General features: G+C 35.8%; 1 long non-coding RNA gene across 1 annotated transcript; it reads right to left on the reverse strand.

Annotated features, from left to right (window-relative positions):
* Window positions 1–60,823: 60,823 nt before the first annotated feature.
* LOC141374756 (uncharacterized) lies at window positions 60,824–119,240 on the reverse strand. The gene is made up of 3 exons (XR_012381881.1): window positions 119,041–119,240; window positions 94,014–94,072; window positions 60,824–61,468 (listed from the first exon to the last, which is right to left on the reverse strand). It is a non-coding gene; the product is annotated as an uncharacterized lncRNA (long non-coding RNA).
* Between the last annotated feature and the right edge of the window lie 24,939 nt (window positions 119,241–144,179).

The following is a 144,179-nucleotide window of genomic DNA, read 5'->3' on the forward strand; positions in this document are numbered from 1 at the left end:
CCTTTCCTCTTTATCTCTTTCAATTTTTATAATTTATGTGCAGAACAGACTCCCCCAAATTATCAGAATATACTCTCTACCTATCTTCCTCAAATCCCTCTAAAATAAGAAGCAGAAATATTAAGTGAGGGAGGGCAGAATATGCCAACCCAAAATATACCACTCTGGTTTACTGGTTACTTGAATTAAAGTTACTTAGGAAATAGTCCATGCAAGAAGGCCACTCTGACCCTCCTAGTCCCCATGAAGGCAGGAAATAAATCTTCCATGTGAAGGGCACCCTCCTTGTACCAGGGGGTAGAGAAACATCCTTATCACCAGAGATAGGTAATTTAGAACTGAGAAGCCTATATAAACAAAACTTGCTACTTCTTCACTAAGTTATTAATCCAAGCCCAAACTTTTTTGTGTTAAGTCTTTACAAATTTATTTTTCCCTTGTCTAAAAGGTATAAAAGCTGCCTGCTTTCATCACGTCTTTGAGTCTCATATTTCTATGAGCTCCCATACATACGAAATTAAATTTATCTTCTGTTAATTGTCTTATGTCAATTTAATTATTAGACCAAAGAACCTAGAAGGAAAAAAAGGAAAAGTTTTCCTTCCCAACATAAGCAATAAACTAAATGCATGTTCCAAAGGCATAAGTGTTGAATTAGTAAAAAAAAAAAGTTGAGTTAGTAACCCTCCATATACAATAAGATCCAATAGATTTATTTATTTTTTTTAATTTTGGGTTCTTTTTCTTGAATATGTCTAATTATTTGTAAGTATACTTTATGACTTATTTTTATGTGTTTTATTCCAAAGAACAACAAGAAAATGCATTTAAAAAGTTAAATAATCAGTGCCTGGGTGGTGCAGTTGGTTAAGCATCTGATTCTTGATTTCAGCTCAGGTTGTGATCTCAGGGTCATGAGATAGAGCCCCAGGTCAGGCTCTACATTCTGTGTAGAGGCTGCTTGGGTTTCTCTCCCCCTCTCCCTTCCTTCTCTTCCCCCTGCCCCTTCCTCTCTCTCTAAAATAAATAAATCAATCTTTAAAAAATTTGAATAAACCTAATTTTATTTCTCTATTACTCTATGAGTCCATTGTACTCGTTTATAAATCTAAAGATCATTAGGAAGTCATAGTAAACTTACGTTTATCTGTATTTTGAAACATTTGACATTTCATAATTTTCAGAGGAAATCATGTTCTAGACTAATATATACAAACCTAGGGATGCTTGGGTGGCTCAGTCATTAAGCGTCTGCCTTCGGCTCAAGTCATGATCACAGGACCCCGGGAATGAGTCCCACATTGGGCTCCTTGCTCAGCAGCCTGCTTCTCCCTCTGCCTGCCACTCCCCCCTGCTTGTGCTCAGTGTCTCTGGCAAATAAATAAATAAAATCTTAAAAAGAAAAAATCACACAAGTCTACTTTAGTTTACTAACAAAGCTATGGTTTTTGTGAATTAAATCATGGAGATTTCCCTTTCATGATTTAATAGTAAATCTTTTCCATCAATTTTGGAAAGCTTCATACAATAGTAGAGCTATTGAGTTGCTTGAGTGAAGAAAAAAATGGAGAGGTGAGTTATTTAGAAAGAAAAAGTTAAGTATGTATAGGAGAAACATTAGAAAGACTGGAAGTTGTGACAGAATTTTTTGGCAAATAATTTGGCAAATATCATCAGACACAAATCATCATTCTCTTACCTAAACTACAATGAATCATCATTTTGACAAAAGATAATTAAAAATCAACTCATCGCTATCTGTAGGTGGTTTTCAGTTTCTAAACTAAACAGTAAAACACAGTATGTGTAAGGTTGAAGAAATACTTTATTAATGAGAAATACTTTATTAAAACAATGACGTTGGTTGTCAGAGATGCCAGGAAAAATTCCAAGTAAGTTTTGTTAAATTTAAGCAGATTAAAATTGGACTATTTAATGATTCATTTTATGTAAAATTCCACTTCAATCAAATCAGAAAAGATTCAATCAGCAAACATCACATATTGTTTGCATTCATCATCCATTTTGGGTTTGACTGAATTCAAAATAGCTGACCTTGAAAAAGAAGGAGAATATATCAAGGAAATGTCATAAAGTTTGGGTTCTGGAGTTCTCAAGGAAATTCACAAGGAGATTCTGAAAGTATTTCCTATAAAGCTGAATTCTCTTCTGAGCTAAATAAGGAAGGAATTCTACTTTACCTTTGGAACCGCACTGCCTTTTCTGGCTTTATGGAAGGCTTACTTAGCAGTGATTAGATATGTTTTGAGTTTCACTGCCTTTTTCATTTTTCTTACTTGAAAGTAAAATTTCATCACACAGTGTGAAAGATGCTTGTCAATAAAGATTTTGGTAGGGTTGCATCTAATTCCAAAACATTTAAGTAAGTACAGGTAAAATATCAAAGAGTATCATTATTCTAGATTTCCATCACCATGTTTGTAGGTACAAGGTTCCAAAATACATTATTTTAATGTTAAAGCTGAATCTCTTTTGCTATAATACTTTTTCAATTTTATACTCTGCTGTAGTTCAACCAATTTCTCTGTTGTGGAGACTAAAATCTATCTCCTTAGAATTTGATATCTTCTTAAGACTCTCATACTTTTTATAAAATCACTCTTGTGTCAAACTAATCTGACTTCAAATTCCTGTTTTCCCACATCTTAACTTACTACTCTATAAAATTACTTTATCAATCTAAGCTTTAAATATTTACTTGTAATATTATAATATAAAATACTATATTTAATATCAACACTATTATAGATACATGATAGATAGATAAATAGATAGATGATAGATAGATAGATAGATAGATAGATAGATAAATAGAGACAACCTAATAGGGTTTTCTCTTAGAATGAAAGTATCTAAATATCATAATGCAGTACCTAGAAAACAAGCACTGAATGCATTTTACTGATTCTTCTCTTCCTCCTTATTTATTGACATTCCTCCCATGCCCATCTCCAACCTCAAACCTAACATGTCTTAATAAATATGGTGCAGAGTAATTCTTCAATCACTGGGCCAAGTTTACATTTATTTTTACAAATTAAGCTTATGCTACTACAACTGAGATTCCCAACTTGGGAGTTGGAGGAAATGGTTGGACCCACAGGATTACTGAAGCCTAGATTACCTAGAATAGATGGTGAAGTGAGGAAGATGACGGACAAGACTGTGGTAGCCTATGTCCATGAAGAGGTACACAGACAGCAATCATGAAGAATAGTGAACTCAACAGGCTTGAGGAGTGACAGCAGAATGGGTTCTGTTAGTCCATGAACTGCCTGGATATTACTAACATACCGACAGCTTTCCTAAATATTTTCCTAAGTATGGATCATCATCAGAATTATCTGGGGATGTCTGTTAAATTTTGGATTATCAGGTACCTATTCAGACACACAAACTTAGAATTTCTTTATTTTCAAGACCCTCCCATGGAGATTCTTTTGGGTACTAGTCTCTGATAACCCCTTGTCTAGATGCATCTGTCAGTTCAAATGTTGATGTTTCTCTGAAATAGTAGAGAGGAGTGGACAGCTGTTCATCAGGCTGATTTGGGCTCTGTGATGACCTATTTGGTCATAGACCCCTTCTTCCTTTAAGTATTCTGTTGGGTCTCTAAATTACTCTTTGAAAAATTGCCATTATTTTTTTTTAACTCTGAAGGATGTTTTACCCCACCATAAATAAGCAGGCCTTTTAGGGAAAAGGCTGAATCACAGGTCTGGGGTGAGAATGTATGAGATGAGCCTATAATGCATTGTCAACTTCTCCCACTGGCTAAAGCTTTCAAAAACAATAACTGCAAGTGACTGCAGCACATTGGATTTATAAAAGTCCATGTGTGTTTAATGATACGAAAAGGGACAGCAACAAATGCCATGTATCTGTTTGAGTACTTGTATCAGCCACAAGATCAAGGAAGACAATTGAAATAGCAAGTTTCAACATAAACATCCTCTTAACTTATGTTTCTAGTTTAATTTGTGTTGAATAATAGGAAATCTCACTTTAGTTAATGGGATTTCTGGTGGTGTTCTCTTGGTTTTTTAATCTTTTCCAAAATGAATAGTTCGAATCTTCTTGTTTTCAATAATTTCTGATTCACTTCTGATTTTCTTTTCAAATTCTATGCATATCACTGGAAAGCAAGTTGTGCTTTTTTAGCTAGATGGTCCAAAAGCCTCCATTCTACAACAAATACAAATTGGAATAGGAAAAGACCATTCTACCACATTTTATCATTCCTTAACACTATATATTCTCTTACATTCTTATGATGCCTCCATCATGTTCCATCTTAAGAAATATAAATGCAGAATATATTGTTTCACAGTCATTTTTGAATTTACTCTAAAGATAACCCTGACACTACAAAATTGTTTCTATCTTGAACCTATTTGTCTGTCATGTCAGAATGCCACTTACTTATGCATTGATTTGTCATTGCCTTATTTGTCCTAGTTTGGATCTAGAAGCAGGGCACATGCCCTTTTTACAGTAGATGATCATTCAGTAAAAAAGAAATTGTCAGCTTATTACATTAAGAGAAAAATGTTTAGTTTTTTAAATAATCTATAAATAGTTTCATTATAATCATAAAATTATATTTTATTAATAATTAGGAGGATGACAATAATATTAATTCTAGGTGGTGTTCATTAAATATTTCACAGGTATTAGTAATTGTGCTAAATGCTTTACATACATGATTTCAGCTAGAGTAACAGTAATCCTATAAGTTATTATCAGCTATATTTTGGAAGAATTGATTAAAAATTAAATTAATAAGCAGGATATCCCACAGTAAGTGACTTCTGGAATTGCCTAAAAACTTTCTAATTATCAGAAATTATTAATTTTTATTAGAAACTATCTATGTATGCATGATAACACAGGAAATGAAATCGAACATCTGGATCGTTAAGAATCCAAATTTACTTCTTGTTAAAAAATATACTAGAGGTTGAACTTTATGAGCAAAGCCTGTAAACATTAAGTCATTTCTTTCAAAAATATTATGCATGACTTTATTGATTTGTTGATTTTTATCAATATTATGATTTTTCCCCCCTAGGAAATATTAGCTAAGTTTAGTAATACTTGTTTTCTGTTTGAAAATATATGATCAAAAATGAAGTTTGGGAGGAGAAAGGAAAAGGAAATTGGTACAAGTAGATCTTTTTTTTTTTTTTTTTTTAAAGATTTTATTTATTTGACAGAGAGAGACACAGCGAGAGGGGGTACACAAGCAGGGGGAGTGGGAGAGGGAGAAGCAGGCTTCCCGCCTAGCAGGGAGCCCGATGCGGGGCTCGATCCCAGGACCCTGAGATCATGACTTGGGCCAAAGGCAGACGCTTAACGACTGAGCCACCCAGGCGCCCCAGTACAAGTAGATCTTAAAAAATGAAATGATTCGTCATTTTTTATTTCAGTAAATACATCACGGAAGGTTAACAACTATAAGTTTAAACCAGTCTTTCTCAAAATGTCGTCCTCTTCTGAGGTGCTTTAAGTTTTCTTGATCTCAGACCCCACTAAAAATCAAAATCACTGAACTTGAGACCTAGAAGTAGAACAAACACCCCAGGTGATTCTAATGTATTTTGTTTGAGAACAAGTGCTTTAAACTTCTAAGGTAAAATTAACATTCAGCTCGACTGAATTATCATAAACATGCAGCAACTAGCAAATGTTTAATAGGCATCTTATTAAAAGAAGCTTTCATTTTCACACAATGAGGACTTGCAATCCATTAACCCCCATCTGTGTTTGTTCAATTCACATCTACCCTTAAAAATAAAACACTTACATGGAAGAGCCTTAGGCCAGAAACAAAGCACACCAAAGTTTAAGAGTGTCTTAAGACTCAAAATATACAACCTTAAATTAGAAGCAAAAACATAAATAGTGTTGGAAGATGGAGGCAAAGGAACCATTTCCTCCTTCCCCTGTATCACACAGGCAGCAATAAAAATAAAAGAGCTAAACTGTTTATTTTGAACTCTTTAATGTAGTACCATCCAGTGAATATGTATATTTTGATCACCAATAAAAGCAGGCCATTTAATTGCTTTGACTTTTGCTTCCTAGAGAGAATGCGTTCTTTAATAATAACTTTAAAAAGCCGTAATTTTCTTGTTGATCTTTGAATGTTTCCCACTAAGCCTATTTCATGCTGACGCAGGCCAGCAGCCCTCCCTCCCATTATCATTAATGAGGCTAAGGCACTCAGTAATGGGAGAATGACCTTGTTTAAACAGTAGTTAGTTATTCATCCAATTGACTCTGGTGAAAACGTGTAGGATCATTAATAGAATAAATGATCACACAACAGATACCAATGGTGGAACAATGTCTATAATAAGGGATGATAAAATCTTTGTGTCCTTTCTCTTTAGAGTGTGGAGTCTAGAGTGGATAAAGAGTCATTCAATTTATGCTTAAATAAAGTAGCTACTTGGCATTTTGGCAGAAGGCTTATGTCAGAACATAACTAATGAATGTCCATAGTTTTAGAGAGTGTGGTAGATTTGCTGCATGATCAAGCATCATACACATGGATGAGTTGACTATATTATTTATAATGAGATTGTTATGGTTTATAGCAGCAGGTATATATACAAAACCCAAGTTTATGTTTCATGAAGATAATCAATATAAATTATTCTGATGGTGACCAATATTTCTGCTTTTATACTTCATTGTTTTGGTAAGGGCATTCTTGTATTAAATATCTGGATAATTGGTTCAATACTTTGAGAACAGATAAACGTCACATTTCCTTATAAAGTATTTCATTGTAATGGGCTCATTTTATAGAATTCCTAACAATTTCATTTTATTTATTTTATATCGAAAATTTTAAATTGTTTAGACAGATGTAATACATATTCATGATAATTCACGTAGTACAGAAAAGTAAAAATAAAATCATCCTAACTCTGATAAGAACCTGCGTTAACAACTTTGGGTAAATATTGCTCAAACATCTTTCAATTAGTCTCCTGAAATATAAATAGAAAGCTGGATAGACATTCCATTCTTAAATATAGAGTGATGAATTTACTTTTATTTGAAATCATACAAATGTGAACTGGAAAATATCACTTAATTTCAACAACTGTTTCTTCAACAATACAACTGCTTTCTAAAGAATCACTTTTAGGCTGTACAGAGAAATTATTTTAAACTTTAAAATGTTGGCCTCGCTGTTTCTTTTAAAACAGTATCTGAATTTTTCAAAGTTCTTGGAAATTCACATAGATTTCAATTTAATATTTCAGTGACTTTTTACATTCTAGATAATTTTTTTACCTGCTAGATACAGGTTGTGTCCATTGTTCAAAATGTTTGTGCCATGGGAATCTATTTTTTTCTAAATAAAAACAAAATTATATTTACCTATTACATGTAGTTATTTTTTTTCAATTTTAGACATTATCAAACTGCCTGAGTCACCACCTTATCTTCTGAGTACATCTTTGTCTTTATTGCCATTCTTTTTTTTAAATTTTAATTTTTTTCTACTGTAAGAAAGGGGTATAGAGCTCGAACTCACAACCCTAAGATCAAGACCCAATCTGAGATCAAGAGGTGGTCGCTCAACCAACTGAGCCACCCAGGTGCTCCTTTATTGCCATTCTTACATATAATGATTACTATTAGTTCTAAGACACTATGTCCACAGTTGTTTAATCTACATTTTGTTTTTTAAATGTTTTGATCATCATTGCTGTTACAATAATCATGACTTTTTTCTTGAATGAATTGCCTGGATTTCATAGTTTCCTTAAGAAATGCTTCCTTCTCTCTACGGCATAGTCACAAATACTGAATTTTCTGAATTAGCTTAAGTGCAGAGGTTATGCTTCTTTTCTGCTTTGGATTCTTGAATAAGCTCAAGAAATTCAAGAACCTGGTTCCAGGTACATTTCAGTTTAGAATACCCTGTTCACAACATTCCTACAGCAAGTTATAATCTCACTCTGTTTATTCAGTTCTTTCTCCATATGGAAATCTTAAAATATTTTTAGTTTTGAATGTTTTTCCTGTTGGTTTTCATTTCTCTTCAAAATCAAGTTTCTTTTCATCCATGATTGTCTTAAAACCAGTTAGTTTATAATTCTGCATAATCTTACATGGAAATACAGCTATGATTTATTTTTCCAATTAGTTAGAAAGTACTTTAAACTTTGTTTAACCTATTTATTTACCTGCCTACTTATTTACTTATTTATTATTAAAATCTTATGAGGTTTGGGACTTTTAAAAGTACAACATGGATTATGAATGAAAACTATGACAACAATACAATATACTATAACAAAATAATACTTATTTTTAAAGTTTCAAATCCTAAATTAAGCAACATTTTCTTTGGATAGACATTTTATTAGTATAAAGCTAAAGATTTAAATATTATATACTTAGTTGCCCTGGATTCTATATTTTTTATACCCTTTATCTCTCATCAATTAGTTTATTTCCCCCCGCAAACTAAGTTTCTTTTAAATTGATTTTTTATGACTTTTTAAGATTGTCAAGGAAATGATTTCTGGGGAAAATATTACATATATCAATTTTTAAAGTTAATATAGCTGAAACAAATAATAATAAATAAGTTCCTTAGATATGAGGTATTATATTATAGTGTCATTGGCCCTTCTATGTCTCAGGCCCTTCTATGAGATCTGGTTCCAGCACTACCTCTAAAATGTATTCTGAGAACTCGGGCAATTTAAAAAATCTTTCTCATCCTCATTTTCTTCATTTATAAATAGGGCATGGTAATATTACCTGCCATATGGCAAAATACCTGCCATATGGGATTTGTCTGAGGTTTATATGAAATAATGACTCACAGAGCCTCCCATATAAAAACTTGAAATTATTAACTAATATGTTTTAATCACTATCAAACCATCAAGTCTCAAGGGCAATTCTCCTTACACCAGTTACTTATATTGTTTCTGGTGCTTTTTAAACGTACTATTCAAGGTCTTCTATATATGTATTATTATAAAGTCAAAGTCATTTTAAACTAAACTGTCATGTACTTACTTGATAATGATTATTGTATGTATGTTTTTGGTTTAATTTTATTGACATCATTAGAGAAAAATAGTTTCCAATACCTGATGCTATATTAGTCTACTGATGTCCTCTTTGCCTTTATAAAGTTGAGTTTAGGCAGTGAGAAAATGACAATAGCATCTTCCTTTTGGATATGAGGTTTCAGTTTAGTGTCTTTAAAAAAATATTTTCATGGGGTTTCACATCTCTGCTATATATCACTCTAAAAATAAGTTGAAGTTTAGACAACTGCCCATTGACTCTGGCAAAGGAAAGGATTAGATCTCAATCTCATGAAGATCAAGTAACTAAATTCCAATTTTCTTCAACAGCTTCTTTTTTTGATGTCTGCACAGAGCAAAGCTTCCTTGAGTCATAATCTCTCAAGTTCAGTAACTAAGAAGGTTAGGCCAGGTCTGTGATTGACTTGAAAGCCATGAGGAAATGTCTAGGATTTATGAAAATTGTTCATAATGCATGATATTTTTCTAGTCTGAGTTTTAGAAACAAAGATGGTATCAGAGGCAATAGATAAATTGATTTTTGGTAATTTGGTATGTTCACAAATTTAGCAGTTTGAACCTGTATTTCAAAAATACCCAAATACCCTAAAAGTCCATCTTAACAGCTTGACTATAAGAAGTTGGGTCCCTAAACAAATTACTTCCCTAGTTTGGCTTTTATACAGGTTTCTAAATAACCCTATTTTCAAAGAGGAGATATTAAACACCCTTAAGTGAAATCTTCATTCTCTAAGTCTCAGTTTCTTTAATTATAGACACAGAATTAATAAATCCCACTCAAAGAATTATAAAAATTGTGAAAATTTCAATAAATATATGAAAGCCATATCAATCTCATTTATTAAGTTTGGTGTTCTAAATGCTTATAAATTTGTTCAAAGCTATTAGTACTGACAATCAACTTTTATATCTTTAAATTTCTTCATTTAGCATATATTTATTTATAACCTACATTCTATAAAGCACTGGTTAGTGCTATGTTTAAATGTTTCATTCTTACTAAAAATTACCTAGAAGAGTCATAGAGAATCAATGCAGACTTTTCTTAGTGCCATGTATACATATCCATACAACCCACACAATCATCAATAAACATAAAAACTAAAACATACCCGGTCAGCTAATGTTTTGGGTAGCATTTTTTAAAAATATTTTATTTGTTTATTTGCTAGAGAGAGAGAGAGTGACAGTACAAGCAGGGGGAGTGGCAGGCAGAGGGAGAAGCAGGCTCCTCGCCAAGCAAGGAGCCCAATGTGGGACTCGATCCCAGGACCCTGGGATCATGACCTGAGCCGAATGCTGACGCCCAAACAACTGAGCCACCCAGGCGTCCCTGGGTAGCATTTTAATTTAATTAATATTTGAGGCAGATATTATTTGTTGTTAATAATAAAGCTATTTCATGTCTTCTCTTCTTTTTTTCTCTATTGGTAGTTAGTGACCAGAGGAACAGAGAAACAGAGGAAGATTTGGCTGCTTCTAGGTTCTGGTGGCCATCCAGTTCAATCACTGATGGTTGAAAGACAATAGGAATCACCTCAATTCCTTCACTAGTCTCCTTTCTGAAAGAATTATGTAAACTGGGGTACCTGGGTGGCTCAGTCATTAAGCATCCGCCTTTGGCTCATGTTGTGATCCCACAGGGGTCCGGGGATCAAGCCCTGCATCAGGCTCCATGCTCTGTGGGAAGCCTGCTTCTCCCTCTCCCACTCCCCCTGCTTGTGTTCCCTCTCTCGCTATGTCTCTCTCTGTCAAATAAATAAAATCTTTAAAAAAATTAAAAAAAGAATTATGTAAACCCTATAAAGGATGGTATATGTTGATATAAAAGATCATTTAGTTATTTTAACCTATTCAAAATCTTTTGGTTTAGGTGGTCTACAAATTATCTTGAGAATGAAGGTGGGGTATAGTAACCCTGCCTTGTAATGTGTAATAATTTGATGAGAAATTCTTAAGGTAGCATTTAAGTTACATTGTTTTCCTTTCTTTTACTAATATATTAGGCACTTGCGAAAATTCTGATACTTATTAGTTGTTTTTTTAATTCAAATGTTTGCTTTCATGGTAATAGTTATATTGATGATTAAAAATTTAATTCAAATTCGCCTTGGACCTAAAGATAACATTCTTTAGATGTACATTGTATGGATATGCATTTGGCACCTAAACTGTTAAGGTTGTAGGTTATGTGCTTGTTCAAATTAGTAGTCATTTGTCTATTCCATTCCAGTGATCCTAGTGAGTCAAACCCTTGACATGTAGCTGAAGATGAACAATCTTAGTACCCAGAAAAAGTTGTGTTAGGATGGAATCAATATCTCTCCTTGAAGTCCCCTGTTTCCAAGTTCTTTCCAGATAATGTAACTATTTTTCTGAAGTTATTTCATCTTGGGTTTCTGTCTCTAGCAACCAGAAACAATTGAGCTAACACAGTATTGCCTTTTCCAGAATGTCAAAGGAATAGAATCATACAACATGTAACTTTAGCATAATACATTTGAGATTCATCCATGGTGGTGCATATATCAGGATATTCTATTTTGCCATAGCTTGTTTATTCATTCACCATTTGGACATGTGGATTCTTTCCAGTTTTTGGCATTTGTGCCAAAGGCTCCTAAAAACAAACAATCTAACAAACAAAATGTGTGAATGTGAGCTAACACATAGCAAATGTGTTTTCCTTAAAAGCTACTAATTGTGCTCCTCTCCTATTTATGTCTCCTAACTGAATTAATATCATAAGCATTGACTTAATATCACATTAGTTATAATCAGTTACCAAAACTTGCAAATAGTCTTTCTTTCATCACAGTTTATATCTACCAATGAAACAGAAATTATGATGTATACTGAACAAGTTATTAATGTCAATCATGAGTGATTAAATAAAGGGTAAATAATGTGGCAGATATTATCACTTAATAAATATGTGCCATCAATATTTACATGTAAAAAATATATCTTCTCTAGCTGCTCTTCTCATTTCTTAGTTTTATATTTAATTATAGAAAATTGTAAAATTGTTATAATATTTTTCAAAATGTCATAGAAGCAATTTCTTCTTTCAAGAGCACAGGAATTAGAAAATTTTATCTCATTACAAAAATTTTTCCATGAAGAATTTTTTAGCAATTGGATTTAATATTGGCTCAGTATGACTGAAATTGTTACTAATGTAGTATTTCCCTTAAATAATATTTTAATTTTGAACTTCTAGAGAATTTATACTTAGATGAAAGTTACAGAAAAGTCCTTATTAAATAAATGGAATGCTATTAAAATGAAATTTACTATATAGAAATAAAAAGCTTTCAGACTATATCTTCATTAGCTAAGTGGTATGCATTATTATTTTTAAAACTTTAGGCAATGGAGCATATCCTCTGTGATAAGTATGTAAATATGCTGATGAGACTGCCAGTGTTTCTGAAAAGAATCTTTTATTTGGCCTACATAACATGGAGTCATAATCTCAAGGAGAAAACTAATATGTGGAGCATGTTGAAGTAGGTCAATGAGGGAAATTTATTGTAATCACGAGTAAGTCAGGAAGCAGGATGCAGATTGTCTTATTCTAAGTCCACCATGTATAGGATACATTACTTTATTACTTCATATTTGAAAGTGTATATGTCATACTTATACTTTTAAAATTAAGTATGTGTGTGTTTATGATATATAAAATTATTATTTACTATGGCAGACTGGTTACTGATTTCATATTATAAGCCAACTCAACTCAATGTATAGATATGGATAGAGATAAATAGATAGATGTAGATATAAACATTCACATATACAGAAAACAGGAAATCAATAACCAGTGTGTGATAGTAGTGATACTTGATGGTATTATTATCATCATCGTCATCATCATTTTTCTCATCAGTATTATCATTTGTTACAACAAGTCAACATGGCAGGGTTGATGCCACCCATGAGCCTATATGTTGTTTACTGAGTGGAAAAAATAAATGAAATGGATAATTCAAGATGGTAAGCATTCATGCTTTTTGTTTATCAAAAACTTTAACTCATACTCTGAGATTTAGAATTGTTTTCTGACATATATTCTTTCATCATATGTGAAGATGAATTTCTGTCTACAAATTAAGGGAAAATAACTTTATTATTTCAGTGATACCTCCCTTTGCTCAAAACCTTCCAATGGCTTCCCAACTCACTAAGAGTAAAAAACAAAATAAATCATAGAAGGCTCTATAAGATCTGGTTCCCATTATCTCTTTGAACATGCCTACTACTACTCTTCCCCTTTCCTACTCTGTTGCAACCCCAATGACTATCTAGCTTTTGTTAGAACATACTAGGAATGCTCTCATCTCAGGATCCTTGCACTATGCCCAGGATGCTCTTTCTCCAGGCAGCTTAATGATTTTTATTTTTTTCTTGAAATCATTCAGAGCTTTGCTCAAAAGTCACCTTTCTGTGAGGCTTATCCATATATGTACTAGTTTACATGATACCATATCATTTGCTTTTAAGTATCCTTGACATGGCACAAGAGAAACAAATAACTATATTTTCAAAGAATCACCTTCCCCAGATGGTTCTAGATTAGATTTTACCAGTGAGAAGATCTCACATGAGATTTAGGAGACAGAAAAATGAGGTGACATTAACCTTGGAAAATAGTTGTATCTAGAATCTTGGGCAGCGACATTCAGAAAAGCTCCTTCATGTTGGTAATGGTTTCAAATCAATATGTTTAAAAAGGAGAAATTTGGGGGCACCTGGGTGGCTCAGTCAGTTAAGCGTCTGTCTTCAGCTCAAGTCATGATCCCAGTGTCCTGGGATCCTGTGTTGGGCTCCTGGCTCAGCAGGGAGTCTGCTTCTCCCTCTCCCCACTTTTGTACTCACTCTCTCCCTCTCTCTCTGCTCCCTCCTCTCAAATAAATAAATAAAATCTTTTTAAAAAGGAGAATTTTGGCAAAAAGTCATTTTTAGAAAGGTAAAACTTAGATTACCAAACTGACTTTCTGACAATAGATTCTAAAGAATCCATTTCAAGAGAAAAAGGAAAAAAAAAAAAATCCCATAAGGACAGTCCAAAGGGAAAGAAGGAATGGTTAATAAAAAGGTAAACACAGACATAAATAATGTTTGGTATAAAATGATAACAAGGATAAAGTTCATTTTGTGATTAAAAAATCACAACAGTTTAAAGGAATTAAAACACAAGCTACAGACTGAGAGAGAAAATATTAGCAAAACAGAAATCTGATAAAGGACTAGTACCAAAAATGTACAAGTCTTAAAACCCAACAATAAGTAAAAAAGCAAACTAATTAAAAAATTAAAAATTCACCAAAGATCTGAATAGATACCTCATCAAAGAAGACATACAGATGGCATACACATATGAAAAAATGCGCAACATCATATATCATTAGGGAATTGCAAATTAAAACAACAAGATACCACTGCACACCTGTTAGAATGGCTAGAATCCAGAACACTGAAAACAACAAATGCTGGCAAGTATGTGAAACAAGGAGAATTCTCATTCATTGTTTATGGGAATGCAAAATAGCTCAGCCATTTTGGATGACAGCTTGGTACTTTTTTACAAAACTAAGCAAACTCCCATATGATCTAGCAATCATGCTTACTTGGTGTTTACTTAAATTAGTTAAAGACCTATGTACACACAAAAACTACATTCTAATGTTTTTAGCAGCATTATTCATAGCTACCAAAACATAGAAGCAACCAAGATGTCCATCAGTAGGTGGATATATAAACAAACTGTGGTATATCCTTATAATGGAATATTATACAGCAATTAAAAATGAACATGGTGGAATGAAAGTCATGTAGTAACCCAAATGCATGCTGCTAATTGAAAGAAGCCAATCTGAAAAGGTTATATATTCTATGATTCTAACTATATGATATTCTGGAAAAGGCAAAACTATGGACACAGTTAAAAGATCAGTAGTTGCCAAGAGTTCAGGAAGAGGGAGGGAGAGATCACTAGGTGGAGCATAGGGGCTTTTAGGACAGTGAATTTATCCTGTATGAGTATGATACTGTAATGGTAGATAAATGTTGTTACACATTTGTCACAACCCATAGAATGTACAACATAAAGAGATAACTCTAATGCAAACTACAGATTTTAGTTAATAACATATCAATGTTGGTTCATCAACTTTAACAAATGTATCACCCTACTGCAGATTGCTAATAATAGGAAATAATGCACATGTATACAAGACTATTGAAGATAATGGTTTTAAGACATGTGAATGGGTATTTATGACACTTTGGATAAATTTCATATGATAGTTTCATGTATGAATTTGAAAACTGCTGTCTGTATATCAAACATCTCCAATGGAGGACCACATAATGTACTTTGTAATACTATTATTATTCAAAAATTGACTGATATAATGATGAAGACACTGATGGGTTCAGAAAGAGACTAAAATGGATTTTTTTCATAAGTTGTGATATGGATAAAGGTAATATAAGAAACTTACTATATTATTGTATATAATTTATGTTCATATCAGTGTGTCACTATAATGCCTGTAAAAGTCACAGCCCTGAACTATTGAAAAAGAATTTATTTATTCAGAAATAATATTTTCATACACAAAGGCATAGATAAAATAATCTACAGGAAAATTGTGGAAAGATAAAAGAGTTTCATAAGGTGGTTGGGTTTAAGATGATGAGGATAAGTCAATTTCATCAACAACTAGAAAATACAATATAAAAGTTGACATAATTTAAACAGTATCAGAGAATATAAAGTACCTCAGAATAAATCATAAAACTCTCTCTAAGAGTCCTATGTGGAAAACTATAAAATGTTATTAGGATATAATAAGTAAGATATTGATAATTGGGGCATTAGATAATGTTGTTGAACATAAAGATTAAATGTTATAACAACGTCATTATTTGTGAATTGATCTAAAGTTTCAACATAATTCCAAATAATATTCTTTAAGACATCATTATGATTTTACAATTCTTAAATTTTATTAAAGAGTTAAATCTTTCCATCTCTTGATATAGTCGAATAGCTTATATGTGATGAATCTCTCCACTGGGAATAATTAGAAAAATTAAATAAAATTGAAATAAATGAGTACTTTGTAGCATGAGAGAACTAAGACAGCAAGGACTTGAGAGGCAAATATCCTAGGGAAAGGGGTCACATAATTAGCTTACTCCTGTATATTTTCCCAATTTGCCACTCCCTAAAGCAGTTGCGAGATTAAAAGTTGAGCCAGAATTAGTGGCTACAAATCTGAGAAACTGCCAAGGCTTTTGACCTCCTCTTAATGATGCATAAGCAAAAATATAATTTAGGAGATCTAGTAAACACTTCAAGCTTTCTTTTGGAACTCTTGAAAGCAAGCAACATATGAATGAATGTTAACACTCAAGAGGCCTGAAAACTGAAAACCATCTTGAAATCAGATCAAACCCAGGCCGTAGGAAGGGGATCTGCCATAGTCCGCCCAAAACAAAAGTACATCCTACTAGGCCAAAGAGAACTCCTTTCACAGCCTTAAATTTTACCTACAAGCTTCATAGCCCATATCCAGTATTGAATCATATTCAGCAAACCAAAATACAGGAGTGATTTACCAAAAAACAAAACAAAACAAAACAAAAAACAAGAAAAATGCAATAGAAATAAATTAAATTGTGAAGATATTAAAATCCTAAAGAATCTAAGCAGAGATTTGTAATCTATAAAAAAGAAGCAAATAAGAATTCTATGTAAAAAACACAATCACTGAAATTAAGAATGCAAAACTATTTAATCTCGGGTAAAATACAGGAGAGTAGAAGATACATATCCTGGAAGATATGACAATAAAAAATCATCTGAAGTATAAAGAAAAAAATTAAAAATTAAATATAAAAAGCAAGAGCCATATGAGACAAAGAAATTATTAACACAAAAGCAGCTACAATCTAAGAAGAGAAAGAGAATGAGGTTGAAAAATATTTGAAGAAAAAAATGACAAAGAATTTTTCAACATTGATGAAATACCATGCAAGAGATTTAAAACTATTCAGATGCCCAGCAGAATATACACAAAGAAAACCACACCTTGGCCCCCATCACAGCAAATCTGCTAAAAATCAAAAACAAAGAGATATTCTTCAAAGTAGCCCTAGAAAAAGACACTGGTACTGGTGAAGATACACAGAATTAATGAAGGAAGCAGAAGGCCCCAAGAGAAATGCAGGTGACATTACAGATTACTGAGGAAATGTTCAATAAATGAAGATGAGAAAATTATGTATTGCTATGGGAAAAATAGAATTTGGGGTTCCTATCTGACTCCTTGCAAAAAAAAATGAATTAAAAACCTAAAAAAAACTTAAATGTAAATGATAATTTTATTATTTAGAAGATATTATGAAAGTGTACATATTATATTATGAAAGTGTACATTTATAATCTTTAACAAGAGAGATAAAAGCTAACCACAAAAAGATTGATAAAGCCAATTATATTAAAATTAAGATTTTCATCACAATGCACCATGAGGGAAATAAAAGAATAAAATGCAAGCTTCTTTGCTTGCATTGCCCTCTGAATCTAAAACTGACTTTTTTCAGGTGGATTAAAAATGTTTAGGTAATAAACTCCATTAAAATCTTTGGAGGGAAACAGGAGTCTTTCTAAGATATCAGGGATTTTTCTCTCAGCCTCTGAATCTGGGGAAAGTATCTGGGATCCCTTCTCCGGGGTAAGGAGAACAGCCTTTAATAAGACTAATAGGAAAACTTGAATGTGGAGCTGAGAGGAGAATCACTTCAAGACCACCTGCATCTATGGTGTAGAGAGGGGTTGCTGTCATTGCTGATTAGGATTATGTGTGGGGGAGTCATTTGAAACTTTCTGGGGAACAGTGGATTTCACAGGGCATTGTTTTATATAACACTTAAATCCTTGTTAATTATCACAAAGAAAGCTCCCTGGTCACTCAGAGGCTAGGAGTTGGCCTGGTTGGGGGTGGAGTAGTAGAAGACCGCAGCCAGGAAGCTTGAAGAGCTGTGGGGGAAGGGTGAGATGTTCTGAGGCCTGTGGCCAACTTCTTTCTGGGCTTGCCTGCTTGTGAGTTCAGTCTGGCTTTGGGCTGGATCTCTGGGGGGAGATGGGCTTGCTGTTTGGGGAGACATGAAGTACCACTTAGACTGAATGATGTTTGCAGTGTGACTCTTTTCTATTCCTATACTGTGCTGAAGCGATGGAGACTGGGCTGTGTTACAAATAAATCATTTTTTGTTGTTGTTGTTAAAAAAAAAAATACAGTGTGAATCATAGGGAACTCTTTTACAGTGTGGATGATAGGTAAATAAGCAGGGCAGTTTGAAGAATAATTTGACAATATCTTGTTAAATTGGGTAGTAAAATATCCTATGAATCCATCATTGTCTTATATATTTAGTTTAGAGAAATTCTGGCATGCACTGGGCAGTTCTTAGAAGCTTTTTATTAAAGCAAATACTTTAAATAACAAACCTAAATACTACAAGTAAAATTTAAAGGTAAATTATGGCAAGTAATTTGATGGAATATTATCATGAAAAATTAATTACAACCAAAAACAATAACAAAAATCTTATAAAGATACTATTGAGGAAAAAAGTCACAGATATCAAACTATAGTATGATGTCATTTGTATAAAGATTTAAGACAAGTAAAAACAGATAATACTTTGTTTAATATTCATATATATGTAATCATAATATTTTTAAAAAGAAAGTGGTAAGTACAAAATGGAAGAAAGGCATAAGGTCTATTGGAGGCAAGGCTACGGAGTAGGAGGCAGATGAACACAACAAAATTAAGAGAATGGTGATATTATGGTTAAATTATGCATACACTAAACAAGCCTAGTTTATATCCTTATCCTATAGAAAAGATAACGGGGTATGTGGTGCTTTGATATTATGCTAATTTTCCTTGTTTTACTTCTTTACGACCTTGCACAAAATAAATTTGGCACACTGGAAACAGTACTCCATATTCGAAAAGGGTCTACTTAGACCCCTTCAAACTTAACAGCATAGCCCTGCAGGTGATGAGATTTTTGCCAGACACAAAGCAACATCGCCAAGCATAACAGATTAAAAAATCAAATTGCAACTGTGAACTTTGGATCCTCCATTTTGATACTATCTCTGAATATTCGAGTTCCTAGTTGCTGAAAATAATTAAAATTTTATTTGCCACTTTTGTTTGTTACTTTCAGATACTTGCAGTTTAAGTCATGGGTTATCAGTAAATAGTAGGTTTAAATCCTTAGTTGAAAATTTTTGGACTCTGCTCTTTTTCTTGGGAAATAGTACTTAGAGAATGTGAAGAAGATATGAAGTTATGTTGCTTAACTTTACATTGTCAACATATGTCTTTATATTACATATACAACAAATGTCAGAATATCTTTAGCAAGAGGTATCTAAAACTGTTTACTAATTTAAAATAGAAAAGCAATGTTTGATAGTCTCTTTAGATATTTGAAACGAATTTTAAAAATATCTTTGTCTTGGGGTACCTGGGTGGTGCAGTAGGTCAAGCATCAGACTCTTGGTTTTGGCTCAGGTCATGATCTCAGGGTTGTGAGATTGAGCCCCATGCTCTGTGCTCCATGCGGAATCAGCTTGAGTTCCTCTCTCCCCGTCACTCTGCCCCTCCCCACCCTCTCTCTCTCTAAAATAAATAGATAAATCTTTAAAAAAATATATCTTTGTCTTAATTATCACATAGACCTTCTATGGTTTTCAGTAAAATTAATTCCCATTTACCCTCCTGTTAATTTTGTGCCACTTCTCTCTAAAGTGCAAAACTGACCTTTGTTCTTTTATTTCTTTTTCAGATTTATTTATTTATTTTAGAGAGAGGGGGGGGGATAGACAGAGAATCCTCAGGCAACCTCTCCCCTGAGCGCAGAGCCCATCACAGGGCTCAATTCCAGGACCCTGAGATCAGGGCCTGATCCGAAATCGAGCCGGCCACTCAACCGACTGAGCCGCCCGGGTATCCATGACCTTTCCTCTTCCGTAGTCCTCTCTTCTCTTTAGCTGGTTGTGGCCAATATACCATGGAAGCACCATGGGGACATGTAGGCATCATTATCACAAAGTAACATACAAATATGTTAAACAATGATGTTATTACTGCAAAGTTATTCCACGTTGGAACTTATCCCTTATCAATGCTTCATCTCTTTAATGTAGACAATATAATAAATTGTTGATGAACAGTTTTACAGTCTACGGTGTTTCGAACACTTTTTTTTCTGTAACCAAGACAATTCTGTTTCAAATGATCCTTTATTTCATAGCTTCCAAAACTTTTGGAGGATTTTATAAAAGAGCTGAAAAATAGTGCATGTTTTTATGGTAATTCAGTTATTTTATTTAACTCTAGGTAAAATTCCCTAGAAATCTTTTAAAATGTAAAGTTGTAGCCTTCTATGGTATATTTATCTCTTAAAATGTAAAATTGTAGCCTTCTGTGGTATATGTCTGTGCCTGTGGCTAGATTTCATACAATTCACGTCTCACAGCCTGCTTTGTTGAATCATAACTTGAGCACCTCTAATCAGTTACAATCAAATCAGAGATTTCCCATACTACTTCATGGGAAAAATGACTCCTTTGGTGCCCCAAGAGACATGTTTCTCATCAAGATAGATGACAAACTTAAAACTGTTTATCAATTGTTGAATGGTGATAGGAAGAATTTTGGTGTGTGTTTGTTTTTTGAATTTAAATTCAATTAATTAACATATATTATTGGTTTCAGAGGTAGAGGTCAGTGATTCATCAGTCTTATATAACACCCAGTGCTCATTACATCATGTGTCCTCCTTTATGTCCATCACCCAGTTACCCCATCCCCCACATCCCTCCCCTCCAGCAACCCTCATTTTGTTTCTTATAATTAAAAGTCACTTATGGTTAAAGATGTGAGTGACTCCTGAAGCCAATATTACAGTATATGTTAACTCACTAGAATTTAAAGAAAAACTTGAAATAAAGACAAAACAAAACAAAATAAAAATAATGATTTACAAACCACAATAAATAAATAAAACAAATTAAAAAGAAAGAAAGAAAAAAGAAAGAAGAAAGAAAGAAAGAAAGAAAGAAAGAAAGAAAGAAAGAAAGAAAGAAAGAAAGAAAGAGAAAAAGAAAGAAAGAAAAGAAAGAAAGATGGTAGATGATAGATAGATAGATAGATAGATAGATAGATAGATAGATAGATAGAAGTGGGCGAGACAGCTCATTTGGGTTTCTGGCCTAATGATTCAGATTGACTGTATACCAAATCATTTTCATGTAATGTGTAAGTTTTCTGACTTTTTAGTCTTGGGGCAAAATGGGCTAATTTGCCCAGAATTTGGTTATTAGTAAGAACATTTTTCTTATGTGTATAAAATCCATATTCTAGGGGCGCCTGGGTGGCTCAGTTGGTTAAGCATCTGCCTTCTGCTCAGGTTGTGATCCCAGGGTTCTGGGATGGAGCACATCTGGGCTCCCTGCTCAGCGGGGAGTCGGCTTCTCCCTCTCCCCTGCCCCTCCCCCACATGTGTGCACTTGTGCATGCTCTCTCTCTCTCAAATAAATAAAATCTTAAAAAAAGAAAACAAAATCCACATTCTAATTTTTTCCTGACTTTGTTCTGAAATAGTGCCTCATATCATAAAACATGTAAGCTGTGCATAGGATACATAACAGCAGATCAGAACTCCTCAGAAATACTCACCATAATTAAGGTAGTAGAAACATTCAGGGAGCGGTCTCTTAAAACAAAACAAAACAAAACAAAACAAAATCACATGTCTTCTCCATTTAATTGCTTAAACTGAAAAGGCTTCTGAAAATTAGAGGGATCATTGTTATCATGAAGTTTGCTGTGAGAGCATAATAGACTTCAATTGTTTACATATCTCTGAGTCTGCTGAACACGTTGAGCTCTTGCTTTTCTACTAGAATTGTTTAAAGATTTATAGAGTGTCAGTAGTCAACATTAATTTGATTTTAAGGTCTTAGAGTCTCACATTTATTATATAGATGAGATTTGACCATAGTATGTAACAAAGCAGTTATTAATACAGACTCCTAAGTAAAGTGGATCCACCATACTGCCCAGTGAATTTACCTTATAGAGGGGTTTTACCAATATTGGTTTATTAAGCTTACCCAAAACTATATCCCATGCCTGTTTCAGTCTATATATTCAGAAGTTAATAATACAGCATGCATCCTAAGTACACCACTGAGTTGAAAAGAATAAAAATTCAGGAAATTTTTACTCTAGTTACTGAAATCTAATAACTAGTTTTCTTTATTTCTTTGTCCTTTTTGGACAATAGACTAGTTATTTTCTTCATGTGGACTGAGCTTTTTGTCATTTTAAAGCAATATATCTAAACAAATTTTGATGAAAAATTAATTACAGATACCATTTTTTTGTTTGTTTTTATGACTTTCTATAAAAGGGTCCAAAGATTAGTTTCAGAAGATAGGATTTCGAATTTTGGTAAAAGCCAATCCATTAAAAACATCCTTTTACATATAATTCTACAATTTTATAAAACAATTTAAAAGGCTTTAATATCTTAAATGGTATCTCAAACAAAAATGATTTATGCATCGAGTCAGGAAAGAGGGAACTGAAATTTTTATATAGTTCTCTCCATTCTGTACATTAAGATCTATCCAAATATGCTCATCAAACAAGTGAAATGCATTCTTTTTGGTTTCTTCTGAGTAATACCACAGTCTACCTCTTTGAATAATAAAAGCTATCCATTTCAATTCCCTGATCATAGCTATATATGTGATTTTTGCCCTGAACCTTCAGAAGATTTAACATTTAATTCAATTCTAGAGTAAAACTTATGCAAATATATTCCTTTGCTTTCTCTCTTAACCCATCCAGCCCGTGATTTCAATCTTGTGGATTTCACTGAGTCATTTATTAAATGCAAAGTTTTAGATTTATTTAAGGCTTCTCTTTTAATTTAATAGCATCTTCATTTTCTTTGTAAGAAAGAACATGAGAATCCCTTATGTTATTTGCCTGCTTGCTTGTTATTATATGATCCGCATTGTAACAGTCAACAAAATAAGCTCATCTAAGGTGTCCTTTAGGGAAATAATGAAGACTTCATTTTTTTAATGATCTCGGTTCAGTGTTTACTACTAAAACTTGTATATTTTTGCTAGAGGGAACAACATAAGATTCCCACAATCATTTTATCAACATTGGAGACAATGAACCACATAACCTGGACTAGAATTCCTATAGATTGACTTCTTAATTTGTGGAGGCATTGTTTTAAAGGAGGGGCACTAGCCAAGGAGCTGAATGTATAAGATGTAGGATCTATCTGTAACTATCTGTGAAACCTGGAATAAATCACTTAGCTTCAGTTCTTGCACTTGTGAAACTGAAACATTAATCTCATAATTAACGGGAGACCCAATGAGCTAATGCATAATAATTAATATTCTGCATTAGCATAATGCCATCATGAGCTTTGCTGCTTTCATTTCATATGTATTCTTATTGCTTATTATTTTTAAATAAATTGATTTTTTTTAAAAATTAATTTTTTCTAAAAGGAAACTTTATATCATCATTATAATGGAAAACAAGGATTTTTTCATAACAGAAAACCAAAAAGTAAACTCTTTGAAAACAAAGAATGCTACAAAATCCTGCCTAGATATCTAAATATTGTTCCACCTAAAGATTCTGAGCCTGAAGCTTTATCTTTGTTAAAGGAGGGAAAGATTATAAATTGTGATATTCAACAGAGATATCCTTTCTGAGCAATTAAGAAAGCCAGAAAGAAAAATAAAGAGAAATATCTTTTTCTCTCTATAAATCAACGTTATTAATGTTAAGACCATAGAACATCTAATTATCTTCTGTAACAACAATTTTATGTGTCCCATATTTGTGAAATATTAAAGTGATAAACATAAAATAACACAGTACCTGCCACTACATTATGATAATTATACAAACCTAACATGGTAGTTTTACCAAATTAAAAACCTTAATCAATCCAGTTAAGTAGAGCAAATTCATATAGGTGGGGTCTACTTCCAGAACAATTCCTTTTTATTTTAACAACTTCCCTAATTAGATTCATAGGCCAGTTATAGCATTCCTCTTTCAAGTATTTGGTAAAATAAGGACCAACAGCACGAAGTTTCTAAAATACATAACAATACTACACCTCCATTCTGCTGATGAGACCATCCACAGGATTTTTATTTTGATTGTTGTTTTCAATTCTAAACTTTCCTTTTGATTGATCTTTATATATTCTATTTTTTGGCTAATTTCAACTCTTTGGTAAAACTTTATATTTTTTTCTTTTGCTTCAAGCATGTTCTTAATTGTCCATTGAAGCACTTTTTTTGGTTTACCATGGTTACTTTAAAATATTTATTAGGTACTTCTAATATTTCTATCATCTTGCTGCCAGCATTTATTGGCTATCTTCCATTCACTTTCACTTCAAATCCACCTGGTTTTTCGTATAATGTGTGATTTTTGTTTGAAACCTAAACATTTTTGTTGTATTTTACAAGATGGCATGTTTTGGCCAGTATTAAAGCAAAAATTGCACCAAGTTAAACAGGCAATAGAGGAGAGAGACTAAGATACAGTCTAAACTCAACTGCACTAAAGGAAGGACCGGGGAGTCTTTAAGAGCTGGGGATGGAGGTGGATCTTAGGCCATGTGTATTCACTAATCAGCTTTCTGGATTCTTTCTAAGAGGAGATTGCTTTATTTTTTAATTTTTTATTGTTATGTTAATCACCATACATTACATCATTAGTTTTTGATGTAGTGTTCCATGATGTAGTGTTCATTGTTTGTGCATAACACCCAGTGCTCCATGCAGAATGTACCCTCTTTAATACCCATCACCAGGCTAACCCATCCCCCCACCCCCCTCCCCTCTAGAACCCTCAGTTTGTTTTTCAGAGTCCATCGTCTCTCATGGTTCGTCCCCCCCTCCGATTTAGTCCCCTACATTCTTCCCCTCCTGCTATCTTCTTCTTTTTTTTTCTTAACATATATTGCATTATTTGTTTCAGAGGTACAGATCTGTGATTCAACAGTCTTGCACAATTCACAGCACTCACCATAGCACATACCCTCCCCAATAAGAGGAGATTGCTTTACAAGTTGGAGCAAGGTACCCATCTATCTACACACCTAAATTATATTTCTTTTTTTGTTTGTTTTGATTTTCTTTGTTTCGAGAGAGAGAGAACAGGCAGCATGTGGGGTTGGGGGCAGAGGAGCAGAAGGAGAGGGAGAGAGATTATGACCTGAGCTGAAATGCTGAAATCCAGTGTTGGATGCTTAACCAACTACACTACCTAGGCTCTCCATTAAATCAAGTTTCTTTCCTTTTTTTTTTTTTTTTTTTCTTAAGTAGGCTCCACACACAGCCTGGGGCTTGAATTCTCAACCCTGAGATCAAGACCTGAGCTGATATCAAGAGTCAGGTGCTCAAGTGATGAACCATCCAGGGGTCCCTCCCACCGAAGTTATATTTCTATCCACCCACAGAGACTGGAAGATGGGAACTCTCTCTTCCTTAATGAGAAGATTTCAAGGGCATGGCTCCCAAGTCCTAAAGAATGACTGGCCTGGGTTATAAAACTGGCAAGAAGTTTCTAAAAATATTTATATCTCAGGGTGCCTGGGTGGCTCAGTCGATCAAGTGTCTGACTTCAGCTCAGGTCATGATCTCAGGGTCCTGGGATCGAACTCCACATTGGGCTCCCCGCTTGGCAAGAAACCTGCTCCTCCCTCTCCCTCTGCATGCCCCTCTGCCTACTTGTGCTCGCTCACTCTCTCTGTCAAATAAATAAATAAAATCTTTTTTTAAAAATTTAAAAAATTAAAATATTTATGTCTTAAAGGGGCAGAGGAAGATTTTGGAATTATAAATTTTCTCAAGAAAATGCACTAAGGAAAGAGAGGTCAAGGACCTAAAGGCAGGAAGAAACCTGTCACAAGTTTGGTCATGCTGAGGGAAATGTTAACACCATCTCTGTCACTGGATTTTTCTGACATGGTCCTAGCAAAGAAAGAGGTAGGGGTGCCACTGAGTTACTGCCTGGTGGAAAGAGAAGTCTAGATTCCCCATTCAACTTCCATGAGACTCAAGGGGCGGTGGCTCTCCGTCTCTGCTGAGCAGGGTGGGAGTTTTGTCTCCACATGTGGTCTACACTGGCACAGTGTTTGGGGGTAGGAGCAATGTGTTGCTGCTTACTGAGGTGGAAGTCTAGGTTCCCCATATGGACTCCATTGACATTGCACAGTGTGGAGATTTGTTGCTGCTCAGCATGCATAAAAGTGCAGGTTCCCCACCTGGCCTTCTTTGACTCCAACCCAGTGGGGGGCTGAGAGCCTCCTTACAGTCTGATAGAGGTACAAGTGCAGGGTACCTGTACTGCCCTTGCTGACATTGTACAGTGGGGCCAGATTTTTCTGTGCTGTGTGACTGAAGTTGAGCCATTTATGGTCTAAAAATTCTTTCCCAGCCCGTTGGTTAGAGAGAGCAGGTTTTTGTTGGGGCATTATCTGTGTCCACTGGTGTTTCCAGATTGACAGCTTTTTAAATTCCAAGTGTGTGATATAAGGCAAAAAGAAAACCCAGGGAACTCACCACCACCATGTTGTTTTTCGGGTCCTGAGGTTTCTAGTTGGTCTTTCTTCCTATCTCTACTTTTCTTTTTATATATATATTTTTAAATATAATGTCCAAGGCTTTTAGTTGGACTAAAACTGAAGATTACTTAGGAAGAGAAATAGGAAAAAGTCATTTCTGCTCCATATTCGTGGAGGCAGAAATATACTTTTATTTTTAAATGAACTGTTCTTATTATCTTCAACTAAACATATTGGTTTGGAAGGCCAAACCACTTCTCTTCACGGACCTAAATCATGCTGCTATGGCTGCTGGAGATCCAAGCATTCCATTGTCTATTTTTCTCATGAATCCCAAATATTTTTCTTTAAAGCATCCAAATCCTTTCTTATATGCTTGATGTTATGTGACAAAATTTTAAGCTTGACAAGATAGGTAATATTTTATGACATAGTGTGTAAGTCTTTAACTTAAATATGCTACTTCTTGAACTTTTAACATTGGTCATATTGCTTTATTTCATCTAACTCATAATTCCTTATGCATATTACATAGTAAATATAAATGCTAATATTGTTATAATTATATAACTTACCATGTTCTTTCCTTTGTGCCTTTAATTGTGTATGTTTTTGAACTCGATCTAAGAGTGGAGAGGAAAATTTTGGGAAGATTCAAGAGTATGGACAGCAGAATTAAATTTATATGCAAACTAAAAACATTGGCCTGGTGGAGGGAACTTATTTATAAGGGTAGAAATGTATAAGATGAACAGGAAAAAAATCTGTCTCCGAGTGAAGACTCCATAGATATCAACAACAATCCCACACATTAAAACAAAAGGAAGTTTAAAATGCTGCCCATACTAGAAGATAAAAATTCACAAATACTGAATAAATTCATTTTCTTACTGACATTTTTACATTTACAAATAGAGTCTCCTACAGTGAAAAGAAAAAAAAATTGAGACGCTGTTGTAGATTGAGGATGGAGATAGTTTATAATTTTATATGTTTTGAATCTTAATTATTTGTTTGATTGCCTATTTTTACAATATGAAAAAAAATTACCTCAAAACGTAGGGTTTTTCTTTTTTTATGCCTACTCTAGTGTCTGACATGAAGAAAGAACTTAATGGATTTTTTTCACCTGAATGAAGTGTAAGAGCCTTCACACGACTCTATTTTCCCCACACTCCCCAAATTTCTCTTTACTTTTTCCTTAGTCACTGTGCATTTTATTTCCAGCCCTTTGGCAGAAGCCACTCACCACTCCCTTCACATCCCACAATGATCCCGCCTTTTGGGGTTTAGCGTGTCACTTGTATAAACCCAGAGGCCAGTTTGTAAAAATTTTCTTTCCCTCTAATGATGTACCTCCAGCCTCATTCTCTGGCTCACCTCCACTCTCCAGGAACATCCTTCAGCCTTTGCCCTATTATAATCTTTCTAAGCTTCTTCTGATCTATGCGCCGGAGTTGGATTCACTGAAGACTGGAGTTGGCCCGGATCACTACCCTGGTCCCTACCCTCAGATCCCTTTCAGGGCCTTCTCTTTCCTCTTAGCTCTGTGAACACATTGTGTAGCCTGAGGGTAGCACGTGGGGAAATGACAAAAACACAACAGTTCTCTCTTGCTGCTCCCTGCCAAGCTTTTGGTGAGCAGAGGGCTCTCCGCCTCCTTCCTACAAACACATTCTAATGCTCTCCTTCTCAGTATTGCCAAAGCAGAGCTTTGAAAATACTCTGAAACCTCTAAAACTCATGAAGATGAAAGGGCCTCTTCTCATCGCCCAGTGGTCGAGACCACGCTGGTAGAACCGCTCCGGCCTCGGTGGCAGACACTGTGCCCAGAGTGGCTCCTGTCGCGGCCAATGTGTCACCCGAGTTTCCTAACCATCAATGCTTCCAGGGTCTTTTAAACGCCTCTGAAGCCTGATACCAAAAGAATAAGATGTCAATACTCCTGAATGCACTTAGCTAGAAATTTTTTGTCCAATACTCTAAGGGAACTGTTCAGAAGAAAAAAAAAAATCTCTGTGTTGAAAAAGCAAAAAGTGTAAAAAATCAGGCCATATGATATTCGTCTAAAATTCCATTTTATCTGCAGTTGTTACCTATAGCTATACAATATATAGATGATGACTTTATCATGCCCACATCATTACTTAGATGACTGCATCTCACCTACACAGCACATACCTTATTGGCTAGAACAAATAATATAATCAAAGATTGAACAAAGAGAGAGTGGGAAGCTCACATAAGTTTTAAAGTGTTAAATTCCTTATATATAAGTAGATAAAGCTAAGGTAGTAGAAACACACCTCATCACAATCTCTCTCTTCCCCACATCCTGTTATATTTTAAGCACTACACTTTGAATAGTTCTTATTCACAGATTCTACTATATCGCATCCTCCTTTACTCCTCAATGTAACAGAAAAGGCTTTAGGACATATAAAAGGACAAGTACACTAATGATGGTGTAATTGCAAAATCTAGAATCATCTTTGTAATCATATACTTGATCTCTCAAAATCATTTGTCACTGAAAATATTCCTTCCTTATTTATTTTTTTGAAAATTTTAAAGATTTTTTTTTTAAATTATTTATTTGAGAGAGAGAGCATGAGTAGGGGGGGAAGGTTGAGGGACAGAGAGAAGCAGACTCCCTGCTGAGCAGGGAGCCCAGTGCTGGACTCGATCCCAGAACCCTGGGATCATGACCTGAGCAAAGGCAGATGCCCAACTGACTGAGCCACCCAGATGCCCCTCTTTCTTTATTGAGAGAGTAAAATTCATTTTATTTTTTTAAATCATTATTGAATAAATACATTCATTATAAAGGACTAACACATACCTCGTCTGATGGGTGTTGATGAAAGACAACTGACATTTATTGATCACTCACTATATATCCAGAATCATACTGGCAAGTGATAGATTATCTTTAAAGATAACTTCAAAGAATTTCTTCAATCTCTACATGTACATACCAGAGTCCCATCAATACATGGATACGGTATCTTCCTCTAGAATCTGAGCTAGCCCGTGGCCATTTTTTACCAATAGAATGTAGTAAAGAAGATATTCTGCAGATCTACACTTTTCTCTCTGGTAAACTAGCAGCCTCTGCTTTAACATTTTAGACTCTAGCTGCCATGCAAAGAAGTTCAGATCAGATGACTGAAGAGTGAGAGAACATACACAGACAGGTCCAATCAGATACCAGACATTTTATCGACTCAACTGCAGTACTGAATAAAGCCATCTTAGATGTTCCAATGTCAACTTTGCTCCCAACTAAATGCAGTGATCACTAAATTGTTAAGTGACCACAACTAACAGGAAATTGAGAAGAAGACCTGTCCATCCGAGTCTTTCTTATAAAATTGTGGGAAATGGGGCTCTTGGGTGGCTCAGTCGGTTAAGTGGGCAACTCTTGCCTTGAGCTCAGGTCATGATCTCAGGGTTGTGAAATTGAGCCCCACATGGGGCTCCACACTGAGCATGGAGCTTGCTTAAAAAAAAAAAAAAAGAAAAAGGAATGAAAATATTGTGGGGAAAAGGTAAATTATGGTTGTTTTAAGTAGCTAAGTATTTGGTGGCTATTCACTCAGTAATACATAAATGAGACAGACATTGATACATGGAAATGGAGTGCTACATAACAGAAATTTAAAATATGTGATATTGGTTTAGAACCAAGTGGTTCTGGGCTGGATGGGCAGTGAGGAGACTGTTGGTAGAGGCTGGAGAAGAAATAAAGTGGCTGCACTAACAGGCCAAAGGAAAGAAAACCAGTGGTCTGTATTGATGGGAACACTGGCAAAACTGCTGATTGAGTTAGCACAAAATGTAGAAAATATATCTGACTGAGAAGGTACCTAGGCAGAATGTCTAAAGTGTCAATTGACTTTCTTTACTACATCTGATAAAATATAAGACAAGTGATGAGCTAATGAAGAAAAAATTCAGTTTTGAAACAGAATTTAGAAGAAATATTTCCACCTGAGGACTTTCTAGTTTGCAAAATAGTTTATTTTTTTCAAATCCCCAACCTCAAAGTTAAAAATAGCCTCAGGCAAAGATCAAATTCAGGGCACTGCCTGTAAAAAGATCAAATCAAGGGTGTTTTATAAGACTTCTTTTTAAAACCTCAGAAAGACTTCAGTTTTATCCTGTTTTCCCCCAGCATTAAAAAAATTATCCTAAGAATATTAAGGGCACTGTCCAGTACATCCATGGCTTGCATCCAAAAGTTGAGAAGGGCCTATCTTGAACACATTGTGGGTATGGCTTTGGTCTAATAAAATGAACTATAATTTCATACACTAACTTAATACCAAATTATTAGAGACCTGTACAAGCTTGGACTAATAGGGATTAAGACAGTTCATAATGAAAGAGGTTTCGACCACCGTTTTAATATCAGAAAGAAAAGCTACTCAGCAACACGTAGTTTCTTTCTTTTTCTTTCTTTGTCCCTTTCTCCCTTTCTCTCTTTCTCTCTTTCTTTCTCTCTCTCTTTCTTTCTTTCTTTCTTGAGCTGGGAAGAGGAGGGGGAGAGAGAGAGAATCTCCAGAAGACTCCCTGCTGAGTACAGAGCCCGACTCAGGGCTAAATCTCACCACCCCGAGATCACGATCTGTGTCGAAACCAAGAGTTGGATGCTCAACTGACTGAGCCAGCCAGGTGCCCCACACATAGTTATTTCTTATGATACAGGAATGGCATCTCAGAGAACAAAGGTGATAGATCTGAGGATGGAGTCACCGGCCTAGGCTATCCATGGAACAGTGAATCAGTTCTCACAGGCCAGAACTGGGTTCTACTGAGAGAATGTTCCCTGTCTGCAGACACAGATGGCTCTGAAAGCAAGCAACAGCTGGAGTTCAGAAGAGCTACGGAGCAGAGATGGCTATATGTTGCCTATTCTTCTGCTCTTTAAAAGGGAGTGTCTATTGTCCTATCCCTGTCTCATGATTAGTACTAGGAGCAGATAACCAGCCTTTTAAAATTCTCAGTTCTCCAGAGGAACTGGACTTGAACCCAGGAAGGATCATCCAAAGCTAGTCCTGATGCAGATCAAAAAATGCTGAACTTCAAGTCATAGGCTATGATGAGATGTGTTTGGAGAGGGTTCAAGGGGCTAGGTATATTTTTCACCTGGGAAGGGCAGGATTTATCATGGTAGATCTCACCAAGGTTTGTTCCTACAAATTCAACACTTCCCTGTACACCCTTGCCTTTCTCACATCAAGACGTATTCTAATTCCCTTAAGAGTGACCACTGGGGGGCTCCTGGGGGGCTCAGTGGTTAAGTATCTGCCTTCTGCTCAGGTCATGATCCCAGAGTCCTGGGATCAAGCCCGGCATCAGGCTCTTGTTCAGCCAGGACAGTCTGCTTCTCCCTCTCCCACTCCCCCTGCTTGTGTTCCCTCTCTCACTGTGTCTCTCTATCAGATAAATAAATTAAAAAGAAAATCTTTAAAAAAAAAAAAAGAGTGACCATTGACCTTGTGACTTGCTTGACCAATGAAATACAGCAGATGTGACACTCTATGAGTAACATCACTGGTTCTTGAAAGGTGTGGATCTTCGATTTTTGCCCTTTGGATAGTAAGGCTCCATGTAAAAAAGTTAGAATCCTTCTTCTGCAGATGCTAGAAAGACATAAAGTTTCAGCATACTCTACTAATTCTAGCAATCCTATCTGTTGTGCTAGACATGTGCGTGACACAATTCAAGTCAACATGCTCCAGTCAACACCATATGGAGTAGAGATGATCCATTCCCACTGAGCCTTGCCCATGTTTTGTAATCACGGGCAATAAATTGTTATTATTGTTTTAAGTCATTAAGCTTTGTGGTGGTTTGTTACATAGCAGTAGATAACAGATACAGGCATTTCATATGTAGCTTCTTTTTCCAGTCTCAACAAAATCTTCTAACATAGTCTTTTAGATTTCAAATCACTTTCTTCTGCTAACTATACTACTGTCCAAATGAAAATATTCCTATGTTCAGATGATTAAGCCAATATGAAGATTTTGTACTTGAATTACTTAAAATATCACCTCATACTCCAGTTGGCTAGAGGTGTTCATGCATTCATGATGCCATTTGACCTTTAAGTTCTTGGACAGACACCTATTTGTCTAGGTTAATTTCAAGGCAGTCTATGCGGAATCAAGAGAATTATCTATGTGACCTTTGGAGTTTTCTTCCAGCTGTATGATTATATGATTTATGCTGGTTCACCTGCTTTCATGGCAATATCTAATGTTGTTAACTCAACATATGAAAAATCTCAACCTACAACACTCTTTTATAAAAACCTATACTTTGAAAAATTAGGAGACTTAAACTGTCATTTCAAGGAATACAGAAACAGGAATGGCAAAGGCATGGCAAATCAAAATATAGCAATAGGAAGCATGCTCGGTGAGTGGAACTCAAAGTTCTCAAGTACTTTGATTATTAAATTAATATGTCAGAAGCAATCAATACATATTTAAACATAAATTACCCCCATTCCCTTAGGCAAATGGGGTCACCTTCAAGTGAGATGGGTGGGGGAAAAGTGCCTGGGTGGCTCAGTCAGTTAAGCATCTACCTTCTGCTCAGGTCATGATCCCAGGGTCCTGGGATTGAGTCCCACATCACCTCCTTGCTCAGTGGGGAGTCTGCTTCTCCTTCTGACCCTCCTCCCTCTCATGCTCTCTCTTTCTCTCACTCTCATTCTCTCTCAAATAAATAAGTAAAATCTTAAAAAAAAAATGAGATGATGGGGGTACCATAGGGTGAAGTTGTACTGATTGTACTTTGTACTACAAGCCTGAAAATGTGCTAGGCACCACTGACATGGCCACATGATCGAAACACAATCTTTGGTCAGAAAGATATGTCTCATTATCTAGAATTTAGAAATCAGTCAAAAAAATTTTTCCTTCTAATTCTTTAATTAAAAGTACCTTAGCAAAACTTCAAATACCACAAGTTTAGTTTGCTGGCTCCATCTTGGGTATTTAATGGCTAGAAAGTGACATAAGAATATAATTACAATACTAGTAAGAGCATAGTAAGAGCAACAGTATTGCATTATTTTATTTGTATGGTGTTTCTCACATTTTCAAGAAATTCACATCTTATCCTCACCACTGCCCAGTGAAAGGGGAAAAACTGAAGTTCTTTGAGAAATGAGAAAGAAGACATACAAAAATGGTGCACCTGGGTGGCTCAGTTGGTTAAGCATCTGCCTTTGACTCAGGTCATGATGCTGGGGTCCTGGGATGGAGCCTGGAGTCAGGCTCCCTGCTCAGTGGGGACCCTGCTTCTCCCTCTCGCTCTGATCCTTCCCCTGCTTAGGTTCTCTCACTCAATCTCTCTCTCTCTCGCTGTTAATAAATAAATAAAATCTTTAAAAAAAGACATACAAAAATATTTTAACGTTTTCAGGATCATACAGCTAATTATTGAGAAATCGTAAATTAAAAGATACTTGCATCATTATTCATCCTCATTACTTTATAGTTATAAATGAGATGCATCCAATTACTCTAATGGATAAACTTTATAAAAAATGATTTCCATGGTACAAATATTAACAACTTTTTTTTTACAGATTATACTACAGATTAGTCTTCAGTCCAATAATTAGAATATTTACATTTTTCTTAATTGCTAGTAAAATACACAGCTAATTTTTTTGTCTTTGTCAATTAAGGCTGCTATAACAACATACCACAGACTGAGTAGTTTATAAACAACAGAAATTTATTTCTCACAGTTCTGGAGGCTAAGACTCCAAGATCAGGGTGCTGGCATAATCAAACAAATAAAGGGTGAGGGCATTTTCAGGGTGCTGACTTCTCATGTCCTCATGGGGACGAAGGGGCAAGGGAGATCTCTGGGGCCTCTTTTATAAGGGCACTAATCCCATTTACGTGGGCAGAACCCCAATTCCTTCCTAAAGGTCCCATCTCCTAATACCATTGCATTAGGCATTAACAATCTAACATATGAATTTTGGGGGAACACAAACATTCAGAGCACGGCAGTCATCATATGAAATTCTAAATAATTTTGAACAAGAGGCCTGCATTTTCACTTTGCACTGGGTACCACAAAATTATCTAGGTGGTCTGTAAAGATTGCTTATATAGAATTTTCTAGTGAATCCTTTTCACAACTATCAATTCATGGCCCAGACTAACAATTCTGAAGATCATTAGAATAGGAATTATTTCCCAAATATCACTTAGGTTCCTTGATAGTAAGTAGCAGAAAGTAACCTTATTGACTTGAGCATACATACAGTGATTTTTTGACAGGATGTGGTATAAATCACAGTTTTGGAGGAATCAACCAATCCTTGGTAAAGACAGGAGATAGCACAACTTCAGAGATTATAGGATCAGGGATTAGTACACCTTATTCCATTGTGCTACTCATTTCCAGCTGCCTTCCTACACTGAGTATATCCCAAAAGATTAAAATTTCTAGCAAAGAGACAGAGAGAAACACATACAAGGAGAGTACAAATTTGATTCTCTTAATGAGGTCTATATGTTGTCTCCCCCAAATTTGTATGTTGAAACCTAATCCCCAGTGTAACAGTATTTGGAGGCAGAGCCTTTTGGAGGTAATTAGGTCATGAGGGTGGAATCCTCATTAATGAGATTAGCATCCTTATAAAAGAGACTCTGGAAAGCTCCCTGGTCCTTCCTTTTATGTGAGGACACAGGACACCTCATCAGACAGCAAATCTGCTGCTGCCTTGATCATGGACTTCCTAGCCTGCAGAACTGTGAGAAATACATTTCTGTTGACCATAATCCACCCACTCCATGGTCTTTTGTAGAGCAACCTGAACTAAGACAATCCCTTTGACTCCAATTAAATTTCTTTGAATCATTTAAAAGTTATCTATATCTCAATGTTCAGACTTTCTGCATCTGACTTCAAAATTCTCCAGCTCCATTAGCTACATTTGACTCTATTCGACCCACACATAATTGTTTTTCAGACAGAAGAGGATTGTGTGAGAAGTGGTATCGCATAGTGATGAAAAGTGTGGACCTATAGACAGATTGCTTGTGTTTACATGTTGGCTCTGACAAGTTTCATCTTGGGCAAGTTACTTAGTCTCGTCTATTAAATGGAAATAGTAACAGTTATTTTGAAGGGCTATCATAAAGATTAAACTTGTTAATATAAGTGAAGTGCATATAAGAACAGCAACTGGGATATAATAAATGCTATATAAATATTTACTATTGTTCTGTTAATGAAGCACAGTATATAATGGTTATTCGAGGGGTGTCTGGTGTCTGTCCAGCTAGAGCCCTACGGGGTTCATTTGAAGATCCAAATCATCAGAATAGTATGAATAGATTGTCACAAACAATTTTATTTCTGAGAGAATTTCATGTCACCACTTTTTTTTAACTAACATGATCAATTACAGCTAATATATATTAATTTAATCTAGTATAACAGGTAGTTTGAATTATTCTCTGGGTGTTTCATTCTCTCAATCCTTATTCCTTTAGACTTGCTAATATACAGACTTACATTATTTTTAATAGCTGTCCTTTGTAGTTCTATAAAGGCATGGGTTACTCAAGAATTTAATTTTCTAAAGCATATTGATGTAAATTTAACTCCCAGTGAAGGAAAACAGTTATTATTGCAAGTTCTTAGATTTTTTTTTCTTTACATGGAGTGCCATAAAATTCTGCATATTTCTCTTAGAGCACACTAATAGTAAATTAAGAAGGAATACAGATGCTATGAATTCTGTCAATGAAAGAAAGATCTGGAAACCTGTGCCTACAACTGCTTTGAGGTAGTCCAGAGGAATCCTTAGAATGGTATGATTTCTTTAACTACTCATTGGGTTATTTTCTTATCTAACAAATGTTCATTGAGTACTTCCTGGGTGACAGGTGATATTCTGTTCCCCAGAAATAAAATCGTGAAGCAGACAGATACATTTTCCGTTTCCATGGAATTCGTATTTATAGGAGAAGGCAGATAATATGCAAATGCATGCATATGATAATGTCAAATAACGAGAAATCCCAGGGAGAATATATAGCAGTGTAATGTGACAGAGGGTGAGTGGTAGTGGAGAAGTGGTCAGAGAAGTTCTCCCTGAGCGTCTTATCTTTCCACTGAGATCTAAATGATGAGAAGAAATCAGACGTAGGAGGCGGTGTAGGAAGAGGCCTTGACAGCAGGGAAGGCCCAGTTGCAAAGGCCACAAGGCTGAGATGAGCCTGTACTAGTTGAAGAGTTGAGAAAAAGCCTAGCGGTGGAAGCATGGTGACTGAGAGCAGAAGAGCCAAAGGACATGAGATGGGAGGATTATGCATGGCTTCACCATGTAGGATTACTTAACAGGAATCTGGGTTGTATTTTAAGTGTGATGAGAATTTCCTGAAGAGCTTTAAGTAGGTTCATAGTACTTCTTTACTGACATTTAAAAAAAATTATTTTGGCTTTTAGAATAATGGATTTTTGTGGCTGGATTATAAAATTACAAAATGGTTAAAAAAAAAAAAATACACAACCCTGTTGGCAAACCTTTCTGACCCCAAGAAGGACTTAGTAAATCTTTAGTTCCTACTTCTTCCCTCTAGGATTTTCAAATTTGGCCATGTAAGTCTTAGTACTAGGTGAAATGTCCACTAACAAAACTATGGTTACTTATTTTTTGTTATTATTTAATGACAAAATGCTTTATTTAGAAAGTAACTTTTCAGAAATAAATGGTAATACAATGTAATATAGTCATAAAGAATATTAGTAGTTTCAAAGTAGTATCCTTGCTTACGCATCTATTACATACAAGACGTCAAATCAGGTCAGTGGAAGGAAAACATCAAATTATTGCCTCTACCCTCAGAAAACATGTGATTTATTAGAAAAATAATGTTTATGAATAAGTTATTACATCATGGAAATGTGCAAGAAGAGTCTTAGAGTATCACAAATTTCTTTGTGGTTCAGAATGACAAGATGATATTTTTGTTTGGCAGGGGAGAGAAAAAGCAAGAAGTAGTGAAAATTAACAGGAACTCCAGAAGAAATGGTAAATTAAAAACTGACAGAAATTGATCTAAGAGCACAAACAGTTAAGTTATAATATTCAATAAATACATGTCAGAGTATCATTGAAAAAATATTTAGAGTAAATAATCTAAATTTTGTTTTGTTTTGAATCAGGTTCCAGTACTAATTATAAAAGTTATTGTATTTCTCTGACTTCACTTTCTTTCTTATTTAAAACAGAGTAGTTGGCTATGCCAAATACCAGGTGACTTTTTTTTTTTTTAATTCTGTAACTTGTTATCAAGTAAGTATGCTCCCTTCCAACTATCTTCAGACAGCAGCCAAGTCAGAGTGACCTTTTCAAAAGTGCAAATCTTATCAGGCCATCCTCCGACTTAAAATATTTTGATCACTTTCCCTTTCATGTAACATAAGAGAACAGGGCTCAGCTTGGTATGTTCCTTTCTACTTTTCAAGCTCTATCTTGAACCACATTCCCCTAGCTTTCTCTAATTCAGACCAAATGCCTTTCAATCACTAATATTCATATCATTCTTCCCTTGATGGCTGTTCCTGGGATACTTTTTTCTCCTGTCTTGCCTTAACTCCTAAGGCTCATTAATTCCTTTATCATAATTTATATCAAACCCTCTTATATAAGCTGTGGTAGCATTATGTCACTTTCAAGTATGACACCTATTATAGTTGCAATTTTTCAATTAGTTTTCTGGAACTAACCTCTATGTATTCTACCAGGCCGAGGGTCCAGGAAGGTATGTCTGTGTCTGTGCTCTGTGGTATTCCAGCACCTTAGTTGTACCTAATAAGTGTGTATTGAATGGATGAATCAATGAATCAATGAGTAGAGAGATTAATGCTGACAGGGAAAATGGAAAGAATGGATATAAAGTATATTTATGATAGTGTCCTCTTGCTGATAGACTAATTCTCCATAATTGTCTGATTAAGTTTTCTTCAGCTTCCCTACAACCAAAAGTGCAGAAATGAGTAAGAATTTGGAACTGCTATCGGAAATAACATCATCATCAAGCGCTGGATGTTTGTATTTAAGTGAGGAGTCACTAAATTCTACACCTGAAACTAATATTACACTGTATGTCAGCTAACTGCAATTTAATAAAAACTTGAAAAAAGGAAAGAATATCCTCATCCTGATAATCATTATTATCAAAAATCATTTTCTTTATCATTATCATCACTGTAATTGTTGTGATCATTGCCATCATCAACATCATTGCTATAAGAATTACCAATACACCTCTGTTCAGTACTTTAGCAGAATGGAAATTAAAAGTCTATATACATATAGAGTCAAGCAGATTTTTCATGAATAAATAGGACTGATGATCAGGTGAAGGGGAAGAAAGTGTAAACCTGTAGAATGTATTCATGGTTTGAGGTATAATGTGAAAATTTAGCTTTGAAAGGAAGCAATAAAATTTGCATTTTTGAAATTATACCTAGTTTGACACCCTCTAGGCCAGGACAAAGAACAGATGCTGTCAATACAAAATGCAGCACTTAGGTAATATTTTGACACACTTGAGTGAATGTCAGTGTTTTTCTCAGAGATCTTTTCCTAGCAGGCAATCACTTTTTAACAGTTGTCCTTCTTTTGCAATGCATGGTCCTCATCACCTTAGAATTTAACAAAATATCACTGCACAATGCTCCTTTTTCAATCTGAATTTGTATCCCAGGTATAAGAAATATTATCTGTCCACAGAACACTTCCTCCCAAATTGAATACAAATGCACACCAAACCTATGACAGATTATTATGGACACCTTTATTGCCCTTTGCAGAAAAAATAATTGGGATTTCAATTTTGGAAAAAAAAAAGCAGCACCTATTCAAAATATTACCTGAGATAGTTAAACTTGTATTATATATTATGTTTTTGATTATAATATTAGAGAACAATAGAGCCACAGTGTATCATGTATGCATTTTTCACAATACATAATTGTAATTCAAAATATCTGTTGGATGAATAAATGAATCTACTCTACAAGTCAGTAAATCAATTTCTACAGTTTTTGTTAGGGATTAAGGAATTTTTCTTTCTAAAAACAATTCGGTTTGAGGTATATTCACAAAAAGCAAACTTGTTTCATCCTGTAACATATTACACGTTTTTTCCAAGGAAAAGAGTGGTATGTGCATAATTACTTCCTTACTAACTTCCTAAATATGATTTCTCTCAGCATTCAATTGTTTCAATCCAGTATTCAAAACATGAGTGAAAAAGTCCAATTTCACATCTAACTCTTAAATCACTAGGAGGTAACTTGAAGGAAATCAATATATGTCTAATTTTCAGTTATTTTCTACCAATAGTGATCTTCTTAAAATTATGCATTGTAATAAAAAATGGGCAGATGTGTATGAAGCCAAAAATTACCTTCTGATTTTTAGATTGTTCTTTTGGCTGACATCATAAGGAAATAAAACTTTTTTACCTATAAAAATAATTAAATTTGAAACAATTTAAATGTATGAAGTGCACAATATAAATAAAAAAACATTTTCTCTACTCCTACATTAAGGCTGTTGTCATCTGTCTCATTTATTCACTCATGGATGGGAGTCTTTGAGAAATTTAAGACTGACTATGTCTTAAAAATATGGGTGGGTACATTAGGATGGGTGTATATTTTGGAATCTGATAATACTCAAAACTTTCAAAACTCATTCAGTTTGAATACCAAAAAAGTAGTCTTTTAATTCCATTCTCCTCATTATTTCCTTCATTTTGTCCAAATATTTCCCCCTCCCACATCTTACTAGAATTGAAGGTAAAACACTGAAAATCCACTATCTCAAAATATTCTTGTGAGATTTTGGCCCCATTTTTTGAGATATAACCTTCATCTGAAAGCTTGTAAAATACTGATAATTCAAAAAATTATCTAACTGTTGACTTTCTAAGTGAAAATTAAAACCTGACCTTGGCTTTCCCTAGAAATAGCAATCTTTCATTATGTACACTGATCTAGATCAATCTCTACTTTATAAATATTAGAGATGGGATTAAAATCTAACTTCCCAATTTCTTTTCACTTATCTATGCTGTGTCTGTGTAGTAATCTTGATGAATGAATGCAGTTGATAATCAAGGCCAAGTAGTTTCCTAAATATAAGTCAGTGTCAGGATATGGCAGCCATTTACAATTCCATTTGGCCACTCAGAAATTGAAGCCCCTTCCAGCTTTGTGGAAATCCCCAGCCATGTGAAATAGAGTGTCCCTCTTCCAACAGAAACTGTAACACTAGAATTCTGTCTCACCAATCCCATCCTGCACCTAGAACATGAACAAATACTTGGACTTAAGCAATCAGTTGTAACTAGCCCAGACCTGGAGTTGTAAGCCTGAGATTCAGATTTTCAGGGAAAATGTGAGTACTATGCTGGCAATGAGAGAAACAGTAGTAAATACATTCAGTTTCCAGAGGCAGGGGTATGAGCATATTGAGAAGGGTCCCATGACATTAATAAAAAATTTGGGAAAAAAAAAACAAACAAGCAAAGAACTGAGGCAGTGATTAACACTAGGAGAAACAAAATGCTGTATTAGAATGACATCACGTTTATGGTTCATTATATGGTGCAGCTGTGAACAATAATCATGTAGTCCTAAAAATTCATTCATGAAAAATATGGTTTTCAGTAAAAATTAGGATGTGGTTATATTACAAAGATAAGGAGAAAGGAAGTGGTAGAAGGTAGGAAAAGCTAGAGATTCACTTTCCAAATTTGGAAGTCAATATATGTATTAGGATTTTCCAGGAAAACAGAATAAACAGGATGTGTATATACGTACATAAATACATAAAGAGAGGTGGGGGTGGTGGAGAGAGAAAGAGATTAATTTGAAGGAATTAGCTCACATAAGTGTTTAAGTTTGGCAAGCCCAAAATCTGTAGGGTAGGCCAGCAAGCTAGAGACCCAGGGATGAGTTACAGATCTAAGGCCTTCAACTGATAGAAAGAAACCCACCCATATCATGGGAGAATGATCTGCTTTACTCAAAATCTATTGCTTTAAACGTTAACCTCATCTAACAAATGTTTCACAGAAACATCTAGAATAACATTTGACCAAATATAAGGGTACCATGGCCTAGCCAAGTTGATGTATAAAATTAACCATCAGAATATATAATATCTAAACCTGAAAAATCAAGAAGTAGCCTGGGGGAGTGGTATTAAGAATAGGGAATAGTGAAATAGAGGACTGCACTTTTCTCATTGTCAGTCTGATCAGTTTTACTGTTTGGCTCTTTAATCTACATGAAAAAATTACTTGAATAAAAACAATAACTAAGAAAACAGTGATTTTAATAAAATTTAAAAAACTCATGTGTTCATCATCAATATTTCAGTTGCATATTGTATTCTCCTAAGAAAAATATCTAATAATGGCAAAGAATTCATAAAATCATCTGTCCACTCAGGAAGGTAGGAATAATAAAGCTGTGGCATACACAAGTTTACATAAAGGTCTTGGCCAATGAAAGTATCAATAATTCATTCTTGGGATGCAAAAATAAATATACACATGTTTCCAATAATAACTTTTTTAAAAAAGATTTTATTTATTTATTTGACAGAGAGACACAGCGAGAGAGGGAACACAAGCAGGGGAGAGCGGGAGAGTGGTGCTCTCTCTCTGTGTGTCAAATAAATAAATAAATAAAATCTTTAAAAAAAAATCTACAGTAATCAAGTCAACCAATATTAGTGTCAAAACAGATAAATGAACCATTTTGGTGGAGAGTTCAAGAACAAATCCACTAACATCTTGAAATTAGATATATAGCAGATTAAGAGGTATAGGTAAACTATTGGGGTAAACATTTTCACTCAGTATGAGAGTCAATCTGTGCTTGGGAAGTTCTTCATCCTCAGAATCCTGTTGGTTGGCAAGACCATCTCCTGGCCCACACTGAGAGATGGGCACTCCCTGCTTTCCAGCATCCCTACAGCTGGGCACAATCAACCTAGGAGGATGACACCAGAGAAAGGGCCAGAAGCTTTCTCTTTCTCTCTGTGACGATAATAACCACGGTTGCAGAGCCACATTCTTGAAGCAGAAGTGGTCACAGAGCAAAATGAAACTGTTCTCAGCCTGCAGGCTGTGACAGGGGTTTGTTTCCTCTTTGTGCCAGACTTCAGGGTTTGCTGTTAGGAGCTTTGCCTTGAGCATAACTGTCCAGCCCCGTTACTCATTTTTAAAATAATCCAATATCTATTTCATCTTTCTTTTCGGTTCTAAACCAGAGTTAACTTTTGTGGGGAAAGGATGAGGTAGAAATATAGTTGCTGCTAAAGTAAATTTAATGAGAGTTATAAGGAATGGCTTGAAACAGAGCCAGTATGTAAACCACCAACAGAGCTGGAATTTGGGAGAAGAAACACACCAAACCCAAAGTAGTAAAAGACAATGGAGGAGTGCTTTTTGGGCTCATGCTCATCTATTTACAGGGGGAGTGCAGAATAATGGGAAAAGCAGAGATTTTGAAAAGATAATGGCTTGAATCCTAGGTAACTCTGACTCAATCTGTTCTGAAGGCAAGAGGCTTCTCACACACTTTTACACATGCATGGAAGACATTATTAGGAAGACTACAGCTCTCATTCATGGATAACATAAATCTTTATTTCCTCCATGTGGTGGAGAGTACTCCATTGTGTCGTGGGCTAGATGCACCCATGCATGTGTGCATGTAGGGTGTGTGTCTGTGTGTGTGTGTTCTCTACAGGCTCTAAATGTGATAGGTTATCACTATTTGATTGAGACCCTAACTGGATCAAGGTTGACTTTAAAATAAACAGCTATAAATTCTTGAAAAATTAATAGAAATTTCTTGCTTCATGCCTAGGTACATTTTGTAATATATTCCATTAAATTAAGACAACTCTCCTTATACAGGTTTCTATTAATCCTATAGTGAATGATAGGTATTTTTGCTGTTATAATGTATTGGTATTTTATCTTTTAATATCCTTTTAAAATTTCCGGATAATATTAAGGGAAGAAATAAAACATGAAAAAATATGCAAAATCTGCTACCTGTATGACCTTGAGAAAGATACTAAATCTCCCTGAATTTCAGTTTTGTCCACTGTAAAACAAAGGGATTAGATGAAAGGAACACAAATATTCCTTCCAACTAAGATTCTGGTTCTATGAATACAGATTGATCTTTTTTGGCCAGGGTAGTACTGAAATAAATGTTTCAATCATTATAAACCTAATAAAATTTCCCATTTCTGAGATTTGTAACATTCAAGAGGAACTGAAAAGTCACAAAATTAGGGCCCTGAAATTTATGGTGAAATGATCTGACACCCAGAATTGACACTTTATAACTGTCATTCTCCAAATATTTTTTTTTAATAAATATGTTTAGGAAACATTTTGTGAATATAATTTAAGAAGACATATGAAGAGAATTACTCATTTTCACACTATTTTATATTTGGGTATTTTCATGGCAAACCAGGCTTAATTTCATTCTGTTTGGTGTCTACTTTACAGATACGTAAAATATTATCTTTACCAGGAAGTTTCAATTAATAACCCTATTTAGAACTTTGTAATGAAAAAAATAGTCCACTAGACTTTGTGGGGGTGGGGGGAACTGTGTGGGGGGAACTGTACAATTAAACTAATTCAGTTGTAATACCTGTCTGGTATTATGATATAAAAATGATTTAAGATTTTGCTATGTGGGAAGAATGAGCTAAATTTTATTAAACACCTTCATTTTAACATGGACTATTCCCAGGGCAAGGGCATCATATGCATTATTCTAGTTTTCTCTTTCACATATCGGTGTGGTATCTACAATGCTTGTTTTATAGGCTAGAAAGCTGAGGTTCTGAGTACATAATCAAGGAATACTTGAAATAGATTTTCAAGGTGACAATACACATTATTATTTCATCTTAACTACCCTTTTTAGTTAGAGACCACTCCCTCCTTGTCACTGATCAGAATAATGGTATTTACTACAATAATTTGTACAAGGTTACTGAACTTGTAAACAACAGAAGAGAGTAGAAAGCGAATTCTGTTTATACTCCACATCTTGCCCCACCAAATCTTACTCCACCATGCCTTAAAATTATTGACTTTCTATTTTCCCCTTACATCTCTGTATTTTACAAGACTGGAGAATAGGAGAGATGAGTAAGCCATTACAGGTATACATGATTGTATGTAGGTATACATGTATTTATATAAGTATTAAGGACTTGGAGGAATTCCACTGTAAGAAGTATAAGGTAGGTTTCCTGCCATCAAAGAGCTTAGACTCTAGACAAGGAGAGTATTCATGCATTTATACAAAATGCAAGAGTGTGACAATGTGACACAAATGAGTAATTCAGAAAAGACATGCTACCATAATTTTGCACACATTACAGGAGCATCAGAACCTCATTGGTTCACTCTAGATACACAGAAGGAGCCTAGAGCCTGACCAGTCGATAGTCTTTAGTGAGTCACACGCTATTTGGACTCTGTTCTAAAGAAGCAAAAAGGACATGAATGAGAGGCAAGTTTAAGATCAGCTTAGCAACTGAATATTAGTTGTTAAGGAAATAATATAGGATATAGGGCAAAAGTCCATAACAGGAGTCAGAGAACCAATGATGCAAGTCTGGGCTCAGTTGAGAAGGAGGAAACTCCAAGAATCGTTGACTTGGAAAATTCCAGAGAGAGAGGTTGAGAATAGAAGCCAAGGGTGCATTGTAAGTGGTTCAGAATCAAAGGTGCCAAATTCATGCTTCAATCTAAGAGCTAAGGATTTGGAGATCATAAAGAAGCCAGGAACCACTGAAGATTTTTTGTGAAGCAGGGTCATGTTTAAAGAGTAGTTTTTAAGGACCTCATGGGAGTTCATATATTTTGTTAGTTTTCATTCAGTGATTTAAAAATTGTCAGCATAGGAAAACACGGCAGGGGACATTATGATTATTTTGTAAGAGAAGCAAAACATAAGTGGTCTTTCCTTATGTCTAGAGATGTGTAATAGTAAACTATTCTCTAGGAATGGGGGCAGCATAGGTGCAGGTAAATTCCTTTCCTGGTTACCCCACAGAGACCATATAACCAGAGACAGAAACCTACATGCACAGATGAAGTAATCTAGTCTGTAAGTGTGTGGGGGTATACTTTGCAAAAATTATTATGAAATGTTTCAATTTAATAGCCTTTATTTTATTTTCAAGATTTTATTTATTTATTTGTCAGAGAGAGAGAGCACAAGCATGCGCAGCTGCAGGCTCCTTGCTGAGCAAGAAGTCCAACAGGGGACTCGATCCCAGGACCCTGGGATCATGCCCTGAGCTGAAGGCAGATGCTTAACCAACTGAGCCACCCAGGCATCCCCAACTTAGTAGCCTTTAAAGAGACATGTTATCTCCAATTCTCCTTTGACCTCTCTCCCCACCCGCCCTTTCTATACCTTTCTATCTGTCTGTCTATATCACACAAATACTTAAATTGACCAGTAGGTCAACATATATTTTAATTCATCCACTCATTTTTCCTACTAGGTAATGTAAGTATTTGAGTTAGCCACTCGTATAGACTATAAAACATTGCCTTCAATAGTATTTAGGTGAAGAAGTTCTGAGAACATAGTTGGTCAATATCAGGAAATCAATAATTCACTTATAAAATAAAACTCAAGCATTAAAATTCCAGAAGAATTGGATACTGGACAAAGATTAGGTTTTATTTTCAAAATTTTCTGCTTAAAGAGGCTATACATACAAAGATTTTTATATTGGAAATTGAAATCATAAACCTAGAGGAAGTTTGAACATTTTTGGACAAAGTCAGCTTCCATAATAAGGAACACATCTTTGGGCGCCTGGTTGGCTCAGTGGGTTATGTGTCTAACTCTTGATTTCAGCTCAGGTCATGATCTCAGGGTTGAGTTAGAGCCCTGCATCCAGCTTCACTCTGGGCATGGAGCCTCCTTAAGATTCTGTCTCTCCCATGGGACACCTGGATGACTCCATCGTCAAGCGCCTTGCCTTTGGCTCCGGTTGTGATCCCAGGGTCCTGGGATTGAGCCCCGCATCCAGGCTCCTTGCTTGGTGAGCCTGCTTCTCCCTCTCCTACTCCCCCTACTTATGTTCCCTCTCTCACTGTGTCTCTCTCTGTCAAAGAAATAAAATCTTTAAAAAAAATTCTCTCTCCCTCTCCCTTTGCTCCTCCCCTGCGCCCCAGTTACCCCTCCCCCCACACTCCTGCATTCACTCTCTCTCTCTCTCAAAGAAAAGGAATACATCTTTGTGGCTGGTTAAAGTCATTGAAATCTAAATGTCTTCATTTAAATACATTCTTCTTTCTAAAAAGAATTCGGAAGGAACTCTGTAAAGCTAAATAATCTTTTATAAAGGCTTGTCTAGTACGAATATTTAAGACGGTTTGTAAGTTTGCCTGTGTTTTTTGTTCTCTGTCTTACATTGCCCTCCATCATTTATTTTTGACAGAATCTCACGTGGGAAAACTTGTCATTTCTTCATTGGATTCTTACTTTTTAATCAATGCCACTTGAGAAATGATATTTGCGTTTGTGTGTATATATGTTATTTACGTATGTGTGCATATACATATATTTATTTATTCCAGATCGAACAGATGTAGTTGACATATACCGTATCTAGTTCTGAATATTTCTACGTATTTCAACTAATATTCGTACTAGGGGGCGCCTGGGTGGCTCAGTCATTAAGCGTCCGCCTTTAGCTCAGGTCATGATCTCAGAGTCCCGAGATCGAATCCCGCATCTGGCTCCCTGCTCCACGGGAAGCCTGGTTCTCCCTCTCCTACTCCCCCTGCTTGTCTTTCCTCTCTCGTTGTGTCTCTTTCTGTCAAATAAATAAATATATTTGAAATTTATTATACTTTATATATGTATAATTTTTTCTCTAGCAAGCTTTAGAAAACATTGTACATTGTGCTCATGATGACCATTGTACATCTAGCAGTATTTATAAAGATTTATTACCCATGGAGGAATATTACAGAGGTAATTAACTTACTGTGTAAATAAAAGAAGGGAGGAGTGAAGTAACATATATTTTATGCAAGGCATTTGAAACTTTAGGGTTAATTTTATGATTGAGATTCAGATATGTTAATCAATATTCAAGGTGGCCATGCTAATAAGTGGCAGAATTATTATTAACACTTAAGTTCCCGGCCTACATACCAACTTATTTTCCCATGTATTAAATTACCTACCACTTTTAGGCCTAACATACAAAAAGATATTTGAAAACTGTGATTTCGAAATGATAAATGTCCATTTTTTGGTTAAAAAATGGAAAATAAAGAATTCCAATAGAAACAAAACAAATGTTACCAATATATCTGTTACTTGTTATATGCAGTCTCTACTCTGCCATTTCTATGCATATTCTTATTTACTTTTACTAACTTAGAATCATTCTATATATACCTGTTTACAACATACTTTCTCCCTTTTGTGGACATTTATACTTAGCTATATTATCCTACCTACATCATTATTTTAATGGATTCATAATAAGATTTATTTATTGAACTAATTATCTATTATTGGGCATTTGTCATTCCTAACTTTTATTATCAACAGTGCTATGATGTACATGCTTTCAGCCACCATTTTGTGCATATCTCTAATTAGTTTCTTGTAATAAATTCACAGAAAGACATTTGTTCATTTGAAAGAATATATATTCCACAATTTACTGATATGTTGGTAAATTACCTTCCCAAAGTTTTTACCTATTTAGATTCTCAAAAACAGGATATGAAAGCACCCGTGTACCCATCCATATTATTGCTAAAATTAGATTTTAAAAAATTTCACATAAAAAAAAAGCTTTGCCAGTCTTATATGAAAAAAATACTATTTCAGAGATTTAATTGTCATTTCTTTGATTATTGGTGATGTTGGGAATGCTTTCATTGGCTTACTGATTTTTTTTCCTGTAGATCTTCTTTTATAATAGACTAATTTATCTGTGTCTATTTATCTATTGGGGTTTTCAGCTTCTTTTTTAAAAAAAGAGATTTCATATATGAAAAACCTTTTCCATGTATGTTTGCCTCCTCCTTCAGTTTTGGCCTTTTATCTTTGTAATTAATTTTACAATCAGATGATTTATATTTAATGTAGTCCACTTGCAAATACTTTGAACTTTTCGTGTATGTTTGGAAAAGACTTCACCACAATTTAATTAAATATCAATCTCTTTCTGTATTTTCTAGTTCTTTAATGTTTGTGTTTTTATATTGAAATATTTAGCAGAGATTTGTTTTGTCATAATGAGATATTTTTTCTTTTTCCCCCTAATATGGTTAGGCAATGTTCTCAATTGTCAAGACTGGTTGAATGCTCACCATATAGTATTTTGTTTATCTTATGTTTATTTTATATCACTTGTGTTAAGAAGCCTGTGACTCAGTTATGTTTATGTACTTTTTCTCTTATACACAATCACTAAGTAATCTGTCCTAGGCCTTTCTTAAATGAGAGAAGGATCTCAGATTAAAAAGGAACAAATAAGGCTAATGTTAATAGTCCTAATAAGATGTACACATGCCATGTCCATATTATGAAATAGGTCTGTTCTAAACTCAGTGAACATGTAACTACAGGTCCCTAAATGATCTCATGAGGTAAATGGTATTAATATCCTGACTGATACATTAAATCACAATATTGAGAAAACAAAGTTAGAAACTGATAGAAATAAGTTTCAAACCCAGGCAGGCTGATGCTAGTGAATAGGCTATTGATCATTTCCCTATACGTGCCTATAAATAAAGATAGAAGGAGAACGGGAAAAGACTACAAGGGGTGGGGAGAAGGGGCATAAACTCAATGAGTGCACAAAAACAGAACATATCTTTTCATATATGAAAAGTCCTTTTATAGACTTTGAAAGACAAACACTAGGAGTGATTAACATGAAAAATGGAAGCATTCTCCAAAATAGGGAAGAATTGTAAAGTATTGGTGATCTTATTTCCCCGTAGGTGCATAAATGTATAATGATTGGGGAGATATATTTTTTTAAAGATTTTATTTATTTATTTGAGAGAGAGAATGAGAGAGAGAGAGCATGAGAGGGGGGAGGGTCAGAGGGAGAAGCAGACTCCCTGTTGAGCGGGAGCCCGATGCGGGACTCAATCCCGGGATTCCAGGATCATGACCTGAGCTGAAGGCAGTCGCTTAACCAACTGAGCCACCCAGGCGCCCTGACTGGGGAGATATTAAATTAAATTATTAAATTATTTCCCTAAAGATCACAATAGATATTTCAATGCATCAGCGCCAGATGGACAGTAATGAGAGAGGTGCTAACCATAGTCTCACCACAGTGTTGCCCAAGCCCATTTCTATTTTACAGCAAGAATATTCATACATACTTTACTACAAATAATAAGCTGTGACACAGAAAAGAAAGTTCATAGTTAATGCAAAATTCTCAGATCAAGACATATATATATATATCATACAACATAAACACACAGACTTTTATGTATATGTGGGTACATACACACCACACACACTATACACACCACACATACACATGTGCAGATGCATACACACATAGTTCATACCTAAGATTTCAAAATATTATTGACAAACTGCTGGTAAAATGATGTTTCTATTTTACCATTGCATTGAGTAATTAAATAATTTCCTAAAGAGAGGGAAATTCTCTGTGGTAAAGCAATTCAAAACATTAAAAAGCAAAGAAACCGCAGGAGTGCAACATTAAGATTTTCAAGGTGGGAATAAAGAGAGCGTTCAGAAGGAAGGTAGGCAAATGAAATTTTGATATGCCTTACTTCTCAGGATGGCAACTCACTGAGTTAATTGTATCGTTGGCATTGATTTCTAATTTATCATTTTAGTTTATAAATCCCTAGTGGTATCAAATCCCCTTTCAAACCCATATACACATACTAATAAGTGGAAGAACCACTTTATGCGTCTGCCTTTATATTCCGTGATATGGGCACCACCCAAAGTTTTTCCATAGTATTGGAAAAGTGTATACAATTTTCTGAAAGATTTTCACTTTGCTTCACTCCAGCTATTGAAAGATACAAAAGCTATTTGCAGAAGGATTCAGAGTATCTGAGCTCCTTAGATACTTTCTTTTCTGCCGTTTGTTTTAAATTCAGGTCAGAAAAGCTAGTGTAATATTGGAATTGAAAAAAGCAACAGTGTTTTGACATCATAGATCTTGGCATAAACCTCGCCTCACTCACAGTGTGAGATGTCATGAAACTCAACTCAGCATAACATAAAACCAAATGGGTTAAAGGAGTTCAAACAGCAAACATCCAGGTGTCTCTGGTGTCCAGCATCTAGTAATGCAACAAGCTTGTGACAAAATATCATCATGCCCATATTTATTCAATATTTATCTTGTACCGACTCTGTGTCAAGGAGGATGCAGAAATTAATAAAACATGCTTCTTATTCTCAAGAAGGAAATAATCAGACAACTAGCGTCTACTGAAAAATCAAACACTCACCTGAGCACTTTACACATATAGGTATTTTTTAAAGATTTTATTTATTTATTTGACAGAGAGAGGACAGTGAGAGAGGGAACACAAGCAGGAGGAGTGGGAGAGGGAGAAGCAGGCTTCCCACAGAGCAGGGAGCCCGATGTGAGGGGGGCTCAATCCCAGGACCCTGGAATCATGACCTAAGCCAGAGGCAGACACTTTAACGACTGAGCCACCCAGGAGCTCCTATATAGTTTTTTAATCCTTACCTCATGAATTTGATTACATTATCATTTTACAGACATAGGAAGAGAATTCACAAACTGTTGATTAAATCATCTAAGGTACTTAAACAGCAAGGGGCTAATAAATATTTCAAACAGATCTGCCTTCACCACAAAACCTTTATGCTTTGAGTTAGAATATTGCCTCTCCACCCACTAAAGAAGACAACTCAACAGTGCAAGAAATCAATGCACTGTGATGAGTATTTTGCGTAACTATATACAAATTACCACATGATATACAAAAGGAAGGTAGTGAGTTTTCCTTGAGACTGTTTTTTTGTGCATGGAGTGGTATTTTAACTGGACCTTGGGCCATGAAGTAATAACCATGCCTTTGCCAGCTAGAGAGCAGTGGGGCAGTATATTCCAGGACAAGGGAGCAGCTTGTAAAAAGCGTGACGCATTAAGGAATCACACCAAAGTTCTGTTTATAGGACAGAGGGGAATAATGAGGAGCATACTAGAAATATATATAAATGGAGCCAGGATGTGAAGGGCTTTGTTTGCCATTTAAAGAAAAAATGGACTTGGGGCACCTCGGTGGCTCAGTTGGTGAAGCCTCCAACTCTTGATTTCCACATAGGTGTTCTTTTCTTTCCTTTCCCTTTTCCCTTTCCTTTCCTTTCCTTTCCTTTCCTTTAACTAAATTAGTTAACATAAAGTGTATTATGTTTCAGAGGTAGAGTTCAGTGATTTATCAGTCTTACATAACACCCATTGCTCATTACATCATTACATCCCATGCCCTCCTTAATGTCCATCACCCAATTATCCCATCCCCTCCAGCAACCAGCAGTTTGTCTCCTATGATTAAAAGTCTCTTATGGTTTGTCTCCCTCTCTGATTTCACCTTGTTTTATTTTTCCCTCCCTTCCCCTATGTTCCTCTGTTTTGTTTCTTAAATTCCACATATGAGTGAAATCATATGATATTTGTCTTTCTCTGATTGACTTATTTCGCTTAGCATAATACCCTCTCATTCCATCCACGTTGCTGCAAATGGCAAGACTTCATTCCTTTTGATGGCTGCATAATATTCCATTGTGTATATATACCACTTCTTCTTTATCCATTCATTTGTCAATGGACATCTGGGCTCTTTCCATGAATTGGCTATTGTGGACATTGCTGCTATAAACATTGGGGTGCATGTACCCCTTCGGATTCCTACATTTGTATCTTTGGGGTAAATACCCAGTAGTGCAATTGCTGGATCGTATGGTAGCTCTATTTTCAACTGTTTGAGGAAACTCCGTACTGTTTTCCAGAGTGGCTGCACCAGCTTGCATTCCCACCAACAGTGTAGGAGGGTTCCCCTTTCTCCGCATCCTCGCCAACATCGGTCGTTTCCTGACTTTTTCATTTTAGCCATTCTGACTGGCGTGAGGTGGTATCTCATTGTGGCTTTGATTTGTATTTCCCTGATGTCGAGTGATATTGAAAATTTTTTCATGTCTCTGTTGGCCATTTGTATGTCTTCTTTGGAAAAATGTCTGTTCATGTCTTCTGCCCATTTCTTGATTGGATTATTTGTTCTTTGGGTGTTGAGTTTGATAAGTTCTTTATAGATTTTGGATACTAGCCCTTTATCTGATATCACTTGCAAATATCTTCTCCCATTCTGTCAGTTGTCTTTTGGTTTTGTTGACTGTTTCCTTTGCTGTGAAAAAGCTTTTATCTTGATGAAGTCCCAATAGTTCATTTTTGCCTTTGTTTCCCTTGCCTTTGGTGATGTTTCTAGGAAGAATTTACTGTGGCTGAGGTCGAAGAGCTTGCTGCCTGTGTTTTCCTCTAGGATTTTGTTGGATTCCTGGCTCTCATTTAGGTCTTTCATCCATCTTGAGTTTATTTTTGTGTATGGTGTACCAAAGTGGTCCAGTTTCATTCTTCTGCATGCAGCTGTGAAATTTTCCCAACACCATTTGTTGAAGAGACTCTCTTTTTTTCCATTGGATATTCTTTACTGCTTTGTCAAAGATTAATTGACTGTAGAGTTGAGGGTCCATTTCTGGGCTCTCTATTCTGTTCCATTGATTTATGTGTCTGTTTTTGTGCCAGTAACACACTGTCTTAATAATAATATAGTAATATAGCTTGAAGTAATATAGCTTGAAGTTTGGAATTATAATGCCACCAGCTTGGTTTTCTTTTTCAACATTCCTTTGGCTATTTGGGGTTTTTCTGGTTCCATATAAATTTTAGGATTCTTTGTTCCAGCTCTGTGAAAAATGTTGATGGCATTTTGATAGGGCTGCATTAAATGTATAGATTGCTCTAGGTAGCATAGACATTTTAGCAATATTTGTTCTTCCAATCCATGAACATGGAATGTTTTTCCATTTCTTTGCATCTTCCTCAGTGTCTTCCCAGTTCCTTCATGAGTGTTCTGTAATTTTCAGAGTAAAGATCCTTTGCGTCTTTGGTTAGGTTTATTCCTAGGTATCTTATGGTATTTGGTGCAATTGTAAATAAGATTGAATCCTTAATTTCTCTTTCTTCTGTCTCTCTGTTAGTGTACAGAAATCCAACTGATTTCTGTGCATTGATTTTATATCCGGCCATGTCACTGAATTCTGTATGAATTCTAGCAATTTTGGGGTGGAGTCTTTTGGGTTTTCCACATAAATTATCATATCATCTGCAAAGAGTGAGAATTTGAGTTCTTCTTTGCCAATTCAGATACCTTTTATTTCTTTTTGTTGTCTGATTGCTGAAGCTAGGACTTCTAGTATGATGTCGAACAACAGTGGTGAGAGTCAGCATCCCTGTTGTGTTCCTGACCTCAGGGGAAAAGCTCTCAGTTTTTCCCTGTTGAGAATGGTATTCTCTATGGGCTTTTTGTAGATGGCTTTTATGACATTGAGGTATGTTCCCTCTATCCCTATATTTTGAAGAGTTTTAATAGGAAAGGATGCTGTATTTTGTCAAATGTTTTTTCTGCATCTATTGAGAGGATCACATGGTTCTTGTCCTTTCTTTTATTAATGTAGTGTACCACATTGAATTGCAGATGTTGAACCACCCTTTCATCAGCTTAGGTTTTGATCTCAGGGTCGTGAGCTCAAGCCCCACATCAAACTCTGTGCTGAGTGTGGAGCCTGCTTAATATTCTCTCTCTCCCTGTCCCTTTTCCTTTCCCTCTCCCCCATTTGTTCTTGCTCTTGCTCTCTCAAAAAAAGAGAAAGAAAGAAAGATGGATTTTTTTTAATACAGGAAATGAGGGGGTCATTATGTTTTTAATATTGGGGGAAAATAAACATATTTGCATTTATTAACACTTTATTAAAAAAACTTTTTTTAAACATACAATAGGCATTTCCCTTATAATGCTTTACATTTATTTGTGAAGATCCTGGCATTGTTGATTTTCATGCAATAAAATAACAAAGGTTGTGGGAGGGGAGAAGGTTTGAGATCAAATTCTTAAAACTAAAGATCTCATGAAAGGACAGAAGGAAGGGAGATACAACTCTAATTTTATGTACATTAAAAATTTTAATACAGAAAGACTTCACAAATATGCACTTTACTTGCAAAAAGACATGAGGTTTCTTTTGTGGAATTCAGTGTAGTCAAGTCTTTAGAGCTTCTGAGTTTCAAGTAAGAGATTAGAAGCATAACATCATCATTCTTAGGACAAAATGTTATATCACAGAAACAGGTGCTTGGAGATCATTGTGCTTTTTTTTTCTTTGTCAGTATTTTAAAAAATGTGTGTATAATTTTCTACTTTTTGTGTACAAAGGAGGAAAATAGAAGAAAAAAAAAGGAGTCCTGCTATTTTTATTCTGCTCATTTCCCCTTTACCACAAAATTGCTTTACTGAACATGAACCCTGATGGTACAAAGTGCTGTTCTAAGTACTTCAGTTGTCGTCCTAGCACACAGAAAGTGTTTTTCTGTCTTACTCAAAACATGGTAGTAGGGACATATGAAACTCTAATTTCTTTTAATAGCTTTGTATCTGATGGTACTCAGAGTAAAGTTCTCTCAGTTTTTGTTCTTCTGATACTATAATCTCTCTTTTATTTCAAAAGTGCTATTATTTCAAACATTTCTACTATAATTCATGTGTTTGAATGTCAGTGTATACTTGGACTTTTGTATTCAGGTCACTCACATTTGGAATGACATTCTAAATAGTTTCATAAAGGAAATATGCAAATGCAGAAGAATTTCACCACATATACTTGTAGGCTAATGAGTACTGGTAAACTGGCTAAGGGAGAAAAATATACATGTGTGTACATATGTACATCTGTCTGTATATGGTAGGTGTTTTGTTTGTTACTCCATAAGGTACCCCTTTTCAGTGGAGTGGCTTTTGTGATAACCTGGTATATGCTGGAAGCAGAGACTGTATTTCCTGTGTGAAAAAAAATCAAATAAGAACATGTGCTATTTTACATTTGTGCAGTTCTCCTCCACTTGTTTATCCAACACATATGAAAAAATAAACATTCCAAACAAATAATGTAACATAAGGCAGCATGCGCTCATGGTAAAAATTCATGAGATAAGTTGTATAATGAAAAGGTCAGTTTCCGGCCACCTTCCTACTCTTAGTCTTCAACAACCACTGACCTTGAATCTTTGAATGTGTCCTGATAGTCTATGTATCAAAGTTTATAAATATCATTAAGTATATCCACTGAGTACTTTTTAAAATGTTTGACTGACCGCAGCAGCTTCTTCCTAGAAACATTGCCAAAGGCAAGGGAAGCAAGGGCAAAAATGAACTATTGGGACTTCATCAAGATAAAAAGCTTTTGCACAGCAAAAGAAACAGTCAATAAAACCAAAAGACAACCAATGGAATGGGAGAAGATATTTGTAAATGACATATCAGATAAAGGACTAGTATCCAAATATATAAAGAACGTATGAAACTCAACACCCAAAGAACAAATAATCCAATCAAGAAATGGGCAGAAGACATGAACAGACATTTTTCCAAAGAAGACATACAAATGGCCAACAGACACATGAAAAAGTGCTCAACATCGCTCGGCATCAGGGAAATCCAAATCAAAACCTCAACGAGATACCACCTCACACCAGTCAGAATGGCTAAAATTAACAAGTCAGGAAACGACAGATGTTGGCGGGAATGTGGAAAAAGGGGAACCCTCCTACACTGTTGGTGGGAATGCAAGCTGGTGCAGCCACTCTGGAAAACAGTATGGAGGTTCCTCAAAAAGTTGAAAATAGAGCTACCATATGACCTAGCAATTGCACTACTGGGTATTTACCACAAAGATACAAATGTAGGAATCCGAAGGGGTACATGCACCCCGTTGTTTATAGCAGCAATGTCTACAATAGCCAAACTATGGAAAGAGCCAAGATGTCCATCAACAGATGAATGGATAAAGAAGTTGTGGTATATATATATACATATATATACATATATACAATGGAATATTATTCAGCTATTAAAAGAATGAAATCTTGCCATTTGCAGTGATGTGGATGAACTGGAGGGTATTATGCTGAGCAAAATAAGTCAATCAGAGAAAGACATGTATCATATGACCTCACTGATAGGAGGAATTCTTAATCTCAGGAAACAAACTGAGGGTTGCTGGAATGGTGGGGGGTGGGAGGGATGGGGTGGCTGGGTGATAGACATTGGGGAGAGTATGTGCTATGGTGAGTGCTGTGAATTGTGTAAGACTGCTGAATCACAGATCTGTATCCCTGAAACAAATAATACATTATATGTTTAAAAAAAGAAGAAGAAGATAGCAGGAAGGGAAAAATGAAGGGGGAGACATCGGAGGGAGAGATGAACCATGAGAGACTATGGACTCTGAGAAACAAACTGAGGGTTCTAGAGGGGAGGGCGGTGGGGGCATGGGTTAGCCTGTGATGGGTATTAAAGAGGGCATGTACTGCATGGAGCACTGGGTGTTATATGCAAACATTGAATCATGGACCACTACATCAAAAACTAATGATGTAATGTATCATGATTAACATAACATAATTAAAAAAAAGATAAGATCACCACTAACAAAAATTAGTTGTTTGAAAAGGCTAACAGAATAAAATTCTGAAAAGACTGAAAAAAAAAAAAGAAAAGAAAGAAATGTTTGACTGGGAACATAGTACATAAGTGATTCTGCAACTCTATCTATTCACTTAGTATTTTTAGTAACTGTTTCATGTCAGCACAAAATTTGACTCATTTTTAGTGGCTTTATAAAATATTTAAAACTGGGCACTTGGGTGGCTCAGTCATTGAGCGGCTGCCTTTGGCTCAGGTCATGATCCCAGGGTCCTGGAATCGAGCCACGCATCAGGATCCCTGCTCCACGGGAAGCCTGCTTCTCCCTCTCCCACTCCCCCTGCTTGTGTTCCCTTTCTCGCTGTGTCTCTGTCAAATAAACAAACAAATAAAAATCGTTAAAAAAATATTTAAAAGTGTATTCCTCTTGAAATCTATTTTAGTATAGGATAAAATAAATGATCATTTATATTGCTTTCCTGGAGAGAGTAGCAAGTCTGATGATAGATATATGTAAATAGTTAGAGACATAGCTATCTATCCTTAATTTATTAAGAACTTATAATAATATATTTTCATATTCTTGATTATAATTAATTAAATTTAATAAATATCTTCTATTACCGTAAATGACCATAATATTCTTATGTTTCTTTTTTGCTATCGACATATAATGACAATAAACTACATTAAAAAGATTTATGTTCATTGAAACATCTTTGCATTTTTGTAAGTAATCCCACAAGAATATCTGTTTTTCTTCACTATGATACTGAATTATGTTTATTAATATCTATTTTAACTTTTTGCATTATTATCCATAGGTGTGTTTGTTTAATTCTACTTATTTTCTCTGTGTGTATGATCTTCATGACAGGTTTTACATGAATTATAACCTAGAATATAACTACTTTGGAAACTTTCTTTGTGTTTTTTTATTTTTTTTATTTTTTTTATTTTTTGGTACTATGCCCTAGACATATTTAGGATTATCTATTTTTTAAAGGTTTGGTAGTATTTGTGAAATTATCTGGACATATATTTGGGGGGTAGTTTTTTTATTATTAACTTTTAGTTTTACCAGAGGGTGATTACTAAATATTTCTGTATATTAACTTTGTTTTAGAAATTTTTTTAAGGATTCTTTGTTCCTTAATACATGAAAGTGATTTTTATAATTACTACATGCATACTTGAAAAAATGATAGTCTTTGTAGGAAAATATTATGTTCCTAGATCTCATAAATCTTTATTTATTTTTGGTCCATTTGATCAATGATGACCTGAAATAGATGAATTAAATCATATGATAAATACTATGTTTTTATTTTCCTTGTATTGCTATGGTATATTTTTTAATTATAAACCCTGACCTATATAATTCGGTGTATACACATTAGTTATTGTAAAACCTTCATGGGTAATTCTACCATTTTTATATAAAATTATTTAATTATTCTATCCAGTTACACAAAATATTTTTCTTTATCTTAGATGTCTGATAATTTTATGCAACAGATCTAGTAAACTGTTCTTTGTTACTTTTTTTGTGGGCTCTGGTACACTGTTTCAAACTTCTATTCAAATCTTCTTTAACTTTCAATAATTTTCTTAAATTACCTATTTCAGTATATTTTGTCTTTATTTCTGTAATATTTTTTAGCTCCACAGCTCATAATTTCTCCCCAGCCCACTGAGATCAACACTACATGATAGCTTTCACTGAAAAATATCTCTTCTTCTATGCCTCCCCAAGTGACTTAATTCATGTGAATATATCAAGTCTATTTGATTTAATTTTAGCCCCACTTTCTTGTTGTTTTGTTTTGTTTTTATTGGTGATTTTTTTTGTTGTTGGTACAGTATGTTTAGGGAAGCCCTCACAACAGGCTTGTGTCATTTTTAACATTTCTTCAAAAGTAATGGAGAAAGTCCTTAATATAAATTAAATAATTTGATTAGAGTATGTTGAGTTTAGGTATCGGTGAGACATACTATAAGAGGTATTTACAAGACACTGGAAATACAGAGTAAGTACTTAGGAAAATATTTTTGCACATAAAGAGGCAGAAATAACACTGAGAAAACAAGCTTAAGAAAGTAAATGGAGAAGAAAATTTCATGAGAAACACCTTCCACAGAGAAAGAAATGGTCAACAGACAGATGTTCAAGATCTAATTGATCAGCCAATCTTCATGTATGAAATACCTATGATGTTAGAGGTTATAACATATAAACCTCAAGCAGATAATAATAATAATAATAATAATAATAATAATAGAGGTCATATAAATGTTGTAGATTAAAATTTAATGTTTAGGGGCGCCTGGGTGGCTCAGTTGGTTAAGCGACTGCCTTCGGCTCAGGTCATGATCCTGGAGTCCTGGGATTGAGTCCCGCATCAGGCTCCCTGCTCAGCGGGGGGTCTGCTTCTCCCTCTGACCTTCCCCCCTCTCCTGTACTCTCTCTCTCTCATTCTCTCTCTCAAATAAATAAATAAAATCTTTAAAAAAAATTTAATGTTTAATGGCCCATCACCATCTCCATCTGTATAGAAGATAAAGGACAAAAAAAAAAGCTACCAATGCAGAAAAACTCAAAATATTTAACAATAACCATGACATTAATTTAAAAAAATAGACTTTCTTGGGTCCCCTTATCTTTATAAACAAAAATAATTATAAAAATCATAATTTATGACATTATCATCAAAGCTCTATAAAGATTAAACTTTAAGCGTCCAAACTGGGAAAGATTTGAGAGTGAACATTTTTATGGGATGACAAATATAAAGCAAGACTTTCCTGGGCAACTTAGGATGTACTGTTACCTAATTCTAAGGCACTTGGTAAAACAAGCGAGTCATTAGTGAAACAAGTATATCAGGTGGTTAACACTTTGATTTCACTCGATTAATATCAAGCATTGATTTTAACTATACATACAGCTCTCTTGCTTGTAATCCAAGTTTCTCTTACTATTTGCTTCAGAGTAGGCTTTCCTGCCACAAAGAGAACATGTGTTTATCTACGCAACACTTCTTTCCAACTCACCACACAAGTTTATTTGTCAATGTAAATAAGTGATTTGCTTTGTCTGACACACAATTCATCTGTTTAGGGTTTCGGGTAAGCTGGATCAATTTCTTAATTGCTTCTGGAGAGTTGATGTAACTTAGTTGCCAAGCGTGGATATATGAGGCCACAGACCTTGGCATCTTCAGGGAACAAGGAGGAGAGCAATAATGCTGGCTTGAAGCCAATGAAGTTCAATTTTGACATCAGTGATCCACGTTTCTTAAGGAAGAATTCCCATCATTGAAGCCAGAGAGTACGAAGCAATGTCCCTTCATCTCCATGGAGCAACAACTGAGAAATTATACTCCAGGCTTTAAATTGGCATTGGTGTTCCTCACAGTCTCTACACAAAATGCCATTGGTGGAACATCATTTTCCTGTAGCTTCTTCCACCCAGATGATAAGTCTCTGAAAATCTAATGAAATGTCTTTTTTTTTAATCTTTATTTTCTCAGTCATCCATTCACTGCACATATTTTCTGAACTCATTCTTGTCTCATTCATCTGTGAAAAGCGAGCAGGTCAATTAACTCAGGGGTTTAGGTGTTCTTCTTTTTTATTGCATTCTTGGTAGTTCTTATCCCCAGCCAGATACATTAAGTGACAGACAGTGATGGTGGAGGTAATAAGGATATCTTGATTCTAAACCAAAGTAAACAGGATGTCATAAAATTATGGAATTGAATAGATGACAAACTAAATTCTCTCTCCGAAAGCAATTATTTCTGAACCTCAGATCTAATAATCTGCAATTCCAAAGGCTGAGGGAAGTGCTCATTCGTGGCTCAATCAATTTAACACAGAAATCCACATGATAATGCAGATAGCAGCCAAGAGGAAAAAAATATTTCTTTGCTCTGAACAAATAACAGATATCTATTCTAATACTTATTGGCTCTCAATTTATTGCAACAATAGTATATTATACAATCATCTATATCATCAAATATTAGCTTCACTGACTAGTATGACCACATTTTTGGACAGGAATAGAAAAGTAAATGAATGAGTAAAAGAATGCTCTTCTCCAGGGAAAGGTAAATGAGTCCCATTAAGCAGATATTTGGTAAAAGAATTTTAACTCTACATAATATTATGCCTTTTAAATAATACATTTAATTGGAGCAGTGGCTTACAACTAATGAATAATTTTATCTATCTTTTTTTAAAAAGACTATGAGAATGGCACAGGAGAAATGAAAGCCAATATATAATAATGGTATTACGCTATGTAATAATTCTAAGTAGAGACAGGTAAATATATTTTGAAGAGCTATCATGAAGCCAGAAGTAAATATTTTATCCCTTTTAATCCACAATCAATGAGATTGCTATTATTTCCATTTTAGCTTCAGGAAAAATTAAACTCAAGAGTTACAAAATCCTTGGGCGCCTGGGTGGCTCAGATGGTTGAGCGTCTGCCTTCAGCTCAGGTCATGATCCCAGGATCCTGGGATGGAGTCCCGCATCGGGCTCCCTGCTCCTTGGGAGCCTGCTTCTGCCTCTGCTTCTCTCTCTCTCTCTCCCCCTCCTTCTCTCCCTCTGTCTCTCATGAATAAATAAATAAAATCTTAAAAAAAAAAAGTTACAAAATCCTTTACCCAAGGTGACATGTGGAAAGTAGAGTCAAGATTCAAAGACATATAAGTCATATTTCAAAACCTAGATGCATTTGACCATATCTAATTGATGTGATAGGTTGAATCCAAAATATGTTTCTAGGGCACCCAGGTGGCTCAGTTGTTAAGCATCTGCCTTCGGCTCAGGTCATGATCCCAGGGTCCTGGGATGAGCCCCGCATCGGGCTCCCTGCTCTGCAGGAAGCCTGCTTCTCCCTCTCCCACTCTCCCTGCTTGTGCTCCCTCTCTCGCTGTGTCTCTCTCTGTCAAATAAATAAAAAAATATTTAAAAAATGTGTTTCTAATATTACCATAACTGACTGTAGAATATTGTCATTGCAATATAGTTCTAGCCACATAAATTTATTAATAAAAGGGATTATTAAATGTCTCATTCCACCAAAATACTACAAAGTTAAGATAATTATATTTGTGGATGTCACTTGAAATGCAATTAAGCAATTAGTAGTAAATGTGCCAAGATTGTGCCTATAGGTGAATATCTACTATTCTCATTATTTACTTTGACACCTTAAAATAGTGAATTTAAATGATTAGTATATAAAATCAAAGAAGTCCATAACTAGAGAGCATTAAACTTGTATAAAACTTTAATTTTCTAGGTAAACTGATACTTGGAGAACTAAGGTGACTTACTCAAGATTTGATAGGAAGAACGGAAAGTATTTTAAAAGTTCATAATTGTTATTTGATATAAGGTAGATTTAAATTTTCTTAAACTCTAAAAAAAATCCAATGTTTAGCTAATGCAGAGAGTTAATTTTGGGTGACAAGAACATTAACTTATAATGATATATACCTTATAATAAAAAAATGCCTCCTATAAATTGTCTCTTGTGTGTCTTTCTGCTTAAATCTGAATTGCTATAAGTTGTCTACTACCTTTCCGTTCATTATTTCTGTCCTTTTATTCTTTCCTCTTTGGTATATAATTATAATTGGTAACTATAATATAGAATTATAGATTATATAACTATTTTTTAGAATTTGAAAAAGAGTTCATTTTAAGTGTTTTGAAATGCAAAAGGCAAGACGTTTGGACAATGTTTATACTGCAAACTATAGCTACAGAGAAACATATAAGGTTTCAAATTTGGTGGCGAGTAAGTCCAGTTTTGTGATGGATATATACAAGACTACAACACTCTTCACATAATTGCAAGGTGGCATTTATAGCTTAGATATATATATATATCTATATCTATATAGATATATATATATATGTTACACTGGAGACATAGTATTAAGTTCTTCACATTTACCATTGAGGCAGGGAGCCGTCTGAGTTACTGGGAAAAGTGTACGGTTTCAGCTTTCCTCTCAAGACTGAACTTCATGATTTTCTTCCTTAGAGAGTGAAGCTACCTACCGAGGAGGACAACACACAGTAATGTACTTACTTCTAAGCCCATCTCATCTTTTAACTCATTTAAGCCTCCAAGCAACACTAAAGGATTTTTTTATCACCCCACTTTATGGATAAATAACTGATGTACACAGAGATTGATAAGCCTGGTTTTCTCTACAATTGCTCCATTATTTCTCTCCAACATTTTGAAATCACCAAATTTTAAATGCACCCACCTCAATCTTCCCTGAGCACTGTTTGCAAACTGAAAAGTTACATATAACCTTCACATCGCCTAGCTGTTTAAATATGTTTTATAGATGAAGCTGAAACTGACAGCAGATGGTGGTTGGACAGAATCCAATATTTTCCCTTTTTCCATCACATAATAGCAGTTTTTACTATCCTCTCCTCCCTCCACACATTTACCCCATCAGAATAATTTTCCAAGAAATTAACTAATGAAGCGATTTTTTACAAATATATACTTGGCATATGTCTTTATACATATATATCAAACAGATTTAAGCCACATATTTAAATGGTTGATCAACCATTTCTGTTCCATGATCTCATAATGTCTCCACTGTTTTTGCTCTTACCTTTATCATCCCTAGCTTTTGGCATTGATTATTAATGATTTTATTCTATAAGGATTCTAAAGGTTACAAGAAGGATTGCCTCTTTATTTCAGAAGAAAGGAAAAGGTTCTCAGCTAATTTGAGATTCTCTAAAGTTCAAATGATAAGGTCAAAAACAGACATTTTTTATCTAGCAGTATAAACACTGTTTATCAACAAGCATGGTACAAAGCATGATCACAGCGAATTTTGGTGTCTCAAAAGGAGTAAAATATCCCTTTCAAGAAGCAAATGCTAAAAAATATAAATGAATGAATGAATGAATGAATGAACAAATAAAATATTAAATTTGGAAATGATGCTTTGAAATGGTTTTTACCATTTTATAATCTGAAAATATGTTAATATATAAACAAAAATGTTGGATAATCATTAAATATAAAGGGAATGTTTAAAATAAGAAAAAAGTGATGTGATTTTATTCTCATCAAATTTTAAATCTGTAATTTTCTAAAATTATGTATTTTAGTATATAGCAAAATGATGATGCAGCTTCTAAAACCACCACCTAGTGATTGGATGCTAAATGAATTTTAAACTCATGGTAAACAAAGGGGGAGAAAAGATGTTTTGATTTGAAATCAAAATCGAAATGCATACCATTTCTTTCAGAAATGCCATAATGCACATTTGATTCCCCACAAAAATGAAAGAAATATTTTATGAAATGTGGCTCATTTGATTGTAAATTTATCTTTTTAAATCTGTTAACAGAAGGTACAACTGGATATATGAAGTACTATTTATTTTTTAAAGATTATTTATCTCACACAATCAGATGCAGAGCCCTTCTAAAAACTACTGTAGATTTTACATAGAGCATGTGAACAGAGGATGTCACTACAAATCAACAATCTGTACATTTGACTGTGTCTTCCAAGTCTAAAACCCTGAAGAGAGTATTAACTTTTTAAGTTGGAAAATGGGTAATATTGAATTACTTACATATGGATTTGTTTTTACAGGGTGTGTCAGTTAACACATTGCTTCCTAATAAAATCTCAGTGGCCTAAAATTCATCCTTCATCCATCGTACAGAAAGAACAAAATAGAGAAGGTTATGGGTAGGGAGAGGTTTAAAAAAAAAAGTGTCTGTGGCTAAATCTACCCCAAAGAATACACAAAGAATAAAATCAGAATATTTTGGACAATGGATGGTATTGCCAAAAATCATCAAATTGTTGTGCATTTGTGATCATAAGGATAAATAGATTTGCATCAGGGAAATGCAAATCAAAACGATAATCAGATATCATCTCATACCTGTTAGAATGGCTAAAGTCAAAAACACAAGAAACAAGTGTTGGCGAGGATGTGGAGAAAAAGGAACCCTTGTGCATTGTTGGTGGGAATGCAAAGTGGTGCAGCCACTGTGGAAAACAGTATGGAGGTTCCTCGAAAAATTAAAAATAGAATTATCGTATGATCCAGTATTCCACTACTGGATATTGACCAAGAAGTATATAAAGGCACAAATTCATGCAGCCCTGTTTATTGCAGCATTATTTACAATAGCCAAATTATGGAAGCAACCCAAGTGTCATCAATAGATGAATGGATAAAGAAGATGTGGTGTATATGCACACACAGTGGAATGTTACTTAGTCATAAAATATAATGGCATCTTGCCATTTGCAACAACATGAATGGATCTATAGGGTGTAATGGGCTGAGTGAAATAAGTCAGTCAGAGAACAACAAATGCTATATGATTTCACTCAGATATGAAATTTAAGAAACAAAACAAAGAAAGAAAGAAAAAAAGACACAAACCAAAAAACAGACTCAACTATAGAGAACTGATAGTTATCAGAGGAGAGGTGGGGGGATAGGTGAAGGGGGTTAACAGTACATTTATCATGATGAGCACTGAATACTATACAGAATTGTTAAATCACCATATTGTACACTTGAAAGTAATATAGCACTGTATATTAAGTATAATGGAATTTTAAAAAGAGAATAAAGCAGATGTGGCAAGACTGCCAAAATTTTTAAAAATGCAAAAAAAAAAAAACAAATGGATTTGCTACAAAAGTGATTTTTGCCACAAAACTCAAATAGTCTTAATAAGTAATCACAAAGATATGAACATATTGCATTTAGCTGTCACATCTCCTTAAGCCCCTCTTGGTTGTGACAGTTTCAGACCCTTTTTGTTTTTGATAACGACAATTTCAAGGAGAATTCCGTCATCAGGTGTTTCACAGAATGCCCTTCATTAGGCAATTTGTCTGATACTTTTCTCCTGACTACATGAAGGTTATAGATTTTTTTTTTTTTTTGTAGAAGGACTATGGAGGTGAAATGCCATTTTTATCATACCACATGAGAGGTACATGCTTTCAACATGACTTAGCACTTTTGATATTAACCTTGATTATCTGGAAGAGGTAATGTTTGTCACGGTTCCCCATTGTAAAGTTATACATTTCCCCCCTTCTTTATTTTTCATGCTTACGAACGTCTGGATGTACCATAGTTTGTATATTCATTCATCCATTAAAGGACATCTTAGCAGTTTACAGTTTTGTGAGATTATTAATAAAGCTGCTGTTTTAAATAGTCATGTGCAAGGTTTTATAAGGACATAAGTTTTCGAATCAGCTGGATATACGCCTAAGAGCACTATTACGGGATCATATGGGAAGACTCATATATTAAAATTAATACAGAAATAAATATATTTACTCTTAGAAAAGGCTTTTACTTCTTCCAATCAAGTACCAGTAACAACATTTTAAAGTCAATAAACATATTTGAACAATATTATCTTTATGTAAGTGTTTAGCTATATTTTTTTTGTGGATCTGATGAAAAATATTAACAATAAATATATTGAGGGCAGTATATAAAATAATATATACCATGTTAATTGAAAAATTTAAATCAGTTGATATACCTTCAGTGGGTCATTTATTCTTCCCCACTTTAGACTATTTTCCCTATATCAAATTATTATAGTATATAATTATTGTTTCAGAGACCATGAAATTAAGACCAATGGAATTTAAGAAAGTTACATGATGTCATTTATCTCTTAAAGTGTTAGGCCAGGATTTAAAGCTAGGTTTAAAAGCAGGGTTTATTTTGTACTTACACGGACCATACATTCAAATGTATTTTTGATCTTAGTTAACTGGTCTTAGCCAGCTAGTTTTTTTTATTAAACTACCAAATCTAAAGTTCCTCAAAGATACAGCTATGTGATCTTATTTCTCATTACTGAATCACCTTGTTCTTTTGTAGGGTACCTTACAGCAATAATGTGATACAGATATCAAAATAAGTGATGATGCAGAAGAAAGCTAAAAAGAGCAAATTTGTCAGAATACACTATAATCATACAAGGTGATTCATTTCCCAATTTTCTTTTTACTTCAAATACAGCTGTAATGTCTATTTTTCTATAGTACCCTGAGGGATTCATAAGTTATTCTCAGTGTCAGTGCTTTACTTCCCACATAGTCTCCATTCTTTCAGAAATAAAATTAGAGAAAGCAGAAGAAAGTGACTCAAAGATTCTCAAATTTGTGCCATGTGAAAATTTATTCTCCAACCCATCTCCTGCCTCCCTTGCCAAGATTCTGGACTCTCATGTACTTTTTGCTGACTCCTTAGAATTTATATTCTTTTCTCCCACTCTTTCTGAGATAGAATGTGGATGGATGTCTACTTCCAACAGTAAATCAGTTGCTCTATGCACAAAGAACATTTGTTCTAGTAAATATTTTTCCTTGATTCCTCAGCAAAGTATGAGCTGAGAACTAGTTAGGCTTATGAAATGACACAAGGTTGGATGCCACAGGAATGCTTTATGTTGATTGAAAAATGTGGGAGACTAAGGTTTCTTAGTGGATCAGTGGGAGAAATATGATTGGTGCAGGTCCTATTGTTGTTACACACCTACCATTTTTAAAGTTGGTAGTCTAAACATTTTTTTTTAATTAAAAGAAAAGTCTAAACATTTTTTTTTCAAAATTCATATCAACTAGTGCTATGAGTTTGTTCATTTATAGATGGGAAATTAACTTGGAATCATTCCCTGAAATTAGGCTCAGGGTGGTATAACTATTATATTATTGTCATATTTTACATTAAAAAAAACTGTGACTTTTGAACTGTGGCCTCATTAGGGTAGCATTAGAATGGTTTCCAGTTGTGTTTTTTTTTTTTTTCCTAATAGACAAGGTAAGATCTTAAAAAAATAATTAAGTGACTCTGAGAAGAAAGGCTTATTCAGCTGATGCACATTAGGAAGCACCTGAAGAGCAGGTACCTCCCAATGAAGCAGGGTCAAGATTTTGATGTGATAGGGGAAATTGCATACCTATCCTACAGCTTCAGCTTAGGCTGTTTTTTCTTTTAAACAAAACATGTGCTCCTTGTTCAGAGTTCCAATAACATCAAAAAAGATATTTTCTGAGAACTATTTTTGCAAAACCTGCACTTAGTCAGCTAATGGGAGTGAGGAAGTTAGGTAGCAAAAAGAAAGAAAAGGGGGCAGAGGTAGAAAATAAAAGAAAGACTGGGATCTTTGTCATTTGTTACAACCTATGGACCTACCTGACACATTATTTTAGCCAAAGTCCATAGTTTATATCAAGGTTCAATCCTGGAATTATACATTCTATGGATTTAGATAAATGTATAAAGACATGTATCCACTATTATAATATTATACATAGTAGCTTCATTAACTTGACATTTTTCTGTGCTCTGCCTATTCAAGCTTCCCTTCCCCAACCCTTGGCAACCACTTAACTTTTTAATGTCTTCAGTTTTTCCTTTTCCAGAAATGTATAGTTGAAATATAGTTGAAATCATAATAAATGTAGCCCAAATGCAGACGGGCTTCTTTCACTTAGTAATACAAATTTGACTTTTCTCCCTGTCTTCCCATAGCTTTACAGGTTTTTCTTTTGAGCACTGAATAGTATTCCATTGTCTGGATGGATGTACCACAGCTTATTTATCCATTCACCTACTGAAGGAAATCTTGGTTGTTTCCAAGAGTTGGTAATTATGGATAAAGCTTCTATAAACATTTGTGTGAACATAAGTTTTCAACTCTGTTGGCTAGATACCAAGGAGTGTGATGGCTGGATTACTTGGTAAGAGTATGTTTAGTTTTGTAATAAACTGCCAAACTGTCTTCTACAGTGTCTGTGGCATTTTGCTTTCCCACCAGCAATTCATAAGAATTCCTGTCACTACAAATCCTCACAAGCCCTTGATGCCTTCAGTGTTCCAGATTTTGGTCATTTTAACAGGTTTGTAGTGGTATCTTCTTGTTTTAATTTGCATTCCTCTGATGACCTATAATTTGAAGCATCTTTTCATATGCTCACTGGCCATCTGTATATCTTCTTTGGTGAGGTGTCTTTGAGTTCTTTGGTTCATATTTGAATTGGGTTGTTAGCTTTCTTCTTGCCAAGGCTTAAGAGTTCTTTGTTCTGGCTACAGTCCTTTATCAGATATGTCTTTTGCAAATATTTTCTCTCAGTCGATGACTTATCTTCTACTCCTTTGTCAGTATCTTTTGCAGAGAGAAATTTTTAATTTTAATGAAACCCAACTTATTAATTCTTTCTTTAACGAATTATTCCTTTTGTGTTTTACCTAAAAAAATCATTGCCAAACCTAAGGTCCTTTAGATTTTCTTCTAAATTATCTTCTAGAAGTTTTAGAGCTTTGCATTTTATATTTATGTCTATGATCCATTTTGTGTTAATTTTCATAAAGGGTGTAAGGTCTGTGTCTGGATTCTTTTTTTTTCCTCCTTTGTCAAAGGTCAATTGACTATATTTATGTGGGGCTATTTTAGGCTCTCTATTCTGCTCCATTTATCTGTTTATTCTTTGACCAATATCACACTGTCTTAATTATTGTAACTTTATAGTAAGGCTTCAATTTGGGTAGTGTCAGTCTTCCAACTTCATTCTTTTCCTTTATTGGCTATTCTGAGTCTTTTGCCTTTCTGTATAAACTTCAGAATCCATTTCTTTATTCTAAGAAACAAAATAACTTGTTGGGGGGGCGCCTGGGTGGCTCAGTCATTAAGCGTCTGCCTTCGGCTCAGGTCATGATCCCAGGTTGCTGGGATCGAGCCCCGCATCGGGCTCCCTGCTCTGCGGGGAGCCTGCTTCTCCCTCTCCCACTCCCCCTGCTTGTGTTCCCTCTCTCGCTGTGTCTCTCTCTGTCAAATAAATAAATAAAATCTTTAAAAAAAAATAACTTGCTGGGATTCTGATTGGGGTTGCACTGAATCTGTAGAGCAAGATGAGAAGAACTCACTTTTTGACAATACCAAGCCTTCCTACCCATGAATATAAAATATTTCTCCATTTATTTGGTTCTTTGATTTTTTTCATCAGTGTTTTGTAGTTTTTCTCATAAGATCTTGTGTTTATTTTGTTAACTATATAACTTATTATTTCATTTTTGGGGGGGCCAATATAAATGCTATTGAGTTTTTTCATTTCAAATTCCATTTATTCATTGCTGGTATATAAGAAAGCTATAGACTTTTATATATTAACCTTTTATCCTTCAACATTGCTATATTGCTTATTGGTTACAACAATTTTTTGTCAATTTTTCATATTCTCTATATAGGCAATCACATCATCAATGAACAAAGACAATTTTATTTATTCTCTCCCAGCTTGTATGCCTTTTGTTCTCTCTCTTGTTTTATTGCATGAGCTAGGACATTTGTTTCCTTTAAAAAATTATATCCTATGGTATTCCTAAGTGATCTTATGATACTCATATGGTAGAAAGGAGAAAAGACTTTTAAACAAGGTCTGTTCAATTTCAGAGTTAAATTTCACTTGCCTAATCAACTTTGATTTTATAAAGGAGCAAACTAAGTTTAAATGACTTGATCAGGATCACACTAGCTTAATACTCAAAAGAATGCTAACATTTCTTTAGCTTAGTGATTATCAACTAGGGTGATTTTCCACCCTAAGGGATATTTGGCAATACACAGAGACATTTTTTATTGTCACAACTTGGGGAAAAAGGTTGCATCTAGTGGGCAGAAATCAAATATGATGCTAAATATCCTATAATGTATAAGACACCCTTCCATAGTGAAGAATTGTTTAGTCCAAAATGTCAATAACCCAAAAATTCAGAGGTTTTGGAACTCTGGACTTTATATTAGCTAAGCTAACACAAAGTACTAAAACAAATTTTAGTTGCTTACATAATGGAAATCAATTGTTATTTAATTGAATCCAATGCAACTATTTCTACTGGGAGAATCTCCTCTAACCTAAGATTTAGGTCACCAGATATCTTATCTATTGCTGTATAACAACTTACTCCTAAGTTTAAATTACCCGTAAATTAAAGTGGCTTAACAACAACACATTTGTTTTTTTCTTACAGTTTCTGTGGGTCAGAAATTTGGGAGCAGCTTGGTTGGACAGTTCAGTTCTGGCTAAGAGTTTCTCATAAAGAGTCAGATATTTGCCAAAGTTTCAGTCATCTGGAGGGTTGATTAAGGATGAAAGCTTGCAATATCTTCCAAGGGACTCATTGGCAAATTCATGCTGGCTATTGGCAGGTACTTCAATTTCTCTCCACTTGGGCTTTTCTGCAGGGCTGCCTGGGTATCCCCATGGCAGAATCAGCAAATCAAGAAATGGAAGTGGGAGCTGCAATGCTTTTTATGACCTAGTTTTAAAAGTCACCTATCACTTCAGCAGTATCCTATTTACCATGCAGATCAGCCCAGTTTCAATTTGGGAAAGGACTACACAAAGGTTTGATCAACGAGATGTGAAAATTATTGGGGGTCATCCTCAAGGCTGGTTATTACACCTCATTGCGTCCATTATATGTTTCCACCAGGCTTCAAAGATCACCATTGAGGTTCTCTTTAACTCAGCCGACATAGAGGGAAAGAGCAGAGAAAATCACATGCAGGAGATTTGGGGGTAGTGCTGGCTGTGCACCTTCTCTCTTGCTAAACAAAAACCATGCAGGTGGTTGGAAAATGTAATTTATCTCTATGCTTAGGAAGAAAAGTAAACAGTTATGGCAAAACATCTACCAAGTTCTGTCATATTTCTAGAAAGTTACTTGAACAAAATATTTTAGGCAATGTCATGCCAAAAAAGCATTTCATTTAGAAATCAAAAACATACAAAACTATAATTGGGAGAACAAATCTAATTAATAATTAGATTGAAAGTCGCTATCCAGTAAGAACATATGCAATTTAGTATTACATAATTATGCTTTTTATTCTAATATATTAAAAAATTCTTCGCTTTTTCTAGTCATTAATTTACAAGGATAACAAACTAACCTGGATTAAGTATCTTCCTTGTGCCATATAATGTATAACACATTTAAAGCCCTGAGAAATAGCTGCTATAATCCCTATGCTACATAACAGAAAATAGGCTAAAACTATCCACTATATTATTCAAAATGAGAGAGCTATTATTTATTATTTATTGTAAAAAAATATAAAGAATTTATTATTTATTATAAGTAAAATATACAGAACTCCAACCTAAATTGGTCTCACCCTAGTCTTACAAATTTTTATCACATACAGAATAAGGTATTTTCATCTCACCATCAGACTACTATTACTTTGCTCTTACTTCTTAAGAAGATCTGTGAGATTTTTAAACATTTATTTATTTATTTATTTACTTATTTATTTATGTTCCCTTGATAGACAAGTACTTACATGTTCTAGACCTGTCCAAAATTGTAAACTTTTCCTTAACCTCAGACAGAAGGATAAATGCAAAAAAGGAAACTCTAGCCTTGAAAGCATTGTGTTAAGTCCTGTATCATATTTGGAGCATTTTTGGAGAGTGGTATCATGCATACAAATAAAGGAGTGCATAAACAAAGAGATTTAGTTATAGAATACTTAAATTGTATCAGCTAGAAGCTGCAAATACTTCTTTAAAGGACAGATTGTAGAGAAATCTACTGGAAGCCGAAATATTCTCTTCAAAGGGAGTCTTTTAGACGTACAGCATACCTTTGCTTATTTCCCATACATTCTGTATGACAAACTATTCAATGTCATTCAGCGCTTGGAAAGGTATTATGATCAAGTGATGATTACTTTAGGGTGATGAGATTTGAAAGGTATGCAAATGTGCTCTTTGATGGAAGAGCCATTTACCTCTGAAAAGCAACATTACTAGAAACCTGATACATTTAGAAGTAAATGGCAAACCCAGTGAGCCTCACAGTATTTGGCTGGTTCTTAATCAGCAACATATCCAGAAACATCCAGTGCCAGGATCTGAAAATGGTAATATAGTTAAGCATTGGAAAAGTCCATAATTTTTCAGTCTTAGCTGTGAGCTAAATTGGGCCTAAAAATACACATTAAGACACATAGGGACAATTGTCTTGGTGCATGTTCATAGACTTCTGATCTCTGTTCACTGCTCCTCTATTAATTTCGATTCAAGAAAAACGTGGGTTTTTTTTTATGTTTGTTATTGCTGTTGTTGCTGTTTGTTGTTTATTTATTGTCATTATTGCAGTTAGACTTATTTAACTTTGCATGTGGTTTACAAGAGGGTTTTGTGGTTTTTTTAAGATTTTATTTATTTATTTGACACAGAGAGACATAGCGAGAGAGGGAACACAAGCAGGGGGAATGGGAGAGGGAGAAGCAGGCTCCCTGCTGAGTAGGAAGCCCAATGCAAGACTTGATCCCAGGACCCTGGGATCATGACCTGACCCGAAGTCAGACGCTTAACCTACTGAGCCACCCAGGCGTCCCTACAGGAGTGTTCTTATTCTAGAGAATCCTCTTTATGTATTACTAATTAAAATCATTAGTTCATGTATTGGGGGCAAATTCTTAGATAGTTTTTATCATAGTCAGCTTATAAGGAATAGAGGATTTTCCTGGGCCCTCATCTTTTTCCACTTGTATTACCAGTCCTACCACCACCTCTCCCTATGCCAACATTACCAATGAACAGTGGTCTTGTGGTTGGAAGCCTAACAGGAAAGACTTTTCTCTCTCTTGACCACACCCTTCTTCCTCCCTCACCTTTTCAAGTTAAAAAAAAAAAAATTAACATATATACCAGGAAAAAAATGCTTGATAGAGCCATAATATTAAACAGTATTTACGTAAGATTTTACCTCAAGGATCTCTATAGAATCTTCACTACAGAACTATGACCCATACTTTGATACCAATAGTTTAAAAAGTATAAACATAATGAAGAACTTACATGGCATGATATTATGTGATGCCTCAAAGCCTTAAGTTCCTTTTGTTGATGTTCATTAAGAAAAATTTCCAAAAAGAAAGGAAGGAAGGAAGAAAGAAAAAAGAAAAGTGACTCCAGACCAAGGTGGTATAGCGTGGTATCTGGTGGTCTGTCAAACAAAACAAAGCAAAAGCAAATAAAAAAAAAAAGTTGAATTTTGTCAAACTAAAAGCTGAAAGTCCCTACTAGTTTATGTACTGTCTTAGAATCACATTCAAGAGAGGTAGCTCTCATGCACTGTCCCTACCCATCATAAGCAGATCAGATCCGATGGGGTAAGAAAACATAGTTCACTGGAGAGAATATTAACTTTAAAGTTAGATTATGTGAAAACACTGGAATGATTATTTAACTTCCAGAAGCCTCTGTAACTTCATCTTTAAAATTAGAATCACTAAAATTAGTACCCAGGGTTTCTGTGAGAATTAGATACAGAACATGCACAAAATCTGAGAGCAGAAGGCTTGTTCAGTTAAAGTTATTGGTGCACAGTTTGTGCACATGAGGCTATTTGAGGATCTCACCCATGTGTTCTACACAATCCCAAAGGGGCCAGGTCATCATGCAAGTGCAGGGATTTTTATGTTTTCTTCTTTATTATCTCAGTATTTTTACTTATGTGTTGGATTCTTAGTTTATTTAAATTCTTTATGGATCTTTAGTATAGTTAATCCAATTTGTTTTCACCTCCACTTTCAAATACTGGTGTGATGGGAAATACATAGCATTTAGTGGCTATCTCCTTCATTTTGCAAGTTTCTAACTTCAACTGTAAAGAAGCTCCTTGTCAGCTCTACTTTTCCCTGCTAAACACCTTTGCCTGCCTAAAAGAAAAAAAAAATGCTATACTGATGACATTCAGAGACAGTGGTATTTTGAAGCAAACAAACAAAAATCACTCCTCAGAATTATACCTATATGATCACCTAAGCAAAGCATATTCTAGAGCCATTGCTTCTTACTTTTTCTTATTTGATTCTAAACTGAGCAACAGTAAAGCAATATTGTGTTGTTGAGAAAGCATGGGTTTTGAAATCAAATTGGCCTAGGGTCCACCCTGTCCTCACCACTTAACAATTGTATATTTTGTTCATGCCTCCTTGTGGCTCTAAGTCTCTCATCATATTGTAATTTTAATAATACCTGCTTGCTGTGATGATAATGTGCCTAATGCAATATACATTTCCCACAAACTGCTTCTGTTTTGGAGATTCAAGCCTTCCAGACTTCTGGCTTCCAGCCTGGTAGGCAGCAAAGTTGAAAGTGCTGGATACAATTAGTAACTTCATGCATCTTCAGTGATAATTGTTTGTCATTGGTGCTCCAGTAAGTGTAATTCAATAGACTAAAGAAAATATTCTTTTTTTTGTATTTTTATTTAAAAGCTGTATTTTACATTAAAGGCACAAAAGTCTTTGGCAATAAAAGAATCATGTAAAATTACAAATGAGAAAGCAAAATTATCCAAAACCTCATTATAGGAAAATAGGAAAAATTTATACTTCAGTGTAAAAGGATTAAAGCATGGCACTGTAACTGTATATATAGGCATATACATGTGGCATCGTGGGCATGTTTCACTCCACCTGTGCTGTAAAAAAAATGTTTCATGGGGCACCTGGGTGGCTCAGTCAGTTAAGCATCTGCCTTCAGCTCAGGTCATGATCCTGGAGTCCCTGGATCGAGACCCACATTGAGCCCCACATCAGACTCCATGCTCAGCAGGGAGTCTGCTTCTCCCTCTGCTCCTCACCCTGCTCTTGTGTACGTTCTCTCTCTCTCTTTCTCTCTCTCTCTCACAAATAAATAAATAAAATCTTAAAAAAAAAAGGAAAGAAAAAATTCCATGATTCTATGTTGGGAAATACCATTCATATTATTCTTAGTGATTACATTATTTTATACGAAATCACTTGAAAATGTCTAATCAATTCTTTACTGAAAAATATCTGTAAAACAAAGCTCAGAGAAGTAACTGCATAGGTCCCACAGCTGAAGAGTATTGAGAAAGGAAAATAGACCTAGGTCTTTCTGTCACCCTCAAAGTCCATCTGCCCCCCACTACAGAATATTGGATTACTTTTCTCGCATAACATTTCCAATTCTTTGAATGCATGTCATTGACCTAAACAAATCATTGTAGGTTCTGAAAACCAGGTTAATGTGGTGGGTTATATGGCCCATTCATTTTTTTTTCATTTTTTTTAAAATTTTTATTGTTATGTTAATCACCATATATTACTTCATTAGTTTTTGGTGCAGTGTTCCATGATTCATTGTTTGTTCATAACACCCAGTGCTCCATGCAAAACGTGCCCTCCTCAATACCCATCACCAGGCTAACCCATCCCCCTACCCTCCTCCCCTCTAGAACCCTCAGTTTGTTTTTCAGAGTCCATCATTTCTCATGGTTCGTCTCCCCCTCTGACATACTCCCCTTTTCTTCCTCCCCTGTTATCTTCTTCTTTTTCTTTTTTCTTAAAATATGTTGCGTTATTTGTTTCAGAAGTACAGATCTGTGATTCAACAGTCTTGCACAATTCACAGCGCTCACCATAGCACATACCCTCCCCAATGTCTATCACCCAGCCACCCCATCCCTCCCACCCCCAACCACTCCAGTAACACTCAGTTTGTTTCCTGAGATTAAGAATTCCTCATATCAGTGACCTCACTGATATGAGGCCCATTCATTTTTGCCTTGTCACTCATATAAAAGGTTCTTGCCAATATGGTTGTAGCTCTGTGTGCTTAGAATGTAAAGAAATTAAATGAAAAACCCTCACTTTACATAATTCTGAAAGTTAACATGGAAAATTCCACCATAAAAATGCCCTCAGCTGCATTAGAAACATTAGCCCCAGGTTTAGTTTGCACTGAACTAAAATGATCAGTTAGAACAATAAAACAATGCTCACCAGTTGCCTGGCATTGTGCAGACACAGTCATAAAGTGCATGTTATGATGTAACACCCACTGGGACTAATTATTCCCTTTTATGTACGGAAGAACACAAGCTGTGCAACCTTTGGGAGCTCTGACTACTCAGAAAACCTTCTATTCCTCTCCCTTCCCACTCTCTGCCCACAATAGGGATTCTCCCATCAAGCCTCCATTTGGCTAAGAGAGAGAATAGAATCTGTGGTAATTGATAGTCTCTGTTCTGGCTTGAAGTGGAGCAAAAGCCTACAGTTGTCACTTCTGTACTCAGACATATTTAATGGGTTCCCACTGCCTATGGGATAGAATCTTTAACATGGCCCCAGGCCCTCAAAGATCCAGACCGCTTGCCTTCACGGCCTTGTTTTCATCACTGCTCTGGAAGATGGCTCTGTTCCCTTCCACCAAGCCTGTCTATTCATAGTTTCCCAGAAGCCAATCTTCACACCTCACCTTTTGGAACTTCACTGCAGCTTCCAAAAATGCTTTCCTATCTCTTCTGCCGATGTGAAGTCAGTCCCCTTCACATAGTCAGATTAATATGCCACCTGGTCCCTAATGACATCCAAACTACCTTGGGCTTTGTTAATGTCTTATTTACTTATTAGTAACATTTATTTTCTCCTAAATGCATCTGTCTAAGGTCAATTTTATTTTCTGACCCCACGTTATTTTTCTCTGCCAGGAAAAGAATTGTCTTTTATTTTTGTTTTATTTTATTTTACTTACTATTAATTTATTTTTTTAGATTTATTTATTTATTTGACAGAGAGAGACACAGTAAGAGAGGGAACACAAGCAGGGGGAGTGGGAGAGGGAGAAGCAGGCTCCCCGCTGAGCAGGGAACCCGATGTGGAGCTCGATCCCAGGACCCTGGGATCATGACCTGTGCTGAAGGCAGACGCCTAACGACTGAGCCACCCAGGCACCCCAGGAATTTTCTTTCACTCTGTATGTAGCTGCTTAAATTCTGACATATCTTCTCTTAGGTGTTCAAATACAGTGATTCCACTTTTTTTGGACTAGAGAGTTTAACCCTTTAGGATAAAGCCTTTTGAATTACAGTGACTTGGGGGAAATAAAAAGTCTTTTTTCTTTTTTTTTTTTTTTACAGAGTCACAGAAAGAAACATCTTTAGTTTTAACCCTGCTTAAAACCCTTCTTTATCCTAAGTCCGCGTCAGACCATCTGACACTATTGAACCCCAATTAGCACCTGTGAATGCAGGTAGTACCCGTAACTCTCATGAAGACAGTCTCAGATAAGAAGAGATAGTTTCATTGTATTTGGTCACAACAGAAGACATAATCCCTTCAGAAGATCTCTCAGGGCCCTTTTTACCAAAGAGGTCTGGAAGAGAAACAGAACTGCTGAGTATGACAGTGAAATGTTGAACTTTTAAACAGTCATGCTGGTTTAATACTGGGAATATTTAAAGAGTCCTTTAGCTATTTTGCTGTTCTCATAAGCAAATAGTCATAGTTTATCTTCTGCTGGGCTGCTTTAGGGTCTTCTAAGCCAATCTCAATAGGTAAATATCAATTGTTCAGCCATAAAAGTCCATAAAAACCAGAGTTCCAGAAAGAGCATTATGTTTTGCATACAGTAATGTGTTTGTAAGTGTTTTATAAGCCCTGTGCGACAAAAATGGAAGTGTGAATACCAACAATATGATATTTCAGTTACTCTCTGGGGCACTTAATAATATTAGCAATGTGTCTCAATCAAGCTCACACTACATTTATTAAGGAACTTTATGTGGTTTTCTTTTTCAATTGGAAACTAATACATGGCTAAAAAAAACTCCAAGGAAATGTGTGTCATCAATCCTTGTATACCAGCTGATGTTTACAACAGCACATCACAGGACATTACTTCCAGAATGACTTGAAAGCCAAATCATGAATTTAGAGGGCTATATGAATTCCCATTATCAATTTTCAACAACCCAGACAATTCTATAGGATATAAACTAAAGCAACTGTATATCATAAACAAGGCCCCTAGTCCATTTATCTTGTTAATTATGCCCCAACCCAATTCTCCAACTAGACCCTGGCAGGTAAAGAAACAATTTTTAATCAATCCAGTTTTAATGACACAGAACATTATTCCTCACTCAAATGGATATACCTCTTACCCTTTTGCTAGCGGAAGAAACGTTTAGTTTGCTTTTCTCTACCAACAGATTATCAATCTAGAATTGGTATACCTATGAGGTATTCAATAATTTAAGAACACACAACACATTTGTAGTGTTTGTTTTAAAACAAGTTTTTTGGACAGTTCCAGGTTTGGTTATCCTGTGCATACATCATTCCTTTTTACAAGACAATGGAACAGCCAACAGAGGTACTATACCCAGATCTCCTTGGGTCCCTTTATATTTCTGTAAGCCCTTCCCTGCACACTTATTAAGGGTTTATGCCTGAGACTCTTTTCCTGTGTGTGACCCACAGACTGCTAGAGCCACTTTTCCCTGCAAGCATAGAGTTTAAATCCTTTTGTTGCAGATTTTAGCCGATGATACAAAGATTGACAGGTTAGGGTGTGAGACTTAAGTCCCTGGCTGCAGGAGTTGGCAACTGCTGAAGCAAATCTCGCACTCCAGAATTTTCCATTGAAATCAGTGGAAATGGCCTTCTGCCATGCTTTGCCACAAATCATAGCCTTGTTTGGCTTCCCTTCCTTGTCCTGCTTCTCGTTTCACCAGTTTATCTTGGGGGTTCTTCCTACTAAATCACTTGAATACAAACACTCGCTTTGAGTTTTGCCTCAGGGGAACTTGAAGTAAAATAGCTTGTTTTACATAAAGTTGTCTGAGTATTAACTACAATTCTTTGTCTATAGTAAAGAATAATACAAACATAATTTATTAGTGACTCCTTTGCAATAATAATTTTGGTTACAGATTCTTTTGGAGACAGTGTGGGCTTAGGAATTAAACCAAGGTTCAAAGTCAATCCGGGCAGTTCACTAGCCATGTAACACTGGAAACATTAATAGTTGTTCCTTATTCAATTCCACTGGACTAAATCCCCAGAGGAACGTATTGAACATTAATATGTCTAGCGTAGTGCTTTGTTCATAGAATTTCTCATTATCAAATAGCTCTCTTTGTCTGAGCCATCCCTCTACTTGTTTGAAAATGTTTAATCTACCAAAAGTATGATACATTCAACCCAACAGCAGTAGGAAAGTCCATTAATTTATTCCATATAGGTTAGACCATGTCATCCTGACTATTGATCTTTCAGGAAAAGACAGGATTTTAAGAGGGTAGGAGACAGAAAGGCATAGGGTTTAGAAGTACTATGCTTCTGAATATGTCATGACAGATAATATATCCTCCCCTCTAATCCAGAAAGCCAATACTATTTTCTACCTTTTTCCTCCCACCTTTGGTGGTATCACCAAACTTGAATAGAAATGCCATTATAGAAGCAAAATTTTTTAAACTCCAGATGTCAGGGAGAAACGTTATCTTCAAAAGTTTACCGGGGAAGTCAAAGCCACTTGATATTTATTACAAAGGCAAGCTGCTCAGTGAGTGTGTCTATGAGGTAGGAATATTATATTGCTCATGTTATCCTGTAGTTAAAATTATTTGCCCAACATCTGTGATCCCTTCCTCCTTTCTCACAGAAATTCATTTTGTTTGGGTATCTAACCTTTCTTATGCAAGTCCTTGTGGTGCCAGCGAATCTGAATTCAGCTCCACCTCCATGAGAGGGCATGAATAGTCGAAAGATAATGTAGTGTTTATTGATTTAAAAAAAAAGTACATGATCTCACTTGGGCAAATAAATTTTGGGTGAAGTATTTCTAAGTCTTTTGAATAAGTTATTCCTGGAATTTGAGAGCCATCTGAAGCAAATTTCTTATCTCTCTCTCATTTTCATGGGGAAGTTATCAACCGTGTATGAGTTTAGCAACTGCTACAACCATTTCACAGTTGGACTAAAGATGAAACAACTAAAGGAAGTAGCAAAGCCCAAAGAATTACAGAGAAATAGAATTAGAGCACTCAATTCCAAAGAGAGTCATTTCTCTATTTGTGTGAGCTAATATATTTCCATATTTTTAAAGTCAATTTGATAGGGTCTATTTTGGTAACAAATTACATCAACCTGAATTAAACTGCATGAATTTATTCCCTCACAGTTCTGGAGGCCAGAAGTCTGAAATCAAGGTGTGGATGTGGCTAGTTCCTTCTGGAGGCTCTGAGGGAGAATATTTCCCATGCTTATTTCCCAGCTTCTGGTGGCTTCTGGCAATTCTTGGCATTTATTGGTATATAGACACATTCCTCCAATCACTATCAGTTTTTTTCATGGCTGTCCTTATGTGTTAAGAAACTGTGTTACCACTAAGACTTGATTAGGGCCTGCCCTAAATCCTGAATGATCTTGTCTCAAGATCCCTTACTTAAACCTACAAAGATCTTATAAAGTCATATTCACAGGTGCCAGGGGTTAGGCTGGCGATGACATGTCTTTTTGGAGACACAGAATTCAACGCCCTACAGCGGAATTTTTGTTTCTCACAGACACAACCATTCTTTCTGATAATGGACTCAAATTTAAGTCAAATAAATCATCCCCTTATTCTGTGGCATAACTCTAGGTTCCTGGTCTTACAAATGATTGAATTCTACAATTTAAACTTTGAAAGGGCATTTTTGGTCATCTCATCTAATGTTTTCCCTACCATAAAAATCTCTTTAAGGAGTTCCTAAACAACAGCTGTCTGATACTGGTTTTAATTACTCTGAAATGTGTATATTTTTCATGACATCTATATCACTTCCAGAAAGTTTTGACCATTTGAAATTTTCTAAGACTGGAAAGCATATCTTGCTTTTCAAGAGCCCACATTGTGTAGTTTATATATATGAAAGAGCATTTTAGATCCTTATTGGAGCCATAAAAAATGTACATGGTACTAAGAGTAATCTCTGAAAGAGTATATTGGATTAACAAATGGAAGAGAAAAATGGCTGCTTTGGGTAAGCAGTTTAATTTCTGCATAGTTTATGTGAGTTTACCATTAAGACTTGATAAATATAATATTTGCTTCTATTATACATAGGGGTAGGTTAAAATGAAGTTTGTGGACTTTAGTGAATGAAAACTAAATGCTCATATCCTCTGGTACACAATGAAATGAGGGAGAGACACAAAACATCCAGAAGTAAGACAGATAGGATAAATGCCATAGATGTGAAATTGTTTCTGATTTTAGAATCTTTTATACTTATTCAATAAATATGCAGAGGTATCAGTTCATACTTCCTGCCATTTCCCTTCAAAACTATTACAAAAACAATTTGTGAGGCTCTTAAAAGAGAGAAAATCAGATTTTTCAGAAACATAATATAGAGCCAAATTTCTCTTTGCCAAAAGTCAAAAACACCTTTTAAAGTTGTATTAGGTCAACAGAATGCATAGATTAGGGAGTTTTAAATACGAACTATTTGAATGGAGTCTCAGGATAGAATACCATAATTCTATGACTCTAAAGATACAGACATGAACAAAACTCTTGCCAAACAATGCTCAACTCACACCTCCAGCCAGTTATCCTCAATGTTGAAACGATTTCAAAACAGACAACAAAAGTTAAAAATAAAAGAAATATCAACAAATATGTTAAGAAAAGTTGATACAGGGCGCCTGGGTGGCTCAGTCACTAAGCATCTGCCTTCAGCTCAGGTCATGGTCCCAGGGTCCTGGGATCGAGCCTCGCATCAGGCTTCCTGCTCAGTGGGAAGCCTGCTTCTCCCTCTCCTGCTCCACCTGCTTGTGTTCCTTCTCTCTCTCTCTCTCTCTCTCTCTCTCTCTGTGTCAAATAAATAAATAAAATCTTTAAAAAAAAAAAAAAGAAAAGTTGATACAATGAATCCTTCATAGAGTATTTGGATTCAATTCCTGTCTCTATCTCTTCCAAGTCAATGATCCACTTACTAAGTTAATTTTTTTCCATATAAATAAAAGTACAGATTCATTTTGAGAAACACTGGACTCTCCACTACATACCTATCAGAATGGCCCAATTCCAAAACACCAACAATGCCAAATGCTGACAAGGATGTGCAACAACATGAACTCATGGCTGGTGGTACTGCAAAATGGTATAGCCACTTTGGAACACAATTTGGCAGTTTCTAACGAAACTAAAATACTCCTATCATATGATTCAGCAATCACCCTCCTTGGTATTTACCCAAATGAGTTGAAAATATATGTCCAAGAACAAAAATCTACACAGATGTTTATAACTGCTTTATTCCTAATGGCCCAAACTTGGAAACAACCAAGATGTCCATCAGTAGGTGAATGGATAAATAAACTGTGGTCCATCCAGACAATGGAACACTCTTCAGCACCACAAAAGAAATGAGCTTTCAAGCCATGAAAAGACATGAGGAAACTTAAATGCATATTACTAAGTAAAAGAAGCCAATCTGAGAAGGTTACATACCTTAAGATTGCAACTATATGACATTCTGGGAAAGACAAAACTATGAAGACAGTAAAAAGATCCGTGGTTGCCAGGCATTAAGGTAAATAGAGGATAAATACCTGGAACACAGAGGACTTTTAGGGCAGTGAAAATTTTATGTTTATAATGGCTACATGTCATGTACATTCATCTAGACCCATAGAATATATATCAAAGACAAAAAGAGCCTTACTGTAAACTATGAAATGGGTGATAATGGTGTGTCAATATAGGTTCATCATTTGGAACAAATATACCTCTGGTTTAGGATACTGATAGTGGAAGAGGCTATGGGGGACAGGGGAGGAAAGTGGCAGGATGAGGAAGGAAATATATGAAAGCATTGTATTTTCCATTCAGTTTTGTTGTAAACCTAAAACTGCTCTAAAAAATAAAGTCTATTAAAAATAGAACACTGGAATCTATAAATAAACTTTAAAAACATTTTCATAGGTAGTTCTCAAAAATCATTTAAAAAAATTTTTTTCTGTATTTTTCCCAGCCTATCTTTGGTGCATAGTATTTTTCTTGCTTAATACTATATAATACTATTATTAAATAATATTATTAAATGATAATACTATTTGTTCTATAAATATTTGTGTATATATTATGGTCCAGACATTGTTAGAGGCAGTCAGAATACAATTATAAACTAAAAGAAAAACCTTGTTTTCATGAAAGCTGAATTATAAAAGAAAGAAAATACTCCAAAAAGACAGGTCTATAAATAAATTTTAATTTGCTGATCCATGTTGTGCAAATATAATGATAATGAGTATAAGGTTTATGTGAATTAAAATTAATTGAAAAGAAGAGGTATCCCCCCACTCTTTTTTTAACATTAAAAAGCTGATAATTTACCTCAGAAAACCGATAATTTTAAGTTATTTTCTGTCTTTTTGAAATATATGCAAACCTTTTTAAAAGCTAAATAAGCCTCTTTACAGCTTTAAGACCCAGGGGTGTCTTTCTCAAGGATCTGGGAACCATTTTTTGAAACACAATCATCAAAAAATATAGTGTCCCTATCTCCTGGTTTCTGTGGGATGGTAGAAGCCTTTAGTGGGCACCATGTTTCAAGTTGCAAAAATATCTTGTCATAAAATAGGAGAGGTTTATTTGTCCTTTGGATAAAGCCAATGGCATAACATAGTGATCATCCCAATTACTAAGTGAATTTAAGATGAACCATGTATGACAAATAATGTTGTCAAGTGCTTTTATTTGAAAATTAGTTATTGTTTATCTTGAGAATACACATGCAATGGGTTGTATCTGCTTGAATATATAGAAGGATGAACTTTCTTCCTGTCTTTGAAATCTGTTGGGAGATGGCTGGTGATGTACATCAGAATCTGGTTTAGTGCTTCTTTAACAATTGTGTTTTTTCTCTTCTGCTGATGTGGAGAGGTTTTCTGGATTAAGAAGATATTTTGTTTTTAATTACATTTCCCCAACATGAGATAGACAATTATGTAACACATTGTTTGTGGGGTTGTGAATTCAGAGAGAATGGTCTGTAAAATTCTCTAGAGAGATGATGTTTGAGTAGAGATCCCAATGTTAGGACAGAAACAGCCATATAAAATATAGTGGTGAAGAGTACAAGCAGTGAGAATAGCAAATGTACCAGCTCTAAGACAGAGATGAGCTGGCTTGTTCAATAACACAAATAGGCCAGTGAATGTCACCTTTAGAGAATGACAAAGTGATAACAGATGAGATGAGCAAGATAAGTTGTGGCCAGGTTAGGTAGGGTTTGCAGTCATTAAAAAACTAGAGTCAAAAAAATTCTAAGTGAAAGTATGTGTTATAGTCTAGCTCTTGTGTTTAAAGATATTACTATGTCTGTTTTATATGGACCATGAAGAGGAGATAACTTCAGTGAGAAGCCGATTCAATGTCTATGACAGTTGCCCAGGCAACAAACAGAACTACAGTGATAGTGGTAGATGTTTAGTGAGGTGGTTTTCAGAATAAATTTCGGAGATAGACACTCCATTTGGAGATGAGGGCTAAGAAAAAGAGGGGAATAGGAATAACTCCTAAGTTTTTGGCTTTTCTGATTGGATGAATGATGCCATAAAGAGCTAATGCAGACTGACGAATATTAAAGGGGCTGTGGGATTCTATTCCAGCCATGTAGTGCTTGAGACCCATTAGGTATTCAAACAGACACATCAAGTTAGCAGCTAGAGATGAGTCTGAAAACTCAGAAATACATTTTGGGAAATCAACAGTTTAAACTATATTTTCAACCATGGGTCTGAATGTCATCTAGAATAGAGTAGAAGTAGTGGGGGGAAAAATGGTGGATGCAAACTGTCCTCGGGCAAATGAACATTTGGAGAACTCAAAAAAGGGGGAGAAGCCAGGAGAGGAGAGTAAGGAAGAGTCATTAGTGGAGTAGGAAATAAAACAAAATTATGATGTTTCTCCCATGCCAAAGTAATAATTCTGGTTTAAAAGGAAGTTGTCAGTTGGGTTAGAAACTGTTTAAGTTCAAGGGTGATAAGGACAGATATTTGACATTTTTATTTGGAAAGCTGGTCATGTGGTGACTTTGATGAGATCAATTTCAATGGAATGACGGGGCAGAAAATTTCAATTGAGTGGGATAAGCTGAAGAGAAAAAGACCAGACAGCTCTTTCGGTAGCTGGTAGGAAACAAGAGTATAAAAGAGAAGAGAGTTTTGTTACTTTATTTTTTAATAGGGATGAGTACAGAATGATACAAATTATCCAATAGAAAGGGTGAAAACACTTACCAAAAAAAGAGAAAAAAGCAAAAAGCAGAAGCTAACATGGCAAAATCCTTGAGTTGGCTAAAGTAGCAAGAGAACGCAACATGCAACCGGAAGCTTTGGTTCTAGCTACAGGGAAGGCCACGTCACCATTATAACAGGACAGGGTGTACGGGTACCATTTTAAGTATGTGTATTGATTCATGTGACTCTTATGATCTTCCTTTTCTCAGTGAAATAAAAATAGATAGGCCAGGTTTAAAGGAAAAAGAGGCAGGTATAAAATAGTTGTCTCAGTGTTATTTTTCTTGGAACTGTAGTAGGACTTCTGGGTAAGGCAAATAAACTTAACTTTATGATAGATTTTTATACCTTGATTATCAATTAATGCTTTATCAGAGGCAGCTTTCTTGCTTTAACATAAAATCCACAGTGTAATTCTTAAACAATGCTAATCTTATTTTGATAGCTGTTCTGATATTTACCAATGATTTGTTGAATTTAGAAACATTTTCCCAATATTTTACTGGTATAACTGCTGTAGTTCATGAATATTATTAAAGATAAGATATTTTTTGCCCTGTGTGTCATAACATTATTCCCTTCTGTTGGTTTTCCCACAGTGGTGCCGAATGGATCAGAGTCTGAGCATTTTATGGCCTTTGATATATATATAGTTAAGTTGAGTTCTAGATGGTTTACATCAATTTACCCTGCCACCATAAATGTATGTGATTTTTCATTTTACTTCATCCTTGACAGATTTGTTTAGTAGTGTATTGCTTGACAATTTGTTAAACGACCTGTGGTGTCTTAGCTTGTGTTTTCCCCAGGAGCAGACCTGAGGCCAGGATCTTAGTGAGAATGGCTTATTTGGGGAGGTGATCACAGGAGTATCAGTAGTGGGATGGAGATGCGTGAGAGGAGAAAAGGGAGCCAGTAACAGGTGCCCTATTAAGTCAGTTACCTCTGTGGGTAACGAGGTGAAGCCCATTGGGAAGACTCTGAGAGCCAGTGTAAATGGCATGCCTCAAAGTGATCCCAACTATGTGGGGAAGCAATTATGGTATTTATACACAAATGCCTGCTTACCACTGGTTGAAGCTACTCCTGGTGCCTTAAATCAATTGGAACTTCTCATCTGCACCGTGAGCACCAGAGCATGTTTTAACAGCATGGGAGAGTCACCATCCAAAGGAAAACAGATAGGAGAGTCTAGAAATTGGCTGGAGATGAGTGTGGGCACTGACAGCATTAACCACACACAGTAACTTGCTTGCATTGCTTTTTGATATAATAGCAACAATGGGAAAAACACAAGATTGGCAGAATTTGTTTAGCCATCCCTATGTACCCAGCACTCTGCTGACCCTGGTACATCCAGTCCTTTCTCTTCATTTCACCTCAGATTTCAAGACCCCAGCTATTTTGTTGTTTCTGTTGTTAACAATATAGATATTTTCAGAGATTTTTATTTTTTAATTCTGTAACCAGAATTAAAAAAAAAACCCTCACCACCATCCTTGATAACTTATTCTTTTATTCATTTCATTTTTCTTACTTTAGTTCTATTTTTTTTACTTGAGTTCTATTTTTAATTAATTTTCAATATCCTCAAGTTTTCTTTTTAACATACCTAGATGAAATATTCATGAAGCGTACCTGGGTGAAATATTTTCTGAGGCTTCATATAGGAAAATGTTTTTTTATTATTTTCCAACGTGATTAATAAATTTGTGGATATAAAGATCTTGGTACATAGTAGCCCCACTCAAATTCTGTCCTTACTTTTATTATTGGATTCTGTAAAAAATAAGTAAATAAATAAATGAGAAAAAAAAGAAAGAAGGAAAAAAGAAATAAAACCAAAATTATTTTGGTATGTGTTTCTAGAAAGCTTTTTTTTTTCCTCCTTTGGAAATTTTTTTTAAAAGATTTTATTTATTTATTTGACAGAGAGAGACACAGTGAGAGACGGAACACAAGCAGGGGGAGTGGGAGAGGGAGAAGCAGGCTTCCTGCCGAGCAGGGAGCCCGATGTGGGGCTCGATCCCAGGACCCTGAGATCATGACCTGAGCCAAAGGCAGATGCTTAATGACTGAGCCACCCAGGCACGCCGCCTTTGGAAATTTTTGGTACATTTTTCATCACTGAAATAAAAATATTTCTTATTTATGTATTTGTCCTAAAACACTTTAATTAGTTTTTATTTCAATTTTCCTTTCTTTTTCTTAAGTATGGTAATTTATTTTTTTTTTCCCCTGTAAAGGCTTCTACTCTGTTTCTTCTGTTTTCTCCTATGGCCAGATTTAATAGGCATAGGTTGGAATCCTAACATCTGTCCCCTCAAAATATTGTCTTTTAAAATAATTTCCCAACAGATAACTTTCCCCCAGTTTTCTGGGGCTTTTCTTTCAATTGTGTGTCATTGTTGAAGGAGTGTATCTCAAGTTTTTCCTCTAGAACACAAATTAGAAACTGTTGCTATTCCTACTCTATTCGTATGTATGCTTCCACAATTCTCATGGCTCACCTGTCTTCTGCTCTACAGACCTAATGTACATGCCTCTTACTAGCAGACCTGAACTCAGAATTATATGGGTAAAGGATTTTGGTAAAATTTAATCTTAAACTGCTCTCCCCACAGATAACAGTTTTTTTCATGTTGTAATTGGTTGTTCCCTTGATGTTGTTCAAAAAAAATACTGCCCCAAGATGGGATGTGTGTGTGTGTGTGTGTGTGTGTGTGTGTATTTTTTCATTTGTGTGTGTGTATTTTTAAGACTTTATTTCTTCAAAGTTTGATGTATATGTTTTAATTCTGTATCATCAGCTTCTCTAACAGCCACATTTAAAAATTTTAAGCCTAAAGTAGGGGGGAGAGAAACCTTCAAAATAATTGATCCCAATTTTCTAAGATCACGTAAATGCTATACCTTTGGCATTTTTAGGTTTCAAGAGGGCCTTAAGATAATCACATACCATTTTGCACCCTGTCCCCTTCCTTTAAACACGTAAACAGAGAATGATACAGACAACAGCAATACTCTCAGCATGAAAAACAGCAATATGCACTCAGTTAGGTATGAGTCATCTTGGAAACTGAGGATTCTTAATGTGAACCCAATTCAGAGGGAATGCTTTATGCCATCTCCTGTTTACTTAGAAAAAGGACAAAAGCCATTTTACAAAATTTTTGAATCATATAGAAATTACTATATGAATTTTGTCTTTCTCTCAACTACTACTACTTAATTTTCATGTTCCCTCAATGACTGTATGTCTAATACCCAAACCTATGTCAAAATATATCGATGATTTAATTAAAAAAAAACTAGAAATAAAAGTACATTTTACCTTAAGAATTTTACAAAAATATGCACTTTTAAGGTGATAAAATTACTTCACTTCCTAAAGTAAATTTTTGTCTAGAAATTAGAGGTCTGGGGATAGGAGGGGACGAGAGGGTGCAATGTATATAACATATCTACATGAAAAAGGCAGTGACAATTTTGGGCTTGATCTACTTAGTTAATCAAGTTAGAAGAGACAGTATCTTTCGGGAAAGAACATGTTTAGTTATATTCACTGGGAACCAGGACTTCCTACTAGAAACAGGATAGAAAAATGAAAGCAAAGTAAACTCCTTGGAAATGAGAAAATGCTCAATGATCAGACCTGGGGCAAGGTCCAAGTTTGGCATATCATCAAGAGTCACTTGGGGCACCTGGGTGGCTCAGTCGGTTAAGCATCTGCCTTCAACCTAGGTCATGATCCCAGGTTCCTGGGATCGAGCCCTGCATCGGGCTCCCTACTCTGCGGGGAGCCTGCTTCTCCCTCTCCCACTCTCCCTGCTTGTGTTCCCTCTTTCGCTGTGTCTCTCTCTGTCAAATAAATAAATCTTAAAAAAAAAAAAAAAAGAGTCCCTTGATGGGGCAGCTCTGATGTTGGTCTGTCACTACTGTACCAATGGATGAGTCACTAAATCATTCTTCATGTAAATCAAGGTTTATGCTAGAGATAGAGTCGAGACAGATGGCTCCAAAGATGGGGAAAGGCTGGGAAAAAAGCAAGTTCTAAGTGTTTCCAAAGGTTAATGGAATGCATCTTGTCCCTGAAAAATGTCTTGATGAACCACTGATAAAGTTATATTGAGAAAAGAAGTATCAATGGTGCCAGAAAAATCACCCTGTATGAATAGGTAAAACAGATGACTTTCTATACTGGACAATTTCATGGGTCACCAAAACCTCAGAAACTTTCCTATTATCCCTCAAGCTTTCATTTGTATATTTATTCAAAGCAAATTAATGATAATTTTTTTATATCAAACTGAAAATTCCCAGAGTGAAGGGATGGGAAGAGAGTGTTTGTAAATGTTAAAAAGAAAATAAATAATTGAAGGGTTGGGGAGATTTGAAACTCTCGTCAGTCATGCAGTCATAGAAGTGTTGAAGTGTTTTTTTGTTTTGGTTTGCTTTTTGGCTTGTTTTCGGTCTTTATTTAGCATGGTGCTTGGAATTACTGTGGAATTTCAAGGAATATGTGGATAAATTTTATTTAGGGTAAATATAAAATCAGAAATGAGGAAGAGGAAGAAAGTACCAAATGACTGTAATCCTTAAGGGATGGGGTAAATCTCATGGAGTCAAGCTACACATGAAGACAAGGAGGCTAAATGCTAAATGCAGGGCCTGGCTTTGCAATATGTTTGGAACCAGAAAATGTTAAGTACTTGGCCCCTTGAAAACATTGTATATGGCCCTCTCATTATCCTCCTGCCTCTAGAAATACTCTCCTTATGCACAAGACACACACAGCTCTAATGCTTTTGTCCTTCAAACTGGAATAGTTTCTTAGGTTGTCTATGCATGGGTAAAACAAGAATCAAGCTAAACACATACATGTTCTTCTATCAATAAATTAAGGTACTCAGGATCAACTGAAAAAATGAGATTTCATTTCATTCATTCCACAGCACTTTGGTCTGAAAAAATGTAACTGGTATCATCAGTAAATGAGTCATGTTAGAAGAGACCAGACATTCAGTACTGGAAGCCTTCCTGTGCTATGCTCAGATAATGAAATCCTTTAAAAAAGCTATGATGTAGTCTGTCCATGTTTTTCCCTCTTTCATAGAATTCAGGATATGATTCAAGGCAACCAGGAGAGTTCAGTCTGGGATAATCATAATGTTATAAAGCCTGTGATGACTGATTATGACTTATGAGCTTTATTGATATAACCTTTCAAATGTCCATCAAAATTCTTCTTATAGATTAAACTTGGTATGCAGGACTCTACATGAAAGAATGAAAATACAAGATACATCTGACTTTCTGAATCTATTATCAAAGGTAGAAGTCAACAGTTGAAAAAGTGGTGTTGGAATGAGGGAAAATCATAACAACAAACACTGATATCAGGAAATCCGATGTGAACACAAACAAGCCATCTGTCCTAGCCAGCACCACTCCTCCCTAGAGTAAAACGAGCCTCTGCTTCTGCCCCATGCTTTAGAGCAGTGTCTCCCAAACTTTAATATACATTCTTAGAGATATGGTTAAAATTCAGATTCTGATCAGTAGGTCTTAGGTGGGCCTGAGATTCTACATTTCCAATAAAATCCTAGGTGAGGATTTCCCAATCTCAATATTATTAATATTTTGGACCAAGTAATTTCTTTGGAGGACATATCCTGTGCAGTGTAGGATGTTTAGCAGCATCCCTGGCTTCTACCCACTGGTCCCACTACTTTCCCTGACCAGTTGTGATTAATCAAAATGCTTTCAGATATTGCTAAGTATTCCCTAGAGGACAAAATCACCCCCATTTGGAAACCACTGTCCTAAGGGATGCTGATGCTGCTGGTCTTGAGAGCAAGGTTTTGAGAGGGACCTACCTGGGCTTTCCATTAATTATGCAACACTCCACAGAGTAAGGAGTATGTGGGTCCAAAAGAAGAACATATTCTGAGCCTATGCTTGTCTTCTTGAACAAGTTCTAGGTAACTAGGAGCTGGGAGTTTTCTGCTAAAATGATCTAGGCCTTCTAATATTTGTGAGTCCTCTCTGCTGGATCTGTTTTCCCAAGGACTGACTATGTCATAGATGTTTATGGCCCCAGGCCTTCAGAGGAGAGGGAGACACTGTGAGGAGCTATAGGCCAAGCTTGGACATGAGTGCAGAATGTCCACATGCATGCTGCCCTCCACAGTGGAGGAAGAAATGAAAAGCAAAGAAAATGTTATGGAGGAGTTGCAGGATGGAGGTTGAGAATGAATTCCCTTCATACTGCCATGTTTTTGTATAGAAACTCTTAAAAGTCTGAATATTCTAAGTTCAAGTTTGGCTTTCTAGTTGATTATAAATGTATGCTTATCAAAATAGAAGGCTAAAACATACTCATTTAATGATACTTCTTACTTGATTTATAACTTTAAATGTGTTGTAGATTAGCCCCATTTATTCTCTTGCCTTAGACTCCACAAATACTAGGAGTTGGCCTAGTTTCAGGGCTGGTGGGAAATTCTGGATGTTCAACACCAAGATAAGATCCTAATCAATGGGAAAAACAGAGTACCTTACTATATAAGAGAAAGTTAGGTTGCTTTATGTTGGGAATCCTAAAACAGCAGAAAACATGAAGCTTAACTGGGAGCATGTATTTCCTTGTGAGTCTGTCTGACTCAAAGAGCATTTACTTTGTGCTATGCCAGGCATTAATAAGTCTTTCTGTAAAGTGTTAGTAAATATCCTTTGCAAGCTGAATGGCCCTGTTGCAACTACTCAACTCTGTTGTAGCTTGAAAGCAGCCATAGATAATATATAAATGAATGGGTGCAGCTGTCTTCAAACTTTCTTTACAAAAACAGACTATAGTTTGCCAACTTTTCTGTTATATTCCTCCTCAAGACAAAGAAAGGGACTTTTAAGTTACATGTTAGTGGGGCATAATATTAAGAGTTGGCAGACAACTTCTCAACACATGTTAAAAATCAAACCATGTACTGTGTGGGTGATACAGATAAAAATACAAGAGTAGGTTTCTTTTGTAACATATCTTTATCTTCATTTTGCCTACCTGGCCTCAGAATCTTGACTGCAATCATATTCATCTTTCATTTAGATATGCTTATCTCTCTGTAATGATACATGGAGGTATTTTGTAACATGAGACTAATAAACATATAAACATAAATAAATAACCAAAAATGATTGAATGCACACTCTCAAACTAAAACCATATACAATGGATGTTCAATCACCTAAAGTATGGTATGAATGCATTAAACATCAATAAATAAATAAATGAACTGAACATCAGTGTTTCATTCTTCTTTATTTGGATTTGGTGCAAATCTTTAAATTAATGTCACTAAGAGACTGAGATTTTCTTTGGTCTTGTCCGAATCATTTATCTATTTGTTTCATCAATACAGGTCTATGTATTGTACTCTTAGCTCACATCAGCCTATGCCAGGATGCCACTTTCTAGTATTAGATTATTTATTACTTCTTGAAGAGAGTTTTTAATCTTTGTTCACATGACCTTTCTAAGGTTCATAGAAGTATTGACCCTTCATCAACAATATTTCTAAAGATATTAGGCCCCTTCATTATGTTCTGTTGAATTCCTATCATCAATAACTTAATTACTTAGGAAATAGTGTCTCCTTGGTTTTTTCTTAGCATACTTGTTCTCTCTTTAGCTGAACTCTCCATGCTCTGTAGAGTTAATTTCTGCTTTTTCTGTGCCCAATTTATGAGTGTTGTATAGCTGAACAGAAGGGAGGTGGGTACTATGATCTCCTTCTGTTGGAAAGGAGTAATTCCTTAATTGTAATATGAGCTGAAAATGGGATTCCCCCTACTGGGAAGAAGTATGGAAGGAATCCCACTTCTGATATAAAAATCATTATATATCTTTCCTGGCACCTGCAGCTCATCATAGGTGGGCCACCAAGGCCATTAAATAGTAATATAATTAGTAATATAATTAGAATTGTCCCTTTCTTCATTCTGTAACCACCTCTAGTTTCTTAGTAATTCTTGTGCAAGAGCTGAAAGATATTGGTTTGCTCATATTAAGACATCTAAGACTGTTTTTTTTTAATGGACTTTCATTTTTTAGGGTAGGTTTAGGTTCCCAGCAAAAGTGAAAGCACAGAGATTTCCAATGACTCTGTATCCCCAAGACACGCATAGCCTCTCCCATTATCAATATCCCTCACCAGAGTGATGCATTTATTACAATTGATGAAGAGTATCTTTTGGCCTTACAACATCCATATGCCACCACACAACCATGATCTACACACACACACACACACACACACACACACACACACAGGGAAAAAAAAACCCAAAAAACAAAAACAACCAAACAAAAAAGAATTAGGGATTGAAAATGAGGGCTACATTCTCATTCTCTATCCTGCACTTGCAATATGCATCAGGTCCTAGTGCGGAGAGAAAGGCAGGCTGATAAAACATTTGCAAAGCAGTGAAATGTTTCAGGTTGAAATATTCAAAAATACATCTGCAAGGCCAAGATGAAATATATTATAGAATACACCAAGAAAAGTGCTCCCAAGATAGAAAACCATGGTTCCTTGCTCATTTCTACCTAAAACAGCTTTAAGGTCTTTATTCTTCTTTTTCTGTAGCTAATACATTCCCAAAACTCTGCAATTATCACACATAAGTAAAGCAGGGAAAATGTGCTATGCTTTCTACAGCACTTCTCAGACTATCCTTGATAATAATAATAATGGTGATGGACAGGAGTTTTATTTCTAGAAGCACAGTCACCATGTAAAACCAAATTATCAGATTTCAGGGCCAAAAAAGAACATTTTGTTGGATGTAATAGTTATAAATCATTCCTCTCTAGAATACTGGAAGTTGTGGCTTTTAGCAAAGAAATATATCAAATGTAGTTTAACATTGACTTTTTTTCCTTTGGAAATGCATTTCAACCAAGCGGACCCCAAAGCTTAGTAAGCTGTGTGTAATTCTCATTCAGGCTACAGTTACACTTTTCCCCTTATTTTACTGAGAAATGTTTGTGACAGTTCATTCAATTTATTCTCCCAATTTGACTTGCTATTTATAGGAGTGCCTCCTGAGGGACTGAGGCCTCAGATTCATTGGGAGCATCAGAGTATGTACTGAAAAAGAGTGAATAATCCCCTGAGTGAATGCTCCACAGCTCTTGTGAATCTCCTTCCTGGAAAAAAAGTGTATTATACTTTGATTTCCATGTGTGGTCATATATTTCCCATTGTGCCATTTGTCACATGTGGTCTCATTACTCAAGGCATAACTGATTGAACTAGGTTTAAGTGCCAAGACAGGAAAAAAAAAATCTATCAATGGGCTGTACAGATGTCTTATTACATTTTGTCTTAAAATACAGAAGAATATTAAATCTAATTATATATATATATATACACACACACATATATATATATCATAAGGAAATGGAAAGTGTGCATAAGCATAACACTTGAAGTAGAATAAACTTTATTTAAACACCTTCCATGGAACTTTCCAAATAATTTTCATAAGCAAGAAAAATTATTTTCATCATAATACAAATATAGGAAATGCTGAGTTAAATAAATTTGAATGGATTAGTTTAATAACAAAGTTTCTCAGGATGTTTAAAATACAAATTAGAGGGGCACCTGGCTGGCTCAGTTGGTTAAGCCTCTGACTCTTGGTTTCAGCTCAGGTCATGATCTCAGGGTCATGGGATCAAGCCCCACAATGGGCTCAGTGCTAAGCAGGGAGACTGCTTGAGATTCTTTTCCTCTCCCTTTCCCTCTGCTCCTCTCTCTCTCTCTCTCAAATAAGTAAAAAAATCTTTAAAAAAGACAAATATAAATTATGAATCTCTATGGAAGTTATAGCCAAAATTTTGTCTGTAGATCATAGGTTACTTTTTAAATGAGCTTGTTAACATATCAGAGAACACTAGATTCACATGAATAAGAAAATATCAAAATAGAAGAATATGAGAGATTGATTTTATAAAAATAATGTCAGAGTCATATTGGATTTACACCAATGTACCCCACACTGGTACAAGAGGAGAGTGGGCTAAAATAGGGAGCAAGAGAAACAGGTTTTAGGGCCATAACAAGATACTTTATCACTACACTACTACCCTGCTTAAAAGATCTTTAATGCTACTGTATTGTACTTTACTTTAACAAAGAGTTGTTCTGAAATTCGGGAACTCTCTCTTATTGCTCCATTGTTCTTATAAAAACACTCATCAACTGAATATGTTAGATCAATATAGGGCAATGTGTCTAGTTCAAAGTTTCAACTGAAAAGAACCCCGTTTTGTTTTGTTCTAACTGAGTGACATTTCAGTGGAGACCTTTAATGAATGCACAGGGTATCTATAAAACAATTACAAACTTGGTTATTGCCTTCTGCCTTTCCTTGAGCCATTGATGAAGAAAGGAGATACTCCTAGACAATTGTGCCATCAAAGGTTGGAGCTTTCTTAATCTAAGCAGTGCATGAAGGTAGAGAATAGTCAAGCTGCGTTCTGTTACTATTTGGGGCCAACAAACCAGGGCCTTCCATGAGGCTTTGCCTACTGTCAGAGAATACTAATTGTCTAACCATTATAATTTTCTCTGTCCTTCTAAGGGAACCCTCTTCACCGCCATTACCATCACCATCACACACAGTTATTGTAGGCAGCCATGTACCCAGTTACATAGTCCTATTTCTCAGTTTTCTTTGTAGATGTGCCATTACTCTCTTCATATAGTCCCTTAACTCTTAATGGAGGGTTTTGAGGACTCTGTTTATAGCTGCCTAGCCCAGTTACTGATTTGTACAAGAGAGGATAGCTGATTCATACAAGTACAACAGAAAAGCAAACACTGGGGACCTAATGTGTTACCCAGACTGCTCCAAAATTATGACCATAAGGCATCATATTCCTGTCAATAACTAAATTGAATACCCACGTATTTAGGGATTATGGGGATATCTCAGCACAGGAAACATATTTTAAATTATATAGTCCATTATGCCCTCAATTCAAACACAGCCTTTTCACTTGGGTCCTAAATGTTCTGTATTATAGTCAATTTCCATCAGCCTGTTTTACATTTAAGGCTTACAGGACCCTACTATTTGGAGATATAACTTTATAAAGAAAGAGAAAATTTCTTTCTATAAAGTGGCATTTATTTTCAGCACCCTGGTACAAAAAGAATAAGTTGTCCCAAGGACCCATGTCAATACTGGGAAGATTCCAAATGTACCAAGTTCCATGCAACTTGAAGAGCCTAGCTAACACGGAGCAGAAATGGATTTCTTCCTTACATCACCTTTGGGGGATCATTGAAATTAAAACAAATGACGTTCAGGTTTTACTTTCATTTTCCCTCATGAGATGACATGACTTAGATTTTGACTAATATTTGGAGAGAGACTACTGTAAGGAGGCATGCTATTTACCTTGTAAATTATACCTAATATCTATACACACACACATATACACATGCACCTCAAGGAAAACCTATGAAGATGTATGTAAAAGAGAAGAGCAAGGTGGGGAATGATGAGAAACCGCACACTGTGTCATTCCTGTGTACTGTGTAGATGCCATTGATCAGCATTGGCAGGCCATTAATACAACCCACTTCCTGAGAGTTGATGGTATTATTCTGACCCACTCAAGCTACGGAATAGTGAAAAGCCATCTGGCTCTTTTGGTGCCATAAACTCTTATCTCTGGCTTTTCAGGCAACATGTTCTAACCAATTGAAGTAAATCTCAAGGACAACACGCCCCATCAATCAGGACGTTTAATTTATAAGTAAACAATGGAAGAAAATTATAGAAGGATGAATTCATCAGCTATCCCATCTGTTGTTCCTGGAATACTGTTTTGTTTGTTTTGGGGGAGGGAATTTGCCTTCTCTGTCAAGGTAGGTCTTTTTAATTTGTGTATAATTCCCAGAACCTAGGATTTGGGTGGGTTGTGATGAAATTCTAAGACCCAAAAAATATGCTTATATGATATTACTCCTCACCAATTTATTCTACATATTTAAGTACATATTAGGGAATTGTAGAATTATATGGGGCTTATTTTTTTTAGTTTCAAGTTGTAAAGAGGCTATTTAGTGGATAATAATAGCTCCATATGTCAAAGGTGACTTACAGTGATGAAGTGCTAAATTCTTCTTAAGATCAAAATTATTCTAGATCTCCCTATTAAAGATCTAAGATGCACTGGTGTTTGTCTCTCCCTTTAAATAGATATTAAAATATTTTTTCTTGTTTCAAACTACTGAGAAATTATTTTTGTACTTTCAAATGGTTTCAAATCAGTTTTCTAATTGTCATCACCACATTCTGTGAGCTGTGTAGGGTTGGTATAACCCTCATTTAACACATGTGGAAAAAGAAGTCCAGAGATTTTAAGATGGCATTTTAGGGTGACATTTTTTTTCTAGTAGCAGAGTTGTAACAATAAGCCAGCTAGCCTACTCCAAGTCCTATAGTACTTTCATTTTACTCAAAGACATCAATGTTATGCAGTGGAGCTGCCCTCTTCCTTTACTACTGTTTGTTAGATAATTAAATTTATTAAAAGCCAAGTCTTTGTTGGAAACAATCTGGAGAGTGTATCTTCTATAAGGACAAAACAACCTTAGAATAAAGCTATCTTTTCTCCAAGGAATCATTGTACACAGAGTTGAGATTTAAAATACAGTATAGCTAATTCCATAAAACTAAGTCCTTTTTAAAGAGTTTATTTGAAATCTATACTCAACCAAGAAATTTAGGTTCAAGGAACCTAGTAAAAACAACAAACAAACAAAGTTTAAAGATTACTATAAAACTGTCTTTCATTCACAGAAGCTTGGAACACATTTTTGTAATCTTCTCCTTCTACCCCTTTAGTTATAGGATCTCCTGAAAATTCCTTTCCTGGGTGTGAAATTTGGTTAATTAAGTTAAATTATTTAATTAAATTTACTAACTCTCCTCTCATGAATAAAAATAATTCAAAGATCTGATTCCCACACTTTCATTTTGTTCCTGATGCAAAGTATTCTCTTAATTCCCAGGAGTAGAAAAGCTAATACAAATAAAAAATTAGTTCTCATTAATCTTAATATTCCAGCAAAAGGTTTGAAAATTAAAAGAGAACCGAGTTCTTTCAATATACCATTTGGTATAATAAAATTATCTGTTTCCACATGATATCCATCTTTCTTCCTGAAAGTAGATATAGGCATGCCTTGTTTTATTGTGCTTTGCTTTACTGTGCTTTTCAGATATTATAATTTTTACAAATTAAAGTTTTGTGGCAACTCTGCCTCAAGCAAGTCTACTGGTGCCATTTTTTCAACATTATTTGCTCATGTCTTAATTGTTTCTGTGTCACATTTTGGAAATTCTTGTAATATTTCAAATTGCTTCATTATTATTATATTTGTTATGGTGGTCTGTTGTCAGTGATCTTTGATGGTACTATCATAGTTGTTTTAGGACATGATGAACTACACCCCTATAAGACAGCAAATTTAATTGATCAGTATTTATGTTCTGACTGCTTCACAGACTGACCATGCTCTCATCTCTCTCTCTCTCCTCAGGCTTCCCCATTTCCCAAGACACAACGATATTGAAAATTAGACCAATTAGTAACCTTATAATGGCCTCTAAGTGAAGGAAAGAGTCACATGTCTCTCACTTTTTAAACTGAAAGCTAGAAATGATTAAGCCAGGTAAGGAAGGTATGTTGAAAACCAAGATAGGCCAAAAGCTAGTCCTCTTGCACCAGGTAGCCAAGTTGTGGGGGCAAAGGGAAAGTTCTTGAAAGAAATTAAAAGTGCTACTTCAATAAACATCTGAAAGGTAAGAAGAGAAACAGCCTTATTGCTGATATGGAGAAAGTTTTACTGGTCTGTATAGAAGATCAAACCAGACACAACATTTCCTTTAAGCCAAGGCCTTATCCAGAGCAAGGATTAGGCCAACTCTCCTGACTCTCTTCAATGTTGTAAAGGCTGAGAGAGGTGAGGAAGCTGCAGAAGAAAAGTTTGAAGCTAGCAGAGGTTGGTTCATGAGGTTTAAGGAAAGAAGCTGTCTTCATAAAAAAAAAAAAAAAAAAAATTGCAAGGTGAAGCAGCAAATGCTGAAATAGGTTCTGCAGCAAGTTCTCCAGAAAATCTAGCTAAAATAATGAAGGGTGGCTACCTTAAACCACAGATTTTTAATGTAGATGAAGTAGCCTTCTATTGGAAGAAGCCATCTAGGACTTCCATAGCTAGAGAGGAGAAGTCAATGCCTGGCTTCAAAGCTTAAAAGGACAGACTGACTCTCTTGTTAGGGACAAATGCAACTGGTGATTTTCTTTTTCTTTTTTTAAAGATTTTATTTATTTATTTGACAGAGAGAGAGAGAGAGAGAGAGAGCACAAGTAGGCAGAGAGGCAGGCAGAGGGAGAGGGAGAAGCAGGCTCCCCACTGAGCAGGGACCCTGACACGGGGCTCAATCCCAGGACCCTGGGATCATGACCTGAGCCGAAGGCAGCCGCTTAACCAACTGAGCCACCCAGGCGCCCCGCAACTGGTGATTTTCATCTGAAGCCAATGATCATTAACATTCTGAAAATCTTGGGGGTCCTTAAGAATTATGCTAAATTTTCTCTGCCTGTGTTCTGTAAATGGAACATCAAAGCCTGGATGACAGCACATCTGTTTATAACTACATGGTTTACTGAATATTTTAATCCCAACATTGAGACCTACTATTCAAAAAAAAGATTTTTTTCAAATTATGACTGCTCATTGACATGGCACCTGGTCACCTAAAGGCTCAGATAGGGATGTACAGGGAGATTGATGTTGTCTTCATGCTGTTAATAAAGCATCCATTCTGCAGCCCATGGATCAAGGCGTGATTTTGACTTTAAAGTGAAAATCTTTTGAAAAGGATTCGCCTTTTTAGATGTCATTAAGAACATTTGTGATTCATGACAAGAGGTGAAAATATCTACATTCACAGGAATTTGGAAGAAGTGGTCCTAACCCTCAAGGATGACTTTGGGGGGGTTCAAGACTTCAGTGGAGGTGGTAACTGCAGATGTGGAAATAGAAAACTAGAATTAGATGTGGAGCCTGAAGATGTGACTGAATTGCTGTGGTCTCATGATAAAACTTAAATGCCTTAAGAGTTTTTTCTCATGGAAGAGTAAAAAAAAAATGGTTTCTTGAGATGGAACCTACTCCTGGTGACAATGCTGTGAAGATTGTTGAAACAACAAAGGATTTAGAGTATTACATCAACTTAGTTGATAAAGCAGCAGCAGGGTTTGAGAGGACTGACTCCAATGTTGAAAGAAGTTCTACTGTGGGTAAAATGCTACCAAACAGCATCGCAGGATACAAAGAAGTTGTTTGTGAAAGAAAGAGTCAATTGATGTGGCAAACTTCATTGTCATCTTATTTTAAGAAATGGTCACAGCCACCCCAAACTTCAGCACCCACCACCCTGATCAGTCAGCAGCCCTCAACACGAAGGCAGCACCCTCCACTAGCTAAAAGATTATGGTTTGCTGGAGCTTAGATGATGATAAGCACGTTTTAGCAAGTAAGTGTTTTTAATTAAGGTCTGTACATTGGTTTTTAGACATAATGCTATTGCATACTTACCAGAATACAGTTTAGTGTAAACATAACTTTTTATATGCACTGGGAAAGTGAAACATTCATTTGACTTACTTTATTGCAATACTTACTTTATTGTGGTGGTCTGAAACCAAACCTGCAATATCTCCGAGTTATGCTTGCATATATACCTGTTGTGTATATAGCTAATAAAATAGAGTTGGAACAAAAAAGTGTGGGGGACCTCAATCTATGTGATCTTAGAGTGCTTGAGTTTTAGCAATTGACTCGAACTAAAGAATCATTTTAAAAGCGATAGCCACTTTTTAATGAAACCATGAAGTGAATTCTTTTGTGATATGAGTAATCCCTTCCATAATGCACAGGCTCATCTCCTAATTCACATGTGTAATCAGGTTCAATATAGGCATGACCTTATCTTTGTAACAGCTGTCAAATAAATAAATAAATGCTTATTTGCAGTAAGTTTAATTCAATCCCTCCTGGTTCAAGTGCAGAAGTGCACATTTGCCAAAGCACAGCTCTACACAGTGTATCAGACAGGTAAACTGGGAAATAACAGTGTCAGACAGATCAGCCCTGCATAAAGCTATCAGCAAAGAGGCTTCATTTTGAAATTCTAGAATTACCAAGCTGCAAATGCAACCAGATTTCAATTATGGGCTACAGCCTTTGGAGAAGCATTATTTTGTGGTGGGCTCTTCCTTTGTTCTATTTGTGCACAGGAAGCAGTCACGGTCAGTGTCATCCACGTGAAATAAGAGTGGCAGTGATGTATGCATACTGAGATGGGCGCACAGAAGACAGCTGCACTAGGGGCTCTGAGGAAGGGGCAGAGTGTCACAGGTGAGATGAAGCTAAAAGTGACAGGTTTAGGCAAAAGATAGGTGGATGGAATAAAAAAAAAAAAAACAAAAACAAGAGACCCTAGGGTTTACAATTTAAGAAGAGGCAACAATGCATAGAGAATAGCTTCAGAGGCAGAATGAAAGCTTTGCCTTCAATTAAAGCAATACATACCTAAATGTCATTTACCTCAGGTCTTTAGGAATATAAGCTTAAAAAAGAACAACAACCAAACAGTAATATCTGATTGCCTGAAAAAAAAAAAGTTTGTTTTAGAAACCAACAGATATTTTCTCCTCTATTGTGTTTTGAATATTCTGCAAAAATAGAAGTCTTGATCTTTTAAGAAATTTGGTCTTCGTAGACAGATATGGAACAAATAGGAAGTTGACCATTCCTAGTAAAAGAAATGATTCTATTATGAAATAGAGATACTAACTCCAAAGAGCATGGAGTTGGACAGGTATAGACATGTAGAAAATCATGAAATGACTTCATTCTGGCTGGGAAAAACTTACTGCAGAGAAATTGGAAATCTCTGTCTCTCTGTCTCTCCTCCCACTCTCTCTTTGCACTTGAACCTGGAGCTGCATAAAGCAAAATGTCAGTCTTTTATGTCAAAAAAACAGACTAGAGTTAGATAGTTAGATACAGAGTTAAACACACACTAGTGCAATGAAAAGATTGCATTTTATAGCTGGAAGATACATGCAAAATTATTTAGTTCACTATTATAGTTTCAAGATGAGAAAACTGTGAGCCCAAAAATGAAAATGAGATGAGGTAGCTTAGTGGTAAGTGATCAAACCATATATGACTTAGGCATTTGTTATTTTAGAAGGCTAAGCATAGTTTAAAATTTATAATATTTAGGTAAATATTTCTTACCTTGTGGGCTAGTGTATTTCTCTGGTCTTTCTAGTTAACCTGTCAGCCCCAAGCTGTTGAAATGGGTTGAAATGCACAATCTGAACCAGTGAACTAAAGTCTGGGTCCATTGAGAGAGTAAAACGTATCCAAGCATTATGGAAAAAGTTGATGTTCAACAATCCAAAGAGATAGGGTGGTGGATAAAGAATGAGAATCAGTTTCTGTACTGTCAAATGTAAAAGAAAAAGAAGGGACTAGAGTCTGTATGGGAAGACCAATCACAAAACCTGAAGAGGTCATATAGGTGGGTCCAAGCCATGGTCCCACTGGGATTTATGCTTTCAGGATAGAAGAGTGATGTGATGTTAACTTCTGTCTTTCTGTGAAGGATTCTCCTCCGTATACATTGATAAATACTAGGCAAGAAAATATTGCTCTCCAGGGCATGACAACTCTTTTTAAATGTATGATGATCGGTATGCGACAGATCAAAGAATGTGTGCAAGAGCAAACACCCACACATTGTTAGAATTCATTTTACCTCTAAAAAAAGTGATATCTTCTGAAGATCCCAATTTCTCTAAGTGAGGGTGTAAGTATGCAAATTGGAGAGATTTTGGCAGGATTAAATTGTTTTACATAAGAAAGAGGATTAAGGGGCGGGGGAGAAGAGATCCTGGAAGCTGAGGGAGGCTGAACAAGTTGCACAGAGATACTGGAGAGACGGAGTTTGGGGACAGGAGTGGGAGATCCTTTGAAATAGAGAAAGAAGAATATAAGGTGGGAGAAAGAGAAAGCAGAGGTATAATTTGCAGAACTTGGATTTATTTTTGTGCTGTGGGTTGTAACTTGCTTCTATATTCTCAAGGAACCACTTACTCACCAATGCTTTGGAGACTGGATTTATGCCACTTACTCGGATATGGGGATGTGCTGAGGCAAATTTCCAGGTGAGGAAGAACAGAGGTACAGCCCAAACTACAAAGTTGTTCGGAGACAAATGTGGGTTATCATGAGAGGAGGGGGCACTGCAAAGAGGCATAGCGATCACCATTTCAACAACTTGTTTATACCTTCAAGTTTTACCCCAAATTTTAATGACGCATTTTCATTGTTGGGATTTTCAATAAAGCACTTACTTTATTAGAAAACAAGTACAGGGAAATCTGTGCTCTAGCTTTACCTCCTATCTATTGGAAACCCAGCCCTACGGAACATGAAACCACAGAACTCAGGGAGAATTCATTTAATAAAGGCATAGAGTTTGGAAAAAAAGATAATCAATAGATCTTAGCTCCCTTGCCAGGTGAGATTCAGGAACAGCTGTTGGATAAGCTTTGCTTAAAGGCTCAGCACAGAGGCGTTCATAGGTCAGAGATATCTCATGAGGGGAAAGGCGAAAGAGGTTACAGCACCCTGGCCTCATGCTTTCTGACCCCAGGGAAGAAAATGGTATTGTCAGCAAACCTTTAGAATACTCCAGTTTTCAAAAGCTACACAAACATTACCAGGAGGATAAGGACCTGGGAGTCATAACTCCTAAATAAGAGTTCTAAAATAAAGAATCGTAGTTTTGAATACATTATAAATTAGTCTTGTGACAAATGTTCCTAGATAGGTATGCTCAGTAGTTCTATATCCAGAAGTCATATGTCAGTTAATAATTTTTTTTTTTAGTTTTATACCAAAGCAGGGCTTTTTAAAAGTTTAGGAGAAGCTTAAAAAAAAATAATAATAATCTTACCACCAAAAGAAGAAGCACATTGCTTAAAGACAAGAAGAATGGACAAAGTTTCTAGTGTAACAATTTTGTGCACTAAAAAATTATAAAATTATAGCATATATAAAATTAATATATGTAGTATATATTCTAAAATAATCCCACAGAGCTATGTTTTTTAGGTTAAACAGTGCAGCTCTATGAGATCATTTCACAATTGCCATCAGGGTGTATACTTTGAAGGGTATATCCAACAACATAATATAAATTTCTATTAAGAAAGTAAAACTCAAGAAAACAACAATAGCACTCTTTACACACATGCACAAAATACAGACACATATACCAAGTGAATCTCTACAAAATCTTTTTGGTTAAAGAAATATAGAAAATAGGGTGCCTGGGTGGCTCAGTCGTTGAGTGGCTGCCTTCCGCTCAGGTCGTGATCCCAGGGTCCTGGGATCGAGTCCCATATCGGGCTCCCTGCTCAGCCGGAAGTCTGCTTCTCCCTCTTCCACTCCCCCTGCTTGTGTTCCTGCTCTCGTGCTCTCTCTTTGTCAAATAAATAAATAAAATCTTAAAAAAAAAAGAAATATAGAAAATATAGGAAGTAGTGCTTACATTTTGTGTGGAGTGTTTGTTTAATCAAATATTAAAGTGTAACTTCCCAGTGTATGCAATATTTTTGTACATGAAGCAGAAGATAATTTTTTTTCCTGAGATCATTTAACTTATAAGGGTTTCTTCGTGATTTTAGGTGATGGTATCTTTCATTTTAAAAGACAACTTGCCAGGAGTGGAGCAAGATGGCAGAGGAGTAGGAGACCTGGATTTCATCTGGTCTCAGGAATTCAGCTGAATAGGGATCAAACCATTCTGAACACCTACGAACTCAACAGGAGATCGAAGAGGAGAGTAGCAACAACTCTCTGAACAGAGAAGCGACCACTTACTGGAAGGTAGGACGTGCGGAGAAGTGAATCCGAGGCGATATTCAGGAGGATAGACGGCGGGGAGGGGGCCTCCGCCGGCCGCTAATGGCAAGTGATAAAGCCGCAGAGCACAAAATCGGAACTTTTAGAAGTTGGTTCCGCAGAGGGACGTTGCTCCAGTGGCTAAGCGGGGGGTGGAAACCTCACGGGACAGTGTGGTCTCAGGACCCTCGGGGTCACAGAAAAACTGGGGATGCCTGAGTGCAGCAGAGCTCCCAGGTATCAGAGCGGAGAAGCCAGCTGCAGAGATGGAACTGAGGCGCAGGCTCTCAGCTCGGGGTTGCCATAAACTGTGATCCGCGGGCCAGTCGGGCCACTGCTCCTCCAGCAGGGACCCAACAAGCGGCAGAGCCAGGGAGACTCCCCTTCCTCCCCAGGAGGAGCGGCGCGGGAGCGCACTGCAGGGATCTGCTGGGTTTGGAGACTCCACACCAAGTTGGGTGCCAGAGATAGAAATGCTTGGTCAGAGGCCGGGTGAGCACGGAGTGTGGCCAGAGACCAGGAAGATGGGAGTGACTGCTTTTCTCTGGGAGCGCACTGCGGAGCGGGGCCCCGAGTTCTCAGCTCCACCGGGCGGAGATTGGGAGGCCACCATTTTCACCCTGGTCCTCCAAAGCTGTACCAGAGCTTGCAGGGAACAAAAGCTCCTGAGAGCAAACCCCAGCAGCTTACTTAGCCCAGACTCACAAGGGCGGGGCAATTCCGCCTCCAGCAAAGACATTTGGGAACCACGGCAACAGGCCCCTCCACCAGAAGATCAGCACAAACAGCCAGTAAGCCAAGACCAAGTTTACCGATCAAGGAGAACGGGAGAACTCCAGCGCTAGGGGAATACTGCAAATAGAATTCATGGCTTTTTTACCATGATTCATTAGTTTTTCAAAGTTAACTTTCTTTAACTGTTTTTTTTTAATTTTTCTTTTTCCCTTTTTCAACTAACATCTTATCAATCCCTTTTTCAAAAACACATTTTTTATTTTTCATTTTTAGAGTCATATTTTATCCCTTTATACTAGTTACACATATTTTTGGCATATATATATATATAAGTTGTTCTCTCTTTAAAATTTTGAAATACAGTTTCTTCTAACAGATCAAAATATACCCTAAATCACTAGTGTATGGCTTTGTTCTAGTCTCCTGCCTGATCACATTCTCTCCCTTTTTTTTTCTTTTCTTTTTTTCTAGATCTTCTTTCTTTTCTCAAACAACTTCTTATCTTATCAATTCCTTTTATAAAATCTTCTATAATTTTCATCTTTACATTCATCTTCCATCCCTTCATTGTATCAGCCCTTAATTTGTACATATATAAGTCTGTCTTCCTTTAAAATTTTAGGAGGCACTTTCTTCTAACAGACCAAAATACGCCCAAAATCTAATGTGTGGCACTGATCTATGCACTAGTCTGAACATATTTGATCATATTCTGTTTTATTTTTTGTTTTGTTCTGTTTTTGATTGTTTTTACCTTTTTCTTTTTCCTTTTTTATTTTCTTTTCTCTTTCTTTTTTCTTTCTTTCCCTTTCTTTTCCGCTGGTTTCAGGTAGTTTCTGATTTGTATAGAGTATATTTGCTGGGGACGTTGTTAACCTGTTAGCATGCTGTTCTCTCATTCATCTATTCTCCTCTGGACAAAATGACAAGATGAAAAAAATCACCTCAGCAAAAAGAACAAGAGGTAGTACCGTCTGACAGGGACATACTCAATACGGACATTAGTATGATGCTGGACCTAGAGTTCAGAATACTGATTTTAAAGATACTAGCTGGGCTTGAAAAAAAGCATGGAAGTTATTAGAGAAACCCTTTCTGGAGAAATAAAAGAACTAAAATCTAACCAAGTCGAAATCTAAAAGGCTATTAATGAGGTGCAATCAAAAATGGGGGCACTAACTGCTAGGATAAATGAGGCAGAAGAGAGAATCAGCGATATAGAAGACCAAATGATGGAAAATAAAGAGGCTGAGAAAAAGAGAGAGAAACAACTACAGGATCACGAGGGCAGAATTCGAGAGATAAGCGATACGATAAGATGAACTAATATTAGAATAACTGGGATCCCAGAAGAAGAAAGAGAGAGGGGCAGAAGGTATATTGGAGCAAATTATAGCAGAGAATTTCCCTAATGTGGGGAAGGAAACAGGCATCAAAATCCAGGAGGCACAGAGAACCCCTCTCAAAATCAATAAAAATAGGTCAACACCACGACATCTAATAGTAAAACTTACGAGTCTCAGAGACAAAGAGAAAATCCTGAAAGCAGCTCAGGAGAAGAGATATGTAACCTAAAATGGTAGAAATATTAGATTGGCAACAGACCTATCCACAGAGACCTGGCAGGCCAGAAAGGACTGGCATGATATCTTCAGAGCACTAAATGAGAAAAATATGCAGCCAAGAATATTATATCCAGTTAGGCTGTCATTGAAAATTGAAGGAGAGATAAAAAGCTTCCAGGACAAACAAAAACTAAAGGAATTTGCAAACGCAAAACCAGCCCTCCAAGAAATATTGAAAGGGGTCCTCTAGCAAAGAGAGCTTAAAAGCAGCATAGATCAGAAAGGAACACAGACAATATAGAGCAACAGTCACCTTACAGGCAATACAATGGCACTAAATTCATACCTTTCAATAGTTACCATGAATGTAAATGGGCTAAATGCCCTAATCAAAAGACATAGGCTATCAGATTGGATTAAAAAACAAGACCCATCAATATACTGTCTGCAAGAGACTCATTTTAGACCCAAAGACACTCCCAGATTGAAAGTGAGGGGGTTGAAAACCATGTACCATGCTAATGGACACCAAAAGAAAGCTGGGGTGGCAATCCTTATATCAGAAAAAATAGATTTTAAACCAAAGACTGTAATAAGAGATGAAGAAGGACACTCTATCCTATTTAAAGGGTCTATCCAACGAGAAGATCTAACAATTGTAAATATCTATGCCCCTAACATGGGAGCAGCCAATTATATAAGGCAATTAATAACAAAAGCAAAGAAACACATTGACAACAATAAAATAATAGTGGGGGATTTTAACACTCCCGTGACTGAAATGGACAAATCATCTAAGCAAAAGATCAACAAGGAAATAAAGACTTTAAATGACACACTGGACCAAATGGACTTCACAGACATATTCAGAACATTCCATCCCAAAGCAAGGGAATACACATTCTTCTCTAGTGCCCATGGAACATTCTCCAGAGTTGATCACATCCTAGGTCACAAATGAGGTCTCAACCAGTACCAAAAGATTGGGATTATTTCCTGCATATTTTCAGACCACAACGCTTTGAAACTAGAACTCAATCACAAGAGGAAAGTCGGAAAGAACTCAAATACATGGAGGCTAAAGAGCATCCTACTAAAGAATGAATAGGTCAACCAGGAAATCAAAGAAGTTTAAAAAATTCATGGAAACCAATGAAAATGAAAACACAACTGTTCAAAATCTTTGGGATACAGCAAAGGCAGTCCTGAGAGGAAAGTATATAGCAATACAAGCTTTTCTCAAGAAACAAGAAAGGTCTCAAATACACAACCTAACCCTACACCTAAAGGAGCTAGAGAAAAAAACAGCAAATAAAGCCTAAACCCAGCAGGAGAAGAGAAATAATAAAGATCAGAGCAGAAATCAATGAACTAGAAACCAAAAGAACAGTAGTACTGATCAAGGAAACTAGGAGCTGGTTCTTTGAAAGAATTAACAAGATTGATAAACCCCTGGACAGACTGATCAAAAAGAAAAGAGAAATGACCCAAATCAACAAAATCATGAATGAAAGAGGAGAGATTACAATCAACACCAAAGAAATACAAACAATTATAAGAACATATTATGAGCAACTCTATGCCAGGAAATTAGATAACCTGGAAGAAATGGATGCATTCCTAGAGATGTATCAACTACCAAAATTGAACCAGGAAGAAATAGAAAACCTGAACAGACCTATAACCACTAAGGAAATTGAAGCAGTCATCAAAAATCTCCCAAAAACAAAAGCCCAGGGCCACATGGCTTCCCAGGGGAATTCTACCAAACATTTCAAAAAGAATTAATACCTATTCTCCTGAAACTGTTCCAAAAAATAGAAATGGAAGGAAAACTTCCAAACTCATTTTATGAGGTCAGCATTACCTTGATCCCAAAACTAGTCAAAGACCCCATCAAAAAGGAGAATTACAGACCAATATCCTTGATGAACATGGCTGCAAAAATTCTCACCAAAATACTAGCCAATAGGACCCAACAGTACATTAAAAGGATTATTCATCACGACCAAGTGGGATTTATCCCTGGGCTGCAAGGCTGGTTCAACATCCGCAAATCAATCAACGTGATACAATACATTAACAAAAGAAAGAACAAGAATCATATGATCCTCTCAATAGATGCAGAAAAAGCATGTGACAAAGTACAGCATCCTTTCTTGATCAAAACTCTTCAGAGTATAGGGATAGAGGGTACATACCTTAATATCATAAAAGCCATCTATGAAAAACCTACAGCGAATATCATTCTCAATGGGGAAAACCTGAGAGCTTTTCCCCTAAGGTCAGGAACGTGGCAGGGATGTCCACTCTCACCACTGCTATTCAACATAGTATTAGAAGTCCTAGCCACAGCAATCAGACAACAAAAAGAAATCAAAGGCATCCAAATCGGCAAAGAGGAAGTCAAACTCTCACTCTTTGCAGATGATATGATAGTTTATGTGGAAAACCTAAAAGACTCCACCCCAAAACTGCTAGAACTCATACAGGAATTCAGTCAAGTAGCAGACTATAAAATCAATGCACAGAAATCAGTGGCATTCCTATACACCAACAACAAGACAGAAGAGAGACTAATCAAGGAGTCGATCCCATTTACAATTGCGCCCCAAACCGTAAGATACCTAGGAATAAATTTAACCAAAGAGGCAAAGGATCTGTCCTCAGAAAACTATAAAATACTCATGAAAGAAATTGAAGAAGACACAAAGAAATGGAAAAACGTTCCATGCTCATGGATTGGAAGAACAAACATTGTGAAGATGTCAATGCTACCTACAGCCATCTACACATTCAAAGCAATCCCCATCAAATCCATTCACTTTTTTCAAAGAAATGGATCCAGATTATTTAATCCTAAAATTGTATGGAACCAGAAGAGACCCCGAATAGCCAGAAGAATATTGAAAAAGAAAAGCAAAGCTGGCGGTATCACAGTTCCGGACTTCCAGCTCTATTACAAAGCTGTCATCATCAAGACAGTATGGTACTGGCACAAAAAGAGACACAGAGATCAATGGAACAGAATCGAGAGCCCAGAAATGGACCCTCAACTCTATGGTCAACTCATCTTTGACAAAGCAAGAAAGAATGTCCAATGGAAAAAGAGAGTGTCTTCCACAAATGGTGTTGGGAAAATTGGTGTCAGCCACATGCAGAAGAATGAAACGGGACCATTTCCTTACACCACACACAAAATAGACTCCAAATGGTGAAAGACCTAAACATGAGACAGGAGTCCATCAAAATCCTAAAGGAGAACACAGGCAGCAACCTCTTCGACCTCAGCCGCAGCAACTTCCTCCTAGAAACATCACCAAAGGCAAGGGAAGCAAGGATGAAAACAAACTGTTGGGATTTCATCAAGATAAAAAGCTTTTGCACAGCTAAAGAAACAGTCCACAAAACCAAAAGACAACTGACAGAATGGGAGAAAATATTTGCAAATGACATATCAGATAAAGGACTAGTATCCAAAAATCTATAAAGAACTTACCAAACTCAACACCCAAAGAACAAATAATCCAATCAAGAAATGGGCAGAAGACATGAACAGACATTTTTCCAAAGAAGACATCCAAATGGCCAACAGACACATGAAAAAGTGCTCAACGTCGCTCGGCATCCAAATCAAAACCTCAATGAGATACCACCTCACACCGGTCAGAATGGCTAAAATTAACAAGTCAGGAAACAAGAGATGTTGGCGGGGATGCGGAGAAAGGGGAACCCTCCTATACTGTTGGTAGGAAAGCCAATTGGTGCAACCACTCTGGAAAACAGTATGGAGGTTCCTCAAATAGTTGAAAATAGAGCTACCCTACAATCCAGCAATTGCACTACTGGGTATTTACCCCAAAGATACAAATGTAGGGATCCGAAGGGGTACGTGCACCCCAATGTTTATAGCAGCAATGTCCACAATAGCCAAACCTTGGAAAGAGCCAAGATGTCCATCGACAGATGAATGGATAAAGAAGATGTGGTATATATACACAATGGAATATTATGCAGCGATGAAAAGGAATGAGATCTTGCCATTTGCAACGACGTGGATCGAACTAGAGGGTGTTATCCTGAGCAAAATAAGTCAATCAGAGAAAGACATGTATCATATGACCTCACTGGTATGAGGAATTCTTAATCTCAGGAAACAAACTGAGGGTTGCTGGAGTGGTGGGGGGTGGGAGGGGTTGGGTGGCTGGGTGATAGACACTGGGGAGGTTATGTGCTATGGTGAGCGCTGTGAATTGTGGAAGACTGTTGAATCACAGATCTGTACTTGAAACCAATAATGCAATATATGTTAAGAAAAAAAAAGAAGAAGAAGATAGCAGGAGGGGAAGAATGAAGGGGAGTAAGTCGGTGGGGGAGACGAACCATGAGAGACGATGGACTCTGAAAAACAAACTGAGGGTTCTAGAGGGGAGGGGGGTGGGGGGGATGGGTTAGCCTGGTGATGGGTATTAAAGAGGGCACATTCTGCGTGGAGCATTGGCTGTTATGCACAAACAATTAATCATGGAACACTACATCAAAAACTAATGATGTAATGTATGGTGATTAACATAACAATAAAAAACTTTAAAAAAATAAAATAAAAGACAACTTGCCATTCTAAATATTATTGCTATTATAAACCAAAATTGCTTTTGCTCTCCAAACTTGCTATAGGTTCTATTTTGACCACTGCTTAGAGAAGTATTTAACCTGATTTTGAAAGCTAGAAATGAAAGATTTATTAAAGTAAGATCATTTCTATCTGACTGCAGAATCACAACTGGAAGTGGGAAGAAGGGTATGGAACTGAACACTATCAGTACTTCACACTGCTGGATTGCCGATTCACATTTTTGTTGAAATCAATTTTTTTTAATTATCTGTTTTCAGAATGAAATGTATCCCTTACCATCAAGCATTGGTTTTCAAAATTGCATGTCTCATGAGATCTAAGAGAAAACCTGTACTTTAGAATTAAATCACATAATTATATTGAAAGATAAAAAAGAGATTAAATATAGAATGATTTGTCTTGTCTTTTAAATATTGTAAGGCAAAATAAAAGTATTTATTCAAGACTGAGGTTCACTGATTTTTAAAAAGAAATATGCCAAAATATGCAATTGCCCTATTTTTAGAGTGCCAAAGGAGTGTGAAGGGAGAAACTGCTGCTTCAGTTACATGGGTGCAGAAGAACATGAATTGACCAACTAGTACAAGCTTTAAAAAATGACCATTTACAAGAGAACCAGGCAAAGTTGTTAGCTATGTTTGAAGATTTGAAAATACTGAAGAACTTGAAACCTCACATGTCAAATAGAAAGATTACAGATTATTTATATTTCAAATATTTGTTGAGAATACTAAAAGTATGGTAAAATGGTCTTTATTTTACTAATTTGATGAAGTGCCCAGGGACAAGCTTCCTTAACATGACTTTTATGGGAAAAAAATTTTTCAACCACCATCCCGTAGGATGACTTCAGACAATTTTTTTCTTATGTCTTGACTGAGCATCCCATTTGAAAGTTTGTAATTAAAAATAAGTGGATAATTATTGTGAGACTTTGCTAAAATTATCTTTACTTAGTGACCTTCTATTTAATCTCAAATACATGTAAGGCAATAAAAGGTTAGCAATGATGAATGTATCTACTATATATCAGTTGTGCAATAGATAATAAAGTATGTTATTCATGTTATTATTTTTACTTTCCTTTGTTGCTACCCTATTCAAGTAGTTTTTAAAAGATTTTATTTATTTATTTATTTGAGAGAGAGAGAGAGAACATGCATGCATAAGCTGGAGGAAGGGGAAGAGGGAGAGGGAGAAGCAGACTCCCCACTGAGCAGGGAGCTCGATGTGGGGTTTGATTCCAGGACCCCAAGATCATGACCTGAGCCAAAAGCAGATGCTTAGGGGCGCCTGGGTGGCTCAGTCATTAAGCGTCTGCCTTCGGCTCAGGTCATGATCCCGGTGTCCTGGGATCGAGCCCTGCATCGGGCTCCCTGCTCCATGGGAAGCCTGCTTCTCCCTCTCCCACTCCCCCTGCTTGTGTTCCCTCTCTAGCTGTGTCTCTGTCAGATAAATAAATAAAATCTTAAAACAAAAAAAAAGCAGATGTTTAACTGACTGAGCCACCCAGACGTCCCTCTATCCAAGTATTTTTAAGGGCACAGTAACAAAAGCTGGTTTCATAACTTGTATAGTTCAGCAGCCTGTATGAAATAATAAAGAAACATATACCAACTTCCTTCTAATAACCCAGATCAATAGGTGTGTATTTATAATTAACGGAATGAAACTGATGCTTCAGAGGGCCCTCACTCAGAGAGCCCTTAAGTGTTTCCCTAAAAATGAGTTCTCATGGTCAAGCCTCTTTGTAAAATGTACAAAAGCAAGATATATTGGTCACAATTTTAAAAGATCTCTTTCTCTTTCCAATCCAGCTTTCCACCTTCTTCTCATGTGACTGATATTTACAGAATTGGAAATGTATAAAGAGATGATTAAAGAAAACATACCTAGAAGTATATGAGGAAAAATAATGTATAATTAACATTTATTAAGTGTTATCCACTCTGCCAAGCTCTTTGGAGAGAATTTCATTTCTCTTCCAGTAAAATACTGTGAATCACGTAGTCGTATTGTTTAAAGGAAATTATTTTCAGAATAAAGGTAATTATGTTTAATTTATTAATTAATATATGGAAACAGCCTACATTATTTTAAATGTCTATAATGTTTAAACTTTTGACTTTGATGGAGCAGTCATTCCTCAGGGACAGATGAGACAGAAAGAAATTTTATAATTTATTCTAAAAGGTACATTTTGTTTGTTTTGCCCTAATTACTGGTTCAAGTACCAATTTAAATTAGGGAAACAAAATGGAAGAACACCAGAAATATTTGTAAACTATCAGTTTTGAGGACTTTTGGAAAATAGGAAGCAAACAGTATTTATATGTAACATACAATATTGTGTATGTGATCTATCCATATCTATATATCTTACAAATAAAATATACCTCACATATAAGACAGCAAAAGCAATTTTTAGTCTTTCTGGGGAAAATGTGGAGATACCCACACATGTGAAGACAACAAATACACAGGACAGTGTCTCTTTAACCTTTAACAGCACTGAAACCCCAGACAGACTTGTGCTTATTTCCCTTCTCTTTGCAGAGCGTATCTAAAAGAGTAGGTTATATGCAGGAAAAAGATTCGTAATGGCACTATTAATGCTAAAGAGAGAAACCAAAAAGAAATTCACAAGACTACCACAAATTTAGAGCAGGAAAAAAAACAAAACAAAAACAAAAAAACAACCCAATAGCTCTAGCTTGAAATGAAATATACAATACTACTTGATACATAAAAATATTTTTTGGTTTGTTTTAACCAAAGATTTCACACCATGAATGAATACTGCCTAAATCTGAGGAAACAAAAGATAAAGTATTGGCATGTGATAAATGTGACCAGGCGAAAAACTATCTCTCTCCCCCTCTCTCTCAAACACACACACACACCCACACCCACCCAGCAGCCATGTCTGTGCACTTAGCTAATGGGAATGCCTTGGGGAATGGAAGCAGTGGGGCAGCTGAGAGGCCTTTCTCTTTTTAATCTCTGTTTCTCTTTAAAAATGTATATTGCTTCTCTTTTGACAGTTTTCTCTTCAAATCCTATTTTTTCGCATCTGTATACATTTACGACTGTCACTTAAGAAGTTGCTTTAGCATCTGACCACTAGGGGGTACTCTCACTGCACATTTTGCTATACAACTGGTGAGGCCGTGATCTTGACAGGGAGGGCAGTGAGATAAATTTTATTTTTGACTAATTTCAATTCTAAATTTGCTTGGCTATTATTTTTTTTTAACCCCCGACCCAAGGATTTGACATCATTGTATTCTTCACTGTAAAACGCTAAGCCATTTTTTCTAAGTGCTGTTAATATTCAGACAACTTGGAGTGTTTCCTAAGGAGAACAGAAATCTGAGCTTAAATAGCTCCTTCTAATTTTGCATCAGATTTCTGTTCTTTTCAGGCAACAATAAACCCCCATGGGTATATGGCATCAAATTATGTCAGTTTAGTTCTTCTATTTGTTGTCTATTTAATGAAATATCCAACATTTATTATGATGAATAACATATTTAAAATATTCAAAATGTCCATGTGAAAATAAAATCAGCCCATTTAATTTAAAAGTATTATTATCACTAGTGTAAAGAACTGATCTTTTATTTGTTAATCTATTATGCCATTTAAAACATTTTTTTAAAAGATTTTATTTATTTATTTGACAGAGAGAGAGACAGGGAGAGAGGGAACACAAGCAGGGGGAGTGGGAGAGGGAGAAGCAGGCTTCCCGCAGAGCAGGGAGCCCGATGTGATGATGCGGGGCTTGATCCCAGGACTCTGGGATCATGACCTAAGCCGAAGGCAGACACTTAACGACTGAGCCACTCAGGCCCCCTAAAACATTTTAATAATGCACTTCCATTCGAGTTTTATATAATAATTACACTTACAAGTGACAAACAGCTTGCCACAAAGTTCTAGTATGACTTCCTTTAACAAAATAATGACATATTAGTCAATTGAAATTTATACGAAAAAAAATGATTATAATATTTCCATGAGGGCAATGAGAGTAAATGAACTCTATTTCTTGTATTTAAGCAATTATCAATGCACAAATTCAGGTTATTTAATACATTACCAATATAAAACTACAGATTATGTTTCAGTTTTAGAAAATGTCAGGGCTAATTTTGGAAGACCTTAAAATGTGAAGAAAAGGTTAGTAGGTACATTGTCTACATTGTCCACTCAGGTTTCTACATCTTTCATTGGCTTTGAGATATTTTAAAATTTTGTAAGTTGTAGAAAAATATTAATGCAGGTAATTTTTGCCCATAGGATGGAAATTAATTGTTCCTAGTGGAATGCAATTGATTGTTGCCCTGTGGATGGGCCTTTTTTTTAATGTATTTGCAAATTCATTTCAGAATTTATTTCCTATGTATGTGTGCTTCACGTGATTCTTCTCTGAATTGGTTTTAATGGTTCCCACATTCATCATCAAGTTAATATCTTTGACATATGTTCACCTTATATTTTTAAAAGGCATGATTTTGCCATTAAATTTATGGTTTAAGTTAATGGGTGACGATTCAGATCAACAACACATATGATCAGGTTCCATTAAAACAGAAATTACAAAATTTGAAAATATTTTTTATAAAAACTGTCTAATAAGACCTGTCTTTTAAATATATTAAAATACAGCATTAATTTCACCTAGATCAGCCTTTTAATGAGCCATATTCCTTACTCAGCCATGGCTTCAAGAGCTCAAACATAAACATGAATAAATCCCCACAATCAATGTCGGTTCATATACATCATATTTTTCAACAATTTAAAATAAAATACATATGCATTTTTAGATGGCTGCAATATACTTAGATAAGATATACAGAAATATATATTATTCCTGTTACAATATAATTCAATCACATTTCCTCTGCTCCCGCCTCCCAACTCGCTCCCTTCTGAATCCTATTGCAACGGTCTAACATACACGTTTGCCCTACAGTACAGGTATGGAAGATTTATTTCCTGATGTTGTCAAATTTGTTTTTCTGATGCCATGGTTATGTTTTGATGTATGACTGGTAAGGTGTTAAGAGTACTTACAAGAATAGATTCTTGGTTTTAGGGCATTCTGTGTGAGTGCAAAAGAGCTGCTTCTCCCTTAAGATGGCCCACATTGCAGAGTCATTTAAAAATTTCACCTTTGAAGAAATTCTGTTCCTTCTAAACTGAACAATTCTTGGGCCTCGGTACATGATAGCTCAACTTGTGAAGTCAGATCTGTGTGGCCAATGGTTAATAGCTGAACAGCATGAAGGGGCAAGCCAACAGGGCAGTCACCCATGGCAACAATCTTTAGAGAGCATTATGATATCACTGGGCTGCTAAAACATCACTGGAAATATGAGCTGATGAGCCAACCTTAGTTATCAGGTGTCAGAGGATGTTAAGATGGGGCTCTTACACTGTGTCTTTAATAAAGACAAAACATTCAGTGGCACATAACCCACATTCTAAATCAAGTACAAAACCTCCAATATGGGATTTTTAAAGCGGGTGATTTTCAAGTTAGTCCCTGAGACCAGTGGTTTTCAACTAAGGTCAATTTTGCCTCCGAAGGGACGTTGGCAATGTCTACAGACAATTTAGGGAGTTGGAATTTGGGTTGATGGGGAAAGTGGCTACTGGCATGTAGTGGGTAGAGGTTAGAGATGCGTTAAACATTCTTTTTTTTTTTAAGATTTTATTAATTTATTTGACAGAGAGCGAGAGAGGGAACACAAGCAGGGGGAGTGGGAGAGGGAGAAGCAGGCTTCCTACAGAGTAGGGAACTTGATGTGGGGCTTGATCCCAGGACCCCGGGACCCCGACCTGAGCTGAAGGCGGACGCCCAATAACTGAGCCACCTAAGAGCCTCTGCGTTAAACATTCTGTCATGCACATGGCAGACCTCCATAAAAAATTATTCCGCCCAAAATGCCAGTAGTGCTGATACTGAAAAACCCTGGCTTATCATAACAATATTCTCTTGATCAGAGAAGGATGGAGTTAGAGAAGTCAGGAAGGACAATTGGCTTGGATTAAGATTTACTTGGAATTGTAATCCCCACCATGGGGAGAGGTTTTCTTTCGGCAAATCTTAGGTTTCACTGACGGGGTTTTCAAAGAGTCTGTCATTGGAAAGAATAGCATTTGTCTCCTGAAATGGAAGAGTCAAGTTAGTCTCAGGGACTAACTTGAAAATCACCCGCTTTAAAAATCCCATATTGGAGGTTTTGTACTTGATTTAGAATATGGGTTATGTGCCACTGAATGTTTTGTCTTTATTCAAGACACACTGTAAGAGCCCCATCTTAACAGCCTCTGACACCTGATAACTAAGGTTGGCTCATCAGCTCATATTTCCAGTGATTGTCTCTCTGGCAATTGACCGATGCCTGAGAAGAGCACATAAATAAAGTCACACTTTAGAGCCAGCTACTCTTTTAGTCGAGTGAGAAGAGATCACCACAAGAAGGAAAGCAGCAGTTTTAATACAAAGATAATGCGTTACTGAGGAGTTGTAATAGAATCCTTCATAGGAGGGCTCTGATTAGATCTTTTTGAAATGGACTCTGCTCAAAAGTGTAGTGTGGACTGGGTTTGGAGAGGGGCAGGTCTTAAGGAGTCAGCCTGATTAGGCATAGCTTATATTAAAAACTTTAAAAATTGAGTGATTTCCAGTGATTGAGGAATTATTTTTCCCAAAAAGCTCAAAAGAGCACCCACTAGAGAAAGAATACCTTCTGATCTAACAGCAATAATGTCAAATCACCTTGGTAATTATCACACGCTGTCTTTGCTCTCCTCCCTTCCACTGCTGTAGATCTGAAGGAACCAGAGGCAACCTCATGAGGTTTGACCAGACTTCCTCACTTCACTGTAGTCCACTGCAGAACAAAGCTGATAGAGAAAAGAATCATGTTTTGGACATTCTTTTTTAAATTTTATTTACTTATTTTAGAGAGAGAGAGGGAGGGAGAGAAAGAGAGAGTGCCCGAGTGGGAGGGAGGGCAAAAGGGAGAGGGAGAGAGAATCTGAAGCTGACTCCCCACTGAGTGCAGAGCCCAACACGGGATTTGATCTCTGAACTGCAAGATCATGACCTGAGCTGAGACCAAGAGTAGGACCTGAATGAACTGAAACACCCTGGCGCCCCTGGACATTTATTTTTAATTGAAACTGCTTTGGGGACCAAAGCTATGTTGAAGGAATTTTCAGTATCCAAATATATGCCAAAAGTTGGGGATTTTATTCAAGACACAAGGAAGAAAGAGTCCATAACTTGAATTTGAAAGGGCAGTGGAGGAAAAGAATAAATTGCTTTCTGTTTGTATCCATACTCTGGAAACAGATGATAGAGAACACATCAAAGAAAAGGTGGGTCTAAGGAAGGTGGGTCTAAGAAGGATGGGTCTAGGAAGGTGGGCCAAAAAGATCCACTCCTGCTAAGAGAAGTATGCAAGTTTGGGGTCAAGAAACACATGATTTTCTTTTTTTATGACAGTTTTTGTTTTTCTTCCATGAAATTAAATAATTTTAAGAATATCAGTAAGAAGGGGAGCTGGGTCTTGGTTTGGTCCCTTCCTTTCTGGGACAATTCACTTGCATTCCTTGCTTTATGAGTGTATGACAGCTTATTTCTCAGATTCATTTTTTCTCATCTCCTTCTTGCTCACCACCGAATTTCCTTCTTACACTTAGTTATTGCTTTGGACTAATTATTTCATCTGTGCTATGTGAAGGACAGTTCTTAATGCATTAATGATAAAATTCATTCTTTTTTAAATTTATTAATTCCTTCAACTGTTATTTATGGAGCACACAGCTCTAGGCAAAGAGCTAACCTTGATGCTGTGAATTCAAAGGTAGATTAAATAACTAGTCTTTTCCCTTATGGAGGATATAGTCTATTAATGTAAACATAATGACTCCTAACAATGTACTTGCTATTGTCCTAGGCATTAGGTATACACAGGTGAATAAAACTAACATTGACTCAACCATCACGGAATTTAAAATCTAAAGTTGAAGAGTAATAGTGACTCATGGTAGAAAAAGAATGATCCTGACATCAGCTGGAATGTTTTTAGAGTGTCACAAATAAGCATGATAATTTCTGGGGGTTTCTAATAGACACTATATTATCAGAAAATTCATCTGAAACTTTCAAATAAGACACAAAGGTGAGCAGCAAATCTTTTTAATGCCATATGGGGCCAATGGTTATGTAGGGAGATGTCCTCAAATTAGCTCCTAGTTTACTATTTATTAGAAGTCCCAGATTCCTTGTTAACCGTAGAGAGATGCAAATGATTTCCCTTCGGTAGAAGAGATAACCCCAAAGGTTTATAGTCCTGTTATCCAGAAATCTTTTTCTAGCACTGCTCATACATCCCTGATCTGTAACGCTCTCCACACTGGCTGGCCATGATAACCTACTTGTTCCTTCATTATGTAATAGTTAAATAAAGCTTTGATGGGTGTTCGTTTTGTATGTATCTGAGAGTCATGATTTTTACCTCTTTGAAAGTTATACCTAACAATATCAAGTTTAAGGCAAATACTTTTTTAAAATTTAAAATCAATTAACTTACTATTAGTATATTAGTATATTATTAGTTCCAGAGGTAGAGTTTAATGATTCATCATTTGCATATAACACCCAGTACTGATGACACCAAATAGGCAAATACTTTTATAGGTATTTGACTAATAGGTATTTATTTCAATTGAGAATGGTTATTGAAATTTTATCAGTTTATTATCTATAACATCTATCACTGTGTTAATAAAATTATCTTTTTAATTTCTTAAATTAGTGAAATATTACTAGTAGCACAATGTTGGGCCACCCTTATGAGATAAATGTTTTTAAAAGTGTTATTTTAATATACTCTTTGGTTCAATTTGGTAATACTTTATTTAGAATTTTTTGTATCTAAATTAGTACTTGAGATCAGTTTATTTTATGTATGATATTTGTGTTTTTTGTTATTATAGAAATAATTGGTAAGCTTTCATTCCCACCTCACTCTGCCATATTCTGAAATAGTTTAAGCAGAAAAGGAATCCTTTGAGGGTTTGATAGAATTATTTTTTTGGAAAATTTTAAATCTGTGATTACATTTTCAACTTTTTTAATGGATATTGGACTACTCAATTTTTCTACTAGATATTAAGTCACTTTTAAAAATAGATTGCTTTAGGGGCACCTGGGTGGCTCAGTTGTTAAGCATCTGCCTTCGGCTCAGGTCATGATCCCAGGGACCTGGGATCGAGCCCCGCATTGGGCTCCCTGCTTGGCAGGAAGCCTGCTTCTCCCTCTCCCACTCCCCCTGCTTGTGTTCCCTCTCTTGCTATGTCTCTGTCTGTCAAATAAATAAATGAATAAAATCTTAAAAAAAAAAACTTTAAAATAAAAAAAATAGATTGCTTTAGTACACTGTCCATTCAATCTGGATGATCATATTTATTGGTGTAAAGATATATGTGGTATTCTTTTATTAATTTAAATGTATTATAAAACAGATACTTATACATGTATCTATGTATGATTCCACCCTGATGGGTGTCTAGTGTGTGTATGTGTGTTTTATTTTAAATAAGTAATAACTGTAGGCATACTTTTCTATAACTTGCTAGTTGACATGTCTCAATTTACAGTATGCTTCCCCCAATCTTTCCATGTCAATATATGTAAAGTAGACTTCATTTTTCTTTAACAGTGCATGTTTTACACAGAACTTTTAGACTTGATCTGTTACCATTTTTGTAATTACTCTCACTGGATGTAATATGCTTTCCTTTTGATTTCTTCAGAAGATGATGCCTGGATGGTTAATTTTTAACTTCTCTGTCTTATTTTAATATATTTATTAGCTATTTTAACTTGCCTTCCCTATCACATTTTTAATTACACCCTTTTTTGACAAATCCTTATCCTATACGGTTGTAAATATAAAGGGTTTGGAATATCCACGGGGTAAGGAAAATAATGTGCTGTTTTGTGACTCCCTTTCATTTTACATGGGTTTCTAATGTTTCTGCCCCAGCTCTGATTTTCTCCACCCTTCCCTTTTTTTTTTTAAAGAATTATTTTTGCTTTGAGTAGGAGTTCCCTGGAAAAGCAAAATGACATATTTCCACAGAAGGATTGTGGACTCTGTAATCACATTATGCTTCATATCATATTTTAAAAGTAACAATTAGAGGTGATGACAGAATGTTCTACAAAATATATATTACCTCAGAGTGAAGCAGACATATTAGAGAAAACACTTGACAAACGCCATCCATATTCCCACAATAACTCCAGTCCTTGATTTTGCACGCTAGCCAAAAAGTGTTAACACCGTCAATACTCTGAATCGACATGTTCCTATGTTGAGTAAATGACTTTTTGTAGCCAAGATTATTTTAGGTTAAAGTAACAGAAACTCATTTGAAAATAATTAAACAAAAAACCAGGAATACAGGATATCTTACAGATTTCAGCTGTAGAAAGCTCTTTCCGGGGTCTGCAGTCAGATACTAGGAAGCCACCAGCAACTGAGGCAACTGCTCTTTCTCTTTCTCTCTCACTCATGGCAACTTATCACATGTCTCACTCATTGTTTTTATATATACTTCATTTACCTTTCTGAAGAATGTTTTTCTCTATTTCCCCAGGTCAAATAATCACTTTACAGGTCCTGTTTTCATAAGCAATCAGTATTCACTCATAAGCCTGTCAAGAAAAAGTTGTACTGGAGAGGTTAAAAGTAAGGAAGAATTTATCTGAGACTATTGTAATAGAGAGACCCAGACTGACTTCCACTCTGCTGAAACAGAAATTCTAGGGAATCTATTGGAAAAGTTCCGGTAGATGTTTGCAGGAAGGTTGATCAATAAGGTGTGTTGAGCATGATGAGTTATTCCTGAATCTACAAATGTTTTCCTCTGTGATTTGGCTGCATTTGCTAATTGGTGCCCATTGAAGTTAGGCTCCTCCCCTTCCAAAGAAACTGAGAGGTACAGGTACTATCTTCCCTGATGATGGATGGCTCTCAGGTGCTTGAGAAGAAGTCCCTGGGTTGTAAAACTGGCAAGAAGCTGGAGAAGACTTATATATTTATATTTTAAAGGGTCATAAAAAGAATTTTCAATTATAAATTTTCTAAAGTAAGCGCTCTAAGGAAAGGGAGGTCAGTGGCCTACAGTCTGGACGTAATCTATCTAATATTCAGTCAAACTGAGAGGAGCTTTAAGGCACCTTCAGTCAAGCCCAAAGTTGCAAGCATCTTTCAATCAGGATTCCAGATTTTCAGTTGAGTAAGTGGATTGGTTCAGTGAGGTTAAATGTTGAACCCAGGCCCAATCAGGATTAGCTGTTCAAGTAATGTGACATGGCTTTCAGAAGAGGGCAGTTCTCAAAGGCATGGTATTTATAGTCTTGCAGGTCTGCAACAGCACCTACTACAAACATTTGTTGCACTACTACTGGAAATGATTGTTGATTATTTCGCAAGCTTAAAGCATTAAAGTTATATCTCCCAACAAGTCTATGGAATAAGAAATTTTAAGAAGCAAAGATACTAATGGAGCCTTAGTGTTATGCAACCAATTAACAGAATGTGCACACTAAAAATATGCAGTCAACCTGGAAAAATATTTGTAATTTATGTATAATCTAATCTGTTTCTAAGATTCTTCTTCTTTACTTAATTTCTCTGAGATTGCATTATATTCCTCTGAGACTGAATCTCTGAGATTTATTGGCCACAGGATGCTATATGGTGAATATATGAAAATATTGACTAGTATTCTTTCAATAAATATATAAGTGCATGGAGTTAAGAACTCTGTCTTCACAGAAGAAACAGACCCCAAACTAGCAATTATAAAACCATATGGAAGAATAAAATTAGAGCGATGACAAGAGTGCTGTGGAAATAAAATGGAGGGTTATCTAACCTGGCAGGGCTATGGGAAGAGAAGGGCAAGTTCTCTGAAGGAGGCGATCCTGAACTGAACAAACGGGAAGAGAATTGAAGACAGAGGGTGCAGAGGGAGTAAAGAGCCAATATGGATGGGTATTAAAGAGGGCACGTACTGAGTGGAGCACTGGGTGTTATACGCAAACAATGAATCATGGAACACGACATCAAAAACTAATGATGCAATGTATGGTGATTAACATAACATAATAAAAAAAATAAAAGAGCCAATATGATGCACATGAAGAATTATAAAACTTACTGTGGAACAAGAAATCAAACTGTACATCAGGAACTGAGATTGAAGAGTAAGCAAGATCACAGAGGACTCATATATCTCTCATGAAAAATTCTGGAATTTTACATGCAAATCGTACCATGTCATGTCAATTTGTGAAAACCTTTGCTAGCTCTTGCAGTTGTTTAAAATGTTGTTTTCATCATGGGATTCTTTGAAAATAATAGAATTCATACATCACCCTAGGAAAAGAAATGAGGTTGTTTGCTTGCCTCACCCCCTCTCCTGCCCCCAGGCTCTAACCCTGTTTCTCTAAGGCTGAGGATATCCATTGGCACAATTGTGCAGTAGCTGTCCGGTTGAAGGTTCTGGGATGCCACCAGGTAGGGGGAGGATTGAGGGTCACAAGCCTCAAGGCAAGAAGAGAAATATGGGGTACGGTAATGGCCTATAAGAACTCTCCTTAGAGCCTGGGAAGCATGAATAAGAGAACTAGGAAATATGTAGAAGAGGCAGGGATACATTTAAGAAATATTTAGGAGGTAAACTTGACAGAGCTTAGTGACCGATGGCTCTGCAGAATGAAGGATAGGAAGTAGTCCAAGATGGCTCTGCCTTATCATTTAATAATAATGCTAGCATATTTTTACATACCAGGGCTATGGTTTACCCACATTTTATATAGACAAGTTGATCCAAAGTATAGTGGGAAAGGGGAGTGTCAGTGTGTCAGCAGAAACTAAGTTAAAAAAAAAAAAGGATAAGAAATAAATAGAACATGGGAGAAAAATAACATAGAGACTTAAAATACAAAACATATTTAAGAAACAACAATTAATTCTAAAAGGTCAAAATAGATGGAAATGGCTCTCAAAAGGTAGGGTTACCCCAGTTAGTTAAAAGCTAGAACAGTCTGCTAAAGAAATGGTCAAGAGAGGCTGATGAGACTGTCTTCTCAGACACCTCCTAAGGAGGAAGAATGATTAACTTTGCTGCTTTGCTGGACTGAATATGCTCCTAGGATTCTCAGACAGTTCCAATCAAGTTCAGAGGTTTGGAGTATATAAGTCTCCACCTCTCCTCCTCTGTTTGTTTTCCTGTGGGGGTTGACTTTATGTCAGATAAACTGTCGATACACAGTGGCAATATAACTCCTTAATAAATGCCATCTTAGAAAGAGATCTTTCCTCTCTTTTTAAAACTACTCTGAAAACAGGCATGTGAATAATGTAATAGACTTATACTAAATTTCTATATTTTTCTAGTCTCATGTACCCCAAATAATTGATAGATCAGTATGGTTCTGCAGACCACACTTTGAATAGCACTAAGTCTAGTTATATTCCACCATTTATAAAACCATCAAACCCAAAGCTGATCTTCTCTGAATATAGAGAGAAGGTGCCTGAATACCCTGAACGCCTCCTCCTATACAAAGCCGTAACCTGGTTTTAGAACCTCACTCAGTATGAAAGCGGCAGATCCCCAGGAGTCTCATTACCGAAAGAAAGGGTTGAGCAGTTTACAAAAGTATAGTGATGCCAATGTATTACATTGACCACTTTTAAAAGAGATAACTTCATCATTTAGCCAACACAAGTTAGTGAGTGCCTAATATAAATACTGGTTCCTAATATAAGTTCTGGATATATAAAGATGAAGGAAATATATACTGGTCCTGCCCTCATGGAGTAGATTTTTTTGGAAAGTGACTGAGAAACAGATATTGAGGTGGAGAGGAGTCCTCTAGGTCTAGGACTTTAGGACTTCTTTAACATGAAAATGCCCACTTGTTGTTTCGTCTTCTACTTACTAACTACATACAAAGATCACAGAAGGATAACTGCATTTGGGGACTGATGATGAGTTTGCGCTAATGGTATTTTTAGCAATTTCCTGGACTCTTCAATTTTAGGTATCCAAAATGAATAAAAGTAGGCACACCTGCATGATTATTAAATATATTATTATATATTTATATCAGCCAAAATAGCTCTATGATATAACAGGCTGTACTCATTTTGCTATTAACTGGAGACAAGAGTCAGTAGAGATTACCTCTGAACAAAAGAATATTTGTCTCATCTAGCTTATGACTTGCATTATGGAGGTATCTTTTTTACTGGACAGGAAGGAAGTGAAGTATGTAAAGGAAGAACTCTCCCTTCATTCACCACCGTCCTCAGCAGCCAGCTCAGTGCCTAGCACATAATACCTGCTCAATGCAACGTAGATGGAATGAATTAACAAGAGCAGCATTCTTAGTGAAGAAGCAATGCAATCTTCCTCTTTCCTTATTGACTCAGACAAGAAATATATTTTTCTCTTGAAAAAGAAAATAAAAAAAAAATACACCAAAGAACAATACAAATCTGTCTCCAAAATCAGATTTGTTTCCACATATTTGTACACTTAATCTTTTAACCAGGCGTATACGGGCTTTTTTTTTTTTTTTTTTACCTTTTGCTCTAATAAATATGAACTTTATGAAATCTAAGGGGGGCAAGACAGCTGCCAATCATAGGATAAATGCTTAAAGCTTCTTTTATTGTTTTTCAGCTGGTGCCCTTTGCTGAAGGATATCTCCTGCATTCCTCTGCGGCAGAGGCAGAATCAAAACATTTCATTTTATGGAAGCAATTAGACACACATCTGTTCCAGAACTTCCATATTAAATGCTTACGCACACTGACCACGTGAATTTCAAAACATGTAGGCAGCAAGGGAGATTTTAAGTCATACTGATGTACAAGAACATGTTGTGGGATTGGGTCCTCTTTCACTTTGGTTCAATGGAAACCCAATCTTTGATTCCTTCAGTAGTTAAAAACCTGTGGTTATCTCACTGAAACCAACCTAAGAAGGATTATAATAATTTTGGCTTTTTATATTTATTTAACATATGGTTAAAAAATGTCTTTTTATCTCTATATCCTTAGCATTGAGCTTGGTAGTTATTCAATAAATAATTGTGGAATGATTAAAAGAATGTATGTGTTTCTGCATGGAGCACTGGGTGTTATGCACAATGAATCATGGAACACTACATCCAAAACTAATGATGTAATGTATGGTGATTAACATAACAATAAAAAATTTTAAAAAAAGAATGTATGTGTAACAATAGGAAAAACTAAGTCATTGAGATTCTAGATGTGTGAACATATAGACTTTATTTGAGGATGTAAACCTGATTTTATCCCCTGTATTAATAATTAGAATAATAAAATTAATAAGGTAAAATTAAATATTTTTAAACAAACATACACATGCAAATAAATGTCACGTATATGCAAATTTCCTATTAGCTATTCATTACCCCAGTTGGATTGGGCTTTAGAAAATAAGATTCTAGGTAAAAGATATAAAAATATTTAATGCAAAATCAAAGAAGGTAAGAAAACTAAAACTAATATATATTTGTAATGCGTGAGATCATTATATACTCTTGAGTGCTGTTTTTCACCCTTCGTTACTAAATTCCTGTCCCCCTCTGCTTTCCATCCCTCTATCACCCTAGTCATAGGATTCGCTTTAACAACTGGTTTATATTTCCCAATTCAGAGTAGGTTTTCCTCCTACCTACAAATATTTAAGGCAACTTCTTACTCTTTGCTTCTCTACTAGAAATAGCTTCCCATCTAGGTATTGTAATTCTCCTCCAATGATTGGTTCTTCACTGATACACAGTTCTCTCTCCCCATTTCCTCCTGTTTCTCCTCCTTCCCCTCTCCTCCTCATCTTCCATTCTCATTCTTATGTCTCAGATTTTAGTAATATCAGCCATCATTATTGTTCTGAAGAAGGGCAGGGTGTTCCAATTATTCTCTAAAAACCCTATTTCTACCACCTTTTTGAAAAAACTCATGATTCAGGTGGAAGAAGAGTTTCATGTTTTCTTTTCATCCCTGAGTTAAAATCCTCTGCATTGAGACTTTTCATGCAATCCTTATTCCAACATTTCCAACTTTGGGCTTCCAGTTATCCTTGTTATATACTTTTCACTTCTGAACTGTAGGCTAGGACTATGTCTTGTTCACCTTGTATTTCCAGCCCTGGTTTAGTGATTCACACACTAAGAATCTCTATAAATGGTTGTTGAGTAATCAACAGACCAATGAAAAGGCCAAATTTATTGTCCAACTTGAAATTCATATAGAAAGTTACAACTATATTTAGATTCTGACAGAAGAATCTCTAACCTCCTTTTTTTTTCTTTTCCCAAACCTATGATTATACAAAAAATGGATTTAATTAAATGCTAAGAAACCATAAATAATGACCTTGAGTAAGATCAATAATTCAATGGCCATAGTTTTTAGGAAAAACAATTTTATCCATGCCTTAAGACAAGATTTTAAAATGTGGGGTGCCTGGGTGCTCAGTCAGTTAAGTGTCTGCCTTTGGCTCAGGTCATGATCTCAGGGTCCTGGGATCGAGTCCCTATCAGGTTCCCTGCTCAGCCAGGAACCTGCTTCTCCCCCTGCCTGCCACTCCCCCTGCTTGTGTGCACTCTCTCTGTGTGTCAAATAAATAAACAAAATCTTATAAAATAAAATAATAAAATAAAATGATTTAGGTTGGGGGTGCCTGGGTGGCTCAGTCAGTTGGGTGTCTGCCTTTGGCCAAGTCATGATCTCCAGGTCCTGTGATCAAGCCTCTCATCAGGATCCCTGCTCAGTCTGCTTCTCTCTCTCTCCCTGTGCCTCTCCTCTTTGCCCATTTTCTCTCTCTCTCTCTCTTCTCTCAAATAAATAAAAACTTCTACAAAAATAAAAAATAAAATAAATAAAATTATTTGGGTTGTTGAAAAAATAATAAAATAAAATAAAATAAAATGATTTGATTGTTTAATGATATATTTGATGATATATAGAAACTATTTGAAATAGTATTACAAATTATTGAATTGAAAACTATATAAAACATTAATTAAAAAAATATCTGTTGAACACTGAAATCTCCATGACATAAAATTTTAATATTTAACTTTTTTAATATTTATGCATTTTGCTGATACTGTCTTCCTTTTCTCCATATGTCTTTATTTCTATCCATGCACTTTATATTTCTCCCTGTGCACTTTATTGCACACATAATAAAGTAGTCAAAGAGGAATTGAATTTTGCTTTTAAGGATATTAGAATCATTTATCCATTCATAAATTATTTAGAAAATACTAAATATATTTTACATCCAACCAAACAGGCATTTAAAAAATTTGTATGAAGTGGATCAGTATTTCTTAATTCTAAAATGAACTTTAACAATTTTCATTTTTAGTATCTAATTTATTAGATAATGACCATTGATTTCTTGATACTTTGCTGCTCATGGTCTTTTGGAAAAGCTCTCATTGTAAGCTCCTATTCTCTCTGGTTATGGAACTGAGCACACTCTTTGTTTTCTAATATGTCCTTTAGTTAATCTTGTTGTTAGTTAACAGCAACTAAGTTGGAGACCATTTGGGAATGTGTATATTAATAAAGTTTGTAATAAATGAATATGGGCATTAGCAAAGATTTTAAGCCTTAAAATTGTAAGCATGGCATCAGAGTCTCTTGACAAAAATGAGAACTAAGAATCTATTAGATGATGAGCTATGAGAAGGTCTTCTACTAATTGAAAATGGCTCCTGGGTTCTTCAGATGTCACACAGCATCATACTTGTGACTACTTTAAAAGCCCCCCCTTTTCAGTCTCTCTGTGAAAATCTTGCTTGATTTGTTAACCTCTGAACATCACTGCCTGGAGTGGAGAACAATTAGATTCATTAATTTGTTTCCCTTCTCACTTGATTTAATACATCCTCAGTAATAGAGCTCACTAGCAATTGTAGTCTTGACTTTAGTACTTATTAGCAAATTATACTTTAAGCTGAATATTAAATTATCATTGAGGAATGTGAATAAAAAGAGAGCAATTCAAAGCTGGAAAAAGAAATAAAGACCTATTTTCAGCACATACTTTCAGAAGCATAGGATTTATATACTCAGGATTGTTTGGGAGATACAAAACCCTGTAGCTTAACTTTCACATTGTATTTTTGCTTAGTTAAGCATAGCTTCTATAATGAAAAGAGATGTTTTCTTGAGTATAAATTATTAAATGAATTCTGTCATGCCTTAAGGAAGGGACACTTCATATAGTTGATGGGTACTGATGAGCATTGAGTATTCTAACAAGTTAAATCTGTCCCTAAAGAGCCTTGGTTGAAAGAGTTCCAGTTTACTTTGGTGGACAGCTAGTTTTTAAACCTTCTGTAAATAATTAAAATGTTGGATTAATAAACACGTATTAAAGATACAAAAAGAGAACAAGAAACATGTAGGCTTGAATTTGGACTCAAAGTCTGACCAAATAGGTAGGTGGAGTAACAAACAGAAAAGTCACTTTCATTCCAAATACATCCATCTCCACAATCCACATTTGTGAGTTATAGAGCAAAGATCAATACCTAGTACCCGAAGCAAGGTTGGTGTTGTTCTGGGAGAGCTTTCCCACTTTCATAGGAAAGCCCAGAAAGTTACACCTGTTGAGGTAAAGGTAAACCAGCCCTATGCTTGTTTTCCACATTCTAACTTTAACTGAGTGAAACTTCAGTAAATGGCGTTGTGACTACACACAGAATAGGATAAAAAAGGGAAGAAAAGTGGGGGCAGGAGGAGAAGAAACCTTCCTAGACAACCTTCACATGGCTTGGTTACATAGTCACACATGAAGTAGGTGGGCCAGTGACTGTCAAACCTTGAACTTCATTTGAGTTTATTCCAACTCTTGAAATATCATTTTCTAATAAAGACTACCAGGCAGTAAAATATCTATAGGCATGCCAGGAAAAATAACTTGAATGTGAACTAGAACTGATAATAATGAGAAGAAGGTAGCATAGACACTGGGTCTTCTAGCAAATTGACTTTGTCCCCTTTAAAAAGTAGATGACAAATTTTAACATTATCTAGAGGGACCATGAAAGTATAAAAATTACATAGTAAGATTTAAAAATAAGCCAAAACAGAACTTCCAGACAGAAATACAATGACTAGAATTAAAAACTCAGGAGAGCATTCCAGCACCAGCTAAGATGGAATAATTCAATGTAAATCCATTTCTCCCATTGATCTCAACTAAAATTGTGGGGCATTTTTAAAAGCAACTACATGAGAACTATGGAGAATAAAGAACAGTGGTTAGATTTGGGAGAGAAGTTAGCTTTTGAAGATGACCCGTTCTGTCGGGGAGTTTCCTCTTTATTTGCTTTCTTCTCCTTTATTTTTTGGCTTTGTCCCAACATTGGCCCAAGTAACAAACTCTAAATGAGGCATAGAAAACAAAAACTCTAAGAAAAATCTACCCCCCCCCCCGCTAGAGGACTAGTAAAAGAACAAAATAGTCCAAAGGGGATCCTTGTTTTGCTTCTTTTTCATCTTTCCTCTCCTGTATGTTGAAAATCCAAAGACAAAACAAACAAAACCAAAATATTTTACTTGCAAACCATGAAAATGAGTCTCTGGTACCTGGAAGGTATGGAGAAATCCCTGAGTGAAGAGAGCTGGACATGAGAATCCTCTAACACCATGTAAGATCTAACACAAGTCTGAAGTTTACATATGAACTGTGCATACATGTAGGAAAACATAAGAAATATCACAAAGGCTATGAAAAGAAAACCATGAGAGAAAGCTCCACCCATGTCTCAGACTGACCCTGGAGTGTCCTATGTGTATGGTGAACCCAGATAGCCTAGCACAGTGCTTGAAAATAGAACTGACATTGGAATAGCTGCCCACATTAATTGTGAACTGAACTTAGCTGAGTTGACTGCCTGCTAGAATGAACGAATCAGTATGATCTAAAAATATTTTTTCAGGCTCCAGAATCTCACAATATATTTAAAATTCCCAGGGTACAATTCAAAATTACTTGACACACAAAGAAGAAAAGGCATCTAGTAAGTTAAATAAATCTAATCAATTAATTGAATCTAATTTCCTTAAAAAAAAAAAATCAACCCCCTACGGCACCTGGGTGGCTCAGTCAGTTAAGTGTCTGCCTTCAGCTCAGGTCATCATCTCGGGGTCCTGGTACTGAGCCCTGTGTCAGTCTCCCTGCTCAGTGGGGAGTCAGCTTCTCCCTCTCCCTTTACCCCTCACCACTGCTCATGCTCACATTCTATCTCTCTCTTTCTCAAATAAAACCTTTAAAGAAAAAAAAAGTCAACCTCCAATGATCCAGCTGTTTGGATTATCAGATAAAAACTTTAAAGTAGGGGCACCTGGGTGGCTCAGTTGGTTAAGTGTCTGCCTTTGGCTCAGGTCATGATCTCAGGGTCCTGGGATCGAGTCCTGCATCAGGCTCCCTGCTCAGTGGAGAGCCTGTTTCTCCCTCTCCCTCTGCTACTCCCCCTGTTTATGCTCTCTCTCTCTCTCAAATAAATAAATAAAATCTTTAAAAACAAAACAAAAACCAAAACTTTAAAGTAGCCATCATAATGTGCTGCATGAGGTAAAGTTGAATACCCATGAAATAAATGGAAAGATAAATGCTGAAAGGATATTTTGCACTGAATAGATACTACACAAGAGAACAAAATGGATGTTTTAGAACTGAAAACTAAAATATATGAAATATAACTAGGGCATTAATAGCAGAATGAAGATGGCAGAGGAAAGAAAATAAATCAATAGTAATCATCCCATCTGAAAAACAGGGAGAAAAGAAAAAACTAAAAATTATTAAACAAAATTAGAGAGATTTGTACAATAATATCAAAAGATCTAAGATTTGTATCACTTGAGTCCCAGAAGGACAGAAGAAAGAGATTGGTGCAGAAAAAGTATTTGAAGAAATAATGGTTGAGAACATCCCCAAATTGGTGAAAGACATACATTACAGATTCCAGAAGCTCAGCAAACCCCTAAGAAGATGAACCCAAAAGCACACCAAAATACATCAAACTAAAATATCAGAAAGCCAAAAGTGAATAAAAAGATGCTTCAAGCCTCCAGGGTAAAAATATAAATGGTATAACCAGGAGTGTGACTGAATAAATACAGATTTTACATCAGATTTTACATCTCCTTTCCTAGAAGATAGGAGACAATAGGGCAATATCTTTAAAGTGCCGATAGAAAGCAAACATCAACACACTCTGTACCAAGTGAATACATAGTTCAGGAATGAAGAAAAAAATAGAGGCATTTTAAATTAAAGAAAACTAAAAGAATTTGTCACCAGTGTGTCTGCTTTAAAATAAATAAAGGAAATTCTTCAGGAGGAAGGGGAATGATACCAGAGGGTAAAATGGATTTTCATGAATGAAAGAAGAGCAACAGAAAGGGTAACAATTCACCATAAATATAAAAGCCTGGATAAATGTAAAAAACTGTCTGTTGTCTCTTAAATTCTTTAAAATATGTATGACTGTTGAAAGCAAAAGTTATAATGTTTTTCTGGTGGGCTCTGAGGTATAAAATATGTTACACAGGAAAACTAAAGTTAAGTGGAGAAGGTAAAGAGACTAATATAAAAATAAGGCCTATATATTTTCTTTGAAGTAAATGATAACTCTAAGTAGACTATCCATTAGGTTTGTATAGTATAATCCTTAGAGTAATAACTAAGAAAAAATACAAAAACACATAGCAAAAAGTAGAGGGGTGTATTAAACTTAGAATAAAAAATTAAAATAGTCCAAAAGAAGAAACAAAAGAGTGAATGAGGGTGTGGGGGAAGGACAAACAGAAAACAAATAACAAAATGGTGGACCTATATCGATATCAAAGCTACATAAAATATAAGTGATTTAACTGCTAATACAAACAGAAGGAATTATAAACAAATTTGCAATTACAGACAATTTTAGCACTCCTTTCTCTGCAACTGATAGGAGAAGTAGATATAAAATGTAGGATAAAATAGAGCTGAATAACACTATCAACCAACTTTTAATTATGGTGCATTTTAAAACATCTGACAAAACAACAGTTGAATACATATTCTTTTCAAAGGCACATAAAACATTCACCAAGGTTGATCATATAATAAACCATAAAAAATCTCACAAATTAAAAATGAATTGAAATCAGTTAAAGTATGTCATTCTGACCAAAATCAAATTTAACTAGAAATCAATAATAGAAAGATACCTCTACAATACTCAAAGAGGACATTAAACATATTTCTAAATAACATATAAATCAAAGAGGAAGTCCCAAAAAAGTTAGAAAATATTTTGGATAGCATGAAAATGAATATATATCAAATGTGTGAGATGCAGTTAAAGCAGAGGTTAGGCAGAATTTTGTCTCACTAAATATCTACATCAGAAAAGAAGAATGGAAATTACCAGAAGTACCCCTGGGCTGGCTGGCTACAGATGGTTGCTCCAGCTGGGTCACAAAATTGTAACCAGATGCAAGCTCACTCTGCTCGCCACAGGACAGGCCACTAAGTGGAGAGGGGAGATGATGGGAACTCTCTTCTATTGATTATCTCTTCATTCACCTGAATCTACAAACTCTACTTATTCCTTCCTGTCAGAGTAAAAACTGCACCCCCAAAGTTAAACAGGAACAAGATGGCGGAGGAGTAGGAGACCTAAATTTCGTCTGGTCCCAGGAATTCAGCTAGATAGGGATCAAACCATTCTGAACACCTACGAACTCAAAGGAGATTGAAGAAAAGAGTAGCAGCAACTCTGAACAGAAAGGCGACCACTTTCTGGAAGGTAGGACTTGTAGAGAAGTGAATCTGAGGTAATATTTGGGAAGACAGATGGCGAGGAGGGGGCCTCTATCAGCCACTACTGGCAAGTGATAGAGTAGCAGAACACAAAATCAGAACTTTTAGAAGTCGGCTCCGCTGAAGGACGTCGCTCCAGTGACTAAGCAGGGCGTGGAACCCCCACTGGGACAGTGTGGTCTCAGGACCCTCAGGGTCACAGAAAGACAGGGGGTGCCTGAGTGTGGCAGAGCTCCCGGGTATCGGAGCAGGGAAGCCGGCAGCAAAGACAGCCGAGGTGCGGGCTCTCAGTTTGGGGTTGCCATAAACCATGATCCGTGGCACAGTTGGGCCACTATTCCTCCAGGAGGTACCCAACAAGCGCAGATCCGGCAGATCCGGGGAGACTCCCCTTCCTCTACTGGGAGGAGCAGAATGGGAGCACACTGCAGGAATCTGCTGGGTTTGGAGAATCCAAACGGGGTCATGCACCAGAGATAGAAACACTTGGTCACAGGCCAGGTGAGCACGGAGTGTGGCATGAAACTGGGGAGACAGGAGTGATTGACTGTTTTTCTCTGGAGGCTCACTGAGGAGTGAGGGGCCCCAAGTTCTCAGCTCCTCTGGGGCAAAGATTGGGAGGCCGCCATTTTCACTCTTGTCCTCCAAAGCTGTAGGGAAAGCTTGCAGGGAACAAAAGCTCCCAAGAGCAAACCCGAGCAGATTACTTAGCCCTGCCCCCAGCAGGGCGGGACATTTCTGCCTCCGGCAAAGACATTTGAGAACCACTGCAACAGGCCCCTCCAAGATCATCAAGAACAGCCAGCCAAGACCAAGTTTACCAATCAATGAGAATGGCAGAACTCCAGCACGTAGAATTCATGGCTTTTTTCCCCTTGATTCTTTAGTCTTTCAAAGTTAACTTTTTTAATTTTCCTTTTTCTTCTTTATCTATTTTTTTAAATTTTTCTTTTTCCCTTTTTCACCAACATCTTATCAATCCCTTTTTTAAAAATCTTTTTTATTTTTCATTTTTAGAGTCATATTCTATCCCTTCATTGTAGTTAACCTTATTTTTGGCATATATATATAAGTTGTTCTCTCTTTAAAATTTTGAGATACAGTTTCTTCTAACAGACCAAAATATACCCTAAATCTCTAGTGTATGGCTTTGTTCTAGTCTCCTGCCTGATCACATTCTCTCCATTTTTTTTTAATTTCTCTTTGCTTTTTTCAACCAACTTCTTATCTTATTAATTTCTTTTATAAAATCTTTTATAATATTCATCTTTACACTCATATTCTATTGCTTCATCATATTTATCCTGATTTTTGTACATATATAAGTTTTTCTTTCATTAAAATTTTGAGAGGCAGTTTCTTCTAACGGACCAAAATATGCCCAAAATCTAGTGTGTGGCACTGATCTATTCACCAGCCTGATCATATTTGATCATATTCTTTTTTTTTTTTCTTTTTTCTCTCTTTCTCATTCTTTTCCCCTCGTTTCAGGTCTCTTCTGATTTGTTTAATATATATTTTTCTGGAGTCGTTGTTACCCTGTTAGCATTTTGTTCTCTTATTCATCTATTCTCCTGTGTACAAAATGACAAGATGGAAAAACTCACCTCAAAAAAGAGAACAAGAGGCAGTACGGACTGCCAAGGACCTAACCAATATGGACATTAGTAAGATGATGGAACTATAGTTCAGAATGATGATTTTAAAGATACTAGCTGGGCTTGAAAAAAGCATGGAAGTTATTAGAGAAACCCTTTCTGGAGAAATAAAAGAACTAAAATCTAACCAAGTCAAAAATCAAAAAGGCTATAAATGAGGTACAATCAAAAATAGAGGCTCTAACTGCTAGCATAAATGGGTCAGAAGAAAGAACTAGTGATAGAAGATGAAATGTGGAGAATAAAAAAGCTGAGAAATAGAGAGATAAACAACTACTGGATCACGAGGGCAGAATTCGAGAGATAAGTGATACCATAAGATGAAACGGTATTTAGAATAATTGGGATCCCAGAAGAAGAAGAAAGAAAGAAAGGGGCAGAAGGTATATTGGAGCAAATTATAGCAGAGAACTTCCCTAAAGTGGGGAAGGAAATATGCATAAAAATCCAGGAGGCACACAGAACCGCCCTCAAAATCAATAAAAATAGGTCGACACCCCAACATCTAATAATAAAACTTACAAGTCTCAGAGACAAAGAGAAAATCCTAAAAGCAGCTCGGGGCAAGAGGTCTGTTACCTACAATGGTAGAAATAATAGATTGGCAACAGAACTAGCCACAGAGACCTGGCAGGCCAGAAGAACTGGCATGATATACTTAGAGCGCTAAATGAGAAAAACATGCAGCCAAGAATACTATATCCAGCAAGGCTGTCACTGAAAATAAAAGAAAGTTTAAAAGCTTCCAGGACAAACAAAAACCAAAGGAATATGCAAACATGAAACCAGCCCTACAAGAAATATTGAAAGGGGTCCTCTAAGCAAAGAGAGAGCCTAAAAGTAACATAGACCAGAAAGGAACAGAGACAATATAGAGTAACAGTCACCTTACAAGCAACACAATGGCACTAAATTCATATCTTTCAATAGTTACCCTGAATGTAAATGGGCTAAATGCCCCAGTTAAAAGACACAGTCTATCAGATTGGATAAAAAAACAAGAACCATTGATATGCTGTCAGGAGACTCATTTTAGATGCAAAGACACCTCCAGACTGAAAGTGAGGGGGTGGAAAACCATTTATCATGCTAATGGACACCAAAAGAAAGCTGGGGTGGCAATCCTTATATCAGACAAATTAGATTTTAAACCAAAGACTGTATTAAGATATGAGGAAGGACACTATATCCTACTTAAAGGGTCTATCTAACAAGAAGATCTAACAATTGTAAATATCTCTGCCCCTAACATAGGAGCAGCCAATTATATAAGCCAATTAATAACAAAATCAAAGAAACACATTGACAACAATACAATAATAGAAGGGGACTTTAACAACCCCCTCACTGAAATGCACAGATCATCTAAACAAAAGATCAACAAGGAAATAAAGACTTCAAATGACACATTGGAACAAATGGACTTCATAGATGTATTCAGAACGTTGCATCCCAAAGCAACAGAATACACATTCTTCTCTAGTGCCCATGGAACATTCTCCAGAATAGATCACATCCTAGGTCACAAATCAGGTATCAACCAGTACCAAAAGACTGGGATCATTCCCTGCATTTTTTGGAACACAGTGCTTTGAAACTAGAACTCAGTCACGAGAGGAAAGTCGAAAAGAACTCAAATATATGGAAGCTAAAGAGCATCCTACTAAGGAATGAATGGGTCAACCAGGAATTAAAGAAGAATTAAAAAAATTCATGGAAACCAATGAAAATGAAAACACAACTGTTCAAAATCTTTGGGATGCAGCAAAGGTGGTCCTAAGAGGAAAGTACATAGCAATACAAACCTTTCTCAAGAAACAAGAAAGGTCTCAAATACACAAGCTAACCTTACACCTAAAGGAGCTGGAGAAAGAACAGCAAATAGAGCCTAAACCCAGCAGGAGAAGAGAAATAATAAAGATCAGAGCAATAATCAATGAAATAGAAACCAAAAGAACAGTAGAACAGATCAACAAAACTAGGAGCTGGTTCTTTGAAAGAATTAATAAGATTGACAAACCCCTGGCCAGACTTACCAAAAAGAAAAGAGAAATGACCCAAATAAATAAAATCATGAATGAAAGAGGAGAGATCAAAACAACACCAAAGAAATACAAACAATTATAAGAACATACTATGAGCAACTATATGCCAGGAAATTAGATAATCGAGAAGAAATGAATGCATTCCTAGAGATGTATAAACTACCAAAACTGAACCAGGAAGAAATAGAAAACCTGAACAGACCTATAACCACTCAGGAAATTGAAGCAGTCATCAAAAATCTCCCAACAAACAACAGCCCAGGGCCAGATGGCTTCCCAGGGGAATTCTATCAGACATTTCAAGAAGAATTAATACCTATTCTTCTGAAACTGTTCCACAAAATAGAAATGGAAGGAAAACTTCCAAATTCATTATATGAGGCCAGCATTATCTTGACCCAAAATCAAACAAAGACCCCATCAAAAAGGATGATCATAGACCAATATCCCTGATGAACATACATGCAAAAATTCTCACCAACACACTACCCAATAGGATACAACAGTACACTAAAAGGATTATTCCCCATGACCAAGTGGGATTTATCCCTGGGCTGCAAGGTTGGATCAACATCCACAAATCAATCAATGTGATACAATACATAAATAAAAGAAAGAACAAGAACCATATGATCCTCTCAATAGATGCAGAAAAAGCATTTGACAAAGTACAGCATCCTTTCGGATTAAAACTCTTCAGAGTGTACGGATAGAAGTTACATACCTCAATATCATAAAAGCCATCTATGAAAAACCCACAGCGAATATAATTCTCAATGGGGAAAAACTGAAAGCTTCCCCCTAAGGTTAGGAACATGGCAGGGATGTCCATTATCACCACTGCTATACAACATAGTTCTAGAAGTCCTAGCCATAGCAATCAGACAACAAAAAGGCATCCGAATCGGCAAAGAAGAAGTCAAACTCACTTTTTGCAGATGATATGATACTTTATGTGGAAAACCCAAAAGACTCCACCCCAAAACTTCTAGAACTCATACAGGAATTCAATAAAGTGGCACAGAAATGAACAGAAATCAGTTGCATTTATATACACCAACAAGACAAGAAAGAGAAATTAAGGAGTCGATACCAATTACAATTGAACCCAAAACCATAAGATACCTAGGAATAAATCTAAACAAAGAGGCAAAGAATCTGTACTCAGAAAACTATAAATACTCATGAAGGAAATTGAGGAAGACACAAAGAAATGGAAAAAGATTCCATGCTCATGGATTGGAAGAACAAATATTGTGAAGATGTCAATGCTACCTAGAGCAATCTACACATTTAATGCAATCCCTATCATAATACCATCAACTTTCTTCAAAGAAATGAAAAAATCCTAAAATCTGTATGGAACCAGAAAAGACCCCAAATGGCCAGAGGAATATTGAAAAAGAAAAGCAAACCTGGTGGCATCACAATTCCGGACTTCAAGCTCTATTACAAAACAGTAATCATCAAGACAGTATGGTACTGGCACAAAAAGAGACACATCGATCAATGGAACAGAATATAGAGCCCAGAAATGGACCCTCAACTCTATGGTCTACTAATCTTCAACAAAGCAGGAAAGAATGTCCAATGGAAAAAAGACAGTCTCTTCAACAAATGGTATTGGGAAAATTTGTCAGCCACATGCAGAAGAATGAAACGGGACCACTTTCTTATGCCACACACATAAATAAACTCAAATGGGTCAAAGACCTAAATGTGAGACAGGAGTCCATCAAAATCCTAAAGGAGAACACAGGCAGCAACCTCTTCAACTTCAGCCACAGCAACTTCTTCCTAGAAACAGTGCCAAAGGCAAGGGAAACAAGGTCAAGCATGAACTATTGGGACTTCATCAAGATAAAAAGCTTTTGCATAGCAAAGGAAACAGTCAATAAAACCAAAAGACAACTGACAGAATGGGAGAAGATATTTTCAAATGACCTATCGGATAAAGGGCTAGTATCCAAAATATATAAAGAACTTATCAAAGTCAACACCAAAAAATAATTCAATCAAGAAATGGGCAGAAGACATCCAAATGGCCAACAGACACATGAAAAAGTGTTCAACATCGCTCGGCATCAGGGAAATCCAAATCAAAACCTCAATGAGATACCACCTCACACCACTCAGAATGGTTAAAATTAACAAGTCAGGAAACTGACTGATGTTGGCAAGGATGCAGGGAAAGGGGAACCCTCCTACACTGTGGTGGGAATGCAAGCTGGTGCAGCCACTCTGGAAAACAGTATGGAGGTTTCTCAAGAAGTTGAAAATAGAGCTACCATATGACCCAACAACTGCGCTACTGGGTATTTACCCCAAAGATACAAATGTAGTGATCCAAAGGGGTACAAGCACCCCAATGTTTATAGCAGCAATATTCTCAATAGCCAAACTATGGAAAGAGCCAGGATGTCCATCAAGAAACGAATGGATAAAGAAGATGTGGTATACACACATACACACACACGCTGGAATATTATGCAGCCATCAAAAAATGAAATCTTGCCATTTGCAACAACATGGTTGGAACTAGAGGGTATTATGCTAAGCGAAATAAGTCAATCAGAGAAAGACAAGTATCATATGATCTCACTGATATGAGGAATTCTTAATCTGAGGAAACAAACTGAGGGTTGCTGGAGTCATGGGGGGTAGGAGGGATGGGGTGGCTGGGTGATAGACATTGGGGAGGGTATGTGCTATGGTGAGTGCTGTGAACTGTGTAAGACTGATGAATCACAGATCTATACCTCTGAAACAAATAATACATTATATGATAAAAAAAAAAAGAGAGAGAAGATAGTAGAAGGGAAAAATGAAGGGGGGGAAATCGGAGGGGGAGACAGACCATGAAAGACTATGGACTCTGAGAAACAAACTGAGGGTTCTAGAGGGGAGGGGGGTGGGGGGATGGGTTAGCCTGGTGATGGGTATTAAATAGGGCATATTCTGCGTGGAGCACTGGGTGTTATACGCAAACAATGAATCATGGAACACTACATCAAAAACTAATGATGTAATGTATGGTGATTAACATAATAAAATAAAATTTAATAAAGAACGGTTCAATCAATATTCTAAGTTTGTACCTAAAATTTATACATATATAAAGAGTGAATTAAATGCAAAGAAAGGAGATAGAAAACACCCCCCCAAATAAGTGCATAAATAATGAAAATAAAAACAGAAAAGCAATGGAGAAAAATCAATAAAATCCAAAGCAGTTTCTTTTAAAAGACCTACAAACTTAATACAATTCTATCCAAACTAACCAAGAAAAAGAAAGGAAACAAAAATTACCAATATCTAGAATGCAAGTTTGGTATCACTACAGACACCAAAGACTTTGAAAGGATTCTTTTCTTCCTTTCTGTTCAGTCTGGGAAATTCTCACTGACTTGTTCCCAGTCAGACCTTACCTATCCTTTGTCATTTCTGCTGTTGATTTCATCCAATTAATTCTTCAGTATAGGTATTAAGTTTTTCAGTCCTAGAAATTTAATTTTATTTAGTTTCATTTTTCTGCTTTATA

This window comes from Callorhinus ursinus, unplaced genomic scaffold (genome assembly GCF_003265705.2).
Source record: "Callorhinus ursinus isolate GAN/ISIS: 27379988/994484 unplaced genomic scaffold, GSC_fseal_2.0 scaffold21, whole genome shotgun sequence".
In the NCBI taxonomy this organism is placed as follows: Eukaryota; Metazoa; Chordata; class Mammalia; order Carnivora; family Otariidae; genus Callorhinus; species Callorhinus ursinus.